This window comes from Myripristis murdjan, chromosome 5, assembly GCF_902150065.1.
Source record: "Myripristis murdjan chromosome 5, fMyrMur1.1, whole genome shotgun sequence".
Taxonomy (NCBI): domain Eukaryota; kingdom Metazoa; phylum Chordata; class Actinopteri; order Holocentriformes; family Holocentridae; genus Myripristis; species Myripristis murdjan.
In genome coordinates, this window is record NC_043984.1 from 25378000 (window position 1) to 25520880 (window position 142881).

Sequence of the window (142881 nt, forward strand, 5' to 3'; positions counted from 1 at the left end):
GTTGTTTATTGCTTTATGTATAGATTCACCTTTTGGGTTCAGATTCTAGTTATGCTTGAGGACATTTCATCAAGACATAGCGCAAACAAAGGCATATAAGAATAAAGTGGCAAACATGGAATTATATCATGTGTGTATCTTTAAAAAAAGGTTATGCAATTTAAAAAATTTCATCCAGTAACACACTGTGGAGTAATTTCCTCATGAAACGGAATACGGAGCCATCATGTCAGGTGGATGCGATCGATCCCCTCACAACCTGCAGTCATCGCTCGTGTCCTCCCTGTCACTCACCAGCCAAGATCTCTCCTCCCTGCCAGGCTCAACAAGGATATGCGGTTGCCATGCCAACCCCCTCCTCTTGTCGTATTTAATGTCAGTATGGCCATCAGAAGGCAACTATAGCAAATCCTCACTGTCAAGCCATTATAAATTATTAATGTGTGTCAACACCTAATGAAAAAGAGAAGAAAAGGTGACAAGGGTTGCTGTAAAATAAGCATGAAACACAGAGACAATGGTAATATGGAGTAGAGAGTCTCATTAATTTTAGTTAATGATGCTAAATTGCTAAATTGAAATGAAAGTTCATGCTGGTGAGGGAAACCAAGGAGCACACTGACTCTGTGCGACTATTAATTCAAACGTGCCTTTTCCATTATCCAAATGACACAATAAAAACATGTTTAAATGATGATTCATGGGGTGAAAATGATTGTCACTGCCATGATCTGCTCACTTTGGAGTAAATGTCAGTAAGTGAGTAGATGTAACTTTTATTCTTTCAATAACCATGGAGGAAAAATGCAACTGATCTGCAAATAATGAGTTGGCAATGACAACAATGTTATCTGCCAATTGTACTGATAGTGTTTCTTCCATAAGCAGCACATGATGGAGATGAATGTTTTTTTTCTTCCTGCTACCAGCCAATATATGCCAAATCAGTCTTGATGATGGGTGCAGATTAACTTGACTAAACTTAAAAAGAGCATTCTGACTGTTATTCTGTTTGAGTTACAGGAAACTAAAACAATCAGCAGACATCAAAAATCTGTCTCAGGGTCACCAAAGCATGATGCTGGAAAAATGTCATCCATTATTGCAAATGTCATCTGCTATCACAAAATGCTATAAAAAATGTCAACCGGTGTCATGCAGATTGGCATTGCTTTGGAAGAGGATACACTGGGGAAGCTGTTGGTGGGTATTATGGAGCGAGATGTGATGTGATGAGGTTTGTGCCGTTATCAGTCAGTGTGAAGGTCGGCTGGACTCTCTGATGGACGCTGTCACCGCTCAGATGTGGAAGTCATGCCGTATCACTGACATCACAGCGCCATGTCCTGAAAACAGACACAGATGATGATGATGATGAGGAGGGGGAGGATAATGAGGATGAATCACATTTAAAAAGGCATATCATACAGGGAATACATCACATTACCAGTCCATGTTTTAGTGGCACCAGATATTTATATTATTTATTATAAGGATTATAATCTTTTACGGAGCAGAAGACACTCATTAGAGGCTCTTAAAATAAGTCACTGGCAATATTTAAAAATTTAAAATAATATCTGAGTCACAGTTTTAGTTTTTGTTTTGCTCTATATTTTTCTTTTTTTTTTTCTTTCAGTCTATCATGTAGAAAGTGGAAACATCATGTAAAAGCAGTTATCGTTGTAATCCAACATTACAATTCTGCAATATGTGGATCATTTGTGTTAAGACACAGAAATACATTTTATAATAAATAAAAATTTAATAGATTCTATCCTTCTTTCTAACAGTTTAAGCAGTTTTTTTATTTTTATTTTTTAAATAAGCTAATATGAGGCATTTGTCTCTATGACACACAATTCAGAATGGTTAAATTGGTTAAACTGATCATATTTTACCCTTTTTTGTAACTGAAGAACATTTAAAAATGCACTCAAAGCATTTAATGATTTACCTCTATTTCCTCAAGATGAGTTGAAAATTAAAAGTTATGTACAGTCCAACATTAATGCAAATGATACAGCTTTATAATAACAGTCATTGGATTTAGTTTATGGAAATTATGTGTTGTAGTGCAGCAAAACTTTTAGAGGAAAGACTAAAATGAGCTTATGGTAACCCAGGTAATACAGGAGGAATTTAAACACAAGGCACAATAAGGACACCATAAATGATAGAGCAGTATTTGTAGTAACTATATTTTCTGAGCAGTATGGTGGAAAACATACAGCTGCTTAAAAAAATTATGGTACTTCTACTATATCTACTAGCTTTTATGTATCATTTGTATATCACAATAAGTTTTGTTTCCATGGTTTATAGAAGCCTGGATAAGTGTGCCAGTTGAACAAATACTGGAATTACCTTTTTTGTAGTCTGAAAAAGATGTTTTCAGGAGATTTTCACATTTTGAGTCATAGAAAAATTTGAAATATGGCCCACTTTAAGTTGATCTGGGTCACAGGGCTCACAAAAGTGGCACCAAAGTCACAGTGTAACAACACAGGTGTGAATGTCAGTGACAGCTTTCCTAGCTCCAGAATAACACTTTGGTTGGAAGGAAAGGTTTTTCTGCCACTCATCCAAATGAAGCTGTGGTGTGTCTCATCAGAATTACATATGATATGTTGTGGCACCTGCCATCCCATCACCAGTATCAATCTATACCAATACCAATCCTTCACATCATTTTGAAGATTCTATCACTATAATAGGAAACGAAAATTAGCCAAAAATACTAGATGAATATTTTAATAAAGGGGAAAAAAAAGACAGATTCCATCTTCCATTCCATTCCATCCATTTTTTTCCACAGCAGCCCTTTTTGACATGAATAGCAGTGTCACCACATGTGTTACTAATGCTGTTAAATGTTTGAAAGTTTGAAGGCAACTGATATAGATGCAAGGACTCTGCAGTTTGCGAGGGTTTAGTGAAGTGCCTCCTCTGCTGACTCTGCTGTCCCGGACTATTAATTCCCTGTCCTGTTCCAGTCGCTCTGATGCGCAGGCTTTGTCATGCCACTGGGCCGGGGTGTAGAGCCCCGTGGCCTGCCACTAGGGGGCAACATGGTGCTGCATAGTGCATATTGATGCCAGCTCACTGTGAGGAAAATCCTAACAACAATGCTGGTGAGTCAACTCTTCCCTGAACCGTGGGGCGTGTCCCGTCCTGAGCAAAACTCCAAACTGTACATGTTAAGCACAGTAGTGAAAAAACTATAGCCCTAAAAGTGGGTTGAATTGTGTATGTAGACCATCAAGACTTTTTCATGATCAAAATTGTATATTAGGGACTTTCAGTGAGATGCTGAGCCTGTTTATTACCTTGCATGGTAAGTTTAGGATATGTAGAAAGGAAGGGCTACATCTGATAAAGCTCTAAAACAATGTCTAAATATCCCACTACACCACTCCACACACACACACACACACACACACACACACACACACACACACACACACACACACACACACACACACTGAGCTATATTTTTGGCAATGGCAACCACTTTGATCAATCAAGGAGGAAAGTTTTCTTAGCGGGAGGGGCATTTTAGTCTGTGAGGGGCAGAGCGGCAAGGCGCAGACTGATTCCCAACTCGAGGCTGCAAAGGCGACTTGGGGATTGAAAGACTGAAACAAGTTGATCGGTTTTACAAGATGCCACACAAAAGGAAAAGCCAGGGCCATCCTAAAAATACAAAGGAGGTAAGTTTTCCCGCATGGTCGTTCGCATCCAGAGAATCAGGCTGCTTTTATGTCAGAAGGTGTGTCGAGTCGTGTGTGCGTATGCGAAAAAATAGTGCGCACATAAATCAGATGAAAATATTTACCAAATTAATGTGGTGTGCTGAAATGTATTCTGCATGGGCTGTTACTTGCATCCGGATTTTTTTTTGTCCACAGATCCGAGGTGTGATATGAGTATCACCCACATGACATGTCCAAACACATTCCCCAACGCATGCTGGGCTCGATGTGAAAAGTTATTTTTGCAGTTATGGGTTAAACGGGACGCTGTGGCTCAAAAAGTGCTGCAGCCTTATGACCGTCCTGCACCATTCAGTTACCGTAGCGTGGGGATTGCAAATGTTTTCAGTCGCTCTGGCTGCACAGGTATCCACACCCTTTCTCACAGGGTCATTTTAGGTCAAAGAGTTTGTGCATTTATGCTTTTTATTTATTTATTTATTTATTTTTTAAAAAATTTTGACATTTTCACAACAATCAAAAAAGCGGGTTTGCGGAAAAATGTGAAGTCACTCATTCAGTGGGAACAATGCTGACGGTGGTCGAGGTTCTTTGGAAAGTGTGTGTGTGTGTGTGTGTGTGTGTGTGTGTGTGTGTGCTGGGGGGGGGGGTAGTGATAGTTGTGTAATAGTTGTAGGCATCAGTGCTGGGTTTTGGAGAGTCTTTATTGTTCTCTAGTTTTACATGCGGAAGAGCCACAGATCCTGTTGGAGAGGGATTAGACTACTTAAGAGCGAATGCACGCCTCTCCCTTTATCACACCGCTGCAGACCGTTCCTTTGGTTGAATAAGCTGGACGGCATTTTTGTTGTAATTATCTGTCTGCTTTATTTGAATTTTGCTGGGGGTGGCGCACTGCTTGGGAGAGCTTGATATTAACCCTCTGGCACAGGAGAGATGGACAGTGCGTGATAAGATTTGATTTCAGACGTTTTTGCAGAAGCGCCATGGCGTATGCAGCATATTGGCTGTCCATTGTGAGTATACATGCTCTATTTTTCCATCCTTTCTTCTGTATTTTAGCCTCTGGCAATACATGTCATTAAGTCCCAGGTAAACCTTGGCAGCTGTATTGAAGTCTGTTGAAGCCTGTAGTTTCACTGTAGCATAAAAGCAGCCTAACTTGTCTAGAAGAAGCAGAGCTGTGATGATGAATGCTCTTGGAAAAAAAACTTGGCGTACACAAGATAACTTTTTATTTGAAAAGAATAACTTAAATTTGGCATAAATTATAGACCTTGCACACACCCCAATAGGTGCAGTGTTGATTTATCAGGGTGTGTGACTATTTAACTTTTAATGTCAGATGAAGAGTCAGCAGACTTTCAGCATTGCCTTATCTGCCTGCTTCCATTCATTCCTCAAGGTTACTCTGTTAGAGTGAGGGACAGGATTACTGTACTACTCTCTATATAGTACTGTAGATACTATTTAACTCATTCCAGAAAAAAAAAAAAAAAAAAAAAAAACTAGCACATTTGGTCAGTGCATGTTTTCCCCCCCTTGAATTTGATTTTTTTTCCTTTTACTGTAAGGCAACAATAGCAATTATGGATTTCTTTCCCCCAGCTGCTAAAATGATAAACAAACAGACAATAGATTGAGATCACTGCATCCGGAGGACATTTTTCATTGAAGTTTATGCTTCAGGCTTCAACGTATGATTTATAGTAATGAGTTGGTGTATATTTGTGTTTGTGTGTGTAGAATGGCAGATCAGTTTGTTCCCAAGTTGGAGACAATCGTGGTAGCGGGTCTACAGCCTACAGTTCTGCCTATGGCCATATTAAGGTACTGATGTCATTCCAAAGAACTAACAATTGTCTCTGCACTGTGAAATGTTTTTTTTCCCCCATTATCTGCAGTATTTAGTTACCTACCAGAGGTTTCACTCAAATGTTTGATTTAATGAAGCAGTAGGTGTAGGAGTGAAAAAAATACAATTTTGTATTTCTGCACGAGACGTTACTGAAGGAGAGACATCTCTGCTATTTTTGTTTGGAATGAAAAGATAACATGATGAGTGACAGGATGTAATTCCTGTCTGGTAGGACACTTGAGATTTGTGTTTGTCTCCCTCTAGTGAGTGCAGACAAACTTTCCCAAGTGAGGGTTGGTGAACTAACAGGTGCTGGATCCTCAGATAAAACCATTTATCTGCAGAGCCCCCTCAGTGGTCTGCGTTCACATGGCTGCCAGGGATGCACACCGGCTGCCATGGCTGTTCAGCTCTTGTAATCAGACCATCGGGTTGTATGTGCACTCTGGAGAATGTTGTGCAACGCCCAAATCTGGAAACCCAGAAAACACCTACAAACAATTACAGAGCTTGAGAAAAAGATTAGGCTGGAAAATGTCCAAGGTGAAAACAATTTACCTTGTCATTTAAAAGATGATTCTGTCTGGCTAATAAAGGCATTCCACCTGATGACTTTATTATTTATTCATTATTTCCCGTTTGTTTGCTTTCTCACCCTGATGTAAGCCATGTTTTTAACTTCTCATTATGGATAGCATAAAACAGTTTTCTTGAATTCCTGAACATTGTTTGCAAACTGCTGTTGTTTGCTTAAGCGTCGTAAATTCTACAGCATGTCAAATAAATTATGATAAGGCAATGACTATCTGACTATGGTGGTCAGGTGGACGTACTAAACACTGTATCTCTGTCAGCCATTAGAAACATGCCCCACAGTGAGTGGTGATGTGCAGTGACCGGAGGTGTCAGAACTACTATGACAGAATTAGTGGAGATCTAAATATAGAGACCCGCACCAGTTCAGCAGTGGAGTCCAGTTACACATGCACGCTTACACTCACTTACTGGCACACACACGTATACACACATCAATGAAAACATCTGGTAACTCATCCTGTTGATGCACTTAACTAATTTTCATTTGCAAACATCAGATAATAGGTTAACTGCATTCTCTTGTAATTACAATATGCTATGCTCATGAAAAAAAAAAAAAAAAAACAAAAAAAAACAAAACAGTGGGCTGTCCTTATTGCCATTATGATTGAATCTTTATTTGCGAACATGTTGAATACAAATAAATGATAAGACACCAGATCTGCCTTTACAGCACTGTATCCTGTCGTACAGATTTAAGGCCCTGGTGCATCCTGGGAAGGTGCCAAAATGTAGCTTGTGTGGCTTCCCATGATGCAACAGCTAGTTCTACAGGCTAGATCAGCTGGCGTCACTCAAAGGTGTGTCTGTAACAGGGAGTGGAGGCTGCTGTGGGTGGATCATGAAAAGCCTGGAATGTATGTGCATGCATAAGTTTGCATGTGTGTGTGTATGTGTGTGTGTTTGCATGCCAGCATATTTGTGTGTGTGTGTGTGTGTGTGTGTGTATGTGTGTCCACTACAGTGTGTATACACGAGAAGAGTATAAGCTTTGTCTGTGTTCAAGGTGGAAGGTGGAAGAAAGGACAAAAAAGCAAACCTGCACGACTTCATTCCTTCACAGTGGGAACACCTTGGCTATTAGAAGTGGAATGCATAAAAAGTCCTTAAAAACAGATCAGTTCTTTTTCCCCTACAATGACACTGCACTGTATACATTCTCAAGGTTGCAGCTACAGAAAGCATCATACATCAATAATTTTCAAATGAGACCTTCAGTATCATGCTTTTTTGTGAGTGATGTTGTAGCCTTTGATCTAGCATGGACTGGTGTTGAGGTCAAGTTCATCGTTTTGGAGTTCATTGGTTTCCATGTGTTTACTGCGCGTCTTTATTTAGAAAAGGAGTCTAACAGGAAATGTGGTTCACTGCAAGTCAGTTTCTATATCGTATAACACCCACTGAGTAATTTCTTTCACAAGCGCTGTCATGTGCTCCTGAATGTTTTCCTCACACCGTGTATGATGTAGCACAGGTCCCAAACTAGTGGTGCTTCATCTGGCCGACAGGTGTGTTACCATGTCAGGCTAAATTATGAAATCTAAACATAAAGATTTCTAGTTTTGGTTAGGGGTGCTGCTGAAACAATGGCTGCTATTAAGTGAACGGCTCAGCTCTCGGGCTACAGACTGATTTTATCACAGTGACTCACTCAAAGGCTGTATTGTCTGCACACCCCACCCAAAAATTACCCAAAGGGACGCATAATGGAGTCATGGGTTAGGTATAGGCTCACAGATACGTCCAGAACTGTACTTTGCACTTCCATTGCTCTGCAGTAACTTCTGGTTTATTGGACCAGCAGGAGGGATGTGACAACAATAGATGCCTCATGACGGCCTCGTAGGCTTTTCATTTCTAATTTCAGTTAAGACTATTTTGTTTTCAAAGGTGCACAAAAGGACTTGTGAATATATTTTTATCTGTGCACTCTTGCAGTTTTTGACATATATTGTTTAAATCTTTTTAAAATTTAAAATAAAATTTGCTCTTCTAAACAATAGGGCAGGTAAAACTTCAAAAAGGCAACACCCATGCTTTAAGCTATAGCCAAACTATTTGTCATGACCACTGCAGAGCCAAGAACCCTGCCTAGATTCTTGTGGTTGTAATTCACTTTTTTGTGCTGTTGTGATTGCACAACACTTAACTTTTTTTTTTTTTTTTTTTTTTTTTTTTATGTATGCACTGGCATACATAAATAAGAGTATCTACATTTTAATTTTCAGGGTCATTCATGCTGACACTGCCTCCATTTTCCAGTGGAATTGGTTTTTCAGTGGCTCAGTTGTTACCTATCGATTGGTACAGTTAATATTTGAACTGAGTGAACGCAAGTTGATGACATAAGTCTATGCATTACTTTATGCAATCTTTTCATTTGCCTCAGCAGCAGCTTCCTATGCTTATGAAAATACATAAACATACATACAATAAAACTTAACAGGTCAACTTGTCGGCTTGGCAGAAAGTTGACCTAACTTTAATAAAAAACTTAAGTCTGGACCCTCCCTGTATTCTCAAAGGCAATTAGGCAGCCAGGGTGGTTACACAACTTATCTTTTGTTATATGAGTGCATGTGTAAATATGCATGTGTCTCTCTGTGTGTGCATATGTACAATATGGCCGTGTGTGTGTGTGTGTGTGTGTGTGTTTGAGAGCGATATATCATTACCAATGTGGGTGTGTGCTTGTTCATAAGCAGGTGGGACATTTTAGCAGATAAGATTCAGCTTGTGTTGGATAGATTGTTAAAATAGCTCCATGCATCTGTCCAGTTATGCATATTCTGGGTATGTGTGTAGCTGGATAGGTGTGTATTTAAATGTGTGTGTGTGTGTGTGTGTGTGTGTGTGTGTGTGTGTGTGTGTGTGTGTGTGTGTGTGTGTGTGTGTGTGGTCAGTGGGTGATATCCGTTTCCCTGAGAATGAGAGTCATCAGGTGGGTGTCAATCCACAGTCATCGCTGTTCCCTTTTTGGCCCAGGGAGCTACAGCCCCAGCCTCTTGTAACTTCCAGGGCTTCATCTCAGCCTTGCTCCTGCCCCTGTTGCTGCCTGGCCACGCCCACTTTTCCCTCTGCCCGCCCCCGTGCTGTTCCTCTCCCTGTGTGTTGGGAACATGCTGCAGCCGACAGACTAGGCAGAGGTTGACACGCACTCGGAGGCACATTAAGCCAACATGGGCCAGTTACTGAGCTGGATCCGAGGCCCACGGGACACCCCGGCCCTACAGGATGTGGCCGTGGAGCAGCAGGTGTGTCCGTATCTCTGTACGAGTCTGTCCGTCTGTGTGTGTGTGTTTATGGCACTGTATGTGTTGAGCAACTTATAGGAGGTATTCACGTGTATTTGTTTTTTGTTGTTATAAGTTAGTTTGCAAACAAAAGCGCATGTGTGTTTGTGATGTCCATTGTGCAGCTGGGAGTGCCTAGCAGTAATGTTAATGTGCATGTGTTTTTGTGTGGTCAGCGAGGGACTTATACGGGAAGGCACGTCAGGAGGAAAGTTGTCTTGGCACTAATCCAAGTCAGACCCCCCCCCCCCCCCCCCCCCCCCCCCCCCCCGCACCCTGCCCCCCTCCCTCCCCTGCTTTTCGGCTGGGTGGGTGAGCAGGTCTGGAATGTGAGAGGCTCCCGGTCAAACTTTGGGAGTTTAGAGCCGGAGTGTGTTTTGTAGTAGTGAGATATTAAACCGACCCTGGGACAAGGCCTGTGTTGTTCAAGACTGTAGACACACTTGCTACCAGTTGTGTCTCTCTGCAGGAAATGTGGATGAATGCCTGTTTTGATGGTTTCCAAGGGGATAGGCATGTGTTTACTTTTGTGTGTGTGTGTGTGTGTGTGTGTGTGTGTGTGTGTGTGTGTGTGTTCATAATAAGAGCTTATATGTTGACTTGGCATGTGTGAGCTTTGTTTTTATATTTCCTATCACAGGGTTAAGAGTTTCTGTGTCATGCAGAAATTGCATTCTTCCATGATAACAGCATGTGATGAAGCAATCCTGAATGGGTGTGCATGCTCGAATAAGTCTAGTTGGGGATTTTTCAACAATACTTAAAATTACATGTTTCTGTACTGTATCTATACTGTAGGATCAATGTGCTCATGTTATGTAATAGTTTCACATATGTCTAACAGAGAAATTGACCTAAAATAGGGACAGATGGCAGCCCTGCATTATCTCTCATACTGTCAGTGCTTCTGTTATCAGGCAGTCACTGTGAGTCATGTAATGTGTTAAAGGTTAAATAGCTTGGGTGGGTTGTGAAGAGGACTGGAGCGAGATAGCCTATCTTCACATTTTTGGTGGGAGGCTGTGTGTTGGGTTTGGGCCACATTCCCAGGACTGGATTTCATTCTGTTTCCCACCCCATCCCACCACCTCACTGTTTTCTGCTACTGATCATTAGAGTGAAAGGAAGTGGCCACTGGGTAAAGAACTGGACAATACATAACCATCACGACCACAGTACAATGGTGTTAAAACGTATCCACAAGCTGATTGCATTTCCTCTGTAGACCATACACACACTCTCTGTCAAACATACACACCCATTATTAGCCAAGTGGATGTGGTATACATCACACTCGACATTTGACGCTCACAGTATGTTTGCACACGGTGACGCAACAGCCAGCATTTGCAGCACTACAGTGTGTTTTCTATTATGCACTAAGTCACATCCTGTATTACAGCATCCGTCTTAATTAATCAAGAACTCCTGATAACATAGTTAACACTTCAGGTCTGTTGGTTCTTTGTAATGCAAGATTTGTTTTTGGTTATGTAGAAAGTTGTGCACAGCTTTTACACAACAAAACAAGTGATTCCAATTTGATAACTTGCTGAGGCTGAATTATATATTTTTTTTTTATGTAAAATTGTACTTGTAAGTAAATAAAGTTTATTTATAGAGCACATTTAAACACAGCTCAAGCTGGCCAAAGTGCTTTACAAGAGCACAGGGCAAAATGCTACACAAAGGACATTGAACACAAAGTTGACAGTGAAAATAAGTGAAAAACAACAATAAACAACAACGGACAAATAAAGAATCATAGATAAGACAACTAAGGTTAGTGGGCCAAGAATACCAGCGAATGAAAATGGCTGCTTACACCGTCGTGGTGCAGTTGGTCTTGAGACCCTTACATTTGCCTGTATTTGTGCAAATGAAATTCCTGTATCGGCTGCGTTTCCTACTCCACGCTCAGCGATGAGTCAAAACTTCAAAATGAAAATCAAATCCCTGGACTCACCAACATTGGACTTTTTTGTCTCTCTCTCTCTTTCATTTCCTGTGGTATGAAGCATAACCGACTGGCCAGCTTGGTAATGCTTTACAGTTTGCTGTTGTCACCTGGCATGATTTCCTGCTACTGAAGTTCAAAATAATAACAATAACAAAACTAATAAAGTTATTTCTTGCTGCTAACATGGAGCTGACAAAGAGAGAACTTTTCAAGTGCAGCTTTAAAGATAAAAAATACAAAAATTAAAATATATGAAATAAACTAAAAATAAAACAAAACCAAACTTATTCCAATAGATTTTGCCGTGTGTCTGACTGAAAAGTGTCTATGAGCTATGATCGTTGTGATAATGTGATGTGATGGATTGTGAGCGATCTTGTTATCGGGAATCAGCTGTACTGATGACATGCGCTGGAAAAGGGGAGGGAGCAACACTATTCGTGTGAGAGCGACACGCCCTCAGGCAGCTGTGTGAAAGAGTGAGAGTTAGTGTGAGAGTGAGAGAGCATATTGTTTGGAAACTGTCATTTATGGCTCTTAACATACATTCTGCGCGGCGCCTTGCTATCTTTGCATTTCCTGGGCTGTTTGTGTTTTTAAATGTCTGTGTTTTTCCCACAGGCAGGCCAGTGTGTGTGCTTGGTGAGCATCAGTGATCAAGACTCGTGCTGTCAGATTTCTCGCTCCACTGTCAGCTTGGCTTGGGCTTGACTGCTGATCTAATCCGAACACGCTTGCAGGCTTTTGTCATGCTGGTTATATAAAAGCACCTCTGGGAGAGCTTCCAGGCCTCTGGGCTTACCTGAGAATGTGCTTTAGCAGGGCGTTGTTGCTCTGACAAACTCTTTTAAAAGACATTTGTTCTCTTGTCTGTTTACATCTGTTGCGCTTGAGGAAAAGTTAGTGCTATTGCCACACAGTGTTTTTGCCGAACAAGTAAAGATGGGAAACGAAGGCTACCGAGAAGCCAGGCAGTCACTGGAAACTGTAACGTGATATAATCATTGAGATGCTTGGTGTTAGTCTTCACATAAACAGATGAAAGTAGCGATGACACATGTGCTTAGCAAGCTAGTGAGTATTATGAGGTAACTGCTTAATTGCTGACAGTTACCAACAATATCTCAAAGTTTTTAGTCATAAATGGCTATAACCCTTTGAATGTTGTCCTTTTCTCTTACTTAATATCTGAAAAAAACCCCGTTTGAGACAAGTTTATTCATGCATGCGGAGGTAAGACGAAGGTTTTATAGCAAGCATACCAACAGTGGGAAGGAAAATTTACTTGTGTGCGTTTCAGTTGTGGGATGGAGAATGTGGGTAAACAAACTACGAAGGTTGTACATTGCTATAAATAGACTCATAGATGGTACATGGACATCCAGCAGAGCAAATAATATCTGTACTTCTAGTTCTCTAGTTCCAATAGAGTGGGCATGGATGCACAGGGATAAAAAAAAAAAATCAGAGCAGTGTAATTGTAGAGAATACAGAGATGAGAGGCGGAAAAAAATATCTTGATACTGGGGGAAGGGATTATATAAATGTAGAGGAATATATCCTAGATACAAGTCCAGAAAATCAGTAGCTATGATGATGATTTGCTCAGTAACTTCATTATTTTAGGAAATGTTTTGTCTGTTTTTATAATTGTAGAAATTGAAGTCCATAGGTGTGACAAAGTGTTAAAAAATCACTTTTTAAAGGCCACATTCAACTGGAAGCAGCACATGCAGCTAAGACTAAAGAGTTTAAGAGTGAGAGTCAAAGTCACAACACCCATCTGATATATACAGCAACTATTTAAAGTTTTGTCACAGTTTAGTCGATAGAATTGTGCCCCAAAGCTTGAATTAATCTTGAAACCCGACCTGTGCCGTGGCTTACACATCTGTACACAGTCTGCATAGTCTGGGTCATCAGGACTCATTTTCCCCCTTCGGAAAAAACCAAGTAAAGGTTATTTGTGTAGCCCTTAATCACCGAGGAAGGCATTTAGTGCTACTTACTTTTGCGCAGTATGAAACACACACTTTCCCAGGCTTGAAAACTGCCTGAGCTAGTTAATCCATCACAGTAATCATGAAGTTTTAGTTTTGTTTTATCAGAATTTCTACTTTCTATTTTCAGTCTATTATCTGTGTGCACATTACGTTGTGCTCTGGTTGCTGTCAATCTGCTGTCAAGCTGTGAATCTTTTAACATGATGTATATAGGGTAATTTGATTGGGCGAAATGTAACATTGATGTCAGACATTAGTAAACAGGCTGTATATATGACTCTAAATGACACCAATACCCCTAACCCCAAACACACACCTCACTCAACACACTGAAGTATAAAAGACTATTGTTCGTAAAATACGTGTTTGTCTCACGGTTCGAGTTGAATGTATGTAAGGAAGGGTGGTGGTGGTTGTGCAGATATGTGTGTACGTGCATGCATGTGTGTGTGTTGGTTGTTTGGCTGGGAGGGGTGTGTGTGTGGGACAGAGTGACATTAGAGTCTGCAGGTACAATATTTAGCTCGGTTCGAGCTCTGACAGCCAGTTTGTCATGTTTATGAGACAAACGGTAGCTGCTCGTAGGACCTCGTGTACTCTGGAGGAACAGAGTGTGGTAAAGAGCAGCACGTAGAATCACACAGCACCCACACAACTTCCCCTTTTATAACCTGCAAAATTTCATAATGACCTCCATTTGAACCTGACTACATGTTTCCAATTACAAAAAAAAAAAAAAAAAAAAAAAAATCACATCACTTTCTTATTCCCAGGAAACATACTGAGTCAATCTTGTGCCTTATTAAGTAATAATAGTGTATGGCCTACAAACTGCTTTAAACAGAACTGTAGTTAGAGACTAGAGGCTTCCCACTGGTCCCAGCTTCAGATTTAGATTTTCTGATTGGTCGGTCTCTGGGATGGGTGGATCCTTGGCCTCATTCAGCTCATTAGTTCTCAACAGAGATAAGTGTTACCAAGGGTTACTGAGTAAGGCATTTGTACCCAAGCATGCATGTTTTTTTTTTTTTTTTTCATAAGCATGCATGCGTACACAAACACACACACATCCACGCATGCACACACACATACACACACACACAAAAGCAGAGGGTAGGCTGTTATTGTGTTATTGGAGTCAGTTGGGGACAGAAATGCCACAAACGATTTGTTCTGCAGGCTCCCTCAATACAAAAAATATTTCTATCAAGGAGATGCCAGGGAAAGGCTTGTCGAGGTTTGTGTTTTCACTACATGTCCTTTTAAAGACGTTTTTAGATAAATATGATATGATCAGAGGAATGCACACACAAAGCAGGCTATTTCTCTTAGAGAAACCACTCAGCTCCTGTTGTAATACATCCATAATGCACTGCACCTGACCCCTAGTGTGTCCTTATTTAAGGTGATAATGCAGTTCTTCTTAACTATAAAAGCTTGATTCAAGTCATTTATGCTCACATGTTAATGGCACACTCATGGCCCAGAATAACGTTAAAAAGGGAAAACTCTGCCTATCCACACATCCTCAGCTGTATAATATGTGTAACATGCTGATGTTCTCTTGTCAAAGATGGATCCGTGTCAATCACAGCACGCAGCACACAGAGTCTGGTCTGTTTTGTGTTCAATACATAAACTCTTCTGGGATTTGTCAGCATTACTGTCTTAGATTTATACCCATTGTGATACCCTTAACCTCCAAACGTTTGTAGTTAGCAGCCATATAATATGCATGTATATAAAGGGCATAGTTTAGAGGAATTATGTCCCCAAGACATTATTTTTTTAATCTGCACTCATGACTGATTGTTACATGTTGTTCAGTACAGCATTAGAGGAAATTATGGTCATTACACAAAATAATTATTGTTTTTTTTTTTTTCATGTGCAGGGATAGATGTAGTAAACCAGTTATCTGCCATTTTACTGAATAAGGTCAGCTGTAGAGAGGCGAAAATAGAGTCAAAACAAAAATGTATGCCAGTCTCCATGCGCAGACAACAAAAAACAACAGACTGCTGGATGAGCTGACAGACATACAATAAGCCCACTCAGCAGTGCAGTAACAGTTATAGGCATAAACACACACAGACATACTGTACACCCAGCACACAGTCCTCCATTCATTTTGGCCCAAGTGCTATATATGCTCTTAGACACAAGGGGGAGCCACTCTGTTAAGCTCTCCCCTTTAACTTTTTTTTTTCTAACTCTGCAGACATAATTCCTTTAAGATTTTAGTGCCGAGTGCGTTAAGCTTCTCCTTTTACGATTAATTTTAGCATGAATTCAGCCGCTGAACTGACGGTCGGTGGAATCAAGGTGCTGCATGTACAGTGTAAGTGAAAAGTCACAGATCCAAAGTGCTTACATAAGCTTTGGCTGGAGTCCAGAGGCAGCACTTCCCGTGTGTTCCTCTGTTTTGAGGCTAGTTACACGGCCCTTTAAGGACATATGGTGGGCAGGGAAGTCATGCCTGAGCTTGTATCCGTGAACACCGTGTTTCAGTGTCTCACTCACTCTCCCTTTACCTCTGTTTCTCTGTGGAATTCACCCACCAATTTTGTTTCTATCCCCCCCTGCTCTGTCATTGCCTCTCTCTGGTTGTCTGTATAAAGGGTGTGGTTTGGGGTAGATGTGATGTGACTCTCTCCCCCATCGTCCTCCCCTCCCTTCCTGCCTCCCTCTGCTTCTTTCCACTGTTCTCTCCCTCTCTTTCTCTCTCTCTCTCTCTCCCTCTCTCTCTCTGTCTCTGTTGTTCGAGTGGCTCTGCAGCCTTAGATTCCTAAGCAGTGAGTGTACCAGACACACCCAAGCTCTGCCAAAGAAGCCTGCTGCAGCAAATCCACATCTGCCGAGTAATCACCCCGACTTCACTCTTTAACTCTGCCTCCACCACACTATTACTACAGTAGCCCTCTTCCAGATATCTTTATGTTCTCCATTGTGTCTCTTATCAAACTACTACATCCCCAAACACAGCCCAAACTTTCCGTCTCATATGGAAACGGACTGGGCTTATTTAGTTTTCCTGGCCAGCAGCATAAAGTGGGCGGGCTTTGCATGCCCTGGCTGTCCAATCAGATTGATCGCTGCCCACTGCCTTGTGGGAGAAGAGGAGGAGCTAGGGCAGTTCAGACTTGTTGGGCTGCTTCCAATAGGAGGAGCAGCAAGTTTTTCACTTCAGGGCGTGTGTCAATACGTGTGTTTATGTGTACATGTAAAAGTGTGTGTGTTTGTATGTGTGTGTATGTGGCATACAGAACAGACTTCAGCAGATGCACTAGAGGGAATCTAAGGTAAACCAGCCTCAAGAGAGCATCTTGGCAATATACACATCAACATACATAGAGGACACACTCAAGCTCAAACCTATGGTACGTACCTGGCCAGTGTTTGCTCCTTTGTAAATGTGTTTGTGTTCCTGTGCTCCTGTGAGTGCCCTGAAGGGCTTCCTGTTCGACGCAGTTTGGTCCAATCACTTTGGTGGCACCTGCACAGCCAGAGTCAGTTCATATCAGCTGTTACGATCAGTGACTGGACAGTTTTGGTGTATCGTGCAGACATGTTAGCAGGTCAGCTTGTTGCATGTTGCGTGAGATCTACAAGCTCTGCGGTGTTTGTTGTCATTTGCGTGTCAAGCCCAAAAAAGCTTGGGAAACTAAACATTGTTCCTGTGAACATAAAACTAGGGCATTGGCACTTGGTTTTTTTTCTCAGCAGTTTTATCAATAATATGTCATATGGGACATATTATTGATAAAACTGCTGAGAAAAGGGGTGGGGGTTCTGACAATTAGTCCTCTGTGTTTGTTGAGGCAGAGAATCCTGTGGTTTCCAGAAATATTCACGAGAATGCTTCTACAAGCCAGGGTCTGTTGCTTTTTGTTGATAAAAACATGCTTCAGTGTGCATTTAACTGACAAATGCAATACAAATGCAACAAAGTAAAAGACTGAGGCTTCTGCCACTGGATGAGTGCATCCATACAAACTACCAGGTAAATTGCAAAGTTTGTAAGAATGGAGCATTAGAGCAAAACAGAGTAATGCGAGTAATGATATATTACACATCATGCAGAGCGGAGGAAACTATAACAGGAAACAGAGTGCCAATGGTGTGCCACAACACTCTTATAACCCAAAAAGCTGCTTTAGCTGTAGCCGTACTTACTATGGTGCACAGATGGCATAGTCACAAGGACAATCCACACATATTAAATTACACTTAACAAATTAAATGAACTCCCTCTTTGAGTTTATTCAGTTGTTTTTTTTTTTTTTTACTTTTGAAGAAACTAGCAATAATACCCGTCCTCACAAAGCCCTGCATAACAGCTCCAGTCAATAAGAGTTCGCTTTGTTTCTGTTTACTTTGTTTCTGTCAATCGTCCTTCTGCGGGTTTTTGACTTGAGACACTGACAGCTGCTCCCATCGTTGCTGCCACTGAGGTGAGGTGATCCACATTTTTCACAATTGACCATCTAGTCAAGTTGCCAGTGCTATTTTGAAGTCAGGGCAGCAGCCAGCTAAGGGGCTGTACCCGGCCTGTTTCACGTGTCTGTTTGTGGTCTACGGGGTGCGGCTCAGCATTAGTCATCAGTTTTCATAGCCAGCTCTGAAAAGCCAAGCTACTGCTTTTATCACTTTAGGGGGATAAGGCCTCATTGTTTTTTTTTTTTTTTTTCCATGGCCAGCAGACAAATTAATGTGAATTTATTTGGATCACACCATCTGCCCCCTCAGTGTGCGGCCGTGTATGATCTCCCATTTCTGTGCAACCATTTATATCTATCCATAACAGGGCAAGGGCTCCAAGGCCAACCCTCTCAGCTCTCAGAGAATTTATGTCTAATAATTTGTCAAAGTGAAAGAAAGGGATTTTTAAATAGGAAGTGGTTTCAGATGTCACTGTCCTTGCATTGTCCACGTTACCTTATTGCAATGCACTGGTTTTCCAAGAAATGTGATAGAGCCGTGCGGTATATTTGGCTCTAAAATCCACTATGACTGTCTATTTTGGCCTCACTCATTTTGGCCATGCTGACTTTGGTGTCCAGTTATCAGCTACATAAGTCAGTGTTGTGTTTACTGGTTACTGCTACAGTAGCTATAGCCGTCAGCTTTGTGCTATGTGGTAGGCTACTGGTGCATGTGTGTTTTTGCATGTGCTATGTGAGTGTCATGTGTCTTACCTCATGTAACAGGCATGGTTATGGACACCTTCGGCCTGACTGTGAAGGGTGTTTTTGGTCCTGTGTTTTTTTTTAATTTTTTTATTTTTTCCATTTGAGCATACAACTTGTTAACTTTCAGTGGCAGAGGTCACTGACACTTTGAGAAAATTCCCACTGTAAGCTGGTTTTCGCACAAACAGTTTGTTCCTTTATCTGTGTCAAATGTTTCATCAGAATGATAGAATCCTCAAAAATCCCCAGTGCTCTAAGCAGCCATAGGAGGATGCTTTAGCTGAGTATTTTTGTTCATTGGTGTCTATGAGACATCCTGAAGCTTCTGCTGAACTGTGAGCATGCTGTGCCATAGGTCTCAATATCCCCTGACTGAAACTGGAACCTGTGAAAAGTAATGGTATTGTGTTATGGAAAACATTAATTGACCTCTATGTATATGTGTATTTGTGTGCAATTAAAATTTATTTGGTGTCTATTAGTGTTAATGCTGTGCTTCAGTGGGATTTAACGGCTGTAATAGGCTTACTGTATGTCTGTCTACTCAATTTGAACCTCTGAACTCCTATGAAACAGCTGTAATATTTTCCATATCCTACAAAACAGATACATGGCACCTATCGTCCCCTTCCCCTGCCTACAGCTAATTTCAACCAGGTATCGCTCTATGTCTCTGCCGTGTATGCACTCTGATCACATCTCTGTTGGCTGCATGAGAAAAGTGTGTTCCTCCACAGCTCAGTGGGCCGAGCATGGCACTGGTGTTATCAGGGTTGCTGGTGTAGTTCCCTGTTGGGCCAGCCATGCTAAACACTGTGCATTCAGCTGTAAGTAAATTGTATGTCTACTTCAGAATGACACAATATTCATGGAATGCACTAAAAGCATCTTGTGTATGTGGTGTATGTGTTTCTATAAGCACAGACCAGTCTGCTATGGGAGAAACACACTGAGTGTTGGAATGCTGCAGGTAGGACAGAAGGCTCATAAAGAGTCTGGGTGTTTCTCTGGGTGGGTCTCAGGTGAACAGACACACACAGTTCAGTCAGTATAAAATCAGTATAATAAATCTCTGAATAAGCGATAGAAAGCGTTTGCAACCTGAACATTAGGGGTGACTCATATGATAAAGTATCCTACTAATGTTTTTATTGATGTCTTTACCATTAATTGACATGGAAGAAAGTTTTAGTACTCCTTTGTGCTTCCGGTTAACTGGGAACGTCGCTCTCCAGTACACTCCAAATGAGCCAAAGCAGTCTCTGACAACTGAACCCAAAAAGTGTTTAAAACGCTATGAATATCTGCAGTGAGGAAGTAATGAAGTTATTTTGTCGCTCCGCACTGCCCATTAACTTGCTTGCGTTGATAGGTTCAGAGGTGATTGGGTTGGTTTAGGGGTTTTCATACATGTAGCAGAAATACCGAAAAGTTTGCAAAGTCCAAAGTACAAGATGATACCACAGCTTAGTTTGTTTAGTTTGATGCATCACGAGGAAGATCAGAGATGGGGCGTTTTTACTTCACTCTTTGGATGTTTATATTTCACTGGTAGTTCTCCTCTGATATTGACATTTAGGCTTGTAAATCTGCTTCAGTGTTGCACGCTGCCTGTCCTATTGTTTCCCTTTATGGGATGCAAACAAACCAAGCAAAGTCTGCGTTTTGCTTGTGAAAAAGTACCTGGGTGGTTCACTTAATCTGCTAGCCTAACCTGTCTGTGCTGCCTTCCATTGTCACTTAAAGGCAGGGATGGTACAGAACATCTGCAGTGGTTTTGATGTGTGTCGGTGCCTTGAGGGGAAATTCTTTTGTTTTTGTGCTGTTGTGTTAAATGGGGCCAAAATGTGCCTCCTCACTGAAGTTAATGAAAATGCATGTGGTGCTCATTTGGTCACTACAAAGAATATTTTGTTCATCTCTATTTTTGTGTGTGCACGGCATTTTGGGTAAAACTGGATCACAGAGTTTCGGTCAATTACCAGTTTGCAATGAATCCTTTTCTCATGATATTTTATTTTGAAGTTTTGCCTTTATTGAGGCCCTACAAAGGAGGAAAAAATGCTGTTGTGTGTAGTGAATCAAAATGAGCTTTATAAACCTGTACTGAAACCCAGCCTAGCTGTATGGTAATAAAACAAACTTGAACTTGAAGACAGGAATGACGGTGTCCACCTTCATCAACTCAGCATGACTCCTTCTCTCTTTTGCCGTGTTAGTTGATGGCATCCAGACAGAAGCGTGACACACCCCTTTCCATATACCTGTGGTAAAGGTAATCTATGCATTTGTGAAGACCTCCTGTGAGATATCAGAGCTCATGGGTTGTGTGTGAAGGGCCAAAGAGCAAACAGCTATTTCACACTACTCTGAGATCAGTAAGGTAGAATAATTTAGGTCTTTATCTTTTGGTTGTTTTGGCCGGTTTGGCCTGTTCTCATGTGATTATTTTAGCAGCAGCTAAAACTGTGTTAGCCAACTTCCCTTTTATTTCAGCTAAAAAACACAAGTGCAGAGCCATTACATGAGAGTCAGTGTGCTTGCCATAAAGTGCTTGTCTTGAGGGACTTTCATAATAAAAGTATGGTATGGTGAGGAGCATGTGGTACACAACACATTATGGTCATTTGTTGAGTCATTAAGGGAAGAGATATGTGGTTTGTTTACTTCCTATGAGAGATCTGAGATCTTTTTTTGGACAAAGAGGTGAAAGACAATACCAGATTGACCAATGGTAGCCATAATCAAATCAAAACCATGTTACTACATGCTGTTTAAATGTGGCACTGCTGATTACTGGTGCGTAACTTTAATTATGGCCTTTCACATTTCCTAGCATCAGCTTCATGTTTTTGTATTGAGAATGACTTGCAACACAGCGGATACTTTTCTCACTTACAAATCAAAGAAAACACATCTGATTTAATTTGCGTTATCATCCAGCCTGAATTACCACACTGCTTCCTTCATTGGTGTTACTCATTTTGTTGCCTAGCAACCATCAATATTTACCGCAGCGAGAGGAGCAACATGACCCAACCTCTCCTTGTGGCACGGGCTGCCACGACTGCTTGTGACCTCACTTCCTCCTTTGCACCACCTCTCAAACAGTCAAGCAAACAGTGGGTGAAAATGCTTATTGCTGCCCTCAGCCCTTGTTTCCTTCTTTATGAGGTTTTTGTGTGTTGGCCTAAACTTAGAAATAAGAAAGGAAGATGGCTGCATAGCTCTCATAGCCACTTCCAGATCAATGATAAATTATTTGTAAAGAAAAAAAATATGTCAAAGGAAATAAAAAGGGAAGCAAGAAAAGTACAGATGGATAAATCTTTGTTCCTCCAGTCCTTTTGCCCCATTTTCCAATAAAATATACAGGAGATGTCCTGCATGAAAAATCTTGCATCTTTAACACTAGTGAAAGTTTAGAAGAAAATAAAGAATTTATGGGGCAAGGTATGAGAAACAGTGGGAAGGCTTTCAAGATTCATAAATGACCTCAGGTTGCAGTCAAGGCTAGACGATAGCAGTGATTCACATGTTCCAGCCCTGAACGGGGCCGTGACCTTATCTGTGTCAAATGTATCACCAGTCTGTCTTCACTGCACATCAGCTGTGAGGAAATCATTGATGGCTCTGAGCCACCATCATTTCTAAATAAAAGATCTCAGATTACAGATGGTTTAGGGTGGAGCAATTCATAACATGCTCTAACGCTCTCAGTGTTTCTCTCCCTCCCCCGTCCACTCGTCTGTCCTGCTCCCATTCATTTCACCGCCACTCTTACAGACACGCAAACTAATTTCACCCTCCATCCTATCATTGCAATTTAAATGTCATACAGCTGGCTTAACAGGTTAGGTCACTCAGAGGTACAAACGTGCTTGGATATGAAATAATAATGATGGAACACAGCAATGCACGGAGGACTCTGAAACATCTGTAAAGAATGAATTTAAATGCATTACAGATAAAGAACACGATTGGAGAACTGCCAACAATGAGCTTAAGTGGGCATGTAATTTATGGCATGAGCTGCAATTAAGCAATTCACAGCCTCTGCAGTCTTGAACTCATGAGTTTGGACAGTGTGGCGCTGTAAAAAAGAGCAACACCAGTTATACTCTCACCCTGCTCATGCTTAAAATATGTGGAGAAAGTTTCATTTCCATGTCATGACAAAATCACTGGGATGCAGCACTATAATAGACAGCAATAGTGTACTGTTCACTAACCAGCAGGGTGAGGTCCGTCTGTACAGTGATACAACACCCAATAATGGATATGAGACTAACCACAGTGCTCCTGACCTGGTGTCAGTTTGGGTGGAGGCTCCCTCTCCCCTCTGGTTCACACCTTCTGAAGGAACTGGGCTTGGTTCTGCTCTCTGTTGTTGACATGGGACTCCACCTGGAGACGGCTGCATACCTCAAATCCTGAACGGCAAACATGGCTGAACAAATGTACATGAACACACACATGGACACATACATACACACCGTTTACATCCTACATAATATGCTTTTGGATGTAAAAGAGCTACTCGTAAATAAATGTGTGTCTCGTTACTCGTGATTGCTCATTGATATTACACAATAGTGATTCAACCGTTATGCACAGTTTGTCTGCAAAAACAGATGTCTCCAATGGTGTTAGTTTCCATAAACCATGAATTAGCCTGCTAGTGTGAAAAAAAAAAATAAAAATCAGACTAGCAGGATAATACATGGTGAAATTTGCTTTTGCACTTTTTCAAACTTTATTTATTATTATTATTATTATTATTATTTACAACAAACATTAATTTTGCATCCTTAAATTATGCTGTATGAAGCATCACATACAACCGTCAGTTCTTTTTATTTCAGGACATTTTTCTGTTTTTGTAAAACAGAATTTTCTGCTCCTGAGAGTCAAAGGAAGTGATGTGTTTTCCATTTCCCACAGGAGCAGCAACAGTTGGGAATAAATCGAAGGCCCTTGGCTATTTGCATGAACAGTGGTGGCTGACCAGACATGACAAGAAAGATGAGTGATGTGTAGTGCAATAAACACCCCACTACACCAGTGCAGTGATCATTTGGCATCAAAGATGAAAACAACCAGGAGTTTGCATGAAAATGGCATCTTTGAAGCTCTCAGTCAAATATCAAGCTCACATTACCTCTTTGAAGACGTATGTTGATTATCCCTGACCGCAGTGGGTCATCTGAAAAATAACCTGTGAATTGTCCACTCTATCTCGCCGAGGATTCCAGTTCAGCAGTTTGAACAGGGCCACATTGCGCTGCTTGCTCTGTACAGTCACAGACCCGACAGTCTGGGATTCACAAACACACTAATTTATGAATCAACCAGCTTTGACTCTGGTATTATGGGACAGCTCACAACTGGGAGATAGAGATTGGATTTCTGGGTATAAGACATACTATGTCACACAATAGCTAAACACTGACTGATGTTTCTATCTCTGTTGTCATATAAACAGCAGAAGTCGAAGCTGTGGTGACAACAGTCCCCACCATACTTTCTTCTTCATCCAGAAACGGGCCGCATGGAATGTTTTCTTTTCCATAATTGCCGTCCCATGTCAAGTCAAAATGTTGCAGTGTGTGGCGTCAGTGATTCTTGAAGTGATTATGACCAGACGAGTTTGTTGTCGCTGTTTTTGTTGCATGCATTAGGTGCATTGTAATAATTGTTTTTTTTTTTCTCTCTCTCTCTCTAGTCACAGCCCAGCCAGGCTACGCCCAAGCCGGCGGCTCAGGTCTCCACTGGGAAGCCTGCACAGTTTGAGGTAATGCACATTCCCTAGTCATATCCTTTAACCTCTTCTATCCACCCTCTCTCTCTCTCTCTCTCTTTCTAAAATACGCATTTACCCATTTCCTGTACTCAGCCAATTACTTGCTGTGTGCATCTGGTTTTTGTGTCATGTCCCACTCTTCAGTCTGGTTTCCAGTCGGTGTGACCCCTGACCCCACCTCTTATCTCGGTTATGCTTGTTATTGGCACTTCCTTCCTTGTTTTCCCACAGTGCAGGTTCTTGTGGTAATAGCTGCAACATTTTTAAGGAAATTGAGGGAGCTGTGTCCTCTAAACTGTAGTTCAGAGAAAAGAAAACTTTGTTTTTCCTTCCATTCAAGCACAAAGGGCTAACACCCAGTTTCTCAGGAGGTGGTACTCAGTTTAACCCCTTAATGCTGGTCTGAAACAATGGCCTGAGATCAGATGTTTTTGGATGCTTACGTAACCAGTCTTGAGATATAAAGAGGTATCCGAAGTGCTTGTGCTGCGTTTGTATGGAAAGGAATTAAATCAAAACAGAAACAACAGATTGGTGGGAACAACAGATTGTGTCTCAAATGTTCCTCTCTGTCAACGTAATAACCCCAAATATAGTTCAAAGTTGTGTTTCTGTTTACTTTGGCGCCCTTTATAGGGTAGTTCAGCCTTGAATTTCAGGAAATGAACTTATTAAGATAATTACCACGTTGTTAATCAGGTCATTTCATCTGAACTGAATGTAGGCTATGCTTAAAGTAATCCGATATCTTTAAGATATAAACTTAATAGTGGATATCTCAAATTGACATCAAAGGAATTTTGATTATACAATAACTATATCACTTTTACATGTCTTCCCTGCACTAGTATAAGCTCAGTACCAGTTTATTGACTGTTGCCAGAAAACAATGACTTCACAAAATGCTCAGTTGTAGATGGTATTTCATTTAAAGGCAGAATGAGTAAACATAATACTGAAAAACAGTTAGTTGAGATTGGACAAGAGGTGCTCCATGAGTGCTGATATACAGTTTAACAGCACTCTGTCATTTCTTCTACTGTGAATCACTCCGCTTTAATGTTCAGTAATAACCCTTAATTACATTAACACCGCTGGTTGGTACAGAGGGACAAGTTTCTAAAAGTAACTGGAGTTAAATTGTGAGTGGTGCTCAGAGGATGCCGTGTGGGAGGACAGAAGTGTGGATAAGCCTAACCCTAACCAGTGGCCACTGTCTTGATTTTTACCCCCACTGCTGACTGGCAGTACTGCCTTGCCGGCTGTGGTTTTAGTTTTGTTATGGCTCAGAAAGCGCTGCTTCAGAGGCACTTGTCAGGCAAGAAAGCAGCATGAGCGGATACCACGATGGAAACCTCCAGGCAGGCTAGCTTGTGGTGCGTAAACGGTTTATTTTCAGTTCAGCTGCTTGATTTCTGATGGAACTGCTTGTGATGGTGGAACCAAAAAAACTGATGAAACAAGAAAACCAGTAAATCTGTTGTGTTACCATCATTTGAAGAATGACGTTTGTAGAACTGCTATTCTAACATTGTTAGAACTGGGATTATCTTCACAGCTGTGCTGATATTCAGTATAACAGCACTCCCTCTTGTCTAATTTTGCTTAATTCAAAGCTGACCCCTGCTCTCCAGCTAAGCAGCAAGTTTTCGTTTCATTGAACATCCAAAATGTTTTACATTCTGTCAGCGTCCTAGGAAGATACAGTTGGCCTGTCGGCACCAACCTCTTCATCCTCATCCTCAACTTCAGTACTCCCCAGCCGGTGAAAGCCAACCCCAAGTCACTCTCGTTGTGAAACAAACTTTGTTGGCTTGGCATTTCGCCTCGCTATATTTCCTTTTTTCTTGACGCTGTTTCACCATTTTCATGGCTTCCTGTACATTGGTTGGTTAGGATCTGGCTCTGCACACTGGGGGCTACACACCCACTGCCCAGAAAAGTCACAAACACGACAAAACAAGAAAGTCTAGGCTGAGGGCAGGTTCTCTGCAGATACACACACAGCCACACTTCCAGTGGGCCGTAGGTGATGATTGAGAGGGATTGTTTTTTTTATGACCCTAGACATTGTTTTTTTCCTACTCACTCTGCCTTTAAATTCTGTTTGGACTAGCTAAAAGAAAACAAAAACAAAAAACAAAAGAAAACATTGCACTAAATGTTCTGTTTGTCCAAAACTGAATGTCCATTTCAGTCATTTAAGTTCCAGCAGTGAAAGTAGTGAAAGTCCTCTTGAGCAGCAAAAACAACCTTGTTTTGGCTCCAGGACAAAAGGATTCTCGCTTTGGTTTCCTCAGAGACGCCTAGTCCGTGCCCTGATTTTCTTTCAGTCGTCATTAGTGAAAGCCACATTGTGTGCAGCCCAGATAATGTTGTGAACTGCGTGTGTCTGAACTGAACTGTGTCCTGTTGTAGGCTCCCTCAACAGCTAAAGCTGAATGTCAGATATTTTTGTGCCACCTTGCCTGTAGGGAAATAGGCTTTTGGTTGAATATGTAGCCTACATCTATTTTGAAACTGGCTCTGAGAACACAGATAGCAGTAATAATAATAATAATAATAATAATAATAATAATAATAATAATGATAATAGTTTCTGCTATATTTATCAATTTTTCTGTTAGTCATCTTTTTATAAATATGGGTTGTTACTCAGCCAGCACTCTTAGGATATAATTGACTCTTGTTAGCAGCTGATCTTGGTGCCCCCTTCATACCACTGAACTCTGTTTGCCACTGAGGATTAAAGCTGCTCAAGTTTCACTAATATGGTGTACAGTGCAATGTGTGTGTGTGTGTGTGTGTGTGTGTGCATTATATTGAAAAACATGAGCACATGGCTATGTATAGTACATAAAATACAGGCGTTAAAAATTTAGTCTTTTTTCACGTAGTATTACAGGTATTTGTTGTTGTCAGAAACAAAGATAAAATGCAAGTACCCCCATGAGTTGGTATACAAAGGACAATGATCAACTTCTCCATGCTTAATGCATTACAGAAGGCATCATCAGCCTCCAGCATGGCTACAAAGCCTGGGGTGGTAACCACAGCAACAGGCGGAGCTGCAGGAAGTGGTGTCACAGCAGCAGGAAGTGTCTCAGTTGGGACAACAGGAAAAATGACAACTAAAGTCACATCAGAGGTAGAATGACTAAAATGAATGAAATGAGAGACGCCAGAGGGGCTTTTGGCTGTTTGGTCTGTCGTGACACAAATAACTGCTGCCTTCTTTTTGGACACATTTCTGCGGGTGTGCACTGGTTATGAGGCGTCTCTGTCTTGACTTCACACCTCTTATTCACTGATTCCTTGTTTGCCACACCTTCTTTTCATCTCAGCCCTTGTTTAGCATTCTCTCCATTCTCTGTATGTGTTGCTCTTGGGCTCGGCTCTCCGCACACCTTGACCTTTCACACGCTCAGGCGCGAAGAATGAGCCGTCCTTGTGCTTGGGATGAATGCTGTAACAAAGTGTGGCGATCTGCTATCTGCTGACTTTTCGAATAACATTCTCCTAACATCCCTCAAAGACATGCTCCTTGGTTTGTAGACTGCACATGTTGCTCCTAACACCACGGCCTCAGGTGCTACTGTTATTGACATGTCTTCAGCTGGGGCTGCTGTTGTTGACATGACATCAGCTGGGGCGCAGGGAAGGCCTAAAGAGAGCTCACAGTTAAAGGTAACCTCCCCCCTTCTTTCCTTCTCCTTCTGCAAAATATAGAATTACTTACTGATAAAACTTCTCAGGGCTGTTGGTTTAGGATCCCTGGTCATATCCTCTAACTCATAATGAATGACATGAAAGGCCTGTGTGATTGTAGATCATCAGTTCTGCTCTATGAGGTTTAATCAGTTAATGGTTTTATCAGTGCTGAAGAGCTGGTCAGTCCTAAAGGAACAGTCCACCCAAAAGAAAAGACATTTTTCTGGCTTACTTGCAGCAGAGTGAATCCATCTAGTTAGTTTCTGTGTGATTTGGCAAGGTTTCCAGTCTGTGGTGATCTTCCCTGTCTTCCCTGCACCCAAGTGTAAAGGGGCTGGATGGGCATTGCTTTGTAATGCTCATCAAAATGTACATTAAAAAAACAAAACAAAAAAAACATGGATGCTTGGCTTAATCCACAGCCCTTACTGGCAAACAGCACCAGCAAACTGTAGATCCCAATGAAACTCCCAATGGCTGTGGATTGTATCAGGTAACTGTGTCAGTGTATCTGTGTCATTTTTTGTATTTTGGCTGAACTGTTCCTTCACATTCACCATAAAAGATTAGTTCTAACCTGAGTAGAAAATATTTCAACACATTTGAATACCCTAAAATAGAATACATATTTTTGCCTAGGTGGGACTACAGTGGAAGATCTGACCAAAGATCACCTCTTTATCCAGTTCTGTTTTCACTAACCCTTTTACAGTATATTATATCAACCACACACACACACACACACACACACACACACACACACACACACACACAAACACACACACACTCCTGTCAGCTTTTGTAAAGGCCAGAGAGTTGCTGTGAATCTTGTCTCCTTGGGTTGTTGAGTAATTATTTGGCCACATGTTTGTAGACTGCATCCGTCCCCCAAGTCAAAGCGACAACAGTTTCCTCTTCTGCCACTGGAGCGCCTGGAGCCGCTGGCGGAGCAGCGACTGGCGCAGCAGGCAGTGCTGCCGTTACCAAACCTAAAGAGTCTCCCAAAGGCACAACCAAGGTAGACTCGACTGCTAGAGGTCTCTCAGACTTGAATCCATGACTCTCGCTGTATCTTTCGACACTTTCCTCGGTCATTGCCCCATTTCATCTTTCTTCATCATCCTCTTTGTATCTCAAACTGTTGCCACCATTCACATCTGCACATACTCCATACTTGTATTCACTGTGTGTTCTGCCTTGAGATTTCTTTTAAAATGAGTCACTGCATTGGATTTTTCCCCCTCTACTTTGGAGATGACTAGTTGGAGAATAGATGGGACTTTTATTTTCTTTGCTCTCCAGCTCTTTACCCAGCATGCCTACACTTGTTACTGCGTTTGTTATCACAGAGAAAACCACAGCTGTCAGTTCTGAGCTACAATATGGTTTGCCAGATAGAGGAAACAAATGGAGAGAGACGCACAATTTCACAGAATTTTCTCCTCTCAGTCATTTCTGTGCACAATGCATGGTTGCACTTTGGAAGTAGTTTATATTATCAAGTTGGTGTTGGCTTTTCATTGGTGAAGTTGGATTCTCACGGTCTGATTCTTCATCTGCTTCTTTCATTATAATTCTGTCTTTAAAAGTGTGCAATATACCTGTAATTGTACTTTTCTGAAAAAGAAAAAAAAACAACAAGCTTTGATCTCTTCTTGGTCTATAATGGATTGAAATTCATTGCATTTTAGAGTGCTACTGCCACGGCAACAGTCAAAGCTGATGATCCTAAAGTTGATCCTGCTAAAGTGTCAAAACCTGCTGCAGCAGCCACAGCTGTGGCTGGACATGTCTCTGTGAAGGGGAAGACAGATGAAGATAAATCTACACTTCCCAAGGTAGATGATCCTGGAGCCAACAGTGGTGGAGGTTGTCTGGTTGTTTGGTCATCTGTATTTCTTATGCTTAGCCTCTCTATTGAATAAAATGATGTGTTGAGTACTCTGATTTTTCCGTCTGTCCCTGCTCTTTGGCCTGAATGGACACTGTACTGAAGCAATGCCTTTAGGGGCAGAAGTGCTTTTCCATTTGCGTTCCGTTTTTTTCATTATGAAATGCTGTGGCTGGAATTATTAAATGTCACTTTTTATTTGCCATAATTGTGCAATATTATCATGGAAAATAGAGAGGTTTCGTCTTGCAAACAGTCATCAGATTCCATTCAATTAGCACGCTCTTCTGCAGCATGCAAGATTATATCCAGTATGATTTATAGCATTTTCATAGAGCCTCTTCTGGACTTTCAGGTTTCTCAGCTGGTTGCACAAACACCACCTTTCTAATGAGTTAATTGTGCTCCTTGTGATCAAACTAACGCTTGCAGTGGAAGCCAGTATACTGACTCTGCCGGTCTGGGTTGCAGGTGCAGGTGGAGGTTATCCCCCCTGAGGCCAGGGCCCCAAAACCAGCCAAAGAGGTAAAGTAGCATCATCATGCCCCTCACTCTGAGGCTGTATGGGTTTGGTTTGAAAAGCATGGTAGCGTGTTGCTCCAGCGTGCTGAGATGTGTTGCATGTGCAGGCGCCTGAAGTGGATCCGTTTGATGCCCTGGCTGATATTTTGCCACCATCTGAACCCCTCCGCCCCCTACAACCTGTATACACCGGGCCAGAGGTCAAAGAGGTACAGCACAGACTTGTATAGTCCAGTCTTAGCCAAGATATAAGACTGTACTGACCCCTAGCATGGACCAGGTGTGTAACGGTGTGTGTTGCATGTATCACAGCGTGACGTCACCTCCACAAAGGGTGTAAGATGTGGAGAAAGAGAGGACACACTGCCGCCAGGCTACAGATTTGAAGATATGGTCAGTTAACAGTTTGTCCACAATCTCCTCCTCTTCATCACTTCCTCTGCCTCACTTCTTAGCTTTGTTGCATTGCAAGCAGAGTATTCTAGCTGCTATTATGTCTTCTTCAAGTTTTTCTTGCCCTGTGTGCCGCCACAAGTGTTTAGCTGGGGAAGAATCTGAATTTAGCTGTTGTGAGCTTTTGTTTTGTGGGTATATTTGTGTTTATATTTTGCTGGGTGAGACCAAGGACAATTTCCTTGCCTTAGCAGGACAGTAAATTATATTGAAATGCCAGAATTATGCAAATGTTTTTTGTTGGAAAACCAACAACAGGTAAAGCATTCAATACCTTGCTGAAAGCTATGGTCATTTAGAACAAATAGGAATTATAGATCTACTTAGTGCAATGAATGTATGAGGTGATAATCAAGATAACTATGTGGCATTTAAATAGGGATTTGTTTTGTCCCTGTGATAATGCAACATTTCAATATATGTTTTTTCCTAATATATCTAAAATAAATGTATCTATTTTTTAGGCTCCTGGTCTCGCAGATGTCAAACCCAAAGATGTTCCTGTAAGTGAAACATAGCGGAAGGCAAAAAAAAAAACAGTCACAAAGACATTTACTGCAGTCACAGCCTCTTTTAAGATGCTACAAATGCTACAGATAAAGTTAACACATAGGTGCTCTTGTGCTTAAATTATGTGCCTACACACACATACACACACACACACACACACACACACACACACACACACACACACACACACACACACACACACACACACACACACAGAGCATGAGAAAATATGCTGTACTATTGCTATGATCTTCTGGTTCCTCTAGAGTGGGGAATGTTGCATTGCACTGTGGGGTGTTGTCTCAGCAAACAAGACCCACCTTCCCTGTTCGGACCCGTTGGCTCTTGTCCTACCAAACCCAATCTCATGCACACGTAAATGTGTGTGCACAACCACACACACACAAATGTGATACAGCTCTACACAACCACATATCCACCCTTACCGACTCAACACACCCACAGTTGTGCAGCTGGCTCCCACTTCACCTCCTTGCCTTCCAGAAGGCTACTTTAGTTTTGTGTATCACTATCAGTTTCCACTCATTTAATTATGGCAACTTTTGTATATTCAGTTCCAATGTTAAGCATACTTTTTCTAAATCAGAGCATTATGATGTGACTACTTTGTCTTTTTTGAAGTTTATTTGTGATTTTGGTGTTAAGGAATGTAAAGGGTGTGTCAGTACTTTTCCTTCACTGTTGCTACATGCTATCTGGTTTGCATTATTATGTCCTGTCTTATTCCTTTGGCTTGGTCTAACGTGCCCTCTAGTGGAAGAATATATGGTAGTCACCTCTTTGATCTCTTTGGATCATAATTTGGACTAATAATTTTCAAAATCTTTTAGGAAAGATTATTTAAGTGCAAGAATATTTTGCGTGGAAACCAGATGTTGTCATTTCTTTGTCTGTGTTTCATTCGTGGTGATGATGCACACTCTGTATGTTTGTTTCTCCATCTCAGAAACCGATAAGCACAGATGAAGCCCTCGATTCTCTGTCAGCTGGCTTCCTGACCTCCACCGATTCAGCTGCCCCCAAGAAACAAGAGGTTAGTCTTCAAGACAGTTAGCACTCGACTACAAAACCTTATGGAATGTGACACAGAGCTACCAGTCCATCCCCCACCATCTTTGGCTTTATATGTCTGTCTAACGTGTGGATAAATCATAACAACTCCCAGTTTGACATGAACACAAAACAAAAACTGGCAACCATCATATCTAACCCTTGTAAAGTAGTGATCCTTCAGGCATTTACTCTTGTATGGCATTGGTTAGTTTTGGTTTGTTTTTGTCTTATATTAGAAAATGGATAAGGTTGACAGTGTCAGTGCCTCGTCTGCTGGCTTCTCTAACTATGCACCGCCTCCCTCCACTCAGAAGGTGTAGTAAGCTTTCAAGTCTTTGAAATTATACTAACATGACATGTTTTTTACACTAAAACCATGTATAAGTTTAGAACTGAAGCCGACATAGTTGCGAAGTTTGACAGCAAGTAGAAAATTTATTTATCTAACATTGTCTCTGTTGCCTGTTGTAGAAACCTGAAACCGGTGCAGCTCCCTCTGTGGCTGTGAATCCTGCTGCTTCTCCTGTTGATAAGAAAGCCAAGATGGAGAAAGCTGCTGATGATTTCTCTCTGACGGCTGGACTGTCTTCTGCTCCTCCCAAGGTACAGCTGCCCTTCCTGCATGGGTGCTATTGCTGTTCAGATCTCCAGCTTGAAATTTAAACAATCTGCAGGAATCGTTATTAGCCTTGTCCTGCTGTAGATGCACTCATATCCTAGATTACTGAACTATTATAGGAAGACTATTGCCATTTCATTCCAAAAGGAGATAACCATGATTTGTAAAAAAAGTGACAGCATTCTTACAAAACGACTGTGGGATAAAAACAAGAACATTTATAGAACAGAATCATCTAAATAGCATATGATAAAGAATATTGCTCTCTGTGGAGTGCAGCGCTTCAATTAATTAGATTATCACTATGCATGGATATATCTCTCATGTTAAGTAATGTAATGTTTCTGTTGGCCCCTATAGAAACCTGAAGTTTCTGCTACTGTGGCTGCCCCTGTGGCCGTGAGTCCTCCTGCTCCCACAGATAAGAAAGCAAAGGGGGAGAAATCTGCAGCAGATTTATCTCTGAAGGCTGGACTGGGTGCCAAAGTGGACACTAAGCCCAAGACTGATGAAGTGAGTTGCAGCAACCAGAGATTGGACTGCACGTATTCACACTGTACAGATTTGGTCCCGTGCGTCTTTATTTCTTTCCCTTTTCCTTTTCCTCCTCTTTTGCCAGGCTGCCACCTCTCCTTTTGCTGCCCTTAAAATTGGGAGAGAAAATGTTAGATTGAAGTGGTGAATTGATATATTGTCTGCCTCATGAATGGATTGCAAATGTATTCTCCCTCTGGCCTCTCCTCAGGGTGCCTCTATGTCTTTGGATGCTCTCAGTGCTCTCGGGGACACCCTGGCTGGCCCCGAACCAACACCTGAACCCCCCAAACTCAGACCTGAGGACATCATCACGGTGAGGGAGCAAGCAAACACCCACACTTCATCACAGCCTTTGCATCTTCTAGTTCATCTCAGGACTCTCGCACTGCAGACTACAAGATCTGAACATCAGATTTTACAGCCAAATTTTAAAGATCAAGGTGCATTGGTGTTAATTAACTCAGAAAATTGCGCATTAGCTGCATTCATCCTTCAGCTTGGTAAAAAACAAACAAACAAAACAAAACAAACAAAAATGTTTCTTAGATGCTTTGCTTCCTTGGCTATGTCTCAATGGCTAATTTTTCCTTTTTTTAGGAGCCAAAATTCAAGGGCGAGAAAGGTGTGCGTGTGGGAGAAAGGGAGGACACTCTTCCTCCAGAGTACAGATTCACAGAAGACAAACTCAAAGACCTGCCGGCTCCTAAACCTGAGGTGAGAGTGCTACAATTCAGACCTAGCGATCTAGACTTGGGTGTTTGTAGCTTTAAATTACAGTGTTTTGTATGTATTTGCTGTATATGTTTGCTATGGTCATTCAAATGACGTGTATTTATGCAATACAAATACTAACTATCAGCTTCTATAAAAGTCTAATAGATGTGTTATTCTGTGTCATCCTCTCAGCCCACCATAGGGACTGGTGATGCTCTGGACATCTTGTCTGGAGACTTCCTGACCTCCTCTACAGCTCCTGCTGTCCAGGCTCCTGTCATCACACCTTCAGCTCCTCCTGCACAGGTACTGCATCAAACTATTACTGGTTACTGCCCCTAAAATAAAGCAGCATGGTGCACAGATTGCTTTACAGAAGTGACAGCACTAGTAATCTTCTCTGTTATCATCTGCTCCTTGTGAATATCAGAATGCACAGTGTGTAATAATCTCTATATCTCTTTGGATACAGATAAAATTTGCCACACATTGTTTCACAGTGCATATCTTTATGCCCAGACACTTTCTGTATGCTCGGGGCTTTTTGTAAGTGCACTTTCTGAGAGTGCACGTCATGCTGCTGTGTATTTTATGTACCTTTTTGTCTCCCTTCTACTGCCACTATTGCACACCCTCTTAGTGTTATTTTAAGAAGTTGGGGTGCATACCTGAGCCCAGCCCTACTGTAGTAACCATTAGTGAACCACTTTGAGTAACTAGAGTTCAGCACCATGGACAGCATCTGACGTAGCTAACAACAACAGCCACTTCGATGTAGAAACCTGGCGGTTTGTTTGAATCGCTCAGGCTTATCAAATCATCACATTTGATCATTCCTGTGGTCATAAGTTAGTGCATTCAGGCCTCTAGAGGCTGCACTCTCTGCACAGGCAATCTTTTATTTTGAAATGTTTTATTTAAGCCTCTGATCAAAGTTCCCTTTTATTTATTTAAAAAGCACTTTTAAAATTGCTACTTTGGTATATGACGATGCAGGCTCAAATTAAATGTTTATGTGTTTTTTGTCCAATAAAAAAAACTAAATTATTTATTTTGTTAACTAACTTTTTCTTTTTCCCAGATAAAAATATGCTTTTATTTTATTTTATTTTATTTATAATGGATGAAGCACCATTCAACTCAAATGAATCAACACTCAAACACTGCAATTCTGCCCCCCACCCCCAATACCCCCCTAATTGATACGTAGCAGCAGCTACAATTAGACTGTACTAAATGCTACCAGTAGATGACAGTCTAATGCCATAATTACAGTGTTAGACTGTCATCTACTGGTAGCTGGTAGCCAAACAAACAAATAGTGGCTATTTGTTTGTTTGGGGCTAAGTAGTCCTAATTGCACCTTCTCTCAGTTATGTAGCCTTGCTTAGTGTCCCTGCTCAAACTGACAGACTTGGTACATGCTTAAATTACTTCTCCAAAATCCACTGGACAAGCACTTATAAATAAAGAATTAGGGCCCTTCTTTTAATAGCCTACTGAAGTAAGCTTAAAGCTACAGAAGTGCTATGATTTTTATTAGCAAATTAATTTTTAATTTTGAATAAATTTTGAATACTTAATCACATATTAGTCTGACAAGCTACCTTACTATATCAAGAAAGATCAAGTGTTATACTTAATTTTATCAGCTACAGACAGTCCTCAGACCTGTTTATAAGACGCATCAACTTAACCTGGATTGGCTGGAAATGACCTGATGCTGTCTCTTGCGTTTGGCACATGTCTGGTTTAAAGAAAAAAACAAATGCTCTGTTACAACTCAGTCATAAGTAGGAAGGTGTGGTTTGACATTTAATGCCAGTGTTATGGCAGTGGCAAGAAATCCTCATTACTGAAGGTGTTGTCTCTCTGTCCCAGGCCAAAGTAGAGGATCTGTCAGCTCTGGAAGCACTTGCAGGAGATTTTGTGGCTCCAACGAAGGCTTCTGCTGTCCAGGCCCCCATCCCTCCTCCTGCCAAGAAGACACCAGAGGTAAACCTGTTGTGGTGTGTGTGTGTGCAGGTCCGTTATCAGTTCTGTCATTGTCAGTGAAGCTATGCTATCTTGTCTTCTCAGTGTCCTATTTGTCTGCCCTTGCATCTTATTTGTACTTTGTGTGTCTCACCTCATGTCCCTGTGTGTCTGTAGGCAGTTGTCTGTCCTGCAGGCAAACCCAGCCCAGCAAAACCCACTACTGATGAGGTAACTGTGAGCAGAGGTGGAAGTAACTAATTTACTCACATTACTGTAACTGAATAGTTTTTTTTATGTGTACTTGTACTTTTTTGAACATTTTTAAAGTCAGTAATTTTACTTGTACTTAAGCACATTTTGCCAGAGTTTTGTACTTCACTACATTTTAAATCATATCCAATTCGGAGTACAAATGATCAGTGACAGATTGTGGAACCTTTCACAATAAAAGCTCACTAAGCAAAGATGACAAGAGGACACTGCCTCTACTTTATTTGTTCTACTTTTTGTTGTTTCCCACTTCCAATTAAAAAATGCATTATAAACAACTGCAGATGGTTAATGGAAGTGAGGACTGTTCAGACTCAAATAAGTGGTGTAAGTGTGGAAGAAAGTGAGCTGGCCTGATGATGAAAACCATGTAGACTCGATCATATTATGTGCTTATTCCACATTTGTCAGTTGAGTACACAGGGTCCTCACTTCAATCAATCTTCAGCAATTTTGCAGAATGCCCTTTTAAAAGAATCTAGTTTGTACCGTGGTACTATCATCCTTTTATAACGGTATGTAAAAGATCAGTTACTGTTCTGAAAAAGTAACTCAGTAACATTTACTCTGAGCTCATTTTAAATGAGCATTTTTTTTTACTTTTACTTAAGTAGATTTTTACAGCAGCAGTTCTACCTCTACTTAAGTAAAATATCTTTCAACTGAGTAGCAATTTGTAGTACTTTTTCCACCACCGATGCAATGCTTCTGCTTTTGCTGAAATATTGTTTGACCTTGTTTTGACCTTTTATGTGCTTTAACTTTCAATGCATAATTGAGCAACAGTAGAGTTTTTCTGAACTTGTTAACAACCTCTTGCCCTCTCTCTTACCTTCCTTCTTGACTCATTTTCACTTCTCCGAAAACTAGTTTTAGTTGAGTATCAACTAAATGTCACTGTCCTCTGACCTCTCTTCAGGGTGACTCAATGTCTCTGGATGCTCTCAGTGCTCTTGGTGAATCCTTGGCAGCCCCCGAACCGAAGCCTGAGCCCCCCAAACTCCGACCTGAGGACATCATCACGGTAGGGACACACACACACCCAGTCACACTGTTTACAGACCAAAAATCCACATTGTTGTTTGGCTGTATGGAAGGTATTAAGTTGCCTTATCATGTGATGTGCTGTATTTGTTGACAGTGTGTTAGGAGAATATAATAATCAGTAATACAAGATATGTATACTATAGAAATACAAATACATGACACTGCACACTGTATTAATGTAGATGCTTTCTGTAAAAAAAAAAAAAAATCCATATAAATGAATAGCATGGATTTGATTTTAATTTCTCCAATTTCAGGTCTCCAGCAGGATTCATTGAAGAGTATAGAGGTGGCTCTATGTCTTACTGACTAATTTGTTCCTGTTCTTAGGAGCCAAAATTCAAGGGCGAGAAAGGTGTGCGTGTGGGAGAAAGGGAGGACACTCTCCCTCCAGAGTACAGGTTTACAGACGACAAGCTCAAAGACCTGCCTCCTCCTAAACCTGAGGTGAGAGTGGCTCCAAGCATCAGTGTCAGGCTCCATTTATATTGATTCAAACTGTAGAGCTGAAGTCATATAAACTGTGTCTGCTGGTAAAGGTGTGAGGAGTTGAAGTATTTCTTTGCTTGTCTTATAGTAGCACAATGTAAAATCCCCTTTCAGCAGCACTGGTAAAGAAAAATTAAATGTGTTTAAGATGGTATTTTGCAGTGACTTTCAAAAAAATTACTTGCCATGAATACTTCAATCATAATTCCTTATCATTATGTCTCTTCCAGCCCACCATAGGAACTGGAGAGGCTCTGGACATCTTGTCTGGAGACTTCCTGACCTCCTCTACAGCTCCTGCTGTCCAGGCTCCTGTCGTCACACCTTCAGCTCCTCCCGCACAGGTACTGCATGAAATTGCTGTTACTGCTACAGCATGATAGATGATATTTCATCACTGTATAAACTATGCATAAACTATATCTCCTGTATCTCAGGCTCCTCCTGCACAGGTGCTCCATGCAGCTGTTGCTGGCTATGGCAGCTATAATATTACAGTGTGGTGGATAGATATCTCTTTACACTTGATATACAAGTTGCTACTTGTATTAATAGTAATAGGAATGTCATGATTATTCTGATGTTTAAGTCAGGTTCCCTCAGGTGATGACATTTCCAAAACCTCTATTCCAAATTCAAAAAGTCAAAGAATTTTATATGTTTGTGGAATGAAACATGGAATATCAACATCAGTAAAATAAATAAATAAATAAATAAAATAAAAATAAAACACCAAGTAGTTATTCAGTAAACAGAATATTTTGTTTTTCACTGTGTTTTTCGCTATGTTCACCTCACCCACAGAATGAACTGTAACAATATTGTTTTTATAATACCTCTGAATGTGAAAAGTTTAACATTTTGCTCAAGGAAATTTTACTTTTGGCATACACTGAAAGTGCTATTTGGCGTTTAGAAAACCTGCACATTTGTCATTTTGATACCTGCTCACTGTTTTCTCTCTGCCACTCTCCCTCAGCCTTCTGCAGACTTTGCCCTAGATGCCTTGGCAGGAGATTTTGTTGCGCCTACTGTCGCTCCTGCAGTGAAGTCTGGTGTTTCTCTTCCCACAGCAACCTCTCCCGAGGTACACACACATACAAATTAAGTCTTTTAAACTATGTGCATGATCTACAATCAAACAGCAGTGTAAGAACTTGCGTGTGTGTGTGTGCACTCAGCTGTCAACAGGAGCAACAGATGCTCTGGAGGCTCTCTCAGACACCCTGATGGACATCGCTCCCACCCCTGCTGAACCTGCCCCGGTCCCTGATAAAAATATTATCAAGGTAGCCAACTGCTATGAGAAGATCTTGTAGGGTAAAGAAAGACAAAGGAGAGAACATGTTGATGTCAAAATGAAACGGCATTTTGAGTGCCTGTTGCTTTCGTTATTTGGTGTATTTCCTGTTGACACTGCTTGTTGGGGCGGGGCTTAACATGAGGAGGCATCATTCGAAAGCGTAAACCAATGGGAGATGAGTTTGGGAGAGAAATAGGTGAATATTCTGGCATGGAAAATTAGCCACCTAGTTGAAAAAGTCATTCTGAATTTCATTGCGATGTAAAGTTTCATAAAGTTAACACATGTAATGACACTGTTTAATAGTGCTGATGTCTGTGGTTGCTGTAGGAGAAGGAGCTCACTGAAGAGAGGCTGATTAAGATGGGGGAGAGAGACGACACACTGCCACCGGAGTTTCGACTCACTGAGGAAGAGCGCAAGGTAGACTGACCCGCAGCCTGCTTTCATGTTGCTTTCTGCTCTCCTGTTCCTGAATAACACATCCATGTTTCACATAGCAGATTGCTGCTGGTTCAAACCTATCATATCGCTCCACAGTGAAAAAGTCCAGTCCATTTTGTTAATCAGTGTAGATGGTGCTTTGCCAAAAATACATTATTCTGTGTTACTGCTTGTAAATTATTTTAGTTAATCTTAAAATAAATAATTGAATCTTTACTCGGGCATGCTTGTTTATACAGTACAGAGTTGTTTTACTGTATATCTAATGTGTGTCATATTTATTTTAAAGGCAATGGAAGAAGCCAAGGCCAAGGAGGCTGGCAAACCCAAGAAGGTGAGACAGCAGACCAAAGCCATCCCACACCTGTCTTTAATATGCAGTTGATCTACATTATTGCTGTTCTCTCATCTCATCTCTGCCCTGTAGAAGTCTATGGATGATAAAACAGCCTTGGACTTGCTGTCCAGTGATTTCTCTGCTGCTCCTGCGCCTGAGGCTCCAGCAGCATCATGTGCAGCAGCCTCAACAAAGCTCGTGCCTCCTGTGGTGGACTCACAGCCCCTCAAGGTAGGAGAGGAAGGACTCTTCAGTAGCAACATGAACTTACATGCACTTATGCTTAAAGCTGCACTGAGCGATTTCTGACCGCTAGAGGGTGTTGAGAGCTCAAACACCATATATAATCAAACAGTCCTGCCTCTGGGATTGCCAGGTTGTGTGATATAGAAAGTTAAGGAGAAAAAAAAGGAAATGAGCGATGGCTCTTGTTGATTATTTTGTCTCTGACCTCCAATTTGAAAATGTGGTGAAGCTGCAGACTTTCAGCTACAAAGTCAGCTGCTTTGAATGAACCTTTTCTATAACTGCAGTGGTGATCACAAGAGGCAGAAGAGGAGCTTACTCATTAGTTAACTTTGCTGTTTCTCTCTCAGCCCATGCCGGGACCTGTCCTGGACTCCCTGTCCAGCACCCTGCTGCCAGACGCCCCAGAGTTCAAACCCAAGGGAGACAAACCAAAGGTAAAAAGGAAAATCCGTTGAAGATTAGAATAGAAGAGGAGCCTCCCAAATGAAATACTGTACTTCGTAAAGTAAAGGTTAAAGAGATTGCCTTTCCTCACTGTAGTTTTCATAGTTAGTTGCATAGACCCGTCCATAGTTCTTTGGGCTCCTTATGAGGATCTGTCTCTGGACAAATCCCGTCTGACTGTGATCAGACTGGAGTTGTTCACCCTAACCAAGGTGTCAACTTTGTTACAGGGCAAGAGCAAGTCAAAGTCAAAGTCCAAAGTAAGCAAATTACTTGCTGCATGAAGACTTAAATCAAACTGAGTACTTGCTTTTATGGACAATTTGATGCGTTCGCTTATAAGTACGCCTAAGTTGGGAACAATACGCTCCACATCACCGCAGCCTGTGTGCAGCCTGCACACAGCTTCATGTTGACTGCCGTCGCTGCTTCGCTTACTGTTTGTTTTCACGAATCCATTGAGAGCTGTCTGTAAATCTCTATTACTTATGCAAAAATGCTCCTTGTTCCATTATTTTTGTAACTATGACCTTATGTTTCAGAAACATCATGCAGAAGATCCATCTGCCCCTGAGCAGCTGTCTGGTCAGCTGAGTTCAGACGTTGTGCCAACATCCACAAAAAAGGGAGGCAAGAGCTAGACGGCTCGGTGAGATTTTATTCTTTTCTTTTTTTGACACAAGTGACAAAAGTACCTTTTAACTGATAAATTGACACATGAAATGATGAGCCTTTCCACTGACTGCAGAACATGTGTTATGTTGCAGGGTCTCGGTGCAAACTGTCCTCCCAGCCACAGGGAAGCGTTACTGAGGGAGCTGCTCTCTGGATGATGAATCTATTTTTTCTAAATGGTCGAGAATGTATACTGGAGGAAAGACAGATCTAGTGATACCCATAAAACATGCTGACACGCAGCCACACACACACACACACACACACACACACACACACTCACATACAGAGCTCTGTGCACAGAGCCCCCTTTGCTTGGTTTCACATACAGTCAAGGACTGACAGCTTGTGATTTCTGTCCTTTGAGAAACTGAAAGGACAGGCATTAAAACAAGAGACAAAGATGATAGAACGAGGGACGAATAGACAAAGAAGAGAGGGAAATTGTAAAATGTGGATATTAAAGAAGGAGTGAGAAGTTTGTTTTATTTTATTTTATTTTTTTTTTTACATGTTCAGAGTTGCTGGTTAGTGTGTCAAAGCTGTTGAGGGACGTAAGGCGATGCCTGCCGAGAGTCCTGCCCGTGCATCTCAGCCGACAGTTTCTGCTTTTCCAGCAACACACTAAATGAACCCAACGCAGCCGTTATTTCACCACGCTGTTGCTGCGATGTTGCCACTTTGTTGGAGCACTAGAAACTGTCAGCTCGTCAGAAGGCAGTGCGGGGCGGGTGTATAGGATCGGGATGTTCGTGCAATCTTTGTGTACACAGAGAAGCCAAGTTTTCTATTGTCATGTGGTCAGATTACGACACTAGTGTACAGCTTAGTTTGCTTATACTGATGCCAACATTTAGTTTACAACATTAAAAATGTGTCAGTGGATTTACAGGATGTGGTCTGCTTGATTCTGTATCTGAGAACGTCTGGCAAATGGTATTTAGTTTCTGTGGCACAATGTCTGTCAAGAGAAGGGTCTTACATGTGTATTTGGCCTTGTCGAAAAAGCTTCCATTGGTTTCCAAAAGTGCACTTAACACATTAACCTATGTGGTTGCAGACTTTGTAAACTGCCTTTGTATACTGTAAAAAAAAAAAAAGAAGAAAAAGAAAGAAAAAAAGAATTATGCTTTATGTAAGACAACACTGTATAATTCACACAGTCCCAAAGGGCTCTCACTTTCAGCTGTAAAGTCAAAATCAATATAGCTTACTTTCCCAAGATTTTTTTTCCCTGTCTTTTTGTTTTTTTTTCAGGTGTGAGTCAAAAGTTAAGAGTGCTATTTTCGATGTGGGAGTACTAATAAAAAAAATAAATAAATCTGAAACTTAGATATGTGTAGTTGCCGTATGTAGAGTCTGGCTTATTTGTATGTAAAAAAGAAGGGATCGAGGACAAATTTATTCTGAGCAATAATGCGATAATAATTTGACAAAAAAAAAAAAAAAAAAGAAATGCCACAGTACTGTCTGGAGAAATGCTGCACATACTGAGCATAAATGTATTGCAGAAAAAAAAAAATAAGCAAAGCGTAAGGTTTCTTGAAGGTGCAGGGGAATTGCAGCATATGGTGCATGTATTAAATGAAAGGGAAAAACATCTCCTATGAAAGTATTTTTCTCTATACTCTTGACTTGGTGGTTTTTCACCCCACATAGCTCTACAAGCCCACTTCCTTTTGACTGTGGGGGGCTCAACAGCTGAATGTCAATTATCTTTGCTCAAACTCCGTCTAAAAAATATATATATTTTTGTTCCAAGCCTCTGAATGACTGATGGGAATGCAAATGAATGGGTCTGATGTGTGTAAAAAAAATAAATATAAATAAATATAAATAAAGGTCAAATACAAATCATCGCAGTCTTACAAGAGAGTGCTTGTCTGAGCTGTATTATCTTTTATTTACAACACACACAACTTCAATATAAAATGCTGTATCATTTTTTTAAACAGAGCCAAAAAAAAAAAAAAAAAAAATACTGCTTTATAATTATTACTACAGCAGAGCTTACATCGTCAAAAATATTAAAAAATATGTCTCATGTCAGCTAAAATTTTCAATAGTTCACAGTAACTTTCACTTTCATGCCAGCGATCATTTTCTCAGGGTAAATGTCTCCTTTTTAAAATGGTGGATATAAAAATCTTTAGATACAAAGAAAGTTCTTGTGTTAATTACAGGAACAACACTGAGGGAAGTTTAGAAAAGATGTAGAGAGTCAGAAACAGTCCTTTAAACAGTAAAGATGATATTAGAGATAGATAGATAGATAGATAGATAGATAGATAGATAGATACTTTATTCATCCCGCAGGAAATTCGCAGTTTTTCAGCAGTATCCACAGATTACAGATTAGACAAATCAATAAAAAAAAAGATAAAAAAAAATAAGAATAAGAGCTAAGTACAACAGAATAAGATCTGAGTACAACAGAATAACAGAATAAGATCTAATATTAATAAATGAAAAAGTTAACATGCATACAAAAATGCCATCCACAATTTTTGCATCTACTTTTCTTTACATTCTGCAAATGAACAGACATCAGAGTGCTCTATCTTAATTTTTAATATGCGCACACAGTGTCCAGATGCAAACACATTTGCTAGTATTTATTATTAACATTTACAGGGATTAGGTAAATATAAATTCTGTGTTACATGTCGCAATCTGAACAGCCGGTTAATCTGAAAGCGCCGTGCTCCGGTGGTAAAGGGCGCCATTTGCTTTCAAACTAAAATGTTTCAGCTCTGAAGACTTTTGAAAGTATTTGATTCTTTCTTTCTTTCTTTCTAAATTGTAAGAACTTTGTAATTGTTGTGCTAAACGGCAAAGGGCCTGCTGCAAGTAAACTGTAAACTGCATCGTTCAACGTCTTTGCCTGATGACATATAACCTATTTAAAGCAATATTTTGCATCCCCTAAAGTAATAAATCAACACCAGAAACCCAACTGAAGCGAGAACATTACAAGATATAGTACAAACGAAGATCATCAGACATGTCTGTTAGGCATCACTTGTTTTCCTGGAGGCATCCGCGGCCTGTATGAGATAATAAACAACTTATTTAATAAAACATTTAATAAAACAGCAAATTTTCAGATGAGAACACAAAGGCAATATGGACAGAGAATATTAAACTTCAGTCATGGCTTCTTACTGCCTTTTTAACACTGAAACTAAGTGGCAAATGCTAATAATGTATGAGCTCATGCGCATTGTCACTATTAAAACAAAACAAAACAAACAAAAAACTTACTTTCTTTTGTAATGGTGAGGACATCTCCGTGTCCTTATCCCTAAAACAAATGAACAGTGATATCAAAAACTTTACTCTTAAACTCCAAGTTTAAAATGTGAAAAGCAGGAAATAGATACTCTTAATTTTAGGGGGTAAAAAAAATAAAATATAATTCAAAATATGAAGAATTTTCAATTGGCCACATAGTTTGACGTTCAGGATTGAAATTCACAGAGCTACAGAAGTGTGAATGAATGAATTAATCATCATCCGAGTTAAAATGGGACACAACAGCCGTCATGAAGCTGTACTTAGGGCCGGCACTGAGGATAGAAAATGTGAAAAATGAGGCTCACGGTTGCAATAGCAGATGGTGATGATGAGGAGCAGCAGAAGAAGGCCACAGCCACCAGCCAGTGGGCCCAGTATGATGGGATTACACGACATAGAGGGATTCTTCTCCTCTGAAAGACATGGATTAGAGTTCATTTCAAATTTGTGGTAACGAGTTTCAAATTTTTTTTTTTTTTTTTTTGGACTTGATGCAACAGTAAATATTCAACCAGGACTCACTAAGCCTGTGTCGGCCTGAGATGCAGAGCCACACAGGAGCAAGCCCTGTGTTTTATTTATGTAAGTAAGAACATCTACCTGGCTTCTTGTGGCAAACACAGGCCGTGGTAGTTGTGGAAGTCGTTTGGGTGGTGACGATTGGTGCACGTGTTGTTGCTTTAACCGTTTCTGAAGGGAGGAAAACATCTGATTATTACTGAAAAGTATTTTATTGGACTCATGAATGCTGTACAAAGAATTTATGATATAAAAAGTCAGTTTATATGGGAATTCTCGGGAGCTCACCTCCAACAAGTCGTGTCACTGGACCAAAACTTAACTTGTTGCTGTTGAGTGATGCACAGCTATACATGCCACTATCGCGCGATGCCTCGAATGACTTCAATTCCAAGATATTTTCCGTTATTTTGTGTTCACTGAAGATGGAGATGGAATCAGAGCGCCCCTTTACCTCGCCCTTGCTATTGACAGTTAAGATGAACTCCAAACCCTTGTTGTCCACCGCTCGAAACCACATGAGCAAACTGCCTGGCGCAGATGGTTTACAAGTGATAGTAACAGATGAGCCCTTTGTGATGATCTGTCCATCCTTACTAGCTCCTGAAGTGATGTCTAAAAGGTGTGAAAAGTAAGAGAAAGTGAATATCATTTGTAAAATCATAATTTAAATACATCTTTTGTTTTAGTTCACCTGACATAGGCGTCCAAAAGCATCAGACTATGGAGCACACTATACTTTGAGGCTGCTACAACACATAGTAGTTTATATAAGTTTTAAACTGAACTTACTTTGGTACAAAAGCAGAATGACAAGTGCCTGAATTGTCTTTTGGTCCATTTTTATTCTCGGAGACGGCGATAGCTTCTAAACCAGTCTTTGTGGTGTTTATAGGAGCCTGCTATGAGATAATTCGGCAAGATATCTAACCACGCCCCAGCTGTAACCTTCTTCTCTGCAATGTCAAATGGGATCATTGCAGCTGAGTTTTGCAGAGAGCTTGTGCATCAAGTTGATCTGCAAGATGTTTGAAGTGGAGCCCACCTATGCTATGCACATTGTATCGCCTTTTTTTGCAGCACTGCCTTATATCAGAGAAGTGATGGTGACCTTTGTCTCTGATCTGGGGCAGTGAATAACATCAAGCTGCTGGTGCAGTGATAGGTCTAAAAGGCCGAAATAAGCCGCGTCAATCAAAATAAACACCCATGGAGGACAGATGTGTTATGACACCTACCCTAACCCTTAACTGTTGAAATAATGAGGTCGTCTTTAAAGAATCAACGAGGAATTAATGAGTTCATAATTCTCTTGTTATGGTTGTTGCCGTCCTCGTCATCACTGCCACCGACATCAGGCCTGTAGACGTCAGAGACAGCAGGCCGACATGTGAGGAAGAAGACAGGACGAGTGTTGATTAAAGCAGCGGTTCCCTGGGCCCCTGGGCCCTCAGGGCTCCTTGAGGGGGTTATTATTTCATTAACATGATGTTAGCCCTATGAGAGAATGTGTAAATGACTCTGTTCACATAGTTTCATACTTTTCACTGTTAATCTGCCAGGCTACAGTATAGACAGTTGTGGTATAACTAAATGTTATCAGATGGGAATCCCTGAGATTACATTTTATCAAATACGGGTCTGGATTACAGCCTCCATGTTGATAAAACAGCTGTCCTTTTCCATGTATCACACTCATTATAATTTCTGTAATATAATATATATTATAATAATAATATACAATATATGTCTACACACGCTGAGTAGCTGAGTTATCATAGAGAATAAGGTAATTACATTAAGAATATAGGATTAGCAATTAGCGAAATATTCATAAAAGCAATCCAAAAACAATGTTTCAGAACTCACCCAGAAAACAAGTTTTGTTTTATAATATTGTTGCAAATATAATATTGATAATGGCACCTGTAATGTTTCCTTAAGTCATGGGTTATGCTGAAAACATCAGACTGGATAGTATTTGAGATGAGATTAGATGGCATTTCGTTGATCCCTATGGAAATGTTAATTCATTGCAGAAAAAAAGTAACAGAAATCAATAGAGGAAAAAGAACAAGTAGAGTACAGAATTTAACAAATAAGCAGTATGAGACCAGCAAAAGACTTTAAAACAATAAAGCTGAGTGTAAACAAGGTACATAATGTGCAAATGTGCACTTAAAGTTATGACTTGTAGACTAGTAGATTAAACAAATTACGCCCTCATCAAACTCATTAAACAATGTCTCCTTAGTGAAGAGTCACCACAGTGTTTTTCAGATGAATTCCAATTATGTTGATTATATCGCCCCCCAAAGGTGATGCTGATATTAACATCTGCAGCTGTACAAAACAGTGAGAAATATGATCCTCAGACTCTTGTGAACAGTTTTGTAGCATCATGGCTGGCAAATTAAGACAGTCTAGTGTAAAGTTAAGATAATCTAAAACATGGATAGGTTTATTGTGTTCAGCCATGTTAACCTTTTATGGGATGGACTAGATTGACCGACCATCCCATATACCGGTATGCATTTATGTTAGCATCACTCCAGCAAAATTGCAACTGCTGTTGCTTAATGTGTTGAGCCCTACTTTCTCTTGATTTTTTTTTTTTTTTTTTTTTTTTTTTAATATTTTAATATCTTTGTCAAAAAGTAACAGGTGACAGCGTTGGCACTGGTTCTTCTGAGCCCAAACACAGCCACAAGCACATGTTTGCTTGTAACTGTCCTTTTAATTTTCTACACATGTGCTTTAAAACATAAATATGCATCTTGGTTTGACTTCACCTCCACTCATGTCTGGTTACTCCAGATGGTACACATTCAGTTTGTCATCTTCCCCCAGCTCCAGTGTGTGTGTGTGTGTTTGTGTGTGTGTGTCTCCTCAGGCATATTTAGAGAACAGGTAAAAGTGTGCCAGTTGAGCTCCCACAATCCCACCTAACTCTCCCCCACGGCCGAGCCCAGACCACACACCACCACCACCACACTCCATCATCACAGTCTCTTAACAACAGAGACACAAAAGGCTACGGCCAGGAAGAAAGCGTCAAGCATCATCTGCTATCCCGGCACATGAGGCAAACTGACTGACGCAAGCGGCCCACACACTGACTGAAGTTAAATTAAAAATAATTCACATGTGAAAGCTGCTCTTGCCGGTGTGAAAGAAATGAAACTGTCTTGAGATGAACTGAGAAAGCTGCACCACCTGTGGCGCAACTGCTAGGCCCGTCCTATTTCCTGCACAGTGATGGAAAGTAAATGCACAGATTTGGTAATAGGCGTGCTTACACTCAACGCGGCTGTGGGCGTTTAATCTGTTCCATGGGTGGGCGGGGATAGAGAGAGAGAGAGAGAGAGAGAGAGAGAGAGAGAGACACTAATGTCAAGAGAATTAGACAGAGAGAGAGGCAAAGGTATCCCACTCACCTGAGTTGCATAAGCCTTCCTGTATCCTGCCATGTTATCACTTTCTGTGTGTGTGTGTGTGTGTGGTGGTGGTGGGGGTGGGCAATGACGTGCATGTCCATGCCAGTGAAATCACGATGGAAACAGCGTCGGTTTCAGGTTTCATGTAGTTTTCAGTCAGCAGGGGATTCTGTTGATGCTTTTTTAGAGGGAAGACCCCGGCAAGACGCTGTCAGTTAGCCCACCTCACCTTTCCAAACCTCTGCTTCAGTGTTGAGTCACACACACACACACAAATAAATTGATGTCTCCTAACACCTGCATGGGGTTCCCTGTCTTAGTCACACAGGGGGTCACCAGCCTGAAACTCACATCTGTCTCTGTGTGTGTGCGTGTGCATGTGTGTGTATGTGTGTGTGTGTGTGCGTGTGTGTGTGTCTATTTGTGGGTGACCAGGGGAAGCCAATGAGAAGGAGAGTCCCACTAACATTTACTGTAGCATTGCAGAGTAACTTGAGATTCAAACGTAGTCTGCCGTTCTTCTCTCAAGAGAATGGCAGCGCTGTCAATACTAATCAATCAAATATCAATAGCTTGTTCACCAGATATTGATCACATTGGCTCACCGGAGATTGGCAGCCCCAGGCATTGTGGGATATGAAGTTGTGAAAAGGAAACCAAGAGCAACAAGAGGAGTGAGCAGAAATGGAGGGTAGGTCGTGAAGGACTTGCAAACATACACTGCAGACACTACACACACACACACACACACACATACACATGCACACACACAGAGTACAGCTATAATAGATGGGTCTAAAATCCCAGTTATCACTGCTCGTGTAAATTAGTTGGCTGTTATTTATCTGATCTGGATGTTCCTATCGTTCTTTTTAGAAAATGTAGAAAATTGTTTCCTGCTGCTTCTTCACACAACAACTTGCTTTTTGAATGGTGAATAGCTGGCAGAGGATAATCCAGCAGCAAAACCTCATTCAAATGCATCATGGCAACACAATTTTGACACTCAGCCTTCTTGAAACTTCTTCACAGAGTAAATGAATCCTTATGAAATCACAAATAGTCCACAACATGGTTGAGCGTCTGTCAATTATCCAAGACAAACAATTAATAACTTCCTTTATAAACAAAACATCTGCACTTGTTCAAGAAGGGAGTAATTATAAATCCGTCTCCATAATACAGTATAGAGTGTAAAAGGGAGCTGAATGCTCTAAGAATGATATGCTAAATATGCAAATTCTTATGTCTAAAGGTTTGCAGACCTCTTGACATTTCACAGGTGGAAATGCACTTGGACTTTTATCTGATATTTATCCAAAACAGTACACAGTTCATTTTAGGCTAATTATGTTGCTTGTAAAAATTTGTTCATCACGTTGTATTTTACTGACACTTCCTGTTTGAATTTGAAAAACAAGAGCACGACACGGAGTATATGCAGAAGGGCAAATTACAGCTCCCGGAAATTAGAAGAACAAACAAACAATCACCACTCACTCACTATGTTACTATTGTGAGGAGTTTTCGCTGACTTGCATTGTGAAATAACATCACGTGTGACAAATACGTGAGATCATTTTTTTGACAAATCTGACTTTCAAAAATAAAACAGATTTTCTCTTGTAGCATGTGCAGGTAAATGTAGAATAAGCCGGTTACAGCCATTAAGGCATGACCTTGGATATAATGTCATGTATCGTCTGCAGGGTTTCAAACAGCTGCCAGATGTTACGGTTTTCTTCACATCACTTCTTTGAATCATCATCATCATCAACACCATCATTCATAACTATAATCTAATAGCTATAAATCAAGTAAAAAACATCATGGCTCTAGTGTGAGGCTTTTGTATTTTACACAGGTACTAAAGCTACAATTTTTCATCATATTAAGATCTACTTGTTTTTTTTTTTTTTCTATACGTTTGTGCTTCTATACTTCTCTGTTTGGGATGACTAGAATGAACCAAAATAGAAAATGGCAGCTCTACAGCTGCAGTTAGAAGACACATTTCCCCTCACGATATGGTGCAACTGGCATGCCTTCATGTTCAGATTATGTTATATTAATTACATTTTAAAACAAACAAGGAATTTAATCTGTGTCGGTTATTCAAGTATATATTGGATTTTAAAAACTTTGCAATCTACTGCCTGCATGAAGTATTTCTTTATAGAAGCAGAACTTTTAAACTTTAACCATAATTTATTTTAACTAGTTATAAATTTGTTTATTTATTTTATTTTAATGTTTATTTGACAGGGGTGATACATACAACATTGCCACAGAAAAAGGGAAAATGTGATGCATATAAGACGTCTAGCTTCAGCTAATTTGCAGTCTTTGTCCCTGGTCAGGCTTTTGGAATACAATGAGATATACTCATATCTCATTGTAATTGGTAACAATAAAAAAAAAAAAAAAAAAAAAGTCATAGATAAGTTATTGTGTTACAGATATTTGTCATGTGATTTGATGTTATCTAGAACTTTCTTTTTCCACAATTGACGATGGACTATTTTGAGAGACTGATATAGTAATACGGTATGTGGTGTAACACAGACACACACACACACACACACACACACACACACTGTTCAACAAAAAAAGTGATGTTTGACTTTCTTCTTTCATTTGATGTGATTTGTTCTGTGGCTTCTCAAGCCTCTAATGTTACCACTTCCACTAAGATTTTTTTCCCCTTATCTATCCATACTGATCATTAAAAAAATAACAAACTGTCTCCTGAAAAGCAGGATGCTGGACGCAGGAGTGCACACATATCATTTTGGCTTGCTTTGTCTTATTTGCTGTGGGTACGGGGTACAATTTAATTCTCAAAATGGAAAAATGTGCATGGCGGCAAGAGCTTACTGGAATAATGGAGAAACAGTTCATTATCTCATAAATAGTGAAAAGAAAATTTGAGAATTACACACAAAATATATTTTTCCTGTGACAGAAAGTGTATTTTATAACCGCTTAACATGTTAAATAATCTCACTCTATCTTCATTCATTTCATAGTTACAACCTCATTAATCAAACTTGTGACTTTTATTTATTGTCCTTGTAATTGCAAACATTAATAAAATCTATAACCTGTACTGTGTACTGCGTGTCGACTTTCTCTTGTGAAAAACAAAACAGTTAATGCCCACACACACACACACACTCGTAGTTTAATTAATCATAATTCCCAGCATTTTCTGCTGTGTACAAATTATGTACACAGTTAAAGGAAGAGTACAGCTGCGATAAAACACAGCAAGGCGAGTTCAAGGTTTGTCTTCAGGGTTTTTTCAGTGTACTGTCATTTCAAAACTGCAGTGCGCTGTTTCTCTCTGGGTGTGTATGTGTGTGTGTGTGTGTCTGTCAGTGTTTGTGGTATGGTCTGTGGTATTTCTGTGGTCTTTTTGTTTCAGAGTGAAGATGAGAAGCTCAAAGTTGAAAGAGCAACGAGAAAGAAGCGATAGCATCTCTGTGAATGCCTCTCTGTCTCTCCTCGCTCCCTCTCTCTCTCTCTCTTTCTCTCCATCACACAGGAAAGGGTAGCACGCACACACACACACACACACACACACACAGACCTGAAGAACCATCAAACACAGTTGTTTCTTTACCCTCTTCAATCGCACAGGTGTGTGAAAGAACAAGAGTGAGAGGATGAAAAACAGGGGGAGACAGATACACACCTTTTTGTGACCACTTTGTGCTGTTACATGAGTTCACAACTATAAACCAATTAATTATAACCACGATTATTCAACTGCTGCACATATGAAGGCAAATCAACAGAAACTGAATGTGATGCAAGGTTACACATCAAACGTAAAGGAAGAAACCATACCCCATCACTCACCTACACAACTTCCGCCAAACTCAATATTGACAATGGAGGTACAACACCCACCTCCAGCTCTGTCAATCTGCTCGCACATCCTCATGCACATGCACGCAAAACTTGAAATTACAACACAATAAGGCGAAGGAAGTCAACACACACAGGTCTTAGCATCACTAATCAGTGGGTAACTGCATTTTGACGTTTCTCTAAAGGCTGTGTAAAAGAACAGTGTGTCTTTGAGAAAACAGACATAGAAAATGACCCATTTTCCTTTTCAGGGAGCTCTGTGCATTGCTTCATGGACACACACCCCTGAAACTGGGTGGGACATGCCATTACTAGCATTACACTTCACACCAAAGTCAGCTGACACTGTAACTGTTTGGTGATACACGTTTTTTTATTGATAAATTTACACAGTAAAACGTAGTTGAGAAAGAATATCTCAAGATCGCCATGTTAACAGAATGTTTGAAAAATGCTGTAAAAATGAACAGAATGCTCTGGAATACAAAAACACTTTTACAGTATAGAAAATAAATAGGCGAGAAAATGAGAAAACGCCAAATGAGCAAATGATTTTTTTGATTTCCCTGACACGACTGCTCATTGTATCTACATTTAGAAAACTGATTGTGTAATTCAAAAAAGAAAAAAAAAAAGAAAAAAAAAAGAAATAGATATGCAGTTTGATCATTGAGTCTGCATGGCTCTCATCATCAGTCCACTCAAAGATAGTTTATGCGTATAAATGGAGTATAAAAGGTTCTCACTTAAATAAACTCTCAGTGCACCTTTAATATGAAGTAATACGGATTTTGATATGAATTCTCGAACAAGTTTCAACAAAAATTTAAACATCATTTACATAGAGATGTAAATATTCTATATAAAGCAATCAAAATTATTAATACAAACAGGATTTTACAGTACACGGTCAAAATGTAACCCTGCTCAACCTTTCTTGTAATACTTTTATTGAAAAACCAGCCAAAATATATTACATGGTTCTACTGGTGCTGTAGAAACATAAAACTCGTCTTCAGCTATGCACACATTTTACTGTAAGGCAGACGTGAACTGCTGCCAGGAGAGCACATCTGTTTAGTGACGAAATCCTCCATGTGGCCCGCCTTGCAGCGATCTCCATCGTACATCTGCTAATGAATAACAAACAAACAAACAAACAACATAATCTTACAGCAAATGTCTGGTGATCTTGGCTGATATAACAGCGTTTTAAAACATTTGATGTGTCACCTGTTTTATACAAGTGCTACTATAATCATGAAAGCAGAGTACGTACGCTGAGTCAGGTGTAAGCCGCAGATGTGTTGCTGTTGGTCAAATGTCTTTTCCTTAGCAGAAGACAAGCAAAGAGATTAGACTGTTGTAGGAGCAGTTTAATTTAGTGTTGGCATATTATTGTTTTTTCATTATTTTTTATCTTTAAACTTAGCGTTCACTATTATTTCTAACACATGGTGGCAGTGATTAGAGACAGGATATATGTTGGGCATAGGTGACAGGAAGAGGTGGGCACAGGGGGGAGGAGGGCACACAAGTTTTCACCAGACCTGAGGCAGGGAGGATGGACAGAGCTGGTATGTCATATAGTTTTGTCTCTTCAATAAAGATACGAGGATTGACTGGACCTTCTGTCTTTTGGCTCTGCGTAAAGATCACTAATGCCCCTCCTATGTAGCCTATGTAATGGCAAGAGTGAAAATGTTTGAAGGAAAAAGAGAAATTGCCATTACAACTGTAATGCAGCAGAAACAAACATAAAATACGCTATTTATGTAAGATCCATTGGGAAAAAAAACATCAAGATGTCTTCATACCCTGTAGCGGCGTACTTACTTCACAAAGTTGTGTCGACACTTTTTGGGCAGCCCTGCAAGCAAACAACAGAACAGCTCAACAACTCAAACGTTTCAGCTTTTATTGCTTCCCTAACTGCTTTTTCTGTATCACACATGTCGAATGTCAAGCAGGATGTAGGTTTTATTTTGGTGGTCCGACTGATGACAGTGAAGTGAAGACATGGACTGGTCAGTGACAATAAGTTAGTGAGCGCTAGCTGCTGAGTTTGTATTAAAGTGGTCGACTACTTACGGCTGAAGTAGTACAGAGTGCCGATGAGAACTACAGCCAGGACAGCAATGAGGCCAACCAACGGCCACAAAACCATGGAGCCACATGAATCTGGAGCAGAAACACAATAAATACATGGTTTCACTGTATTACACTGCAGCCTTTTGCAGGGTAGGTACCAATCAGTACGTTTACATGCACACTAATAATTCAATTATAATCCAATTGACACACCTAGATTTCCATTCCATTCCATAGTTTTTTTTTACAAGCTGTTACCCATTATTAGTGTACCACAGCATTGTCCTCTGTATCAATCCCAAACAACGGCCAAAAATTTTACAAAACTTAAAAAATTATATTCATAGAGAAGCAAAATAGTCTGTTACAGATGCAATATTTTGTTCTCAAAATACATGTAACAAACCAGAGATTAAAATTACTCAATCATATGTCATAAAACACAAGTGTATTTGTGATACTGACATGATAACGACTAAGATATTAAAAGTGTACAAGAAAATTTAAGCTTTTTCAGAAACTCAGTGTGCGGCACTTTAACTCCATGAAAACCTTTAATAACTTACTGGCTTGGGGTTTCTTGGTCTTGCTGCAGCGACAGACAGGGACGACTGGGGGTTTGCGCTTTGTTGTTGGCTTAACTGTTGTTGGAGCTTTCTCTGTCAGATATCAAACACCCACAAAAAAAGGCTTCATTAACCAACAATGGAGCAAGAATGGAAAGCAATTTTGTTAAAGACACATTGATAATAGTGGATACCTAACATAAAATCTGAACTGCACTGCACATAAGTCTGCAGTGTAACCCTAACCCTAACCCTAGCCACACTGCATTAATGTGAGAGACGATCCGCCATGGACTGACCTCAACCCTTTCATTTTACTGTGAGTATTTTTTTTTACCGAAGTAAAAAGAATCCCAGAAAACCAGAATTCCAGAATGCTGGAAAGGACGCTCTTGGTGGGGACTTTTTCCAGGTTTTTCCAGGTCATTTCTGATTAGTTAGATAGATACAGTGAAGAGCAGTAACAGGAGAGACAGGGGATGACATGCAGCAAAGGGCCTGAGCCAAAGTCAAACCCGGGCTGCTGCGATGAGGAGCCAACCTTAAAGTAAGCGGGTACGTGCTTTACCAAGTGAACCGCTGCGGTGGCCCATCCGTTTCCACCATACTGACCCGTCCTGACCAAAATCTCACCAGTTACTGCACTTACGTTTCGCTTGCCCAGGTGTGGCTCTCCAATACATTCCTAACAGCCCAATGGATGCTCCAAAAATAATTCACAAAAACGGCCAAATCCAAAGTTATGTTTTTGCAACGTATTAGCACTCCGTTTGTGAGGAGACATGTACCCATTTGATTCTCAGTAGGTCCTTCACCTGTCAAACAATTATTTTGCACTATTTACACAGCGGTGCTTAAAGGCAGGCAGCTGCTGATAGCTGGAAAGGAAAAGAAAAAAAAACAACAACAAGCACTAAAGTATTAAAAGTGTATGTGAGTGGTATAATTAAAATAATTCACATTTATATTTTTCTACCAACATCACTGCAGAGCAAGTATTCACTGTCAGTGCTTTTGGACTGAGTTTATTGACCCTATAGCGCTGTAATGAGAGCCACACTCTCAGGCAAGTAAGATGCAAGATGCACTACAGTGCAGCACAAGATTTCGTCCGAATCAACTGGTGTGATGGGAAGAAAGACTAGAAGATACAGTAGGATACAAGTCAAAAGTGGTGATGTTAACCTTTCAATATTCTTTTTCATTTCTACGAATGGTAGAATGACATCTGCATTTTGATCCCACAGTCATAGTACCATCACTTTCCTATTAAACTATAGTAAATTGTATAATGTATTGGATATCGATATAAAGGCTACATGCACGTCCTCAAGTTTGCATCTTCGATCACTTCCTCATCCACCTGCCACCTGAATTCAGTCAGATGTAGAGAACCTCTCGTAGCTCCTGGACTTTTTCATAGCTCAGGTCCAGAAGAAGCTGGAGAGGTTTCAGCACATTGTTATGACAAACCTCCAGGTCGGACAACAGCCGCAGGCCTCCACACCTCCTCTTGTCCCCTGACCTTCACAACGCAGGAGTAGATCCCAGCATCTTGCTTTGTCACATCCGCGATGCGTAGCGAAAAAGACCCTTTAGAACTGCTGACCTTGAAGCGGCTTTGTACAATGTCAGAGCCGTGGGTACAGCGGTCAGCCAAATTGCAAGAAACCAGGAACTGTACGCTGTCGTCATTGAAAAGAGTGCGGAACCAGTAGACAAAGTCACAATTTTCGCTGTGGCAAGGACAAGAAACAGTCTCTGCTTTTAGGAGTTCAGGGTAGAGAATGGGGGGCGACTCTTGTTGCAAGATCCGGCTGGAACCTGGCAGGGGAAAACAAGAAGACTTTGTAATTTGGATGAATAGACAACACACACTATGTTGCACAAATTCCACAGCGCTCTGTCTTGCCTCAGTGTTTGTGATTCTGTAACACTGTAAACTCAATTTAAGTATGCGAGCATGGGACCTCCTAATCAATCACAAACAATACGTAGAATTTATGTTATTTTGTTTTGCTTTTTTCATTCATAACACACAGCACAGGAATAGGAGACAAGTTTTAATTTCAAGTCAAGGACTTCTATTGAAAAAATCCGCCGAGAATTGTGCTCTCCGACCAATTGCGTTGAGGCCCAAAACGAATAAACGGCAACAGTATCAGTTTCCCCAACAAAAATCATTAACCTAAGATTTACTGCACGTAAAGTGTAACAGTAAGATAAATATCAAAGATGATGCATCAAAAGAGAGAGAAAATCTGAAAAATCCAAACTGCTAATGTCGCTTAGAGAACGTTATCATCAAAACAAGAATTTTGCAAGAGTGGAAATGGAGCAGACTATGAGGAAACATTACAAACTCCTCTATGAAGGTGGGATTGTGAAACCGCTCCACTATGAGACTAATTTAACATTTATGCAATGTTTTAAGGAACTTTAAGTTGCCTAAAATTGTGTTATTTCATCTAATTTTAGAGTCATGCACCTACGCCTGAATTGACTCTCCTTTGAAGATACGCATGTAAACATATACCTATTGCAGTCACAAATGTTGGGAAATATGTAAAGGCGAATATAAGTGAAATGATCCCACTGACTGCTTTTAAATTGTGTAAAAAAAAAAAAAAAAAAAAAACTTGAAAAAAGGCTGAATAATTTCAACCTTGTCACAGTTGCCAACAGTCAACATAAAGATGTACGAAACATATAACTTCATTATTAGTGGCATTAAAGAACCGTATACCACACTGAGGGAAAACTCGCTCCAATGAGTAGCGCTGCACAGTAAAAATACGATTCATTTCAACTCCTTGATATAGCGATATAATGAAAAACACAAGGCAAAACTAAACACAACGCTGAGACTGATTTGGGCTTACTGTGGTGCACCATCATCACGCCATTATTTATCATCTCTGTGACAATGTGTAAAATTAATAAAATTGTGTTAAAGTATTAATAATAGCAATAGCAATAACATACACTACAATTATTCTTCTCTTAAAATAGTGTTTCATTGCATTGGTATTGGGTGGTTTGAGCATTATTGTTGAACAAAGTCGACACCAAAGGCCACTGTATTGTACTTGCTGGTTGATCTACAGCACTGCCGCGTCTGCTTTCAGCACAAACACATAACAGCTCGGGCCACTGATTGATGCACACTTAATTCAGGGTTAACCCCAGATACAGGTTTTGTAGATTTAAGGCAGCAAAGCACATCATTCGCTAAAGGCCTCTGCCAGGAGTGCAGTGGTGATATCGTTGGAGGCTTCTGAAACCATAACCAGAGAAAATTAGAGGTCTTACCTGACGTCCAAAGAAACACGGTCAGTACTGTCCATGCCAGTGGTGGGGGGGTCATTTTGCCCTTGTTGTCAGCGTGTGCGTGTTGAGTGTTAGCTGAGGGTCGTTGGTGATTCTTTCTTTTCCTGCTATCTATCTGTCAAAGATGATGGGAGGAACTGAGCTGGCAGGGCCTGAGTCGTCAAGGAAACACCCCAATGTGACACACACACGGCCTATCAGAGAGGGCCGTATAACAGCCAGGATGCACATCCAGATATACATGTACATGTACACACACACACACACACACTTTGCAGCGTAAATTAATCAAATTTGATAATGAACGCAGAAATGCGTCAAACAAAATACTTTAAAAGGCAACAGCCACCTAATGTACGTCCTAAAAAGAAGATTTACTACCTCACTGTTTATCGTCCAAAAATGTTTTTATCATACCCAGGAATCTGCAACTCAGGTGGTGGGTGTTACAGAGGAAAAAGTTGCAGTTTGACATATAAGACTTGTCATATAGTGCATCACACCAATCCATAACAGGTGAAAACTGCTACAGGGGATACATTTCTTCCAAGTTGACATGATAGCACATTACAACCATTATAAAAAAACGCCTGTATGTTCAGAGAGCAGCAGTTTGCAGTGTTGTGGTCTCTGCCCAGGTGTGTGACCCAGAGCTCAGCTGAGTCCCACATTCATGGCGCAGAGCACAGCGCGGCAATGTGAAAACTCAGCCAGGTGTTTTTTTTTGTTTTGTTTTTTTACAGGTTTGAGTGTGAAAGATAATTAAAAATTTGAAACTGATGTGAAAGAACCTAAGACATGATGCCTGGATTATAATGCATCAACTGCTGTATGTCATACATGACAGACGCATCAGCTCTGTCTCATTCCTGATTACAACTCTGAACTACGTTCAGACGAGCAAATGAAGTGCAGTGGAAAGTGCAAAGTGAAATATATTGCTATACAACGAAACATGGATTGAGGTCTGAGCATGAGAAATTGACTAATTAAGAAACATCATATATTTATGATATACGGCAGAAAAGATTTTCAACTTTTTACAGCATCTGTGAGACACAGGAATATGGGCAGTTTACTCTGAACTCAAATTTACTTAATAGAAAATCAACATTAACTTGATACTTGATATTGTCTTTAATAGCTTGATTATGTCAACCTTCATTGTATTTCTTCAATTCAAATTTAAAGAAAACCTGCCCCCTGAATTTCTTTGCTTCACAATGAATTGTCCTCAAATCTAGTAAAGGCCTATATTTTCACTCATTTAATCTGCATTGGATTCAATCATAAACATATTTTCACAAAACATTAAGCACTGTCTAAGAAGTTGTCACTAAAGGCTGTCATCATGTTTGTCTTTTCGATGATGGTCTTTTCGGCACATATCAGCTGAATCACACTGCATTAAAAAGGTGCACGGCTTTTATAATAGTATACCATCTTACTTGAAAACGAGGGCACGAGGGAGTGAATGGAGTGTAAACTCCATTTCATCCTGCTGTCATGGGTATGTTGGGTGAAAAGACGAATGTAAATGTTCAGTCTTTCAAATGCTTCTGTGAAATTAATATTTTCTTCAAGGAAAGCATTAAGATTGTTGCATGCAGTTATCACTTAAATGATAACTGGTGAGAGGCTCATAAGGTACATTACAGCCTATTAGTGAGCCCTAAATCATGTCAGCGGTTCAGGCTTGATCACCAGTATTCTCTCAAATAAATGAACAGTCTCAGATAAAGAGGCACAGTGCAATGCTGAGACTCTGTGAAGCACTTGAGATCTCTCAGTGTTTATATTGTAATTGGTTCATTCTTTTTACAGTGTATTTTTGAAGGACATTTCTCTCATAGTAATTACATCTCACTGATAGGCAGCCATCCTGACCAACTTATTACAGAGTCAAACTCAATTGTTTGCCCATTTTTGATGAGACAGAACACATACAGTGTGAGTTGAGCTCCTGGATGACACCTGAGACCCCCTCAATCAGCCGTATGATGTGTCTACATGTTGTTGTATGTGTATGTAAGGTTTATGGTGTACAGCAGCCTAGGTGGGGGTCTTAAAGGGAGGATGTGGGCACCGAACACTTCTACGGGGGCCGAGGATTCGAGCGCGACAGGGAACAAGACCACAGGATTCTTTGAAAACAGGAGATCTTTGGGGGCTTCAGAGCTGCTCTCCGCCCGTCGCTCTCGCAGTCAAACCTTTGTTGGGCTCTCTGCTTTGAGGCTTCAAGGCACAAAAAGCTGCCAAGCTGAGATGTCGCTCATCTCTTATATCTTCTTAACCTTTATCACTCCATTTTTTTTAAGTATTTCAGACAAAACATTTATTTGATGGCCAAATTTGAGCATAGCAGAGTGTATTTGACAAATATTAAATTTCATGTGGATCTACTCTAACATGTTTTGATAAGCAAACTCCAAAACTATAACTGAAACCAGTTTTTCATACTGGTAGTTGTAGCACCACAGACTTTATAACAGTGGTTTTCAATGTGGGGGCGAGGGACCCTTAGGGGCCCCTCAGACGCCTCCAGGACGTCCTCAGCAAAATGAGGAATGGTGTAATTTCACTAGAATTTAATTCACTAAAAATTACTGATTCAAATGAATGTGTTTTTACATCATGTTTTTATCTTGCCACTTTTAATCTATGCCAGAATCCAACTACGACAGGAAAAAAATTGGATACTTAACTCATAAATTTTCATACCAGGGGCCATAGCAAAAAAAAAGTTTGAAAACCCCAGTTTAGTAAGATTCCAGTAACACACAATTAACAACCCTGAACATCAGTTTCTTTTCTCCATATGACTGAGAACTGTAAATAAACAATTAGAATCACTTAAGTTTGACTCATTTTCATTCATCATTACTAATTATGCAACACTGATTTGATCCTTTACTTTTTTCTATTGTCTCTATCATGTCTGCTGAAAAAAAAAATTGTGACACTCTGTTCTCCTGTTTCCACAGCCCATTGTACTTTTCTGGACTATACAAAATTCTGCAGCCAAGATCCTTAAAACTTTATTAACCCTATTTGATTATGTCTGCCTTTCAGCCACATGCAATTTATCTGAGCACGTTTGTGAGCTGAAATCCTGCAGAAAAGCCCCTGTGGATGAGATCCAAGTCAAAACACAAAATGAGGGCAGATCTTGGTTCTGCAAGCCTCTGGGGCGCTGTGTAACACCCCCCCACCCCCACCCCTTCATACACAGCTGTGCTCTTGTGTAACTCGGCTTTTACATTAGGCGATGGGTAGTTTTATTATCTTATTGGCTGTCTTGCTCGTAAAGCACATCACAAAATGTTTAAGGGCGCGCAACAAAGAATATACTGTGCACCGTGAGCCTGGATGTGTTATGAAATACTGCCATGGTCTATTTTTATAGATTGTTAAAAAATAAAGTGTTCTATAGGAAGTATGGATCACCAAAACAGCTGAAACTGATAGTCAAACCATTACAAAGCCCTGTATGCCCTAAAAAGTGAAATATCACTCTGTAAATCATAAGTCATCAACAAAAAATGCCAATATAATAAAGAAGGGTGAAATAAAACAGCTCCTTTTATCTCCTTTATATTGCAGTGGTGAGCACTGTGAAAACAATTATCTTAATTGATCAAGGAATGGTCCTTTTCAGGTACATGCGGGTCCAATCAACTATTGTCAATTGTCACTAAATGCACCTTAACATGGATTTCTTAGTTTGTCAAGAGCTGTCCTCATTTTCAACTTATGCACCTGTCTGACCCCAAACACAAATGCAAACACATCCAAAGCCTGCGCGTACAAGCGGTGCACTGCAGACGTAGGCAATTTTTTTTTCATGTACTGCAGTATGTGACAGCCATAGACTTGTTTCATTGCAAAGTCATATTTTTGTTATTCCATTAAATCAAACATATGCAGATACATACATACTTACATACTGAGTGGAAGCACAAAAAAAGTTTCAACAGAAAAGACATGATTTATGTTTCTAACATCATAGAACACAGGCATTTATTTGGCTCACTGACGCTCTGAATGAAGTTCAACAGCACCAACCACAGGCTGTTAATGGGACCTCAGTCTATCAAATCACAGTCAGGAGCACAGATATAAAATTAAATATAGTTTAAATTAGAGAAAAGAAAACTACTTAATAATTTCACACAATAGGTTAGAAAATGTGGAGAGAGATCTTCAATATTACAACCAACCTTTTATAATTGTGCACACAAATGCAATCAAAGACATTGAGTGTCCAAATTAAAAATAAAGTATGTGTTAGGTTTGCATGGAAAAAAGTGACTGCTGCTAAGCAGGTAGGTAAACATGGCTAGCCAGCTAGCATGCCTATGAAAAATCACACATATTAGTTACCAGAGCAGATAGTTCGAGCAGCTTTAACTGTAAACTGCCATGAATTTATTTTGATTTACATTGTTTATGAGAGGTGTAATGCCATGCTTATGACAAGTTTATCTTTAGGCCTAAATAACATTAGCCTAAAAGAAAGAGTTCACCTGGGCCTCTTGGGTTCACAAGCCCAGGATGGACTCATCCCACAGCTTCTCCTCCTCCGTTCTAGTGTCTACTTTCTCCTTCGTTTTTTTCTTCTCTTTCCTGTGCTTCGGTCTGGACGGCTTAGCCTGCTCTCTCTCCTCCTGCTCAACATTAGTCTCATCCTGCATGTGCATCTCTGTCCCTTCTTTTTCCTCCAGCAGTCCTTCTGGCTTTAAATCCTTTGCCACCCTCTCCCCTTGATCTTCCTCGTAGTCCTCGCCTCGGGATTTTTTTTCCTGCCTTCGCCCCTTTCCATGATTTTTCTGCCTTTTACTTCTCCTTCCATCTTTTTCTGACTCTGCATCTTCCTCTCTTCTTCTCCTCTCCTCTGAGTCACTGTCTCTTTCTCTCCTGCGTCTCTTCCTCCTCCTCTTCTCTTTGTCTGAACCCTCCTCTCGTGTCCTCCTCCCTCTCTCACTCCTGTTCCTCCTAATCCTCCTCTTCCTCTCTCTGTGCCTGTATTCACTATCTTCACTGTCACTTGTGCTGCTACTGTAGGAGGAGGAGGAGGAGGAGGAGGAAGAAGAGGACGAAGTAGTATATGAAGAGGAGCTTGACTGGTTTCTCCGCCTCCTCTTTCCGATGGGCCGACTGTGGAACTGTGGAGAGCCTGGACCTAGGTGTGGTGGAGGAGGGAAGTTATAATCCCAACCGTAGGGCATTCCTTTGAAGCCATAGTTAGCTGGAGGACCCTGGTATGGAGGACGCCACCTTGCAGCTGGGTAAAACGAACCAGGATAGGCCTGATGAGGTTGATTAGAATGTGGAGGAAAGTTGAGCCTAGGTATGTTGAATGGTACACTATCTACTTTGTTTTTTATTTCCTCTTTCTCTTCATCTTCCTCGCCCTCCACTGCTTCATCACCCTGAGGAAGAACGTGGCTGCTCTTCGGCGCAATTCCACGGGCCTTTTGGACCTCTATGTAATCGGCCAGCTCATCTGCAAACGAGCTGTAGACTTTCTGTGTCTTGCACAGGTCGATGACCTTCTTCTCCCTGATCAGAAACACGTTAACAGGAAATCAATCTCTATTCATCTGGGCAATTAAAGTGACTACCACCAAAATTAGGGTTAGGGAACCTTGAGGACTTTGGCCCTTTTCGACTGTAATAATTTCAGCATGCCATGTCATTAAGGCTATTTCACGTGTTTTGGGATCATTTGCAGTTCTGGAAAAATTTCCTGGAACCTGATTCTGGTCCTGATCAGGATGTGACACTAAAGCCTGAGCAAAAGCAATCTTTAGGAAGAGCAAGCAGTGCTGTTAATCTTAATTCCTTAAACATGTCTTATTATCAGATGTCTGCAGCACAAAACAGCCAGCACCTAACAACAGCCTGCAAAAACAAATGGCGAAAGAAAAAAAAGAAGCAAACAGCAATTTGGATTAGGAAGAGGTGAATGTCCTCAGTATTTTTGGAGAACAACATAGTTTGAATGCCTTTTGTGCATTATTTAACAAACAACATACTGGTATCTTAGCTGGAGCACTGCCGCTGTCCTGGGAAAGTGAGCAGGATGTGATGGGAATACAGCCTCTTCACAGCAGCTACTGCAGCAGCAGTGGCTGGAGGAGGCTGCTATTCACTGGTATTCACTGGTAGCCAGGAGGAGGTGCTGCTTGCCAAGTGAAAAATGCTTGTGTTAAAAGCATCAGGGGCAAGCAGGCGGTTGAAATAAGTTAAGCAGCCTGATGCATCACAATAGTTTAATTGACCATTTGATTCAGCTTTTGATTGAAGCTTAGTAGTCGAAAAGGACCATAAGGCAGCCCCTCGAGTCCCACAGCGAAAACAAATTCTGTCAGCTGTGGCAAAGAGACTCGTAACTTGTCACAATAACTCCTGCAGACTAGGGCTGTGTGATATGACAATATATTTTCTGTGACAAGAAAAATGTCTAGAGATTCTCTTCTATGATTTCTATTGTCACTGTCACAACAGCCACATTGCAGCAGTATTTTATGTTATTGTGTCAGAGCTCTGAGTTGTCTGGAATGCATTTTTACTACCCATAGGCTTGAGTAACAAGCATGGAGGCGCGTGACAAAGTCCAGAACAGTACAGGGGGAGCCAAAAGATGCTGGCTACATGAAAGGCAAGTGCTGATAGCAGAAGCAAACATCAGTTCTGATCAATGTTATGTCAAAATAAAAGGAGATAAACTAAAGTGATTTTGGTTTGTATTTAGTTCACAAAAAATGTTCATGATTCTTGTTATTTTCTGTAGATAATTTTTAAAATCAAATTTACATAAAACATACTATATTGTGATATACATCGTTATCAAGATATGAAATTGTCCATATCATGATTGAATGTTTGGTCCATATCCCACAGCCCTACAGCAGACTGCAGAGAGAGACAATTTAATTAGGCTAACTGGAATACACTTGTATAAGGTGGTTAATTAATTTTTCCCACAGCACAAGACGTGTTTGTCGAAAGATCAACAGTCAGTCAGTGGATCAATCAGTCAAATGGCACTCTCACACCTCACATTGAGTGTTACACACATTCAAAGATATGGAGTATAATTACATAGGACTTTAAGGACTTCAAATATTGCCTATTAGAATATGGCAACCTTTGGTAATTTTGGCTACCAAAATCTGAGGCCTAGTTGCCAGCCTGGTAACCACTTCTAAAAGTTAGTGTTGTGTTTAAGAATGATATATTGAGGTAAATAACCTGCAACAAGGGGCTATAATCTTAAAGAACAATTCTGTGAAATTTCAAGAAGGGAAAGGTGAAGTGCAGTGCAGCGCAGCAGAGAGTGAATTGTGAGAATGCGACATAAATAACGGAGCAGTAACAGCGGACTTGGTGTGTTTGTGGTAAATTCTCTTGAGCTTACTTAGTCTGGTGCTTGTTTCCCTGCATGTGGGCCTGGTACATCTCCACCGAATTAAATTCCACACCACACATTTGACAGGTCAGGGAGTTCGCTGAAGGTAAAAAGGAATAGGTGGGATAGGAGCAGAGAGAAAGATCAAATGAAAAATGGTTTAAAGCACTCAGAGATTTGCCTCCTTTACATTTCTTTGTATCAACAGATGTCTTCAAACAAAAAATGTTTTTATCATCAAGCTTTATCATCATAGTTGTACCTTGTTGCGTGTCGTCCCCCAGCTCTTTGAGCAGCTCCTGTCTGGCTTGATTCCTTTGGTGTTTCCGGCCATTGTAGTGCTGCAGGGCCATCTGTGGATTGTTGAAGGAGGCCACACAAAGCGAGCAGTACTTGTTGGGATCCTTCAGGTCCACCTCGGTGCTGGGGGCAGCGGCGGCTAGTGGACCCAGGGACTCCATGCCGCCGTCTCCCGCTGATTTGTGATCAACATCAGTTGAGGCCTGAGTCAGGCTAGGTAAAGTAGGCATGTCAGTGCCCTTGAGAGATGAGATTTCTATAAATGAAGAGAAAGATGATCAATTATGACATGCCAATTTGTGTATGATTTGTTTAAGCTTTACTGGATGAGTAGATGGCAACTGAACCAAACTGTGCCATAATATGCGCTGCAATAACAGGGTGCGTGGGCATAGAACTGTTGTGTTGTTACAAAACTGAATCACAATCATAATTTGATTCAACTTCCACTATAAATCAGTTCAAATGAAATCTGTATTCAACCACACTTTTACTTGCCTGTGGGCTGAAAGCCATGTTTGCGCAGATTTTTGGTGTGGACTTTGCCCTCGTAATGTGAGCGGGCCACTACCGCTGAGCTGAACACCATGTTACACAGCTTACAGAAATGGTCCTTGTCAGCTGTCATGGCTCTCTGCTTAGAACACAAACACAACACTGGTTTGTCAACAGACAAATATTTGCTTCCCGGCATGAAATGTAAACTGACAACAATTAATGAGGTGGGGAAGAGAAAATTAGACTGACCAACGCGCCACACGTCGTCCTCAACCTCCCCATATTCTCCTACATCACTTCCCTTTTACACACTCTCCTTTGCTGCCTCTGGCTGCTTGCATTAAGTTTGAAATCCTTGTGCTGGTGCACAGGGCTGCCAAGAGCCCTGCACCAGCCTGCAATTTGCATTTAGCTGCTCCTAACTCTATCAAAGTACTTATGTGGTTTCTATTCCTGGCATTTCTCTCTTAGTTGATCTTTCTTTGATAAGGGGGACAGTGTAATAACACTAAGGACCTGACCTTACTTTCCTGCTTGTGATTTTGGCCGTCTAAATTAAACTGATACTACAGTTGCTCTGTAAATTATTCAAGATGGTTCCCAAATTCCCAAACAAAATCTAACCTGGGGGCCACTTGATTCTGTGTTCATCTTCTCAGCTCTCTTGGCCTGCAGGTACAGCTTGAGTTTCTGGGCATGCTTCTTTCCCTGCAGTCACAAGACATAGGAGACGCTATCACAAAGGCTCCGTCCTCACATGATCAAGACAACCACAACATACAGAAACTCAAAGCACAGTTCTGAGGAAGCACAAAACACCTCATAGTGGGAGAGCCTCTGAGATTCAAACAGCAGCACAGCCTCACACACGTGGCAGTAGTCGTCAGTGAGTAAACCCTTCAGCAGTTCCTCTTCACCCTGGCCTCCTGTGATGTCAAAACATATGTCAGTGTCACTTCTGTCACACTGAATAAAATGCATCATGACTCAGTTTCATGTCACATACAATGTATCACACACCAATTACCAATTTTACACAACAAAACATCAAACAACATATTTTAGTGTCCCTTTCACACACTTTTGTATAATGTTTAGTTATTTTAGATAACATAACTTAAGTGTAGCTCCCAAGCTCTGGGTTAAAGCTGCACAATAATACAAAAAAAGTCCCTGTGTGTGCTTTTTTTTTTTTTTTTATTCATTAATAAATGAGTAGCAACACATTTCTACACAAATCAGTTTTTAGTGCTTGAAAAAATGAAGGGTATCAAAATTTGTAGCCTTTGCACAGTGTGAAAATAATGTAACATTTTCTTCAACATGTAAATTAATTTGTAGGCCGAGGAATCACATGAATCCAGCTAACACTGGGAGAAACACTTACCACTCAAATAAAAATCTGCAAATGCCTGTATTTTCGAAAATTTAGTAGTCCATATAGTGATTTCAACTGACATTTGCCCTGTTGTTCGATTTAATTTGGGCTCTTGCACTATAATGAGTTGGAAATGATACACCCCATAAAATTAAATATTTGACTCTCCTGCCACTGAGGACCAAATTTAAAGGAATTATCCAATGTGAATAATTTAATAAATCTCTAAACCTGAGGTGTTTCCGTGGACAGCAGTGAACTAAGTCTCTTTATATTCGATGTTATAGAGCCATTTGAAGATCTTTTTGCTTAATTCCCACATAATACCAACCTGTTTTAATGCTTTGCAGCAGTACAATTTAAACATCTGCTGCATGATTTGCTACAATGTAAGACAGATTTACTGCAGTCCACCTTATCTGGAGCATGGTCTGGCTCACTAAGACCAGCAAGTCTATCATGAAATGTCAACATTTTACAAAAATGTTAATATTTTGACTACTGATAATACAATAATAATCATCAGACAAGATAAAAGGCTGATCTTATTCAGATGACTGAAAGCGGTGAAATTTAAAGAACTTATTCAGTTTTACTCAAGCAATAAAAACATATATACGGCCATAATTATCAAGAGCGTGCAGAATCATTTTAATGAGTTATGATAAGATCATCTCTGCAACTGAGAGCACAATCATTTTAAATCTTAGAATAAAAGAAATTCATTTGTAGCCTAATACTTTTTAAATTGCTCGATTATATGAATTCATCCATTTACATAAACTGACCTGAAAAAAACAGTAACGATCTTTAAAACACATGCTGATTTTGAGTGCATTTTTTTTTTTTTTTTAATTAAGTCCACAGCATTTTACTATGAATACATTTGTACAGTGCACTGTGGCAGCAAAGCGAATTATCTGAACCAAAGTGTTAGCACCTGAGCAACTGAGAAAAAACAGCACTAAATATTATAATAGCTTTGCAACACAGTGGTTAAGTGTAGCCCAGTGTTATTCTTCCCTCAAGAATTTGTAACGTCCTGCTACATGGCAGTCATATGATTCGTGTTAGCTTGACTTGAGATTAATGAACAAGCCCATCATTTGGATTGAGCAGAGATTTGGTTATTGTGTGTAGGCACTTTCACGGCTACACCAGGCAAGAACAATTAAAAAAAAAAAATTAAAGCGTTTACTTTTAGACACCTCAGTAATCAAATGATCTTAACAAAAAAGAAACCAAGATATGTCTGAGAGAAAAAACAGACAAAAAAGTTTTCTTTCTTTTGCCAATAATCAGTGTCCACATCATTTAGAGGAAATCATGGTTTGACTGATGAAAATTTGTGGGTATGGTGTACATAGTTAATGGCAGGATGTGATTCATGAACATGCTTTAATGAGCTGATAGTGACTAACAATTTGTGACATGCTTAAATGCCAAATTTGGGGGGAAGGCAATCAAAATTATGAAATTAATAGACTATGAAATTCCTCATCATGATGACAAATATCAATCTCTGCAAAATATTTGGAAACTATTACTGTAGAAAGTCTGCAGTGTTGGCAAGCATCTCATCGCATCAATTTTCCCATAATAATACATCCTTTAGAAAATAAAAATATGCACACCCATCCATAATTGCAGTAAAGGTTTGCCATTAATCAAAGTATTTTGACACAAATGACATGTGACCACGTCTCACTATGCAATGCTCTTCTTTCAAATACTGTAAAGTACTTACCAACTGAATATCACAGTAGTGGTTAACAAGAGAACAGAAATTGAAGATATCTTGAAGGATATGTCAATTAACCACTGTTTTGGGGTAAGCTTCAGAGGGGATTTAACTCCTTCTTAGAGCTCTTGTAAATTTTCAGACTATCACGTCTTGGTATCAATAAATGTAGATTACCTGACCCTACCTTGCTATGAAATATTAAAAAAAATAATAATAAATTATAAACTGAGCAATCACCATTGATATACCATGTTAAAACTTACAATGCTATTATTCTGTTATCAAACTGCTTACAAAGGTTTTTAGTGCGGGGGACCTGAGATCTGTCACTTTCACACTGATTGAGACTGTATAGGGATTACACTTATCACTGAAAAGCACAACCACCCTCAGCATAATGATGGCCCCACCTCTATCTAATGCTGATGACTCTAAATTTGCATACCTTATTATACCTAAAAATGTATTTGTTAGTTAACTGCTCTGTTTGACTTATACTTCCACAATTCATTTCCAGGTGTGACAGCTACAAAGTCATCCAACACGTTGTATCATGGGTCAAACTGGCGTGCTCCACTTTCTAACACCTGATTTAGGCAACTGAGTACTTAATTTGCCTGTTTTGTGACTAAGGTGCCAGTGAGAGCTCAACTTTGTAGTTTGGGTGGGGGCCGAGTTTGCAGACACACTATCTTGCAAGCTAATTAGCAACCTGGCTAGCTACTTCCGGGCCTGGGAATACGAGTATTTGTTTTTTTTTTTTTAAACCTTTGTTTTTGACGAGGCCCCCTCTCTAACTGGGCTAAAAGTAACTACATGGATGGGATATAGTGGGAGGTATACAACATTTCCCGAGTCAGGCACCACAGAATGGCAAGTAAATGCAACATTTCCCGCAGCTAACTGACATTAGCGTATGTAGCTAAGGAGCTAGCTAACTCGCTTTTGAGGTGGCTAGCCAGTTAGCTAGAAAGCTAACGTTAGCTTTGCTAGTTTTGACGCCATACAGCTGAATTTGTTTCCACGTTCTAGGCAAACTCACCTTCAACCTGGGCACTATCTATTTTAGTGTTTATTACTATGTCAGCATCTGTTACAGAAGCCGCGTTAGGGGTACTGGTAGTGTTTTTTTCAGCGTCTGACTCCGCAAGCTGTGGAGTGCAGACACTTTGGGCGTCCATCTTTTTTTCCTAGCTGTGTGTGGCGCATGCGCGGTGAAGTCGGTAGGTTGCCCTCAGTACTTCTTCCTCCTTTTCCCCACAGGTTCACGCCTCGTTAATGTGCTGTAATATTATTTAGTCAATTTTATTATCAGTTTCCCATTCATGCCAAGGTAATCCGACCGAGCCCAAGTCCTCAAACGTAAAGAGAATTAAGTTCACAAATAAATATACATTCGAATAATTCGTAAAAAAAAAAAAAACACTCACCCTGGTTACCTTCACATTCACTAACATCTTGCATCATTCAGGGTCAATTTGACCCCAGTAAATTAAATCACCAGAAAATGATTATAATAATGATTGTTTATGTGTCTGGTGCTTAATATGTCTAGATGACTGCCTAAATAGCCCATTAATTAAAATATAATCTCCCCCACTCACTCCCCTTATACATTAAAGTTCTTGTAGGAATCATGTTTTTACCTCCTAGAGGTCATATGAACTGTCAGTGGTAGGATAGGATTAAGTTGTGTTAGGGCCTTAAAACAGGACTGTAAATGTCACAGTGCCATCCAAAACAACTAGAGCAATTGTGTGTAAAATGATATTTCTTGTTTTCTGCAGCTAAAACAGCCAACCCAGGGACATTGAAAACATCATTTTAATTTGGGAGCTACTTGTCCCTGTTAAATTAGGAAAAGTCATTAGTTATGAAGCAACATAAAAAAAAAATGTTGATCATGTATTTAGAGACATCAAACGTTGAAAGCGGTCAAAATATTGACAAAGATAATATGAAGGTTAATGCAAAAACTATGTTTTTTTTTTTGTTGTTGTTTTTTGTTTTTGCATGTTCTTGACTTTTTATAAGCCCATTTAAAACAAGAGAGCAAAAATGCAGCATTAATAACAAAATAGATATTTTATTACAGGATGAGACATTTGCAACATTTGTTTACCACAGTGAGTATCCATGGAATGTAGGAAAACAAATTTTATTGAGACAAATTAATCAGAATAAACCAAGACCAAGAAGAATTTGTGATGAGGAGACTGGCGAGGAGGATCCATCACGGTGTTTTCACACGGTAGAAAATCAATGTAGGGCGGACGGCTGTCACTTTCTCTTCTGGAGCTCTCTGGCTAAAGCATCCAGCTGTGGACAGAAGTGTTCAGTAAAACATCTGAGTTGGATACAGAGTGTACTTGTCACTTTTAGAAGTTTTTGTTATTTCTAACAGGATTTACACATCCTGCTTCTAAACTCAGTAGTAGCCACGGGATGAGGTTATGACGCCCTCTGCTCGGTCTCCAGTTTACTTACAAGAATGTTTCTCAAAATGCTCCTCCGCTGGGGCCTCAAGTAGCTGCATTCCCCTGCCTCGCACAACTTAATTTCCTCTGAAATCTGAGAATGCGAGGGAATGTGAGAGAACAGAAAGTTATTCCACTGTAAAGATATATTTTTTTCTTCAACCTATAAATGCTTATTGAGTGCTGTGATTGTGCACACTGTCACATACAAACACCAGTTTTCACCTCTGAGGCGGCAAATGAATCCAGCTCCCTCTTGCCTCCAGGGTACCAACCATGGGACCAGTGCTGGGCGTTGGACAGCTGCGCCCCTACACACAGAAGCAGCCCCAGCAGCAACACCAGCCGAGACGCACACATGATACTGACACCTGGGCAGAGGGAGACTTCCAGTGTGAGATTTCTGCTCATTCAGCATCCACAGAAAGAAGATGGAGCTGACGGGACAACTCGTTATGATATGGTCAGTTATTATTTGGCATCTGATTCATGGGGTATAAGCAACTAATTATATTAATAGTTATATGAATTTGTGTAAAATATAAGTATATTACATACATATTTATTATAGACATGTAGCGTGTAAAGACAAATGCTGAAAAGGATTTCTCACATCTTGCTTTTACACAGAATGAAAAAGACAAATCTCAGCAGACTATAGAGCTCTTGATACATTATTATCATATTGCTTAAGCTAAGATACAAACATGCTATGATTTGTTTGTTTGTTTGTTTGTAAACAATATTAAGAATTGTGATAGATTTTCACAGTGTAATGCATTTTTGCAAAATGTATTTACGTTTTCCCTGTTTGAATGCACTTCAAATCTAAAATAATTTGTTTTTTCAGTGGATAAAATGTAAAAGTTACACCTATGAGAGAGAGTGGCCGTGGATCAATCAGTCACATCACATTCAAAGGCTTTTTTGCATTTTCGAGAAACAATATATGGTCTTTCATTCATAGCCTTGCAGATAGAAAGTTATTTCCCCCCACATTTCTTACTAGGATCATTAAAGAATATTAAATTACTGATCAGTGCTGAACCCCAAAAATCAAATCTCAGGTCTTGGAAAACAAGTTTCTGATTGTAAAGCAATAAAGCCTTTGATTTCAATGCCAACACCAGTCACTGTAATATCTAATGTTTACCAAATACAAAAGTTTTATAGGTTAGTAGGATATAGTACAACTAAGTAAAATGGAAGTCCTTACCTTAGCCCCAACTTCTGCTTGTTTCTGATAATTTTATGGCTAGATTTGTCCCCTAAGCTTCGTCTCACTTCACTTAACACTTTCAGCTGGTCTGTAGCCAAAGGTATCTCGCTGTTGTAGAGGTGTTGTAATTCTCTTGAGCTTCATCCTCCTCCTCAATATATGTCCCAGTCTTAAGTGTCCCCCTCTCAACCCACGTCACTCCATCCCTGCTCCACCCATCACTGACCCCTTTGCTCCTCTCATTCCCTCAGGTGAGATGAGTGGTCTTGGGGGACACGGGGTGCATGAGCCCTGGCCAATTCCAATTATCATCTGTAAACAGCACTAAGACATCTGGGAGACTCATCTTCTCACCTGCATCGTGCCCTCTACTCCCAAACACAGGCCAGGTAGTCAACAGCTTAAAGCTTAAAGAAGCTTAAACAGCTTAAAGCCACATTAACTTTATGCATGTGGTGATTGACACCCTATAATATTCATACCTACTCTTTCAAAGCAAACACAGGCGTACTAAAACGTCTTAGTGGAAAAATACTCCATCCATCCTGCCACATCTAAACATCTAAATGTCTCTAGTCCCATCTGGGTGGCAGAGTGGTGCAGCTGGGCCCATAACCCAGAGGTTGATGGATCGAAACCATCCTCATCCTCCATCCGCTTGCAGTGTTTTTTGAAATTTCCCCACTGTGGGACTAATAAAGGAATATCTTATCTTAGAGAGGTGTATTATGTGGGACATCACCACTTACTTGCCTCATAGTAGGATGTTCAAAAGTGGTAACTTGCCAGTATTTTTACAGAAAACTATTCAGCACACATTTTGAGGTTCACAATACATCACAAACTAGGCACATTTCTTTATGTAAGACAAAGAAGCTCCCATTTCCTTTTTTTTTTTTTTTTTTTTTTTGCATGCATCACTGTGACCTGTCACACATCCTCCTGCAGAACAGGTTAACCCCTCACACAAGGAAACCACAGCGGGCAAAGGGTGACAAGAGGAGCAAACACACCAACTTCCTGGCCAGGCCACTGATGACATCCTTCTCAATTACAGGGTGACAAGCATTTTCTGATGAAATCACGTGAAGTGGGAGATGGTGCGGTTCTTGTACATGTTCACAGGTGCTAGACAGGGTGTCCTGTTGTTGTTGACTAAGTTGTGGGCTGAGATATGAAGGGGTCGGTCAGGGTGACACCATGACAAGATGACATCCATCGTTGTCAATGAGACTTCCCATGATCCATCCTGCCAGGCACACCTGTCAACATGATGTGAGGACAAACACTCTCAGAAGTCTTTGTGTGAGCATTTCCAAATTTGCTGCCTTTTCACATGGATGCTGACATGTGGCTGGGCAGATTTTCTTTTCCTCTCATACTGTTATCCTCAGCACAATTTTAGGAAATGTCAGTTGCAATTCTTGTTTTGGTTTGGTTCAGGTGAAAGGTGTGTCAAAAACCCTTTGCTTTACAGAGTTTTGCAAATATTTTTTAGTCAGTGCTGCCGTGGTGGCCAAAATAAACTCATCAGTTGCATGGAAATTTGTGCAGTTTTTCAGAGGAAGTGGGAACTGGAATAGCACAAATGACCCATAGTCAAAATCAAACTATAACCAACCATGATTTCTTTTTTTATCCATTCATTCACTAGCTGACTATCTTAGATAGACAGCTTTTTGGCTAATTTGAACCTGAAAGCCTTTAACAGCTGACTGCTTGGTTTCATATTAGCCTGTTACCTACCTGTGCGCCTACCTGGACTTCAGTCTGACTCTGTTACAGAAAAGGGTGTCTCTTTAACGCTAAGGTTCAATTCAAGCAGTACAATATTAATTTTGAGATGGAGCAGCTCTGCCACCAATAAATGTTTGTATAGTCTATCTGGAACTCCAATCTGTCTTCGGCTCGCTGCTGCGTCAGAGCTGTGCACACATCACTGTAATATCCTGTCACCTTTTACTCAGGGCTGAGGCGGCCATTCAACACCACATTAACATCAACACCACGGCAATGCTGCAGGAGATCCACCTGTGCAGATGATGTTACATAACAGGGCTCATCTCTAAACATTAACCTACAACATAAAGCAGCAGATGAAAAATGTTCTTGATTTTCTTCCTTTCTAACTTTATTTTTCATATCTTTTTAACCATCACATTGAATGACAAGATTATGAATTCCATCTGAGTGAAGTAACTACAGAAACCAAATAAAGTATTGTCTTCTCTGTGAACTCTGGACTTTGAAAATACAGAGAATAACATGCTAATTAAATATCACTGCTACCATTGCTGAAAATGTAATTCCAAACATCTTACTGCCCGGCTTTCCATTCACGCAAACACAACAACGAATGATTTGATAAATAATAATTGAGCGGTGACGTATAAAAGGCACATAAATATTTGATGGGGGGGTGAGGGTTAAACACTGATTGAATCGAAGGCCTTTCAAGGGGAATGCCTGATCTATAGGGGACATGACGGATGGGCAATTATTTTGAACCACTGTACCATCAGTCTTCATTCAGAGGAAAGCTGTAATGAGCATCAGATGGTCATGAATTGAAACGAGCAGGGACAACTCATGGAGGCATCTGAGACCATGTGACAGTCCTGTGTCTCTGCCATTTTAGCAGCCTGCTGCATGTATCAACAACCAATCACACAGACAACACCCAAAAACAGAGACACACAGACAGAAATGATAAAATCTCAAGCACTTTATTAAGTTTGAACAGTATCTTGCTTAGAAAGGCCATTTGGCATTATATAATTATATATAATTTTATCATATATATAATTATATATACATATATTCAAATGTTGAATAACAAAACACTAGAAACAAACAAATGCAAATTAAAAAATAGGATTTTGCTTAAGACAATGATACCAAATTAAAAATGGCCAGAACATCTCTAATGCATTTCAAAATGGTCCCGATACAGTTCAATATACATCTTAAAAAAAAAAAAAAAAAAAAAAAGCAAGGCAGCAGACAGGAATATAAATAACCTTACAGTATGTACAAAAGGGAGTGGGCGCTGACCGTTGGAAAACTGGTCCGAGGGCAAAGTGAAAAAAGCAGAAAGGAAGTGATAAGGGGAAAGCGGTGAGAGTGGAGATGGAAGGGAGACATGAGGACACAGAGCAGGAGACTGGCTAAACTCCCCCCGACTCCCCACCCTTCCTCCAGTCTCCTCCTCCTCCGCCTCCTCTCTTGCACTAATGCTCAGAGGTATTCAAAATGCTTTACTGGGGCAATGCTCACCAAATGTTAAAAAGAAAGCCAGCCAGGAAGAAATGGGTTTGAAACAGAGACACCTTGCTTCCCTTCATAATAATAGGTAAATGATGCAACTATCATATGTTGTGGAGCAAAATTTATCAGACAATGTACATTTAGGGACCCACAATGGGAGTATTTGTCATGGGTCCAGTATTCAAATGGATTCAAATGGAATGAAATGAAGCCGTGAAGTCAAGCTGGAATGTAATTAGAAAGGGAAGTGAACTCGTTATTTATCATTTTGGAATAAAACTGCATGGATGAGGGGCCTGCATGGGACCAGTGGGAATGTGAATGGAAGGATGACCGACTAAGCCTTGGCTTTGGCCCTTGTAATTGGTAATGTCATTCACAGAAGCTGTTTCATGGGTCTGCAAGAGATGGTTGGGACATGCATGTTGGTGGGGCAAAATGCATGGGACAGCCTTTCAGGTGATCAAGAAAACAAAGTCAGTTTCTTGTGAAAACCTAACCGTGAGGCACTTTTTTTTTAACCATAGTAAATTAATGGGTCGCGTAGGTTGGCACAGTGTACTTTTTTTTTTTTTTTTTTTGTCAAATTACAGTGAAGATAGGTGATCACATTCACCAAACACAACCAAGTAAGTTAAATACGAGATAGAAATAGCCCAACAAAAAAGCATATCCTTCCCTACTGTCTGTACACCCATCTCCTCCACTCGGTACTGAAGACCTAATTGGTGACCAAATAAATAATTACTGAACAAAATGGCACCTAGCTAACAGTATGGGCACTTGTGATGCTTTGGAATGAAAGTTGACCTGAAATGATAACAACGTTGCTATGACAGCCGACAATTTCAGTGACCGGTGCGGTGAAATGTCCACATTTCTTACTGTCCCTAGAGCTTCAAAATAAGGTGCCCAAGCAAAAAGCCTAACCTGAGGCCATAAGAAGAGATTTCAAAGAGCTTCCAAAGTGTTGTGGTTCAACTTATTTCCCATATCAATTACTTATTCCCATATCAACATCATACTATCTGCTTGACCTTTTCTCTCATTTGGTTTGATAATTTCAAGGGCTTTTATTATGGTGCAAATGGCGCATGAATGTTCAAACAATCAACAATGACGTTACTAACTTTTCTAAAAAAAAAAAAATTTCTTGCCTCTGTTTACTATGAATAAATTGATTGTGCTCCATCTTGTAAAAAAGTGTTCCTAATAATGGGACCCTTAGTTGATTAGTGTGATGTAGGTGTTTTGTAAAAAATAGTGTTTCAGTTGAGACAGTGCAGACAAGGTTGAAATTGCTTGTGAACTCCTAATCATTTCATGCTGATGTCAGCGAGGGACATTCTGTTGAATTCCTTGTCAACACATCACAGAACTACATGTGTAAGTTTATGATGAATCAAACCAGTTTCATTTCCCCCCTAATTTAAACCTGTTTCACAGAAACCACATGGGCGACAGGCAGCTGATATCTGAATACTCCTCTGCTGAAAGTGGAAAACCATTTGAACTCGAGTCAACTGTGGAAATGAACTCAGATTGAATTTGTAAATTGAGGCAGTCCTGGCATCAGTCATTTCCTGCGTTGACAGAGTTGAAATAGGACTGACCTTAAACCCTGTGCTTAACTGACATCATTTATCTTTCATTACAATCATAAAGGGGGCGGCCTCAGTGGTGGCCTCATCTAAAACACAAGGTATTTCAAGCCTGAGCGTCCTCGTCATAGGACAGCCATTAAAGAGAAATAATCACAGCAAACATCGCATGGCACACTTTCACAAATAAAGTAACAATGTATCCATTTTTGAGGAATATCAGAGCAACAGCATTGTAATATTAAAAAAAGACACATTCTTCGGCATCAGTGATCATGGAGGAAAAAAGCAGAATACTTGTTAAAAAAAAAAAAAAGGTTACAGTGTTGTGATGTGTGGCCAGTATAAAAAATAGGAAATTCATGATAACTCCAAGGTAACCCATACAGAAAAGAAATGCATTACAATAAAGTTATCACTACAATCTACAATCAAGAAATACTGACACGTGTAATGTCCGTAAACAATAAATGGAATATAAAGAATTAGTTGATTTCTTTAATGCAACAAATTGCTGGAATTAATTATGATTGTGTTATTTCTGGTTTGGCATGTTGATATAATCAACACTGCTGATGATAGTGTTTGAAATAAAGAACATTTTAGAGGAAAAGGTGGTCTGATTCTCCAACACCTTTTATTTCTTTTCTGTATGGGGGTGTGGGTATTGACAAAAAATTTCCTTCTTTCCCATTTTCTTGTCAGAGTGCTGTACGCATGGATGTAAGAGAGACATCTTACCAACCAGTGGACAGTAACACAGTCCACGGATCGGGTTAGCTTCCAGAGCTGAGCTTACTAAGTGAGTGAAGGGCTTTGGCACTCGGCGAAGATAAAACAGTGATTAGAAAACGCAGTGAGTTTAAGCTCCAATTCAAACACACACACATGTTGGTGCCCTGAGAACAAATGGCTCCAGGTATTTTTAAGTGTGTAAGTGTGTGTGTATAAGTGTGTGTTTGTACGTGTGTGTGTGATGCTGGGATCAGGAGCTACGTCACAGTGATCCTGATCTCCAATCATGGTTGACCTCTGAACTCCTGACCCTTCAGACTCAATGGTGGGGGGGGGGCTTTAACACATAAATTCAAGCACTCCTGCGTGAAGGAAAAAAAAGCTCTGCAGTGTGCATTTGTGTGTGTGTGCATTTGTGTATGAATGTCCAAGACTGAAAAGCAACCCAGGTTGTACTGTATGTACACAACTCCTGGGTTCTGCTACCAGCCACAAGTTGCTACAGCGTGAATTTAAGTCTGTCCTAAAATGGTAAAAAAAATAAAAAAAATAAAATAAAATAAAAATAAAAACAACAAAAAAGCCCTAAATACCATTCCCTCGACTCTGGATTTTTGAAATTAGCCTCTAAAGCATTAGATTTATATTCATATATATATTCATATATATTTATATATATATATATTTATACCAATAAAATACATTACAGATGCCACCCTAAAATGCAGCCAAACTCAAATCTGTGTCTGAACCCAAAGTCAAAAGATGCAACATGGTAAGTATATATACATTTAAGGGGAGAGATAGGAAGCAAATAGGGGCAAAGGGTTGTATTAACAAGACCAATATTACAAAATATTCAAGAAGGCATCTCCGTTATTTTCTCTGTCCGACTGCACTGCGATTTCTCTGTGCCGAGATCTCTGTTCCCTTTTCCTCCGGGCAGTTCATCCCATCCACACATCAAGCTGTGATGAGTTTTATATCCATCGGATGGGAATATGCAGCCGTGTGCATGTTAATGTATGTATGTACGTGTGTGCGTTTTTTATGAAGTGTATGTAGACATCCATCCATGGCTGGTCCCTACTTGAAGTTGGCGTAGTCGGAAAAGGCATCGATATACTCCTGGACCACTTTGTAGCAGAACTCATACTGCTCCTGTGGAGGGAGGGGAGAGGAGAGACGGAGGCTTCAGCTGGGAGGTGCAACAGCGAAACCCATCACTAGCTTTGCCTGTGTACAGGTTTACTGGATTGAAATTTACTTTTCACTCAGACATTCACTCTCTGACCTTCTCTAACGTGCACCGACAGTATGTGACAAACTGAGTAAAATCCAGCTGATTAAGTTCCTGGAAAGTTGTTTTTCAGCTACAAGTCAAACTCTTCAGAATATACAGACCATGCAGAAAATACAGAGCTACTGTGAATAAATGGCTGATTGTATTTCTTAGATCCAGTGCTGAACTTTCCAACTTGCTGTTACACCAAAAGACATCATTACTGTCACTGAAATTTTAGGTAAAACTGATTTCTTATCCCTGTAAAATATCAACTGGATTTAGTATCAAATGTTGGCCTTGACTGATTTTCATACTTATGGTTAAAAAAAACAAAAAAACAAAACAATAATTGTCTACTGGTTGTAATGATTACACTTCATTTGTGGCAGCCAGTGGTAATATTCAACTATTTCTCATCTTTGCATCAGTTGAGTTTCACAGCTGAATCAATGCAGATACTTAACCTCACATCAACCCGTCCAAATACTAGTATCAAAAGATTGTCAATTAATAGGCTTTTAACTTAATATCAGCTGTGTATCAGTTATAGTTAGGTTGATGCAAAGTTGGTAATAAACAACATATTGACATTAGACAGTCCAAAGTGTTACTGGTTGATAATGAGGTGACTGGGTTATCTTGGGAGTCCCTGCTCACCACCAATATCACTAAAGAAAAAAAAAAAAAGTTCTTTGTTTCTAAGTCTGTATTTCTACTAAATTTCATGGAAATGTGTTACCACATTTTTGAGACACCTTCTGACAGACAGACTGACAAACAGGTGATATCAGAACCTCCTCAGTAAAGGTAATAGATCAAACTGTTGATCTCTAAATCCAATCTGACCATCTTAACCGGGAACTGTCTTAACCAAGCGCACTAGCAAGCGGAGATGTGAACATCCCCAGTGTTACAAATCATTAAACAGTTCTTGTTAGCTGTACATTTTAGAGCGCATGTGAAGAAAACAAATAGCTCACGTTCCCGAGACCCCCTTGTTGAAGGTTAACAACCTGCTAACTGGGTATGATGACAAACACAGGAATGATCAAAATAAATGCCAAGTCAGGTATGAGGAGTCCTCACCAGTGTCTGCACCATGTGGGGTCTCTGCAATCTGAGGCTCTTGACTGTCTGGAAGACATCCAGGATGCCCTCTGCCTTCACTCTCTCCAGGACTGTACTTAACGCACAGAAAGTCCCCGTCCGGCCAGCTCCCGCACTGTAGAAACACACACACACACACACACACACACGGGTCAAAAAAACAGATCTCATATTATCTGTTTTCATACAGACATGCATGAGTGCATGAGTGCCATGCATGCATGAGCAACAAGCATACAAAAAGCTGGTGGCGGATGCAGATGTTTGCAAAGAGTTAAAGGTATAGTAGCAGTTAAAATGTCACGAGGAAGAAGAAAAAAACAATTCTGAGCAGCTTCTTCTTGCAACTTAAACGGCTGAAATACCATCTCATACATGCTCAAGCATACTAGTTGGTCCTCGAATATTTGCATGTGCAACAAAAATACAAGAATCGGTGGGTGAAGTTTGTAAGAATGCCTTTTGTTGCCGTGTTTGATTTGGCAACACATTTCTGATACCTAACACCATAAAAGTTAAATATGTATCTTCTTTCACTTTTTCACATCGGGTGCACATAGCAATATACTGACTGAAGAGGACTGCATCCTAGTTGAGTCAATTTTACATTATTAGCTGTCAAAATACAACTAAATGTTTGTAAATGTGTATGCTAGACATAAAGTGTAAGTCTAGCACATGGTAACATTTTATGCCCTACATGGTATATAAACAAAACAAAGCATTATTTTCCACATATGGACTTCTCTAATACATATTTACAATTATGGTTTGTTTAAATGTGGAATAACATCTACACAAAAAAAGATTTGGGGCATTGTAAGAGCTGAACACAGACACCATGTTGAAAAGTCGACTAGTACTCAGTGGGATGTGAGGCTTACCTGCAGTGCACAGTGATAGGATGATTGCCTGACTGCTGCTGCTGCTTCTGCACTGCGGCGATTATGTTGATCATGCCTTTGCCGTCCGTGGGGATGCCCACCTCAGGCCAGCCGTGGAAATGGAACTGACGCACCGCTCGAGCCTTGTTCTCCTGGACAGACGCAGAGGGACAAGGGGAATCAGATCAGTACAGACTGAATATTATTAGACTGCTGGTACTGGCCAAATTGGACTTTGTAAAGCGGAAACTGGTATCAGTCTTAATATATTTTTACAGATGCCTGTTGGAATGGATTGCATATTCCAAGAGGGGCCTGTGTTTTATCTGGCTGAGTGAAGAGAGCACTGGGTTTTTGCAAAAGCCTAGAAAATGTCTGCAATGTTGGATTTCTACAAACTGAGAAATCGAGTCAACAAAGTTTTATTTCTCCTTAAAATAATTTCAAAAGCTCCCACTAACACTCATGATATTACTCCAAATGACTGAGGATACACGTGTGAAAAGCTTAACCAGTTTTGTATGAATAATTTGTATTAAATGCTTACAACAATCAGTATCACTGCTGCCCTCAAAAAAAAAAAAAAAAAAAAAATGCATTCCTAATCATCAGTGCTGGCATTATGTTTTAAGATTACAATTCATTTAGGATAATGATGTGGAATGGGACTCAGCAAAATATAAATAAATGTAACATGATGCTATGTTAAGACAGGATGGCTTCCACGTGACAAGATAGTAGAAAAAAAAACTCGTTCTCAGTGGGTTAAAATACATGAAACAGAACATGTGGGAAACTGTATAATACACAAAAACAAGCAAACAAACAAACAAACAAAAAAAAGTATTATCACTGGTACTGTAAGTGACCAAATGGACATAATAATCGGCTTGGTGAGACAGCTACTAAGTTCCAGCCTGGATGCTGCCAGAGGAAGAGCACCAAGCTTGAAACACAACACAACTGAGTACAGGGTTCCAACACATTTTTGTTTTCAAAATTCCCTACTTTTATCATAAATTTTCACAATTCTTGATATATTTTTCAGGCTAAAACAGACTGCTGATGACTAAATGTTTGTTAGCCTGTAAAGTATTTAGGCCTAAAATGTCTTCTGTTACATCTTTAGACACTGATTTTGTATAACCTTTTACTATAGCTCCCACGGTACAGAACAGACAGCAATGAATTTGCAAACAACTGGGTAAAACCCCACATAACATTGTTGGTGACACTGCCAGGAGTTACAATAGAACCTGAGAAAACTGAGAAATTCAGCGCTGCTTGCTTATAGCTTTGGCCTAATGCTGCAAAATATCAGAGTAGCTGTCTTACTAAGCTGATTCTTGTGTCCATTTCTTGTTTTGAAATGCTTGTTCTTATTCATTCATTCATTCTCCAAGCTGCTTATCCCGATTAGGGTCAGTGGAAGGCAGGGAAGCAGCCTGGCCAAGTTGCCAGTCCATCACAGAGCAGACACATTCACACCTATGGGCAATTTAGTATCGCCAGTTCACCTGCATGTTTTTGCACAGTGGGAGGAAACCGGAGCTCCCAGTGGAAACCCATGCAGACACAGGAGAACATGCAAACTCCACACCGAAAGGACCCTGGCTTGTTCCTTATACTACCAGCAATCCTTTGTGCATTACACAGTTTCCCACCTGTTCCACTTCAAAATAGGATGGCTTATCGCTGTAAAAATCAAGTCACATGATGCTACTGGAGCAGAGCTTTCTTGACAGAAGAAAACAGGTGATAAAAGTACAGAGGCCTGTCCTTCCTTACCCTGTTGTTGGTAACCAGGAGGTCTCGCACAGTGTAGCTCTCACTCTCTTCCTCTCTTTTGAGCTCGATGGAAATGTCCCCGTAGACCATCACTCCGTCACTGGGCCAGTACTGGGCACACTTTTCCTGCAAGACCCGAAAAAAAGGACACATGGTAAAACAGAGAATGATGAGATGTTAAAGAGATACAAAACAGGATTTGTTGGGTAAATGCAAGAACAGACTTAAAAAAAAATCCATATTTTCAAGAAAATCTGAAGATAGTGGTATTTACTGTATATATGCCAAGATAAGAACAAATCCAAAAACAGGGGGAAAAAAAGGTGCTCACAGGTATGAGGCTCTACGTCTAGGTAAATGTGAGCTTTCCTTGAAGTCACATAAATTCACATCAGGATAGAAAAGATGGCATTTTTTTCTTCCCGAAATTTTATCTTGATATTCTCATGTAATCAATAAATAAAATAAAATTTTAATAAACCCCATGCTCTGTGCAAATGTGCATGAAGTACACCGTGGGGCTAATTTTTCTGTCGATAAGATCAAATCCATTTTCAATTCTCCAAACAAAAGAGATGACGATCACACAGATGAATATCCTAAATACCAGCTCAGGAAATGAATCATTAATTACAGGAACAAAGAGGGAACCTGACACCGAGACCACCATATCCACTTGCAATAATAATTTCATGATCTTCCCATTCTAACAATTAAAACCGAGTTATTGCTGTGAATGTGGAGTGGTAATAATGACACACAGACTCCATGTCCCTATCCATCCCTTGCCGCTGGGCTCTTTCTTTCCTTCTCTGCTCTTATTCTTGCCCCTCCTTCATGGTATCACTGGAATTCACTTCCTCTCTAACTAACTTAATCGAGTCAGTGGTGATGCATCAGCAGGCAGTAATGATTTTCAGGAAAACATTCAGTATTTGCTGATACCAACCACGAAACCCAAGCATTTATTTGACTCATTGATGCATACTTTGGAACCATAAATAAATAAATAAATAAAATTTAATTTATTTATCTATTTATTTATTTATTTATTTATTTATTAGGGCTGTAGTCTGTTAGTCAACTGGTCGATTTATTGGACAATACGTTTTTGGTTGACCAAAATCTGATTGGTCGATTATTTGCCGTGTTAATTTTATCAGGAGTAAAGCACTAAGTGCTAATGGGGGTGTTTTCAGAATAAACGGTTTCACAGGTAACAGTCTGTCTTCAGAACAACCCCTTGTTTTCACAATTTTGGATTAGCCCAACCCACTGGCGGAGACAGATAGGTAGGCCCGTATGTTCTGAATTGAAGAAAAAAATTAGGTCTGGTTTTCTGCTGCTGCTTAATTAAGAACGTTTAACGAAGATTTAGTCCTCTACCATGTCAAAGACGTCATCAGTGTGGCAATATTTTTCCAAAATAGATGGAAAAAAAGTTGAATGCAAACTTTGCAAACAACAGTTTGCGTATCACCGCTCAATGGCCAACATGGCATATCACCTAAAAACGGTAAGCTAACATGTCTGTGTTAGGTTGCTCTGTCTGTTTTGAGTATAAACATATCAGAATTGGCATATTTCAAAGTTTTAGTCTAATAATCGTTTTATAACTGCAGGCGCACACACCCGCGATGACAGCAGCTTGACATAGTACTATTTTCAGAAATCATAGGCTATGATATTGTGTAGGTGCACGTGATGCAGCGCTGTCAGAGCCGACCGACTCGAGTGTGTCATTCAGTCCAAAATAATTAGGTCAAAAACGATTTAATATACTGCAAATACTAGTTATTTATGTTTATTTATAATTCATTTAGGCGGACAAGGCTACCAGGTAGGCTACTGCCCAGTTAATTAATCTAAAAATAGTAACTTTTTTTTTTTGTATTCCCGCTGCCCCCTGATTAGTCAAATTTTGGTCGAAATTTCAAGACTTCAGTCGACCAAGATTTTCTTTGGTTGACTAGAGCCCTAATATATATATCCAAAACAGTTTTCTCCATTAGAGAGAGTGAACATCATTACATTATTTGAGTACAAGGGCAGATAAAAGATCGAGTGTCTTAGCTTTGATTTTTGACATGTTACACAGGACTGTTCGTATCAAATAATACTATTGTGCCATTCTCCAATATCAGTTTTCTATTTTTAGCTTTTTATGTGCCTGATACCCAATACCAGTGTTGGCATCTATGTATCCCTACCGCTGACACACACACACACACACACACACACACACACACACACACACACACACCTGCCCTCTCTCCTCCAGCTCAGTGAGCATGACTATGGAGCAGCTCCTCCACTCCCAGATCATCCTCCAGAAGTCTTCGATGGTGTGCTGCAGGGGACCCTGGCTGGCCATGTACGAGTCCTTCTGACGGTAACCCTGTGGCCAGCAGGAGAGAGATGGAGGGACAGGATGTGATGTGGGAGAGACCCGAGGAAAGAGTAGGAGAAAGTGGGAGTGGGAAACAAAGTCTTTTAATATGCAAAGGATTAAATATGTGACTGAAATGACATGATATAAAGAGATCAATATGAAGACGCCTTTTTCACTCACATCGATGAATGAGGCGTTAACATAATCGGTGTTCTCCTCTCCTCGTTTGACAGGAATGATCACTCTGTTGAACTCGTCTGTATTGGCAATGAGAGAAAATATATTTGTTTAGTAAAGGGTGGTGAGTTGGGAATTTTACTCTCCGAGTACACTGTACACAACATGGGTTTGATCAGGATGTGTACACACAATGGTTGTGTGTAAAGTCACACCTCACACCTATATCTGCGCCACTCACATGGAATGATCTGTAGGACTCTGTTCTTCTTCATGTTGGCGGGCAGGTTGCCTGTTCTCATTTTGTCATTCTGGATCTTGATGGACGTCAGTTTCTAAAAGAAAAAGTTATAAATATACATCTCTCTAATGAGAATGGTCAAGTTTTTAACAGACTTATAATATATTTTAGAATGATAGAGCCATTTGTAATTATCAATAGTAAAAGATTTTTTTTTCTCATAACAGATACACAGTGTATTGGAATGAAATCTTCAGCTACAGAGCTAAACTGATTAATATTTACAGTGGATAATCTCTAGAAGATAGCAAAGGGTAAAATTCAAGCCATATAGTGCTATCCAAGTAATCATATACACACACAAACACACACACACACATACACACACCTTGAATTCGGCCTCCAGGCCCCCACAGCCAGCTCCAGGCAGTGGGGCGTAGAGTTTGGCCAGGTGGGACTCCAGAGAGGTCACCTCCAGCTCTGTGTCTCCATACAAGTAGTGCTCTAACAACGCCTGGAAGATGAACACATACTGCATCTGTGGGAGAGAGAGAAACGAGGAGAGCGGGGCAGGATTATAAAAAAACATCATGAATGTAGGGCAATGCTAAATTTCATGACTGAATCATTGCTTGGAGTGTGTCAACATGGGACATACATCAGTCTGCACCATCTGACAGCGCTGGGCTCTGATCCTGGTGACGAAACCAAAGACGTCCACCTTCCTCTCAGAGTTCATCATATCCAACATGGCATCGATCACGATGAAGGTCCCTGTCCGCCCTACGCCCGCACTGACGGCGGGCAGACGCAGATGATAAGATATAAATGGGGCCACATGTACGCATACAGACATGTAACAAAAAATACAGATCGTTGATGTTAACATGCACACACTCACCTGCAGTGGACAACGATGGGCCCAGCATACTGGGGGTTGCATGTCTTGACCTTCTTGAGGAATTTGAGCATACCAATGGGGGTGAAGGGCACCCCGAAGTCTGGCCAGCTGGTGAAGTGGAACTGGGTGACAAGCCTCTGGGGCTTCTTCCCAGACACATCGCCCACCTAAAGAGACACAATCAAACCAGATCACAAACCCAAGCTGTTCAGTGAATGAGAGGCACAAAACTTGACTAACACAATATTCACAATCCAAATCCAAGCAGTGTTGCATCACCACAGTAACACTAACACTACTGCTGCTGCTAGACAAAATGAGAAACTAAAATGGCAGTACAGTTGATACTTCATAGCGTGAAAGACAGTATAGTTTTACCTCTGAGACAGAAAAAGGTGTGATCTTAATAAGTTTATGTAATTCTCAGATGGCAAAGAAAAACGTTTTAGTGCCAGAACAATAACTGAGAACAGAAGAAGGGTCAGATTTAAAGTCAAAACTAAAATTAGCCAAGCAAAAAATCTGAGGAACTACTGAAGAGCTCCCTCGTCTTTTGTGTGGTTTACATTTTTCTTCTGAATTCAAAGCTACAATTGGAGGACACTGAGCCACACTGATGAGGTGTTTATGGTACCTGTTGAATGCAGAACTTGCGGATAGTGTAGTCCACCAGAACCATCATGTCTTCTACAGACACGCGGATGTTCCCGTATGTCCAACAGCCCTGGTCCGGCCAGTACTGCGCACACTTACACTGAAACAAAGAGAAGGATTTACTAGTTTTTTTTTCTTCTCCTGGACTTTTATCTGATTTTATGTAAATATATATATTTATTTTTATGCACATATCCACTGAAGACTATGTGCTACTAAATATGTGTGGATCTGAGGAAATAATAATAATAGTTTCATTTTGTTGCAGCTTTGGCACAACAGGAAGACGACAAATTAAGCTATTCAAATTTAACTACTGAGGTCCCTTAATTAACATAACTCTACTGTGCTCTTGTTAGATTCAGCATAGCACAGAAGTCAAGGCAGAAATATCAACCTTAGTTGCACCGGCCCACATAGCAACATTCCCACATGGATTTAAAAAGTGGACTGCTCCACAAACTGCACAGATGAAAAAAAAAAAAAAAAAAAAACTTTGTAAATAAGAAATGAGGGCACGTCAGTCATAAAACCATCATGCTGAAAGGTTGATGCAGATTTGATGTCTTCACAACTGTCTTCAAAACCGACTCGGTTTTATCTTTGATTCAGAGTCAGTTAAACCATATGTACAAAATGGACAAAGCATCATCCAACACAGCATGTAAACGCAAACATCACAGCTCTGTTTCGGCTCTCCTACCTCCTTTCTCTCCTTCAGATTGGTCACCATGACTATGGTGGCTGTGTTCTGCTCCCAGATCATCCGCCAGAAATCATTTACTGTTTCCTCCTTTGGACCTGACAAAAGAGACAGACCAAGACAGAAGGAAGTGAGAAAACAAGTGCTGATCTTAAAACTACCTTGTAGCAAAGTCGCTGTGTTCAAGGGTTTTGAAGTAAAACTATTATTCTGTGCTGACACTAATGAAACATTGTTTACCTTGAGCTGCAATAAACTTATTCTTCTCTTGGTAACCCTGAAAAAAAGGACAAGGAGATAAAATAATGCTTGAATTGTCAAACATTAGGTCAGTTTAAAATGTAAGTGTGGTTTGTCTGGCAGCGAATATGCTGTACTCGTACTCACATTTATAAAGGAGGCGTTGATGAAGTCGGAGTCGGGGACTCCCTCTAGAGATGAGAGATGCACCCTGGAGTGATCATCTGAAAGAGAGAGCGTGAGAAATGAGGGGATAAACAAAAGGGAAGAGGAGGGGATGGACAGTGAGACGGGGAATTTTAATTACACAGTGTAGACTTTTCAATGCCAGTTATTCACCACATTCAGCCACTGAAATAAGACTAAGTAAACCTTTTTGTAAACTAGATTTTGCTGCCAACCTTCTGCGGTTTACTATGAGGTCTACTGATAAGTGGCTGTAAAAGCTTTAATTGGCTGATAAGTGCCGCAGCCTTTCAGTTATGGCAAGCACCGTCTTGCGTTAGCCAGAGACAGAGTATGTAGTCGCTCACATGGCAGGATGTTGACATATCTGTTCTTTTCCTTATTCTCTTCCTTGGAGGCAGCGTCACATGATGCCTGGATGGGGCAGACCGGCAGTGCCTGGACACACAGACAAAATGATTTAGATAACAGGAGGGGAGAGCAGAGAGATGATCATCAGTCTCAAGTCTGTCCATTCGATCCTAGACATCATTTCCTGATGCCTCCCTTCTTTCCTCCCAGGTGTCTGATGAAAGTGCAATTTTACTTGAATATGTTGCAGAAACTGCCTGACTGTTGGTGGATGCTGAAATAGTTGGCTGTTTTGAGTAAATTATATTACTAATAAAGTAAAAATAGTAACTGTTTTCTTGAATGTGGATATTTTTGTTTGCAGCTACTTATTGAGGCTGATTTTGTTCTCAGTTAATTTCATTGGTTTTGACCCCCTGCCCCCGATAGGCAGAATGGATTTCAACAACAGCTCTCTGAAAGCAAATTATTTACCGACCAATTGGCCACACAGCATTAGCTAGGATCCAAAAACGATTCAGATTATAGAGATGTAGGTCTAAGGTGAACTCCGGGTTGACTGTGATATCAGAGGGTGTGCGTATGCGTGCGCCGTACATTAAACTCCTCCCTGAAGAGCTTGTTGTCGTCAGCCATGCGACGGTTCATCTCCTCCTCGAGCTTGTCGACAGGAAGGGGCGGGTACTTCCTGTTTGTGCTGGGTGAACGGGCCAATAGTGGCACGCTCTGGAGCTCTGAGCCAGCGACCAGGAAGGGAGGGAGAGGGGAGAGGAAAGGAGAGGAGGGAAGGAACAGGAGGGGAGAGATAGGTGGATAGGCAGACATGAGAAAGTGAGGTGAGGAAGTAACAGAGTGCATGTTACAGAGGGACCTGTCAGATCAAATACTAAAAACACACTGATTGTGCCATTCACTGTCACTGTCTTTTTTAACAATTTCCACCAGAGGGCGATATGGTCCAACACTGCCACATACTGAGGCGGCTAACTTCAGCTCCTCCGGTTAGGTAATCACATTGAACAAAAGCCTTATGCCAACAGTGAACCGGTGACATGTTATCAGTTAGGAGCGCAAGATCAATCCCATTTTATCAGGAACAGCCCAGTGTGACAAGACGGATCACGCCGGTTGCGATATGCAATTGTATACACACACATGCTGATATGACACAAAATAAACAAATGAGCAATATCTAATTTGTAACTGTACAGTCACATCTACGCCAGCACACACACACAAACAGACACACACACAGACACAGATTTTTTTTTTTTTTTTTTTTTTTTTTTTTTTACCTGTATCGTCTGATCTACCATTGGTCAGTCTGAAGGAGTTGGAATGGCTTCCTGCCTGCTTGTACTTTTTAAACCTGTCAAATCAACAGGCAAAGACGTTAAGTGCATGTTCACACTCAGATACACACACACACACACACACACACACACGTGTGCACAAATACATCTTGCCTGAGTCTCACAGCAGAATGCCAATCAGTCGTTGCCACGGTAACAGCAGCACCTTAGGCCGTCACCACATGGTTCTAAGCTAAGGTGGATGAAGAACATTGACTGCACTTTCCCCTCACGGCTTTAACAATTTATGTGATTGCGTGTGATGAGGAACTGAACACGGGCAAGGTGAACATTACTAGACATACATTCTGCCACTACCATATTTGCTTATAATTTCTAAATGTGGACAGCTGAAGATCCACTTTGGCTTTAGCACATCCTGCACACGTGTGAATTAACACTTACAGTAACTGAAACTATCATTGTTCTTAAACTGTAATGCTATCAACACTGTGGTCTCTAAATCTATCTAAATCATGGTTAGTTTGAATTTTTGACTTTGATTTTATCTTCTACACTTCCCAACCTGAGCATGTAGAGGATGATGATGATGAAGACAATGACCAGCAGGGAGGACAGAGCCACCATCACCGCTATGATAGGCATCTCATCGGACTGGTTGTCGTCTTGGTCAGAGACAGAAAGAGAAGGGTAGGGAAGGTGATTAAATTGTGCATACAATATGGGAGCAAAATGCATTTGCCCCATTAAAAAAAAAAAATAGGTAGATTGTTAGTAGCCTATGAGTCAGCATACTGGTTTGACTAAATACTGTGGTTAAAAAGAAAAAAAAAAAAAAAGTGTGTCATAGCTGGCTATTTCTATTATCAGGTTGGCACATGAGTACTGATTTATTCCCTAATTTCATGACTTCAAATAAGTGTTTAGTGTTAAAATGTGAACATTTAAAACCCAGAGCTATGTGTTCATTTTAGTGTTCATTCTACAAAATAACATGTTTTACAAAAAAGTTTTATGCAATGTTGTTGTGATGCACAATGTGGCGAGGTGATTCTACCATGTTTCTAGCATTAACTGTTTATCACCTAAACTTGGTGATTAATCTTACATTGCCTGGATATTTTTGGTCAAAGTGGAAACACGATGAAGTTATGAACCTACGTCAGCTCAACAGTTTTCAATTTACACCAAATCAGACATATTACACAGCTGCATTGGGATGCAGATATACTCTAAAACAGCAAGGCCTGAAGGTCATCCGGTGACCTCCGTGCCACCAGCCTGCATCTTTCTTCTTGAGTGTTCCAGTAAAAGCAAAAGCATAATGGTTGTCCATGTTAATATTTCATTGACTTTCTAAAGAAAAAGGCCTGTACAAATGGAAAAAGAGAGAGGGTGACAGGCTGTCCCTCAGAGTGCGCAGATACATCACTGTTTAACCGGCAGGGTCAACTCTCTGCCTCTATTGCTGGTTATACCCAAAGGACAACAACAACAGAAAGAGCGTGACAGTCAACACCGCAATGTACATTTGGGCTGTTACTTGTGAAGTCAATGTGAATTATTCAGAACGTAAACATTAAATACACTCTACTTGGCATGACCCAGAAAGCATGTAGGCCTACTGTCAGGCATTTTTCCTAAGCAATGAGTAATCCTGCACATTTGTGACAAAGGCTTGAGGATTGCGCTCACACTCGTGAGGAGAAAGAAAATACCTCTGACTCAAAGTTTACACCAAGTTTTTACTTGTCATAGCTTTAGCATTATAAATTACGCATGACATGGAGCAAATGATCAGTTTTTTTGTGATCTATCCAGAAGATTACAATGGCTGACCAATTTGTATGCATTTCCACCGTGTTCATGGGTTACTGATTTGAGAAAATCCTATGATCTTCCTGGTAACATTTCACTAGATCACCACACCACATGAGATTTACCCAAACAGTAGCATGGTTTGGTGTAAAAGAAGACACTGGCTGATGTCAAGCTGGAGGGCCCACTAGAGTACAACCAGAAATGTGATCCCTCCAGGAAAGTGGATGGTGTGAGGTTGGTGGCACTGATGCAATAAGAAAATTACGGTCATGCCATGGATCTCCTCAAAAAAAAAATTCAAGCAAGCTGTAGGATTACGAGCAAAATGTGCTGTCGTTTCCAAAGAATGCATCATTTGACTGCATGCTCCACATGAGCTTTCTGAGCAAAGTAGTTTGGAATGCTGCCGAGTTATGTTGCATTTTCACGCACAATTCCCATGGCTTTTTCAGCGGTCTTACTTGGACAATGCGCATATTGAATAGTGCATCGGCACAACAGGCTGTGAGTATCATGTGGAATTGACACAGCCTTGACTGCTCTAATGCAATGTAGAGCAGCTCATAGCTCACCACAGACAACCGATAGAAAACGCCAAGGGGAAACAATGGAGCAATTACATAACACCTATGAAATGACAGCGATTATGTCATATAATGGTGATACTATATAGCAATGAATCACCATCTGTTGCATTTTTTTAACCAGCAATGTGAAGGGAGTGTTTGAATCTCCCGTAAATCCTCTCTAAATTGGGCTCCTAGAGAAACCTGCACTTTCTCTTCCATTGACTCTTCAACCCTGGTTTTGTCTGTGCTATGTGGTTGAGCTTTCTTCAAACCCAAAGAACTTCATTTTAAATTGTAGTGGGGCTCCCAGGGCACCCAAAGATACCAAACATGTCCTGCTAAATCACAAGGACATGTGTATGAGACAGAAATTATGCACGAGACACCTTAGTATTTTGCATTTGATGTATTGGTGCAGCCATAAAACAATGGTGTCTTGGGTTTGAGTATATGTCACTGAATACAAGCATGACACAGCTTCAGTGAAGGTACATCACACTGAATGAAGCGTTGCAACCAGAATATGTACCATCATTGGCAATATGAAAAAGGTTATTCCTATGTTCATCTGATGCTGTTGCAAATATCAGCAAACTGGAGTTTTGATTAACTCGACCAAGAGAATGATACAGCTCCTGTGCTCATCAATATGCCACAGACTTAAGCTTTACAGAGTCACTCCTCGCTGGAACAGTTGTAGCTATGAAATACAGTGATGATGATTATACTGTCAACATTAGAGCAATAATGTGCCGATAAAGTAAACTTGGCTTGGTTTGACTTGTTGTTCATTTGGAAATGCAGCCGTGAGCGAGGACAACTGTCCTAATATAGGCTATGACATTTGCTTAAAAAAATGTGACCACCCCAGCCCATCAGTGTGTGCGTAATGCTCAATAATGCTTCACCCCGTTCCTCCTCTCTCCACTGAGCAAACTCCAAATCTGCCTCTTCTCCCTGACTCCTCACACACATTGTCTTGCATTTTTAAAAATCTTGCAGTAGGCGAAGAGAAGCTGAAACATAATTATATGTTCAAAAATCTGGCATGCATGCACACAAGAGTCCACAAAAACACAGTTTTGGTGTCTTACCTGGATCGTCATCATCGTCTGTGAAAGAGAACAAAAACGGTGTTACAATCATGTTCATATACATCACGCCTCCACTATACACTGACATCTGCTACAATGTTTTAAATATCAGATATCGTCGCATAGTAGTGTGAATTGCTTGGTTTATCAGTATGCACTAACACACACACACATTTCTCTCACTATACTTGATTGATGATTTTGATTGACAACATCCATTTACCTTAAATGTATGCATTTCAGTCTATTTTGTTGTAAGAAGTATTTTTTTTATTCCAACAGTTACAATGATGTTTAATTGCCAAACAATCTTCAGCTATCTAAGAAATTAATGATAAACACCAGGTTTTGATGTCAGTCCCTTATAATCAGAGAACAAGAGCTTATTCAGATTTTTCACCAACATTTACAGGGAGAAATCCAATGCAGAGGAGGCAGAGATACTAATTTCTCCATTGACACCATAACCCAGCATCACAAGAAATCTTGCATTGAGCACGGGGCGATTTTGCTCTCTTCACTTACTCATAACCCTCAGCCGAAAGAAACAAGTTCACACCTGTTCTCTGGTGTGGCCAATAACCATTTTGGGAAACAGGAAATCACTAACTGGTGTAGAGGGAAAGAAGGTACACTACAACAGTGTATCCCAATGCTTTTTCACAAAATAACTCCTTCAGTGGAAATCAAAAATTGGTGATACACAACAGTGTAAGCATCCAACAGTGTATTTTTCCTCTAAACCTAAACAAAAACCCTACAGTAACCTGAGTTTAAATTTGTATTTCATTTACTGATTTCCTTCATTTCCCAAAATGCCTTTCAACAACACTCTAACAACATGCCTGAAAAGGTGGAGTGACAGCAAAACTGATGGTACATAATAGTAAGGGCAAGAGAGCAAGTTCTTCCAGTGGGGGGAAAAAAGAGCCACACCCCTTGATCACAAAGCAACATGTCATGTGGCTGCATTGCATTCTGGTCTGATGTCTTGATGTCTCTTCTGCAATGGATATCTACTTGTATGTGCATTACAGCTCTTTGTGGCTGCACTAGAGTTATTTAAAAGTAATGTCTAGTTATCTACATTTGGCCAGTTATCACCAGGAATAAGAAAAATACACCAACACCCAACAAAACAAACCCATCGATGTCACACATCACCAATAGTGGTTTTCTAAAAGTGCTGTGGTTTTAGGATGGATTTCACTTTAGGGAATTTTCCTTATATTGCTATCTTTGGAGGACTTGATCTTTTAAGGCACAGAAAATCAAGACCGTGTGTGTGTGCGCGCGAGCACACACGCACGCACACACATGCACGGACACACACACTCACCAGGTGGAACTGTGGCGTAATCCCCACCAGCTTCTGTGGTGGTTGCCATGCCCAAGTCTGTAGAGGTGTCTGGAGTTGAGGCTGTTGTCCCATTTTCTCCTCCTCCATCCGGAAGCAAGGTGGTGGCAGGAGGAGGAGGTGCAGTGCTCATTGCCTCAGGGGTATCAGGTAGTTCTGGAGTTGGGGGAGGAGGAAGGGGTGCGGCAGTCGGAGCTGCTGGTGACTCCGCTTCATCGTTTGTTGGACTTGTTGGGGTGATGGTGGTGGTGGTTGTTGTTTCTGGGGCGACTGTGGGGGCGAGGGCCGTGGGCGGGCCTGTGGGTGCAGGTGTGGGTGCAACTGTGATGTTGAGAGAGGATGCAACAGGAGGGTCTGTGGGTTTGGCAGTGATGATAGGAGGAACTGGAGGGTCTGGATGGAGAAGAAACAAAAAAAGTCAGTCCTTAGGAGGGCAAGGACAGCATTTCACAGTTTTATGTACAGAGGTGAGCAAAGGCATTTTATCTGAGAGGACAGGGTTCACTCTAGCCTGGCATCGCCAAACCAATTTAAAAGTATGAATTAGTCTGGAACCTCTCAGGTTATTTCTCATTTCCAAGGGGCGTTATCAATGGTCACAGACCAAAATGCCTCTCAAGGTAACTGGATAGACCTACAACCAGTCAGAGAAGTGAAATGTGTGATGTAGTGCTGAGCCTTTCCATTGAGCCTCAACAACGCTTGTCTGTCAGTCTAATATCAAACTCGCCCCATAGTAGATAAATGACTGGTTTGGTTTGGTTTAATTGGCTGGACTGCTCGGCTGGAAATCTGTTTCTGTTGACTGGTTCATATTTATACAAGGTTTTTAAATAAAGGAGTATGTCCTGGATGTTTTTGCTGTGGTATCAAATCAGGCATTGAGAATCATGGAATTTTACTAGTACCAGTACCAACTACTAAAATTTTGGTGTTGAGCCCTGGTTTGTGCATACCTGTGGTGGGGAGAGGATCCTGGACCGAGGCCCCTAGGGCTAGACCAAGCAGCAGGAGCAGGGGACACACACCCATTCTGCCCTGAAAGGAGGATAAACACCAAAAAAATGGAGCGTATAAGTTAAGGACAATACCCAATTTCAATCAATGAGATTAACAAGAAGACTACACCTGACCTAACCTGGCACAGCCACACTCTGATTTGATTACCGCTTGGGAATTGGGGAGCAGCAATAGGAATTTACAAAAAAATACAAAGCAGGTGTCAATCATTAGCTAACAGTCCAATCAAACAAACACCATATGGTACAAAAACTGAGCAAAACATAGAAATCATAGAAACCATTTTGACATGAAAAAAGGGTAAACTAATTTCTAATGATATTAATTAAGGTTCCATTATATTTAAGTTTAACAAAGTTTTATAACAAAACTTTATAATAAACGAGAATGCTCAATACCAGGATAGAACTAAATCTTACTGTTATAAGCGACACTTGTCTTTACCATACTTTTTCATGTGAAAATGGCTGCTGTGAAAAGGGTCTACCATTGTGGTGAAAGTGAGCAAGGATACTGATAAGCATATTGTATATCTTGGCAGCATGCTGGTAAAAGGAAAATTTATGTCAATGTTCTTTTCTTTCTGTTTCCCAATTCAGTACACTGTAGTTTCTTGTGTCGACATCACCTGAGCCACAGCTGTAGTCCCTCCAAGATGATTCGGTTGGAGAGTGGCCAGATGGTTTAGTGAGTCAAAATTACTTTGGGCCCTGGCTGTGGCAGGTTACTACTGACTCATTTACTGCCTCTCCAAAGGAAAAAAAAAAAAAAAAAAAACACTTTTCACACAGGAAGAGATCCTAGGTCTCATCTATATTACAATGATTATAACAATTGTTTTAAATATCCTGTGTTAATCCTTCATGCTCAGTTTTGGAAGGTAATACTTCTAAGTCTTGTTTCAAAGCCAAAATGGAGCCTCTGCATGATGTGGTGTGCATATGCAGGATGCCTCTTACCTTAGGGAGCGAGGCTGGCATCAATCACTCATTCGCACAGTGTGATCCTAGACAGCAAAGGGAATAAAAGACATTTAGCATCAGGGAAAGGTTCTCTTTTTTCCCCCCTTCTGCTTCAACTGTTCGAAAGGTTAATCCTCTTCATTGAAATTTCATTACACAACTTCCTCTGCCAAGATATTTCTAATCACACCGTCTTACCACCAAACAAAATCAGGATGCTCACTCTTTCTTTGTACAGCATGAATTAGTATTACGGTCAGATACAGTGAGGGAACAAACGATGTAACTAACAAAGAACATCTGTAATCAGAGGCATAGGAAGCAGGCAGAGATTGAGAAAAAAAAAACTGTGTGAATTCATAGCATTTTCCTGAAGATGATGACATTGACACATGTTTTTCTGGATTACTTCAAGGGGATTACAACTGGATTTCATTAAAAAAAAAATGTTATGCGTTATGCTCTAGCATCATTTTAATGTGTAACTGAACATTCATCACTGTGCACCACCAAGGACTAACAGAATTAGTGTCACATTTAAATTCCTAAAGTGACTGACTTATTTCATGAATCAGCGCTTAGCCTGCTATTCACCCACTGACATGGGAATGAGTGAGAGCACACCAGAGGATAGACAGACTTAAGGAACGAGTGAGGAAGGCCGGGTGGTCTGTCTGGCTCACTGACCGTCAGTCTTTGGTGTAATCCCAGAAGCCAACAAGGCTGTTGTCTCACTGACTGAGCAGAGATAATCCTCGGGCCTAATTCCATGGTCCTGACCCGGAATAATCCAGCCCGTCTGGCTCCGCTTAGATAGACTCCAGCACTGCACAGAGCCACTGGAGCGCTTGCACACACAAACTCATGCTCAGCATCAGGAATTATTACATCAGGGGGCAGTGGGCAAATTGGGTGCTGAAAGCAGTAACAGTGCCAGTTCCCCATCTACAGGAATATGATTCTATGGTCTTTTGAACAGTGCTTGTTCGTTCAAGCACTGATCTTAGCATGGCTGTGTGGCTTTGATTGCAGCCACAAACAGTGAACAATCAGCAAGTTATTTGGTCAGTGAGGATGCAATTAACCTCCTAAACCAATTGTTGCTCTCCCTCTTTCTGTATCCATCCATTTATTTACCCATGAAACATCTGTTTCCAGAAAATAATTCCTGCTTTCAGAATGAACAAATAAAAATCTCATGACAAACATGTATATCTGACAGTTATATATATGCAATGGTTTTAGTATGGTAATGAATAAAAATGTTTTTCATTCTAATATGCACAACAGGCGTTCTGGAAGATTTCTTTTAGCTCTTGTGTTTTTTAAAGAGCAAATAAGGGCAGAATGTGTCTCTGGCCTATTTATAGAGATGTTAAATTAGACAGCAAGGTCTTGCATGCCAAGTATCTCTTTTACTTATAGCAGACTACTTAAAACAGGATTATGTCCGCACTGAGCCAAATGCAGAAAGATATGGTAATAGCTAATATACACTCAGTGGTGTATAATCTAATACAATCCAATAAAACTGTTGTGCCATAAAGTTTACCTTTATGATGCCCATAATGCTCAGGTTTTCTTTTTGTCACAGTAATAGAGGTGTTCATTCAATTCTGTTGGCTATGTTTGGCATTGAGCTCATAGTTAGTGCTGCTGTTGTACTGGACTGCATTTTATTGAGAGCTGTTTCGAATATTCTGCCCCACTTATGTATATAAATTGGGAGGACAAAAAAATCAGAAACACCTCTGCAAACTACAACCTCAATAATAAACACAGAATTAAATTTACACAGTCTCGACAATGTCAACAAAAACTGAACATTATAAACTTTCTTAAAAGGTAGAATTAATGGCAGAGCTGTTGCATTGAAGTGCATTAGATTGTACAGGTGGACCTGGTAAAGTGGCTATTGAGTTTAAGTATCCTTGGCCCTTTTAATAATTTTCTAATGTGAATGAACGGAACAAATTCAGTGTCCCTGGCTAAACTGTGCTTTATACTAATTTAAAAATCAGATACCCGAGTGGTGTACAAGACTGACAACTGTGGAGACACAGGCTTTGACCAAAGCCCCTTTCACACATGCCATCTTTCGCTGAGATGGTCAGGAACTCTTCCTGCATGGGATCGTGTGCGAATGGGAACAGGGAACGACATTCAGAGCATCTGTACCGTCAATTTCCCACCTCAAGATCTAGTTACATTTCAGGGAAAATGGGACTCTGCTGATGACATATTTCAATTGGTGATATTTTTTGTGGTTGCCTTGCCTCACTGTTGATTGGATAACTGCGATACAAGCTCCTCTTTTTTCAAAGAATAGCTAGACACTGGACAGTTGACAACAACATTGGATGCAAACAACTCCTCGCCCTCCGTGATGCTGAGAATAATAACATACGTCTTGTGCCGTGTTGGTTACACGTATATCCAGACATGTCAAATCTTATTCTGTCGACTTTCATGCCATTTGGCATCCATAAGTGTTGCATTAGCGCCACCTGCTGGACTGTCCTTTGCCCAATCTATTTCAGAACATTGCAATCGCATGTGGAAAAAGGTGCAAGGCGGAATGTAACCGCATGTGTGAACTGTGAAAAATCACTACCTGAAAGCTTATCCCAGTAATTTACTGGTAACTACTTGTGAAAGAGGCTTTACGAAAGCCAACCTGTCTCCCTGTATCTATTGGAGTTTGTTCGGACTCCAGATACGTAAGGACACTGCCTCCTTCCCCTCCCACCAGGCTTATAGACACTACACAAAACAGACAATAGACACGCAATCTGCTAATCCAAAAATTATCCCAAAACCCCCGATCCTTATCTGTGTGGAACCTCTAACTCATCATCCTCTTCGGTACTCATTAAAAGCGGTGACTCAGCTATAACATAGGATCTCAATGATTGGCACTGTTTGCTTGAATAGGTGTTATTTGACACCTGTCTTGCTACACATGAATTAGGTTAAATTTGGCATGACAGTGTACGTTTACTTGTCTGCGGGTTCACATCATCAGGTTTTTTTTTTATTAATGAGCTTTCCTACTGACCCATGACTCATTATTGTGAGCGTGCTATTGAGGGGATCTGTGTGACATTCACATGGTGTTTGCTGCAAATGACACTGTCGCTAACCTTCGCCTCACAGATGCTGCATGAACGGAAGAGCTTTATCTGGAGGCAAGACCTGAGTGCACAAGTCACCAGAGACCCAGCTTGATGTGTTTGGGCCTCCTAAAAAGCAGCAGTCTTCCAGCGTGCGTGTGTGCATGAATGTGTGTCTTTTTTCAACAGACTTAGCTCTATGTTGGTAGAGGATATTATTAATTTAACAGACACTGCGCAAGGGATTCTACTTTTGCCACTCTTACAGACTGTGCTCCCTCGGTGCTCATTATTAAAAAGTTACTGCAGGGGACAGGCTGGTGTAATATAAACCCAAATGGCGCATGCTTGAATTGCCACAACAAAATGGCCTCAAACAACTGCTGTCTAATTAGTCGACACTATTTTACAATAAAACTGTGAGCTGACTGTACTGGTTTAAACTTAGCATTTAACAGGACATTACTGCTTGGCTGAACCACTTTTGATCAGAGTCAAGAATTTCAATAAGAATCAGATACAGTTCTTATAACAGCCAAGAACTATCTCCCGATTGCTCAAAATAGTTTCCTATTGCAACACCTTTCTTCACAGCAGAGCAAGACATCCTGCTGCAAAATAGAACAAAGAAAGAAACTCACAACCTCCTTTTATTGATTTGAGCTCACGTGCCGTACACTGATTCAGAGAATACTGCGCTATCCACCTTTCATCCTTTTCCTTTCAATCTGGTGTGCCACTATGTGTTGTGATGGAGGCAAATGTTTTAAGTTGAGTAAGTATCTTTGCAGAATTTTCATCATGTTATTCCCTCTGGAGAAAACATGTACAGGCTTATCTATTAGCGTCCTAATATGCTCAAAAGGTTGTCACGCTCTCCCAACTTGGTTCGGTTTTGCAACCATGTGAACCATCTTCAGGAAATGCACTTAAGATAGGCCGTGACAGCGGACCTTATCGGGGTGGCTGCCCCATGGCAAAGTGCAAAACCACCACAGATGTCTTGGGACTTTAACTAACTACGCACAGCAGGCAACATAGGGCTGATGTTTAAAAAAAATAAATAAATAAATTCAATATTTTGGCCAGAGGTGACATAGACAGCAACATAGTAATGCAATATGACAACAGCTAGATAATTTCTACTCTTCTAATAGGAAACAAAAACACCACTTAGACTTGTTTCATTCATTCATTCATTCATTCATTTTTCTTCTCTGTATCCTCATTACAGGCTTTCCTATCTGAGCTCACTGCCTTGGCCTGGCATGACAATGGAGTAACAATGGCAACCTGAAAGGACCATATCAGCTGATGTACAGACAAGCTACTAAATCCTGTTAGTGCATGTCGGCAGAGAATAACCGCTTAATTCACGGCCATGTTCTGGGTTAAAAAGGAAAACTTAACTGCCCTAATATTTGTTTATGACGCCTCCACAGCAGCTTTTTCTGGTCTTTAATTCAAACCTATTGCATCCAAACATTTGATCAAAGATTGGAACCAGCAAAAACCTGGAAAATTTACAAAAAAAGATTTTTATGACACCTCACTGAGAGCAAATGATAAATGATAATTCTCTTATCTTTGGCAGAGTGTATAGCAGCTTTCACCAGAGAGCTGTCCTGAGATACATCTTAATTATAGATACTAACAATGTTTTGTTTTGATTTTTAAGCCTGAAGGCAATTTGTTCATGGACACCACTGGGAAAATTACCAACAGCATCAAATAATTTATTTTGGTAGCCATTCTGTTGTGGTAGAAAGGCAAACATCTCAAATCAAATTAGATGAGACAACAAACTGAACTTGATAATCTTGCTTGTTATGTATTTTAACATTGTTGTGCAGACCTTGATGCTTAATGTGAATGCAAGTGGTGAGCGCAGCCTGACTAATGAAGACAGTGTTGCCTCTCTGTCTGTGGCCAAATGTTAGACCTCATAAGAGTGTAATCAAACAGTGCTCAATGGACTGGCCTGTTCCCATGCCATTTCATTCACATACAGAGTGAAAGAAAACACTTACGTAGAGTATGAAGGAGTCCAATTACTGTACATCTCCATGCCAACCAGAGACTAAGATGTGAGATCAATGAAAAAGACAAACTGTCTAACTGTTAAGAATGAATTCAATTTCATGTAGTCAGGAAAGGCAAAGATGTATTTTCAATGGAAATCTCTATTGGGAGGAAAATATGTTAGGATTAATATAGTGAACAAACACCACAGGTACTTCTTAAGATTGTGCTGGGCAAGATCCAGACCTACATCAAATCATCAAAAAACACCTTTGCTGTGTCTTTTATTTCGTGTCAACATTTAGGTACAAAACCTTTATTAAAGACATATCTCATAGTAAGACTGGTCGACAAGGAATGAAAGACACAGTAGAAAACACATTTTGCATGTGGGAATTCCTCATTTATTTTCTGTGGAGGAAAATATTTAAGTCTGAGACTTGACTCTATTCATGTGCACGCAACCAACTCTGATTTAGATCTTAAAGAAAACTGTTACCAAATGTGGTTGAATAATACAAGTGCCACCAACACTGCAGACATCCCCCATGTTACAAATTATACTGAAAGCAGTTGTCTAATTTTGTAGCTCATTTTCAAAGCGAGTATCTCAAAACACACAGCAGATGAGCTGGAAACCCAAAGGCTTAGCTGACACGCTGCCGCAGTAGTGGGCAAAGAGATTTCACCCTTCATACAGTAAAAAACTCTCCCCCTGGCTTTCTCTAGAGCACCCTACCCCACCAGTCACTGCAGTGCTAGATAATGGTTGTCTGTCTGTCTCCATTCATGGCATATTAATACAGTTTCTATGTCTTGAGAGGGAGGGGGGTCCGGGGAGACAGGAATACTGTGAATGCTTCTCTTCATGGGAGACTGAAGTAGGCCTAAGCCAGGGCCGCCAGGACTCTTGCTCTAAAACAGACCACAGATTATATGTCCCCAATGCCACATACAACAGCCACAATCCTCTGGACTTCCCTTTCTGAGGGCTACTACTCCCTGCTGGTGTGGTTTATGTTCCCGTTGGCTTCATTCATGGGCTGGTGAGTTGATGAAAAGACGAAGAGAAGCGTGGGATTACGATTGTGGCTAATCATACAGGCAAGAGTGACCGCTGTGTCTGTTATTAAGCCTGTATCGATGATTTTGGTTCTATCCAGCTTGAAGGACTGAGAAAACTCACTTGTGGAAGTGGTGATTCAGTGAAGCTGTGCTCTGTGTCTGCTTTGTTGTGGGGTTTCTCACAGAGCATGCCAGGGGCCTCTCAAGTATATCCACATTAGACACAAAGAGGATGTGGAGGCGCTAGTCGTGGCCTCCCCACAGAAGCCACTGTGACCTTGGAGCGTGGTGTGGGGCCAAACAGCCGGGTAAAGGGCTACGAACTCTGACTCACCAACACTTCGTCAACGGATATCTCCCGTGGAAGCTTGGTTAGGAGAATTTTTTGCCTACTTGTGAAGCCTTGTTTCATTACATATAATATCCCAACACCTTAACCTAACCTTATCTCTGTCTCCACTCAAACAGCATGGCATGCAGCAAAAATTGCACAAGTTGCCCTGCTTAAATCCCCAAATCACCAGACTTCTAATTTCTGCCTTGGTCATTTGGGTCCTCTAACAATAGGGACCAAAACAGAGGGTTCCCATATCTGAAGTGACCATCCTACTGCACTCGTCCCCTCCTCTTCCTCTAAAAGATAAGAAGTCCAACCATGATCAAGAGGCAAGCATCTGAGATTCAACTACACGGCGGTGCGATGACAGTGCTTCCCCCAGGCTCCCTTTCTTCTTTGTCCATTCTTAAGTGGTGCATGGAAAGACTATTCAGGCTTGCTTACATGCTTGCTCACTGGCCACTTTTCCACAGCAGGGCCAAATGGGGCTTGTCAGCTTGAGAATCAGTGCCAAGGGCAAATATAAATATTTATAACAGTGGCTCTCTACTGGTTTTGACTCTGGGACCCAAGTTTGACCTTGCCTATGAAGCCAGGATCCATTGTATCAAGTGACAAAACATCAAAGTTGTTCTCCAAGGTGAAAATTACTGAAAATACAAAAAAAAAAAAAAAAAAAAAAAAAAAAAAAAACCACATACAAATAAAATTCTGTTAAATCATTCTGATAATTTATACTTCTTTCTTAATAAAACTAAAAACAAATTGTATTCAAGGATTTCAAGGCCACAAAAACATTTGTATTCTAAAACATGGGCAAAATGCAAAAGAATCAAATAATTTATGTTTCTGGAAACTTAAGACATAAACGATCAATCAACCAACCGCTGCTCTGCTCATGTAGGAGACACCAGTGTGTGCAGTATATAGAGACAAATCAATAGTTCTGGCTATTGAGGAGCGCCCTACTGGAGGCCTGGGTATGGAAGTGTGATGCAGTGGTAATGTGCTGCTTGAGTCAAACCCACATGTCCTTTGGCAAACACTTGACATTCCCAACTCCAACAGTTTGAGCTGTCATCCCAGCTTGTGATGCCACCTAAATGAACTCTTACCACAGGATAAAGGCTTCTGAAGAATGGTGGCAGCAACCATCTTCACAAGACTTAGTGATCTGGATCACTGGTTGGCTTGCAAGACCACAATAAAGTTCTCATATAAGCTCACACATTCTAAGATGCTTTTTTAATATGAAGCCAAGACCACGACTACACGAACCCTCTTAAGTCTTGAAGCCCTCATAATAAAATATCCACTAAAGGAAAAGACAAATATGTTAGCGTGCAAAAGGAATACAAACTATTGAAGAGAAAATGTAAGTATTGTTTTTATTCATCACATTTACAGTATTGCAAGGATGTAAAACAAGGGTTTACTCAATGATTTGAAGGAATTACATAACTTTACATAACAGAACCATTTGATCAAAGTTGCCCAAATAACCCTGGCATCTGAGCTGTGAATAATGAGTCATCAGACTTTATTTCCTGTATTGCGGAATAAATAAGATTTAAGCTAAAAGCCTATCAAATATGGCTGGGATCAAGCTCCATAATTCTACACAATCCCCTAAATACTGCTATGTTCAACCTGACAGACCCAGAATTACAGTGCTCTTCCACACTAAAATATTTAGGTCTACAGGTGGAAACAAAAATATAGCTCCTGCCCCACCCAGAGAGCAAACCCATAATATTGTGTCAGTGCCCTGAAACTGTGAAATTTCCAAACGTGATGGCAATTTCAAACATCCACCTCTCAAAACATCAGACATGTCACCCACAAAGCAATTTCAAGCAATGCTTTTCGTCTAGTTGAGAAACTAGGCCAATCATGAAAACCGTGATGTGAGAATCACTCCTGCTACGCTGCCAAATCCCTTTCAAGATCCCAAGACAGAAATAACTCCTTTTTTTCCTTAAAATAGGTTTGAGAAAATATGGTCAGAGTGAGCGAGATGATAACAGCTCTGCCTTTCCCTGTGATACTGTCAAAGCATATTCTTAACACAATCCAGCCCTTTTACAAGATGAAACTGCTTGAGTGGGCCAACCCATTACAAGCAGAGGTGGTTTGAGAGCTTTTAGGGAAGGGAACTGACGTGTCCAGGCCTGACAAGTGGAGGTCAAGGTAGGCCTGCTTCCTGCTGGCACGCTGGGATGAGGAGTCAAATAATTCACAAAGAAACAGCTTGAGCTTTGCACTTGGATGCTCCTGACATGACATGAGACCCCGGTGGGGAGTAAAGCGGATTCTGGAAAGGCATGAGGAGTGAGGCATGGTGGATGTATGCAGCTGAGCAGCTCAGTGAAGCCGTCCAGACGTGATGAGTCAAGCTCCACGCAGACATAGCAAAGACTTTCTTCAAATATGACATGCCATACACTATGCTATGCCCCCTCAACGTGGACGCCACTTCTTTTGGCGCTGACATTTAACTGTTCCAACTCTTGTTCTCATCATGATTTTGTTCTCCTTGCTCATCTTTGGTTTGAAAGAGCCAGTTCATCTGTTAGAATCTCCTACTCTTTCAGTCATGACTAACAAGCAGCTGGCCCATATCAGAAATAGTATACCTCCAAATCAATGATTTAAAGATCTGCAGGATCAGTAACTTACAGTAGTGCATGGCAGTGTGACTGAAAGCAAAAATCAAAAGACAGAAAGCCCCCACATCCACAAGATGTGGATGCAATGCTTGGTTACACCCATGATTGAGTAAAGGCAGAATAATATTAATCATTGGAAGAAAAAAAAAAACTTTGGGAGAGGTTGTGAATACGGGAATGCACACCAAGAGACTAAGTTGTTTTGTGTCATAGCTTAAGCCGAGAAACAAAGCATCTGCTGTGATTTGACGGGATATGGCTGTTAATGTTAAGGCGACCTAATTCCTGGTCTGGGTCGCATGAAACCCCCCTGTTCCTCCACCCACCCAACCAGGCAGGGTCGCTCCCCACCCTCTCTAAACATGTAATAACAAAGCGTTGATCAATAAAGTGTACTTTCCAGTGAGGCAGGACGAGCCTAGACCTCTCTTTGTTCCATTCGCAGTGCAACATCATCTGTTTTGGGCACGACATTATTGACTTTTGATCTCTCTGACTTCTACTACGTTGTCGCACTCATCCTTAGCCCCGTTCTTGCGAGCCCCCTTCGCCAAAATTTCCCTCCCTGCCTCCGAGCTACTTCTGAAATGTTCAAATACAACAGGGCCGGGATACATGGAGGTTTACAACTATTTCACACAGTTTCCCACTCGGTTTAACCTCTGTGTTTATCACCAGCACGGTCGGTCGTAACCTGCGAGACTTAATGTGCGGGACGAAGTGCTTGTTTGTGGGTGACACAATGTTACACCAAAAGGAAACATGCTACAGCGACATTGTAACAAGTGTGACTAGGCTTGCGCAACAATAACAAAAAAACTCACCGCAACTCCAGTATCTCTCGGGAGAATCCTATAGGAAAATCACAGCAGCGGCCACTTGGGAATTTGTGTTATCGTTCTTTTCCACGTTTTTCAACCCGGCCCCTGTCTCCACACCCCAGGAGCCGAGAGTGTGAGCGGGGTGGGGGGACCTGGGTGATAGGGGAGGAATGATCTGGGACACACAGCCAATACTTCGTAGTCTGTGTGTCTCCAGAAAAAAGAAAACAAGACAAGGGCCGTGCGGCGAAGAATCCTTATTTTCCCTTGCTATATCGTTCCTACTGAGTGGAGTTTCTTCGTCCTCCTGAATGGTAAATCCCACGGTTTATCCACTGTATCCGGGCGCGTCGGCCGACTATTCTAGTCCGCCATGTTGTGTGTCTGCATAGGAAGAATGGGAAGCAAGCAGCAAATTCCCAGGCCAGGCCCTTTCTCTGCTCCGCTCTGTCTCCCCATAGCCCGCAGCGCCATCTGCTGGCCGGATACACGTTGGCACGGAAAGTCGAGCAACAGAGCTCTCCCCTCACTCTGCCACTCACTCACTGCAGTGGTTTAGTTCAGTTGTTGCCCAAAAGGATCTGCGGCCCTCCAGGGGCCCTCCAGCAAGTATGGAGTAGTTTAATTTCCCTGTTTATTTAATTTTATTCACAAGAAGTCAGCACTATGACAAACTTCACTTCATTCATTGATTTCATTATTGATATCCACCTCCAGTGAATAATTATCTTCTCGTATGGGGTGTCAGTATGGGACAGTCTGTCTGTGGTCTAATGTGCATCCAATTAGTGGACCTTGGTAACTTAATGTCCCATTCATAATAAACTAGATGAGCTCATTGAAAAGTATCAAAACATAGAAACACTCATGATAGGACACAAGCTTTTGTTTTAATCCAACACCCTTACACCCAACAGACACAAGCTAAACTGAATCCCACTGTCCCTTAAAAAAATTCAGAGAATTTTAATCTCATTATCTTAAGGTAGCTGATAACTGAAGTTATTAGTTTCACTATCATGTCAGGAGCTATGTTCAGAGTTGTTTTTTTTTTTTTTTTTTTCACCAAAATGAAATACAATGTTGTAATGAAACGTTTGTCTCGGAACAGAGGTTGAGTGGCCAGGATGGGCACATAGATAGTACTGAGATTATGTTATGCTTGCTCAGCAAAGTGATCATGCAGAACACAGGAGGTAATGAATGGGAAACTATGGTGCTGCAGCATGATGTCATCCAGTTTTTCATTTTCTTTACCTGCTTATTCTTCTTTAGAGAGCCTATTCCAGCATGTGTTGGGCTAACACAGACTGACAGTAATTCACACCCACATTTCTACCTACGATTTGCAAGCAAAATACAGTCTCCTGTTCACCTGATGTGCACGTTTTTGGACTGTGGGACACTATTAATAAGTCTGAGCACTATGTGAAGTTCACACACAGCACATAGAAAAGGGCTGGGAATCACAACTGGGTTGTTCTTGTTGTGAAACAACAATGCTATCTATTGAGCCACCACTACCCTTTATGACTTTTCATCACTCAAAATAAAGCAGCTACACTCATGCAAAGATTTCCAACACAAAATATGACATACAGTATCTCATTTATTGCTCCTGATAAATGAACAAGCATTAACGGCTAAAACTTTAAATTAATAAATAACAATAAACATGACAGTGTACAACTGTCCATACATATGAACTGATTGTTGATTACGTTCCAGGAGTAAAACATTTAGAACAATATCCTGTCACAGAACGGAATGCAAGTGAAAGCTTACCACTGTCTCTGCATGGGAAAACAGTCATATATATATATATATATATATATATATATATATATATATATATTTAAACTTGGAATAGAAGGTCCTTCGTTTGATATGGTGAGCTCAACTGTAAAGTAGGGTTTATGTTTTTATTCTTTGTTTATATAGTTGTGCATTTCATCTGCACTCTTTGTATGATCCTAGGGTATATTCGTATGGTCACTTTAGAGAAATAAGCTTAATACAAGGTCAAATAAAAAAGCAAATGCGCATGTGTTAGTTGCTGACAGTTTTGCAGATGCAATACTTAGACTGCCAGGTTTGCAATGACAGCCCGGGTGAACTCGTCACTTGTGGCGTAGCCCCCCAGGTCTCCTGTGCGCACCTGTTGCAAACATAAGAACAGCGTGTTACACATGTGCACAGCTGCAAGCAACAGATGTCCGTCCACACACAAGTAACAACATTACATGTCCCATGTGTTAGAGAGCCTTTAAAAACTGCACCCACATGTAATGTACAGATAAGACTAAGAAAGAATAAGCGGCTCTTTTATAAAGAACCTGTGTTATTCCTTCACTTTTATGCATTACTGGATTATAACAGAGATCAACACATTTTATTTCAAGAGGCATTATTGATCTGAGGTTAAGGATTAATGGTAGTAGAATAAGTATACCACTCAATATATAAGGTACACCATTAATTGAACCAGCTGAACTGTCAAACATGTGAACTTAAAGGAAAACACACTGCCATTGTCCAGCACATGAAGCCATTCTTATTTATTCACTAGTACATGATAACATCATTCATTGTTTCATTCATTGTAAAAAGGTCAGACACCGCCTGTAACATTCAGAGAATAGGGAAGGCGTGTCATTTACATCCCTGTACCACATGCCATTTGCAACCATGTACTGCAAATATGCAAACATGACATCTTCATAAAAGAAAAACATGTCTTTTCAATCATCACTTGTAATGAAAAAGGAAACTACATTTGACACATACATAATCAAAGAATAAACAAGACAGAGAAGCGGTGCTGACAGTTTTTGTTGGTAGTGGTGAACAATCGACATGGACAGCTTTCAAAATTTGAATGTGGCAAAAGACAAAACAATTACTTGGTTACTAATATATTAGTTTTGTTTCTGTTATCAGTGGTAACCAACTGACCACATTAGATCAGTTACAAGCATAAGGATACAATAAATACAACCACTGAATTAGCAGAATGAACCTGAGTAACAGTTTTCTAGGGTTGATGCAGCTGATACAGTTTGTCAGAAAGGCCTATATGTTTAACAAATGAGGTGTTACCACATTCATGATTCTACCCAGCTCATTTGATGACAAAGGACTGAGGACTTAAGTGAGAATCCACACTAAATCAGAATGCATGTTAGTCTTACATTCGTACATAGTTAAGACTAATGTACATTAACAAATTTGCAACTCTAAAGGAAGAAAAAATAACTAAGACTTTTGTTAAAGGTGTCACTGGGCAACACCAAACGACCTCCTCTAATGACAATGAACAGGAAGCTGCCTTATATGGACATTGGCATCATTACCTGTGGTGACTTTCTGTGGTTCTCTAGAGAACCATTATCAAATATAACTCATTTTGGTACAAAAACATTAAAAAGTCAGGCAGTCACTCACTGTAAATGGAAAGTTTCTTAGTGAGATCAGACAGTTTGAGTTTCCTTGACTCTAGTTTTGGCAGAGCTGTTCATATTGTATAAAAAATACAAAATACACACAATTTCTGCATTAGAGTGGATTTCCTTGTACAGTAACATCCTCAGCACATACAGGTAGGGACTAGATTCTCCGTTCACAATTCTGAAATGGTTTTTGAAATGGAAATGGGTATTTGGAGGTCAGAAATATTTTGGTATTTGCAAGTTATCATGGTGAAGCAGTAGAATCAGAGCAGGTCGAAATCTCCAGATGGTTCAATTCTGGGCTACATGACAGATGACGGCACAAAAAAAAATGTTAAGACAGAATGAGGCTAGTGGTTGAACTCAATGCAAAAAAGCAGCAGAACAGCCAGTAATAACTGTTGTTAGAGGCAGACAGACAAATACACTGCTTTTAACTCATATTCCAAAAAAAAAAAAAAAAATCAATAATGGCAAAAAATACAGAGGTAGTCTGTATGGCCAACATGGCTGGAACAGTTAGAAACTGCAGCAACAAGCAAAAAGTCAAGTTAATGGGCAGAATGAATCGGTCTCTCTGGAACTGCTGAAAACGCTGAAGTGTAAGCAGATTTCATGAATCATCTGACAAGTACAAAAGTTGGAAAAACATTCACCCTTCACCCAACATTCTGGCTTGGGAGATATGTGGAAAGAGGAATATGATCAGAAATCCAAATGGACAGAGGGACAGTGAGATTAGGGAAGGAGGGTTTGTAAAAGGAGAGGGGTAACAAAATGTCATGTGAGGAGTGTAAATTTATATTTCTAAAGTCTGGATGAGAGAGCCTCATGATTAGCCCTTTTATGGGTCAAGAACAACAAAAGGCATTGCTGATGGTTTTAGCAAACTGTAACCGCTGGGATGTAACGTATGGGGTTAAAACAGTGTGGTACATGTTTTGTTTTGTCATGTATGGCTTAACATGTATACAGTGCATGTTAAGATGGTTATACAGATTTAAGGAAATATCAGGGAGGGGTGTGTCTGGGGCTGACATCTTAGTAAACAGGCCGATGACGCAGGTTATCCACAACTGCACGCACAAAGTCCCCAGTGGTGCAGTACCCGCCAAGGTCTCGAGTCCGCACCTGGGACACACACAGACACACACACACACACACACACACACACACACACACACACACACACACACACACACACACACACACACACACACACACACACAGGATAATGGGGGTATAAGGGGGGGGTTAAAGGACAGGGAAGAGGGAGAGGGAGGGCGTTTCAGGCAACGAGCAGGCAAATTCTGCTTTCACTTGATAAGCATTCCTTCAATACGTTCACATCTCGCACTCACACGACTGCTTGGCCACCTTCCCCGGGGGTTTCTAAAGACACTGCTGCCCATTTGAAATTATGTCTTACACCAGTTCTGTGACGAACAGCGAAGAAATCATATCCTAAAGCTGACACCGGGATGCATTTTGGTGCATGTCACTGAATCGACCATGCACTGCAACAGCCACGAGAGGGACCACGGTTGGCCGGCTTCATGTTAGTGTTTCTGTCAGGGTATGTTAGTGTCAAAAGAGGTCGCTCATGAAAGGAAGTTACTCCAGGCAGTTAAAAAAAAAGAAAAAGAAAAAAAGACAGTTGTCATGGTAACAAACAGTTGCTGTGCAGGTGTATAGCAAGGACAAAGCAGAGCAGGGAAGAGAAACATACCAGAGGAGCTAAGACACAAATACACATACACACACGGTCAAGTGAGTAATCAAAGGCTCTCTAACACACTCTCTCATGGGTTGTAGTTTGTTAGATGTGAATTTCATCCAAATGAATAAAATTTGTGGGTCAAGAACTGCTAACATAACACTTGCTGTGTTTTGCGGGTGCCATCACACCCAAGGTGATGAAACTAAAAAGCCTCAGACTCTGACAAGTCAGAATGACCCTGGTGCTTCAGGTCTTTACTGAACTGTAATTCTGGTCTTGCTTATTGAAAGCTTGATTGGGAAACAATGTTATCTTTCAGAATCTCACTAATTTAAGTGCCAGAGTTCTTTGTGGGTCATTCCATGGAAATTCATCAAGTACTTCCAACCTGATCCCCTCAGAATCAACTGATTTTTTCCCCCTACAATACTTTTGCATATTCAGTGAAGTGATGCTAAATCGCACATTATTACTATGAATATTTTCTGAGTTACAGGTCTTCAAAGTACATACAGGTAGGTCAAAATTTTGCACTTTTTGTTCAAATCATTTTTTATAGCATTTTTGAACCCTCATAACTTCTTTCCTAATAAAGATAGCCAAATGAAATTTTCAGGGCTGAAAAAACACATGCTCAGTTAAAAACTGCAACCAAGTCAATTTTATATCCATCCAAGTTGTCACAATCCTAAGCCAAAACCTAGTTTTTCTTAAACACACACTTTTTTCTGTAACCAATTTTGAGTTAAAATGGTTGACTTTATATGGAATGACTCGTGTAGCCGACTGATCAGGGTCACAGGTGCAAAAGTGAACCCTGATCATTTTTAAAATTTTTATTTTTCATTTAGTTTAAAGCAGTTATTGGCTCACAAAACAGAAAAGCAAACATGTTAGGTTAGAAACAGAGGCTGACAGTATTAGGGTAGGCATGTCCTCTTGGCTTTACATATCCATCCATAGATTTACTTTGATCTGTTGGCATCTACAGCTATACTAGGAGATAAAGCTATTCCCTCTTGGTTTTTATTATTTTATGAATATCTGTAGCTGGTGTCTGACTTAGTAATGATGACTTTCGCCACATTCCCTCTATGAAATTCTCAGATGACAGACTGTTAATCTCCAAATGGTCTCAAAAAATTACGAGACATCATAACTGCTATACAAATGATTATGTCACGGTGGATGACTCTATTATTAGCCTGGATGCACAAGAGGGAATATGCTGCATCTACAAATAAAGCACCCACTTACCTTGCCCTGTTTGATGACCCTCTTGACAGCATCTGACACCATGTTGGAGTGGTATTCCAGGCTGCAACACAACACAGTGACAATTAAGACAAAGCCAAAGCTGTCTTGCACACATGTCCATGTTCAGACAAGTGGGCACTTAAGGAGCCGAGCTTTGACGTTAAATTAGACCTGGGCCAAGGTTTAGGATGTCTGAGGTAAAATATTGTGTAAAATATGGTGTGCATCTCAAAAAGCTAAAGAACTTGACTCACTTGAGGTGCCTGAGCATGTTAGCAGCACTGAGCAGCATGGCTGTGGGGTTGGCGATGTTCCTGCCTACAGCCTGTGCGAAGGGGTGACGTGCACCCTGACAGAGACAAGAAAAAAAGACAAGGATTCACACTCAAGTCCTGTAAAAAGGCAAGGGTTCAGTAAATATTCAACATCAGGACAAATTTTTGCAGTACACCCAATTATAATTTTCTGCCATTCATTCACACCTACACAAGAATGAAAAAAAAAATCCAAGTACAGGAGTAACAGTGAATTGGGAAACAGACAAAGTTTGATGAAACAGAAACTCACAGTCTCAAAGACGGCATATTCAGCACTGTAGCTCTCCCCAGGAACAACTCCTGCGCCTCCAACAAGCCCTGCTGCCAGGTTGTCAATGATGTTGCCGTACAGGTTGGGCATCACCAACACATCAAACTGGTACGGGTTCTGGACCAGCTACAGCAGAGAGAGGTGGAGAGATTTTAGATACTGACAAAAACACATACAAAAAAAGAGGGGAAAAATGGAGCTAAAACCATTAAAAAGGACCATACCAGTGATTTTGAGTGTTTGGACCATTTACTACAGTGTGCCCACATTTCATATAGCAACAAACCATTCTGTAAATTATGCGGTTGTACTAAAGACAACATAAAATCAACATCTCTCGATTTTCAAATTTGAATTTTTGGTTTCCCTGGGGACTATTTTCTGGCAGAGAGACCGTTCCACTCCGTTCAATTTCAAGTCATCAAAACACAATAGTGCTGCTGCTTTTAGGAAAACTAATGTGGACGACTTTATTACAGTGACGGTGTGCTGTTGTGAAGAAAGTCTGAAGTCTCAGAAAGTTCATTTTCATACTGTAGTGGAATGAATGGACACCAATGGCTAGCTAAAAAGGTAGGAAAATGATACTGGAATTATAAAGCTGTAGTCAAGCACAAAAAATTAACAGAAATGTGAAGTCTATGTTTTGTAGATATTAGCCTAAACATGCAGAATTACGGGTGTGGTACTGTAAACTGTACATAGCCCATGGGAGATAAACATAATATTTATTAAATCATATTTATCCACTATGGCAATAAGATAATGTTTTGGTTCATACTGCTTCTTCAGGCACTGTGACAGAAATAATTGAAAACAGATGCTGCCTAGTTAATAAATATAAACTTAATATGCATTACATATCATCCAAAATCATTCATTAGCAAAGGTCTAGTAAAGGACTGTGTAAGTCATGAACTCTAAAAATGGGAATAAACAGTGGTGGAGCCGCACATACCTGCATGCAACAGTTATCAATGATAATGTTCTCATATTTGATTTTGGGATAAAGTTCTGCCACCTCGGCACAGCTCTGCAGAAATAGGCCATCACCTAATTTCCTGTAATGAGACAAAGAGATGAGGACATGTGTTACTATTATTGTACTGAAAATCATGACCCAAATTAATACAACATCAGGAATTTGTGGCAAGGATGTGTTTAAGCAACAATTAAGACAATAAGTAAAGAGGATTTTCTTCCATCTGCTCACATGATATTGGCCTTGTGAACAGCGGTAACCTTGTTTCGCCCCTTCTTGGTGGCATAATCGAAGGCGAACTTGGCGATGCGCCTTGACTTCTCTCTGGTGATGATCTTCAAACATTCAATTACACCTGACACACTCTGAGGAGCAATGACAGGCCATATAAACGTGAACAAATTCATTTTTAAAAAGCATGAGTCCACAGTATCAGAAGATTGCTACACACACAGTATTAGTGGTCAAGCTGCGGACAAACCATTTAAATGCAGTTGAGAGGGTAGCTAAAAATGATCCAGGGTGTCTACAGGTGCCAGGTATCACCTTGTTAAGATACATTTTTAACTGAATTTATGACTCATGTTTGGAAAAATCTTTTTCATATTCAAAGTAGAACTGTAAGCAAGTGTAAAGGTAAGTACAATATATTTGGTCTTGTGGTGTCAGTTTCAGGCAGGAATATGTTTGCTTACTCACTACATGATTTTAACATACTCTTAACTTAGAAAGCAAGCTGCTGTTACTGAAAAAACAAACAAACAAAAAAAATAAATAAATAGGATTTTTTAAAACAGAACTTGGAACAGGTAAGTCCAAGGACATTTGTAAACTTCTAATATTCACTAAATTGAATTTAAGACATTTCAAGATTTTTTTAAGGACCTGCAGACACCCCAAAGATCATATGAGTAGTAATTAACCTGGACTGAATAACAACTGAAATAAAAACTGAATAAAACGGTAATATCTCATTGTCAGATACGTTTTTATGTTGGTGCATTCTTTTTGATGACCAAACCCTAAGTGTTTGTAGAAAATCTCTCTTCAGAGCAAGAATCCGTTTTCTTTTAATGTGGGATTAAAACCACTCTACATCCTCAAACGGAAATAAAATGCAGCCGTGTATTAGTCAGGGGCATGTTTACCTCATGCTCCAAGGAGCTGTACTCTCCTTCAGTCTGTTCGCGGATGATGACCAGGTCCAGGTTGTTGTGGCGAGTGTTGTAGCCTGGCAGGCTGTTCACATGAACCACATTGGCAAACAGGTCCAGTTTACGCCTGAGGCACAGACACAGAGGGAGTGTCAGCAGAAAGAAAACTCAAAACACAAACAGTCCCAGACACACGCAAAAACACACAGCTGTGGTTCCAGTTTTACCTCAGTCTCATCTCATATGAAGCCAGCTCCCCTTTGAACTCCATAGGTGTGTGAATCTTTCCTGGGTAATGAAACATGAGCAAACATATTAAAACAATATATATATATATATATATATATATATATATATATATATATATATATATAGATATATATATATGAGTAGAAATTTAATATGTTTTTTTTTTAAACAAAAATATTAAACTAAGTGTATTGTTGGATTTGTCTTCTTTGACTGATGCACAAATCACTTAGCATTACAAGGGCAGCCTCAGAGTAAGATCAGCTTTGCCAGAGTAAAATTCAATATTTATTGTATTTATTTAGAGATAAGAGTGCACTCAGAGAGCACAGTCATGAGCAGCCTCCTGGGAGTCATGAGGAGGCCTGCCTGAGCTGTGGGAGAAGGAGAAATAAAGATGATAAACAGCTACCTTTGATGGCCACCCTGTTGTTCTTCATAGAGGTCAAAACTTGCTCCAGCTTTTCCTCACTGGCCATGTTCTGCACCTCGCTCAGGTGGAACTCCTCAAATTCCACTGGGACATCACCTGCCTGGAGACAGAGTGAAAGGGAAAAAAGAGAAATTAGGGGAAATACGAGAAATGAGAATAATTATCAAACAACTAAAGGATTCTCATGGGAAGCTCACACGTTAACACAAAAATACAAAAATTGTACATTTACCTGCAAATGCTAGGGTATATTTTCAAAAATTTCTAATTTTAAAAATCTCTCATCTATCTCGGAATTCAATAAAAGGCTAATTTACCAATATTTAAGATCTGTCATACTTATATTTACTATAATGTTGCAGGCATCTAAGCACTCTGAAATGTGAATAAGTGCAACAATTATGCTGACCATCCTAGACCTTGTTCACTATATTTGCATTGGCAGATGACACCTGAAAAGCAGCTGTCAGTTAATCTATATTTGTTGTGGTAGTTTTGTAGTTTGAGACTGCATTTCAAAGATTTTCAAACTGCTTTTCAAACACTGTTAAGATAAAATGTCTGTTTCTTACTTGGAATAAAGAAAATAAATGGACTAAAACCTATTAATTCATCTTTATTTAAACGGGATGGAAACATTGACAGTTTTTTTTATTTAAAGTGCCCATCAACTTGTATAATATCGTCCTCTCTGTCACCTGGCACCCTAGTACTGGTGCTAGATGGCTATTTGTTTGTGACAACATGTCTGACATGGATAACATGGATATCCAACGTAATCCACAGTACTTGAGGTGGATAGTTTTTTGGGCAACTGTTCCCTGCCAAAGATTATCAACAAACAATATCTCTCTGCCCAGAATTTGTACTCCTTGGGAGGTGGACAGCTTTCTGGTGGAAAGATTGCAAGAAGGAAGACTTAAGCAGACTGAAATCCTCGCCAAGGAGGTGAGATAGGGATAGAATGGAAAACAGGGATAATTTCACAAACATGCAAACACAGTGACCTGGTGAAACTCCATCCGGAATCGATGTTTTGCAACATTTGAAATTTCCGTGTGCCTCTGTATACTTCCCCCCAGCTCTTATACATCATGTGCTTTGTAAAGCAGAGAGATGGGGCTCCCGAGGAAGATGAGAGATACCTTGAACACATCCTTAACGGCGGTCATCAGCTCAGGTCCCACTCCGTCCCCCGGCACCATCGTGACCTTGAAGGTGGCATCTGCGCGAGCTGGGGGGGCTTCGGGGGCACAGAGACCAGCAGACACACTCAGAGGTCGGGAGGCCAGCTGCTGCCACCGGGGGCCACCCAGGCCCTGAGGACGACAGGGAGGCAGATACAGTCACAGTCAGATTGGTCATCAGCCATTAGGCACAGAGAGACTTCAACATAACACCAACATCAAGTCATGTCACCTGTCAACAAGGTCAGCAAGAGCATGATGCTGTTGGAAAGTCACATTAGAAACTATTTTCAAGTTGACAAATGAAAATGTTAGTTGGCTATCGGCTAAAGTACTGCTATCACAAGCACGTTAACTGAAGCAATAGCCCTTTTTTTTTTTTTTTTTTTTTTTTTTTTTTGTAAAAGGAGGTCAACTGTCTTGACTTCTTATCAGAGGTCTGCTCTTTCAAGACGGTTGGCTTGTGGTTAGCCCTGATACGTGCTGCTCTCACACAAGACAAACAGGTACCGGGGCTGGCTTGTGGTCGACTTTATCAGTGGACCAGCATTTGGCTCGGACTGTCGCATTCAGGTAAGTGACCAACGTGAGATGGTATTGTTAATTGAGATAGCTAAGTTGCTTAACCTAGCCAGCGCCTGAGAGAGAAGCTGCGTTAGCTAGTACTACTTGCTAGCTTGGCGAATTTCATACTAACGGCCAAGCCAAAGTAACGGTAACGTTGACATGACTTTACTAGTCTCTTCCTTCACATGTGACAAAAAACAATCCCAAACACAGAAACACATCACAGTCACGTCTTGTCTTATCTATCAGGTCAGCAGATAACTCATCAAATGCTGTGTGTGACAAGCAGGCTACTACAGGCATTAGTCGTGCGGCGTTAGCAACAAGCAGAAGCTGGCAGAAGTCAATCAGGCTCACATGTCAGACTCTCTTTCTTTGACAGTTTATAAAATCACGGTGTTTGGGTTTAATGGCAGAGTGACGAGCAGAATCACTCCGCTACTCTGAATCTACGTACAAAATAAGCGTGTAAGCATCCTCTGTACACTCACCTTGACCAATGTTACCAGGCTTCCCCTCAAGGCGGCCGCCATCGTAGCTGACATGCAGCAACTGAGAGGACTTCTTCTGTTGTGCAATAGTCAACACAGCGCTAGCGCCATCCCAAGGACAGAAGAGTTACTGCTGGTTGGGCATTCAGTGTGGATGATGAACACCCTATAGCAGTGGGTCTTAGACTTGTTTGGCTTCAGTATCCTGCAGCAGAAAGCCATAGCTATCACATGATAACCCATCCTTTTGAGAATATAATATTACAAATAGCAAATGGAGTGAGAATTGCAAGTAGTGCCTCCTGGCCAGATTTATTTTTAACACTGTGGCCATAACAGTTCAGTAAGTTATTGGTTCAGGTTTTTTTTTTTTTTTCTTTTGAACTGATTCTTCTGGGTCGTTTGCATGAGGCCCTCGTTTTAAGAGCTACCTCTCCATCATTTACCAGTGTCATAGCCTGCTAGCCTTCTTGTGTCTTTGGCGCTGCTTGCTGTAATATTTAAAAATGTGAAGTATTTTTAAAAGTATAATTCTGTTTCACGTTTTAAATCTTACTATTATTATCTAAAATGTATATTTTCAAGCTCGTGATATTTTCATGATTTATTCTTCTATTTCTCTATTTTCAGATTTCTCTCACGTACCCCTTGTAGTACCTCTGCGTACCACTAGAGGTATCCGTACCCCCATTTAAGAAATTTGGCCCTTTAGCGTTTGATTATTGTCCAGAAAAGTAATTAATCCAGTACAACATCAGTCACTGCAATAACTATTAAGCAAAAAGAAACAAAGATAACAAAAGTGAGTTTTTTTTTTTTTTTTTTTTTTTTTCTTAACTGTACATATATTTTATTTTTATTTATTTTATTCCTAGGATTTAGAATGTGGGGTGGCTGTGCTGGTTGCCAGAGGTAAAATCCCCAAAGACAAACATGAGTAGTCTATCAAAATCGATTTTACAGCATTAGATCTGTAGAAGGGATTCTATTATATGCTTAGTGTTATTAAACTAATACGAAAAAGTGCCTGTTGTTACTGTTTTGCTGGATATTGAGAGAGTATATGCTTTTATGTGGAAAGGCAATTTGTTAATCAAATTACACGGAGGAGCGGTACATTGCAGAATGTTTTCTGAATAAAGGGATTTGTGAGGCCAAAAGCTTAATTATGGATATAGCGAGTCTGTTCTGAAACTGATGACACTGAGAATTGACCCCTGCAATGGAGTGTTACTGGTCGTGTCCTATTCAATATAATGATAAATGGTAATGCTGGATATGGTGTTGGATTATGTGCAGATGGCACAGCACTCTGCAAAATTGGTAGAGCGGTTATTTAATGGCGCAAAATGGGCAGTGAATTAGGTTTTTAAAGGGTTTTAGAATATCAGTAACAAAACTTATGTATGAATTAATAAGGGCCATTAAACACATATTGGAATTTTATTCAGTACTCTTGGTCTGAGACAAGAAAGTGTGATTGCAGTAAATTACTATTATGCCATAGGGAATGGAATGGCAGAGAATGAATGGTGCATCATTTAGAGAAAAACATATATTTTTTTAGATTTTGGGGTTGTATTTCTTTCCCTTCTTACTGAGAATCTGAAGTTGGAAGGAGTCATTTTCATTCATTGTTTAACAACAACAATAATAGTAGTAATACTACTACTACTACTACTATAGATAAAGGTGCTACACATACATAGAATAGAGTAAAATAAAGGATGGCATAAGGAAAAAATACAATTACAGTGATGCCAATTAGCAGGACCAATTTACAGGCCCAATTTCGATGTGAGAGTTGCCTTTTAAACTACCTAAACTTGACTGATTTAACCATATATCTGAATATGTCTTATGCCCATATTTGAGGGTCTGCTTTGTGTTTTACACTGAATACACACTTAAGCTTGGATCATGCATTAATATACAATAACAAGCAAAACAGCAGGATGGCAGCTGAGAAGAAAACCCTACACTACCATTGAGGCCACTTTAAACTGCTAAAAGTAGTATTTATTTAGTAGTATTTATTATTTAAAATGTATAGAGAATATAATCATAATAATATGTAATATAATATATGAATATAGTGATTTGTTTTTCATAATTTCACAGGTGTCCTTATCTACCCACATTCACCAAATTTCATATGGCACTGAAAAACCTTTTTGAGATATTAATTTACAATTTGGCCTGTTGGTGGCACAAGAGGGAAGGCCATAAGGTCAGCAAAATTGACAAATTTCATCCTCTTGTCAAAATGAATGTTGACACTAAATGTCATGGCTGTCCACAAAATACATTTGGAGATAATCCCAGTGACAGATTAAAGAAAAGTCATGGGGTCACTAAAATTGACAGGTTTCATCCTCTGGGATCTAGGTGACATGAATATTGTCACCAAATTTTGTGGTCATCCACCAAGTGGATTCTGAAATATGCCACTAAGAATTTGGCGTACTAGTGGTTCTATAGTTGGAAGCTCATGGAGGTCACTAAAATTGACAGGTTTCATCCTCTAGGCCACATGAATGTTGTCAGCAAAAGTCACGGCGATCCACCAATAGATGTTTAGATGAATGTGCCCCTCTGGACCTGCTGACCAACAGACTGACCGCTACGGTGATGTTTACCAGCGGGGCAAAAACAGCAAAAAAGAGACACAAAATATGGTAACACAATGGCTGGCTCTTTATCCTCAGTGAAAACAGGCAAAAAGGCCAGTGTTCCTGACATCCCACATAATGAGGACCTTTGAGAGGCTGGTCATGCGCTTTTGACCTCCATCCCAGTTTGCATACCAGGACTACACTGGTGTGATCATACCTGCTCCACAGGGCTTACACTCCCTTCTGGACAGACCTGAAAACATTGTGACAAAATCATGTTTGTTGACTTCTTTAATCCCTTAAACATTATGTAGCCCCTCCTGCTGAGGGAACCTAGACTGACACAGATATCCAGTGCCCCACAGGGACGCTGCAGTTTGTTTTATCATAATGTGAACAGCTTATAATGCATGTTTCTGTCTACACACAGCTCTGTCCATATGGTTTTCCATCTGCATGCATGATGCATGATGATGCACATTTGCACCCCTGCCTCTAAGGCCTACATCAACAAAAATCCTTTAGCCTATTTCCTGTTATTTCTGTGTTATTATCATATTTCCTGTGATTACTTGTTATGCTGCCTTGAGATATCTGTATCATTATCCCTCTTGCAGGCCCTGTTTCCACCTGGCATTAACATGCCTCCTGGCTGATCCGATCACAAGTGGACCAGTGTAGGTTCAGTACTAGGTTCGTTCAAACCTGGCATTAAAATGCATCTAGCCTGCCCACTTGTGATCAGATCTCACTTTCCCACTCTATAAACATGTATCATTTCCTCTCCTCCAGAGAGAGAGAGAGAGAGAGAGAGAGAGAGAGAGAGAGAGAGAGAGAGAGAGAGAGAGAGAGAGATTGTTATATGCATCATAAAACAGACAAAAATAATTAAATAAAAAAGACATTTAACAGGCAACAAGCATTTAACAAAAGAAGACATCTGTGCTCACTCCAACCTCATTTTAACGTGCTCTCCATTACTAATGACATGTTTATTACAGGCTGGACCTGATCACGTTGGTTCAGGTTCATTTAATTATTGGGTTCTCCTGAACCTGACATTGAACTTGAATCACATTGGGTGTTTTTTTTACACCTGCACTCAGCGCTGTCCACCGGTGATCGGATCACCCAGGACGCATGTTAATGCAAGGTGGAAACAGGGCCCAATTGTGTGAAATGCATTCTTGTTGCATGCATACCTATGATCATATGGAGATCAGGGGGGTTTCCCAGGCTATTCTTAGGCACACAGGGTGATGCTGTCTGTTTTAACACATGATACACTGGATTTTGACATCATCGCCATCAAGATAGGTCAGGATGGGCCACCTTCCAGCACTCTTTGAATGGCCCTCATTTACCTTGTTGGGCATTTAATTTGGCTATTCATGCCGGCGTCATTTCCTCAATGGATAGGCAGCGCAGGGCTAGTGGCTGACAGCTGCCGCGTAGCAGCTGAGTTTACTATATATGGGCAAAGCCAGGCAAAGCGACTGCTCCGCTCGCTTCCGTGTTTGTATGATCAGGGAGTCCACGGCCGGGGGAGGTTCGCTGTTTCATTCATTTGGAGGAGTAAGCACGTAATAAGCAGGGAAAATGTCATATGAATTGAGTAAGTCTGTTCATTTGTGATGTTACTTGTTGGCAGAGCGTGCATCAAAGCTTTTATCTGGGATGTATTTGTGGAGCAGATCGTGCTAGCCAGTCAGCTAGCCGTGAGCCAGCTAGCTAACCTCGCCCTTACATGATTTTGACATCTCATCATGCAACGGAAAGCACAATGCCGGTACTGACAACAAGTTTGTTAGTTTATTGTGTACTCGTCTCCTTAAAGGCCGGTGTATGGTGAAAGGTGATACGGCTTGAAATGCAGCCTGGAACAAGTTGTACATTTTGGCAGTTAGCGTTAGCCTACTATGCTAGCGACTCTCGTCTTAGGAGGAAATACCTTCGCATTATTGTTATAACTTGCCCAGACTGTGTCTGCGGGGACGGGCCGGGGTGGGTGTTTAATTGCAGACGCGATCACAAGCATCAGATTTGAGTTAGGGATATTGTAATGGTTTCGGTGAAGCCCTGCACGTATTTGATTATCGTTCTCGGAAAGAAATCGTGATTTGACAGGCAAAGTGGATTCTTCCATCAGTAATCAGTGCACCAGCAGTGTCTTTTCATTGAGGCCCTGCTGTGATGGGTCTATTTAACTGGAGTTTAATTGAATCAGTCTTTGTATAACACCGTGACTGACTTGAGTTTAACTTGATAAGCGTAAGCAGTCAGGACACGTAGCTGGTAAGATTATTGAGGTGAGTCAGGTCCTCAGAAAGGCAAATGATTTAGCTTCTTGGTCTAAATTGACACAAAGTAAAGCATTTTCCCAGCTTTTCTGTGGTGGCAGGTGTTTGCATGTTGTTTTGTTTTGTTTTGTTTTGTTTTGCCTTAAAGACTTTTTGTTTTTCCATCAGGGGATAATTAAGTTGAATGTTGTCAGTGCAGCTTTAAATGATATTGTGCATTATTATGTTTCATGATTTTGTATGTGCCTGTCGTCCTTTTTGTCATGTTCTTCCTTTAGAGCATGTATTCGCCAGTCTCCCGCAGATGGAGAGGGGAGTTGCCAAAGTGCTTGGCGGAGATCCCAAAGGCAACAACTTTCTCTACACCAATGGGAAGAGTGTTATCATCAGGAACATTGATGTAATTTCTTCTTTGTTGAATGCAGCATTTGATATTTGTATTTGAGGAGAGTTATCTTTGTGCTGTAGACTCAGACACTCACCTACTGACGTGTTTTGTCTCTTCGACAGAACCCGGCTATCGCAGACATTTACACAGAGCATGCCCATCAAGTGACTGTTGCCAAGTACGCTCCCAGTGGATTCTACATTGCCTCTGGAGGTAAGCTAGTTACTGTTACACTATATGCTCACACATCTATAAATGTGCTCAGGTTTAAGAGTAATACTATACTAAACTAATTGTTTCTAAATCCCTTTAGATGTATCAGGGAAGATCCGTATCTGGGACACCACCCAGAAAGAGCACCTGCTCAAGTACGAGTACCAGCCTTTTGGAGGGAGGATCAAGGATATTGCTTGGACGGAGGACAGCAAGAGAATTGCTGTAGTGGGGGAAGGACGAGAGAAGTGAGTCTCAAGGGTTCTCATTTTGCTGAGGCTGAAACAATACAAGTTATTTCCCCCTTCTATTTAGAGGATGGACGTGGTCAGCTCGGTTTTTAGTCGTACACTGCAGAAAGTCTCAAGAGAGGCTCCCTGCACTGCAGTCAGTTGTCCTGGTTAATGCGCATCGCATCCAAACTCATTTGTTTGGTTTAGGCATTTTACATGCTCTCAGGTTTTGTTCTTGGTGCAGTAATATTTGTATATAATAGGAATACAATGCTGCATTGTTTGAAAGCTGCCAAAGTCAAGGTTGGGCTGTTGAGGCACCTTAACAATGTCAGCTCACCACCTGGTTCACCCAAAGTCTATATGCATTAAAGTGACCGTCCTAGGCTCCACTTGAAATTGGGGACGGCAACTGTCCATGGATGACATTGTTTTTAAATCTAGAGTCCCTTGTAGAGGTATTCTTAGTGTCTTGACTCTTGGCATTAATCTATATTTAGTGTAAAATGGCTTTCATTTCTTTCTGAGAGAAGACTGTAGATTCCTTTTTATGTATAACATGTATGTATATTTCATATCTCTAAAATTTGTAACGCTGACTGTATGTGTGTTCACCTCTCAGGTTTGGGGCGGTGTTCTTATGGGACACTGGTTCCTCAGTTGGAGAAATAGCTGGTCACTTCAAAGTCATCAACAGCGTAGACATCAAGCAGACACGTCCTTACCGCCTCATCACTGGCAGTGACGACAGCTGTGGTGCCTTCTTTGAAGGGCCTCCCTTCAAGTTCAAATTCACACTTCCTGTGAGTTCTGGACATTTTTTTCCCCCTCAAGGCTCTTGGAATAGCTATGTGAACATTGTGCCTATATCTTAAACACAATATCTGAAACTAGGATGATAGTCTGTTAACCTGTGTTGTGTCATTTTCAGTTTGTGGTTTAATCTAATAGGCTTCGTGTAAATTTGAAACTTGCATTAGCCTGAGGAAATTCTCTCAGGTTCAGGCTCTGCTGCTGTATTTATAGTGCCTCTCAGTCTTTGCTAAAGTTGATTACAGTCTGGTCTTTGACAGTGTAGCCTTGTTTGTCAGTTTCCATATTACATAAACCACATCCTACATAAATTCTTGGAGTGTGTGTGTGCGCTCCAGATTTGTCAAAGTAGCCCTTCCCTTTCCAAGTATGGACCAAGTTTTGAGCAGTAAAAATTTCCTTGACACAAAAATCTGCATTCCTCACTTTTAGCATACAGCATGTCTGGACTCAGTTTTGGAATGCATATTGTAGGTCACAGTGTGTGTGTTTTGATCCTTGTCCAAATACACTCAGTAGTATACAGCTATACATATTCAGTAGTATACAGCTATAGATAATATGCCATATAAGAATGTATGCCCAAAGTGTTTAGAAAAAGGCCACGTACAGTACATTCTTGTGTGGTCACATTTTGGGATAATTCAGTCACAGCTTGTATGTGACTAAATATGTGATAAGTATGTGATAAAAGACAAATTAGTCAGATGGCAGATTTAGCAGGTTTTAGAAAGCTGAGCAATACACAGCCTCCTCTCGAAACTAGTTCATGTCCCACTGTCATAAGTTCCTTATTTTACCTATGACCTCACTGGTCCAACCCCCCCAGGCATGGTTAGTGGTGTAACGCTGTATGTGCTGTTGTTAAGTCAGATTGTTCCTGTGGGGGACAGCACTCATCTAGTTTTCTTTGCTGGAACGTTAGAACAAGGCTGGTTTTTGAACAACACTTTCTCCTTTTACTTTGATTGCAGCTTTGTTAACAACCCTGATAAATTTTGCATGTGCACCCGAGTATCTCAGCTGGCAGTTGAAGCTGGTCTTTATCTATAGAGTTCTTGTGCTGTCCAGTGAAATGCTGCGAAAGGGTCCCTTTCACTTAAAGCTGACTTTTAGTTATTACACTTTAGACCTTAGATCATATGTAAAGGTCTCAGAACCTTGGACATGGAAGAATTTTCTGTTTGTCTGCTGTGAGGATAATTGAATACATTTATCTTTTTTTCCTGCAGCCAATTATTATTGCACAGACCTGATAAATGATTCCCTGTCCCTAAGGGGATGTGCTAGATAAAGTAGCGTTCCCCACTTTTCCCCACTTAAGGCTGAATTATACTTCAGCGTTAGAAGAGCGTACAGGGGTTGTGCGAAGCACGCATTTCCTACGCAGCGCGTGTGTGTTCAACATACCTCTGCGAAACACTGAGCAATTCTGCTCCCACCAATGTAGACCCTGTGACGTATGGTCGCTGCTCTTCTGTACGTCTTTGTAATGGCGAGAGGACGAGTCGTATAGGTGCGGGTACTGGCGCACCTCCTCGGCCAGGCGTTCTTCTGTGAGATCCAGCATTCTCCAAATTTTTCAAACACAACTGACGAGTCGAGACACAACAGTTTTAAATACGGCGTGATGCCGGTTGCAACGAAATGCCGGAAATGATGTACTTCGGCGGACCAATCACAGCTCTTGTGGGGCTGCGTAGGGTCCGCGTAGTTACAATCTTTGGGAGGCGCGCGGCAAGGCTCTGCGGCGGTCGCACAACCCCCGTAAGCTTTGCACAACCTCCGTACGCTCTTCCTACACGGAAGCATAATTCAGCCTTTAGATGAGTAACATAACCTGTGTAACTCCATGTAAACACTGGAAATAATCCTTTGTTGCTTTCCTCAAGAATCTGTCAAAGTAGATTTGTGTTTTGTACTGGTGGGCACAAATGTTTTCTTTAGTATAATTTTCCATCTTTTTTCCCCTGAAGGACCACTCAGGATTTGTCAACTGTGTGCGTTTCTCTCCAGATGGAACCCGGTTTGCCACAGCCAGTGCTGATTATCAGGTGAGTATCAAGTTCAAGGCCAGGAGCTTTTGTTAAAAAACAGTTTTTTAAACAAAAAGTTGTAATCAATTACTGTGAATTATTTGTATGTTATGAATGTAAATAACACATGTACACCCATAAATGGTCTGTCTCTCCTTACGCTTGTTGCTTTTATTGTATTATCTCAAAAAATAAGGCGTAGGCATTCCATTTACAAGCAAACAACTGTTGTTGTCTTCAAATATCAAAGGTGCCATGTTTTTCTAACTAGTATCTTTCCCCAGATTGTCATCTATGATGGAAAGACTGGTGAAAAAGTTAGCACACTGGGTGGAGAGAAGGCCCATGACGGAGGAGTCTACGCTGTAAGTGAGGCTCATTGAATTCATGTAGATTTTTGCTATCTGTGATGGAAAAAAAAAATCTGCCACCTCATATTTTTATGTGCTATATTATTTGAACTTGAGCAAAGACACAGACAGTCTATATATCCCCTGGCATGTGTCGTTCCTCACAAGTAATACATCTGGTTAGTTGGGTTGCATTTTACAGAAGAGGTACATGCCAGCTACAATCATTGTTGACATGCAGGCTGTCTAGACTGTCCAGACACAAAATTGCTGCTTGCCATATTCAAAACAGTAACTATGTGCCATGAAAGGGACCAGTCTGTCCCTCAGTTATATTTTCCATAGCCTTCATGTTTCTGTTGTTAAAGTGACAATCTGTTACCCTTTGGTACCATAATGCCATTTACACACCAAATCTGCAACTTTGTTTGTATACATTTAGCATCATTGCTACTTAATTTACACCCCCTCTCTCGCCAACATGTACTCGCATCCTCCAGATCAGCTGGAGTCCAGACAGTTCCCGCCTGATCTCTGCCTCAGGGGACAAGACGGTGAAGCTGTGGGATGTTGGTGCAGGTACAGCCGTCACAACCTTCAACATGGGCGCTGATGTTGCGGACCAGCAGCTGGGCTGCCTGTGGCAGAAAGACTACTTCCTCAGCGTCTCCCTGTCAGGATTCATTAACTACCTGGACAAGAACAACCCTGACCGGCCCATACGTGTCATTAAGGTCAGCCTGTTAGAGTTTTAGCAAACTATTCATGGATATAATGGTAGTAAATCCTTAAATAGAAGTTGACTTTAGTTTTAAACCAGTGTGATTTTAAGGAAACGTTTGTTGTAGAGTTGTAGAAATATTAAACAATGTTCACTATCATGTTGACTTTAAAAATGGGAAAATATGTTTACGAAACACCATACATCCATCTTGTATTAAATTGATCCAGCCTGCAGACTACAGATTGATCTGATGTAAAATTATTAAAGAATATTGTTTATCACAGGCAGAAGGCAGTTGGACAGGAAATTCCTGACATTGTACAAGTTATTTTACTACGTTCCAAAATACATATTGGCCCATGTGGCACTTTCACTGGAACTGTTACATTGCTACAGCTACTTGGCAAATATTTGCCCATCATGCTTTTAACATTATACAAAAATCAGAATAGGTCCATTATAAAGACAAGTCACATTTGAAAATATGTTACTTTTCATCCTACAGGGTCACAGCAAATCAATCCAGTCTCTGACGGTTCATAAAAATGAAGGCCGAACATACATCTACTCGGGGAGCCACGATGGACACATCAATATCCTTTCGCTGCTGAAATAGTGCCACTGAATACTGAAACTGTAAGGGTCACTAACAGGCAAACAAGACAAGAAAGGGCCCATGTTATTGGCAGATCTCTCTTTAATACCTTCATGGCAATGACAGTTGTGTCCAGAGGCATTATGTTTTTTGGGTTTTCTGTCTGTACATACGTCCAATTCTCATCTCAGGAATGCCTGGAGGGAAATTTAGTACATCTGGCACAAACGTCCACTTGGACTCAAGGATGAACTAATTAGAATTTGGTGGCAGCTAATGGGGAAACCTTGAATGGGTCGAATTATACTTGGGCGTCTGTTAATATCCGTGGGCAGGGTGCTCAAGTATAGCATATGTGTGGGAAACACTGATAATCAAACCAAGCCTATGTAAGCCAACTAACCTGTTCAGTCTGTTGTTGTTACTGGTGCTGCTTCTGGCTACTTGCTCACCCTCCACCACCGCAGCCTCCACCTCCTCAGATCTGCTAGGGGAATTTACTTCCTTCCTGTTTGGGAATGGAGGTGTAATGTACTCCCTCCTTGCTGGACTGCATGCTCTCTGCATGCAGCGAGTACATAAGTCTATCACAAAAAAAACAAAAAACAAAAAGTGATTCATCCTTCAAAAAAAGAGCTGAATACATGAGTTTCCTGGCTAAAATAATATAGATAATATTCCTTAAACTGCTGGAGCTCTCTAGGTTTTTGCTGGTGGAAGAGGAGTTTTGTTTTTTTTTTGTTTTTTTTTTAACTTGCTCACCATGTCTTTGCTGAAATTGTGTATCTGCTACTTTTGATCATAATGAAGGTATTCCTTAACCTTCCCTGTACATTACTGGGATGCAGAAACTGGGGATAATGATGACTTCTTGGGTAAGGGCCACAGCAACCAGGTGAGCAAGATGGTTGTGGATGATACAAACCAACTGGTGACCTGCAGCATGGATGATACTTTGCGCTACACCGACCTCAACAAGAAAGAGTACAGGTGGGTTGTTGCAGTTTTCTTCAGGGGAAATTAGGTACACTTGGTGGGAAGTGTTGTGATGTTGATATGAAATTGTGTTCATTGTGGACTAGGTGACAACTTAAAGAAAAACCAACATTGCGTATTTTAGTAAGATGTTTGGCCACCACAAGCTGCCATAGCTGCAGCACTGCCTGGCATAGATTATACAAGCCTGTTGAACTCTGCTGGAGGGATGGAGCACCATTCCTTCAAAAGATACTCCCTCATTTTGTGGTTTGATGATGGTGATGGAGAGTGCTGTCTGACTCATCTGACCACATCACTTTTTTCCATATCTCTGTAGAGCAGTGTCTGTTGTTTTTGACCTCTGAACTTTCAAATGTGCATTTGTCTTTGTAATGACGGCTTTACACACTTCGCCTGTACTGTAATATCCCTCTCTCTGTACAGTATCTTTTTCGAAGAATGGTGTGCTGTCCCTCCACTGAAGCCGTCCTGGTGGCTTGTGGTGGCCCAACACTTTACTAAGGCACTTCATGTTGGTTTTTACTTTAATTTGTCACCCATCTGTATGTGGTAGTGATTATGAAAGTGCGCCTATTTTTTTGATTAGCAGATTGAGCCTTAGAATTATAGCTTTGTTATAACTAGTATTGAGAACATTTGCTTACTAATTATGCCCTATCATGTGGAAAATAATGTTCCCTCTCGCCCCTATTATTTCTTTAATCCTCGTGAAGCCTTAAGGGGTCAAAACGACCCAAGCGTCCACGAGTCTTTTTTCCGGGGTCCTGCGCTCTCCCATGCCCCCGGACCCTCCGGCCTCGGCCCCGAATGCGCCGCAGGACACCGGAAAAAAGACTCGCAGACGCTCGGGTTGTTTTGACCCTTAAGGCTTTACGAGGGTTAAGTATTGATTGACTGAGCACTGTCATAGTCGGGACTCTGCATGAGAAGCTTTATCCAGGAAATGTTGAAAAAGCCATTGTGTAATCACTTCTTGAATCTTTTGCTTCTTATGTGCTAGTGACACATCAATTTCTGTGACCTAAAAGAACAAACAAACAAACAAAAATTGTAATTCTGTCATGGTTCTGGTAAGTCTGTGACAAATCTGATATATTATCCCTCACAGTTGGTGTTTTTTTGGGCATGTTTCCATTCATACATTGTGCATAATATTCCCTCTGTCTTTCCCCTCTGAGTCACTTCTGGAAACACAGCCTCTTTCACTACACAGAGAGACTGAAATATGCTTAGTTAATTTGCTGTGCTGTAGGTCTTTAAGTGGTGCCTTAAAGTTTATTAGCTGCAACCAACAGCCAGAATAAAAGTTGTCCCTGAGCTCACTTGGTTGGGTAGCAGACTGTTTTGGTCCCAGGTTTTAATTCTAAGATACTAAGAAAACAGCTGGACACCACACCAACATTAATCCATTTGTTAACATTGGCTGAACAAGTTCTGCAGGCTGCCGCTTGTCAAAATGGCCCAATTAAGGTAGCCTGAGATCATTTTTTGTCTTTTTTTTTAAGTGTTAATTGTCCTGGTAAGCAAGATCACTGACAGAGCAGTGTCCCCCAGTGAATTTTTGTTCTTCCTAAAAAAACAAACAAACAAAAACAGCAACATTGGCATTCAAAAATCCACAGGTGGATTTTTGTCAAAATGGGCCAAGGTGGATTTTTGAAGGAGAAGCAATGCTCATTTATCACAAAACTCATTAATCTGCTTGTTTTCCAGTGCCTCCGACCTGGTGAAGATGGATTTCCAGCCTAAATCTGTATCAGTCGCTCCGGGTGGTCTGACACTGGCTGTGTGCATTGGGCAGGTAATTTATTATCATCTTTCAATATCAATGAGCTTTGTGATTTGCCTTGCTCAGCCTGTCTTTTGACACATTTAGAATTTGCAGGATTTTACATTATGTATTTAATGTCAATGATTGCCCCTTCACATTTTGCGCAGAGAGATTTTATGCAGGTGCTGTAGTTTGACATCATATCTTGTCTCCTGCTTCACTCAGGTCGTCTTGCTGAAGGACAAGAAGAAGGTGTTCACATTGGAGGGCCTCGACTATGAGCCAGCGGCCGGAGCCATCCACCCTGGAGGCAGCACTGCTGCGGTGGGGGGAGCGGTAAGTTGATGTCAGATAATGCAGATTATTACCAAGCATTAGTCACAGCCAGCCTAGCTCTGTCTCAGGAAATGCTTTTGCAATCAGGGGAAAAGTATCACTACCACATCTTTCACTGTTGTTCACCCAGTTAAATAGCATCATAGGACACCACAGTGCACACCTCCTCCATGAGACCACAGGCACATTGTATAAGTGCAGGTTGTCCTTGTGTTTCATCTCTCGCCTTTCCTTTTCTTCCTCCTCAGGATGGAAAAGTCCATCTGTACTCAATTCAGGGTAACACCCTAAAGAAAGATTCTACAACCATGGAGGCTAAGGGACCGGTCACAGACATGGCCTACTCCAATGATGGAGCCTATCTTGCTGTCACAGATGAGAAGAAAGTTGTCACAGTTTTCTCTGTGGCAGATGGCTACTCGGTAAACACTCTACTTTCCCACACATTTCATTTATGCGATTAACTTGGTAGTGTAGAGGCAGTATGTCCTATCAATGTGGCTCAAAAGGGCCTAAATGTGACCTAGAGCTACAGAGAGCATTTCTTCACAACTTGTGGTGCCTCTGAGGACAGAATCCTTGTCATGCTGTGGGAATACAATTTTTTTTTTTTTTTTGTCGTAAAATTTAGTAAATGTGTCTTTCTTTGTAACTCAAACTCCATCTTCTCTTTCAGGTCAAAAATGACTTTTATGGCCACCATGCAAAAATCATGACAGTGGCCTGGTCACCTGACAATGAGCACTTTGCCAGTAGTGGGATGGACAATATGGTGTATGTCTGGACCGTCAGTGATGCAGACACAAGGATAAAGCTCCCAGGTAAACATACAACTGCTTGCTCTCAGCGCATGTATGCTAATGTACTTTTGGTTCTTTCAGTGTGAATTGCCCGTTTGGGATAAATAAAGTTTTCTGAATCTGAATCTGAATCTTTCCTGGCAATGGCAGTAGGAGGTTTTAAGGTGTAATTTGACTCATGACCTGACTTCTACAGTGCCAGCAGCATTTCAAATGGTAGAAGAAATTTCTACACAAAAAAATGAAAATGGATGTAGAACGAGAGAAATTGGCATCCATATGCGAACGCTGGGCTCCGTTGTTGAACAATCAGATGCTTTGCTACTTTTGTAAGACATCTCTAAATGACCATTTTATTTCCGTCTTTGCTGCCTGCAGATACCCACAGGTTGCACCACGTCAGCGGCCTGGCCTGGATAGATGAACACACCTTAGTCACCACCTCCCTTGATGCCACCGTCAAGCAATGGACTGTTAAATTCTGAGCTGCAAGCAGACACACATGCACATCTTTAGGGACAAGGACTACTGTAGAACTCACTCTTTTCTTTCTTATCCTATATTTTCAGCATCTAAATGATGGTCTCTGCTGTTGATAAACCCCTGAATTGTAAAAGGTCATTATTGCAGGGAAAAAGCTCCTACCAAGAAAGATATCCAAGATTTTTTTCTTTTGATGCTCATAGTCTCACGTTACGCAGGAACAACATAGTAAGTACTCTGTACAGGAAGTGCTTTTACATATCTTTGAGCTTTAATGGAACCAGAAAAATACTTGTAAGCTCAACATTCCATAAGTAATAGCCTTCTCTCAGTTCTAACTGAAATGCAATGAAATCTGTGTGGTTCGGCTCAATGTATCCTAACTTAATGGATGAACCAAAAGTGATTTTTATCAGCTAAATAATGTTTGAAAATAATGAAACTTTTTGGTTACATTCCTGAAATGTTAAGTAACTGGTCCTAGCTGCACTTGCCTGTCAGTTTTTGTTTTCAGCAAGGGTGGATGTAAGATTTTAAGGGGGTGGGTGCTCTAATCTGTATTTTTTTGCTTTGTCTTTGTCTCTATACTTTGTCTTTATCATCCTGAGCACTTCATGGTGGATTGGGGAGCAATAATGGGAATGGAAAAAAAAAAAATAGTATGTATACAATCAAAATGCTGTTTGTTCAGTTAAGCTCCAGTATTGTTGCTGTGTGTTTGTTTGGGCCCACTATTCTTGTGTCTCACTTTTTATTATTATTTTTTGATGCATTACCTACCCAGAGGTGGAAATGACCGATAAGATTAACAATAATAAAAACACTTTTTATGCATTTCCCATTCATGTACATTTGCACTCTTTGCCTCTCCCAACATGTTTTGGTGCAGATTGTCTGGCAGGTATTCACAATATGCTGTTCAGTTTTGTTTGTTTGTTTGTTTTATTTTATGACATTCAAAAAAGGTGCTGCCTCTATACTTGCACCCTAAGGGGAGCAGGTGTGGAAACCTCTCAAAGGGTACTTGTTAAGGGCATCCTTGTGGCTCAGTAGGAAAATTGCCTCTTATGTAACTGTGATATCTTGTGATTCAGTCTGGCTTGGGAAGTCACATCTTTTTTTCATCTCTTCATTGTCTAATAAAGCAGAAATGCTATGAAAATCTTTCTCAGAATTGCTAGAGGATTCTGGGGGCATGACAACTGCAATAAGAACATGAAAAACAGTGCAGTACAGTGGCATATATGGTACACTGCATCTCAGATGAAAATACAATATATGGGCATTTCTGTTGTCTCATTGAAATGAATAAGTAAATTCGGTCCCAAAATTGTCAGACCAAAATAAAATTCAATATGAAATCATATGCCCACTCTGCACCCATTGCACTCCTGGAAGAGATTCATTTCGCTCTCTGATCTTTCCCAAGATGACAAGTAGTAGCAGTATTTTTCCCCCCTTTGGCCACTGGCAAGGTTTTTCTTGCCCACCATGATAGATAAGGTCACGCGCTGTCTCTAAGAACAGTGCGTCTGTAAACACGGTATAAGGCCAACAAATAAACTTGAACCTTATCACAGAGGTCTTTTGTGCTGCAAAACAGAGTTGCTCTTATAATTTAGGTCATCCAGCAACTAAAAAAAATAATAGCACAACACAATAGCTAGATTTGGTATTTAGGAGGCGAAATCTCCTTTTCCACTTAGGTTGCACGGCTGCCTCAGTTTTCAGTGGACATCAGTACTGGGGTCTGCAGACACTTAAGTAGTTCCAATTGAAAGTGTTTTAGGTTGATCAGCCAGCCCTAATTTCTGCTTAGCCGAACAATGGCATCTCACAATTTTGACCTTTTGAAAGAAGTGAACATGTTTTTTTTGTTTGTTTGTTTGTTTCGTGAGGTCACAGGGTAGGAGAAGACAGCATCTTAGGATTTTATCAGGTGACCTTTTTGTGTATAGCTGAGAGGCAATGCTTAGGCCTGTGTCAGTGTTCTGTCTTTCTGCACGTCTTATATTTATTCATCACAGTACCAACTATTATCCCACAAATTTAAAACTGGATCATCAAACTGGTTGTATGCACCTTCATCTCATAGATCCACAGTGTTAAAAATGCTCCTTCACTTGAGGGCAGCTGGACTTGGTTGTAGATGCTTGAAGACTCATTCAAGAGGCTTCCTCAGCTCTGACTGTTTGGTGAGGAGTCCTGGGCATTTACCCTCTGTGAGGTCGTTATCACAGTCATTGATACCACTTGGCCTTAGGTGACTCCAACAACTGCAGCGTCTGTCGTTGGTTTGTTAGCAGCACTAACAAACCCAACACTTGGTTTGTTAGTGCTGCTAACAAACCAACGAAAATCCTTTTTTGCTTAAAATCTTCTAAATATTATTGCCACCTTATCTTCAGTATGTAACCGAAAAACCAGAAAAATTGAATATTTCCGCAGACAAGATTCTCTCAGAGGAAGAGGATGTTTTACTTTAGTTAACATTCCACACTGCCCCTCCAACCAATTTCAGTTTGTGTGTCCAGCCTCCATATATTGAGTTAGCCCACTAGTGCTCATGTGATAATGATGAAACAGTAACTGTGTGTCTGCAGTTATTTTCGTGGAGTCTTTTACAAGATCAGCCTGATTCTTGACAGCAGTCCCGACAGCAGTCCCGAAAGTCAGAGCAGCTGGTAAGTTTTCCTTCTCAATTTGATTTTTTTTTTTTTTTTTTTTTTTTTAAGAATTTATGATCCTGTTATGCAACAGATGTTTAGGAACTTTATTGCAGCAATATTCATTCATAATGACTTGTCTGTTCACAGTTAAGGCACAACAAATAGTTGCCTCTGGCAGCCATGTGAGATGAGGACACTGAACCATCACTGCAGTGTGGGAGTCAATATTTAACACACTCGGTGATATCAGGTCTAGAAGGACAAAGGTACAGGCAACAGAACTTACCACAGGCCTACTGTGAGACACTGAAATATGCATATTACTTGAGACCACAAAAACACTCCTCAAGCTGTGCGCATTCAAGCAGTGTGGCATATTATAATTTGAGCTGCAGACAGAGGTGTAGTGAGTGGCATTTATCTGGTTTGTTTCAGTCCCAAGGCCAAAATGTGCCATAGAATCTGAGGTATACAAGGTTGAGTGGATATTGTCAACAGTTAAGGTTTTTTTTTTTTTTTTGGAAAATGGTGTGAAAATAAATATAAATATCATTAAGATTATGACAAACTGCACAAACTGAACCCAAATACACAGTTGTGATAAAAAAAAAATATATATGAGGCATTCTTCAGCATTTTGTTGGAGTGTAAATGCAGAAAAGTATCTGATTTGTGTATAGCACATTTTGACAAATATACTATGTTTTATAATAAACTACCTTTTTTGCTGTTGCTGAAAAAAAATCCTTTTTATTAAGTTTAATACACTGAACAAAACATGATTTGCTCTGAGGCTACGAGATTACAGAAGCTTCTTTTAAACCTTGGCAGCACATAAACAAGGGCTCATTCTGTACCTTTCGGTTTGATTTATTCATTTATTTATTTTCAGGTGTGTCACTTGGGGCAATTACATTGCCATCATTTGAAACAGTTTTATAAGTCATAAACTTTAATCTCTGGATAAAGCTGTCATCAGCGTTAGCTCTTCCGAGGTATTACGTGATCATGAATTATTCGCTGTATGTGGCAATATTTTCGAAGATATCTTTATTTCTCTCCTCCCATCCTTTTCCACTGGTTTGTTACAATCTGCCTGTGGATTCTCTCCTGACTGTATTCTCTGTCCACATCCCGGGGAACCTAATACCACTGTTACCAAGAGGCCTGGACTAAAAAAAAAAAAAAAAAAAAAAAAAAAGGGGTGTCTCCAAGGGGTGTTCAGGTTACAAGCCTGGCTTTCATTACTGCGCCATATCTCTTTTCCCACGTCAGCCTCTCAGCCTCTGTTGCAAAGGTTTTCACCTCATGCAGTGTTGCTCGCCTCTTCTGCCACGTGCTCAGGCTATGACAGTGAAACTATGTCATTTTTTTCTTCAGAGGTGTGCCCTCCACTGTGGTTATGGTAAATAGTCTTAGTTAGTGTGGCTCACATGTCAGAAATGTGGCTCACATGTTTGTGGAGTAGAGCGCTGCCACACGGTGTTTCTGACAGTGTGATTAATCTCAAGCCAAGATACAATAAAGCACTGATCAGTACACAAGTTGATTGCAGAGGGGAAATGAGGTCCACAAAGCTCTTATACACTGCTGTTGCGCAACAGGCAGCGGTGCATCCAATTTGCAAGTTAGCCATGTAACTTTACAAAGTGTTACAAAAAGTCTCCTGTTTTATTATTAGCAGTAAACATGGATGATTGAATCGTATCCCCAAACCTTCAGCATTCAAGTGTTGTTTTACAGATTCAGTCTCACCAGGATAGAGCCTAAACTTTCCCACAGTGATCTGGGTAACTTTCTAATGTTGCTTTGTGGAACGCCTCCTTCCTCTTGAGTCACTCTCTGTTGTGGCATTAATGTGAGCATGTCTTAAAAGAGATTTTCTAGGCTTGTGCCCGTTCTAGTGATGAAGCGGTGTTACTCATGCATACCAGACATGAAGGAATGTGTCTGAACAATGCGACATGGATTCGCTGGAAAGGCGTGTTTCCATTATTATTCAGTAGTACAGTTGTTGATTTGTGTTTATTAGTGCCTTGTTTCAGCTCTTCAAATACGTTATGCATCTGATATGGTGCACTGTCAAAGGTAAGTGTTCTTTATTATGGATGGTGATCATCATTGATCCAAATATTGTTCTCATGTCTTATTGCAAGATTACAAAGCTGTTTTTGTGAATAGTTTGATGCCACTTGACTTTTACACTGGAGAAGTTCAAGGTATTTTATCACTGACACTTATTGTTTGAGCTACTGTGCATGGTGTTGTCGGATGAAATTGTAAACTGTTCATGGAATCATATTTGAGACAAAAGTATGATTTATTTATTCTTTCACACATGTTTGACTTTTTGGGTTTGATCATTTGATTTAAAAGCTTGAATTTCATCCCACAGTTTTCATGGCATTGTCTTTACCACAAATTTCCACATTTTAAGTCCAGGGAGATGCAGTTTACAGCCTATAAATATTTAGACAATCTTCCCTTTCTCTCTCTCTTTCTCTCGCACACAGGCCACATCTAGCCTGTGATTGACAGCTACGTGGTCTGCATGTACTCTGCCTAGAATGAGATATATCTGATGCTTTGCTTTCCACTGCCCACTTTGACATCCATGTACTAATTTTAATGATAGCCAAGCAAAGGTATACACTAAAAATGAGAAAATGGATACTTACTGTTAAAAAAAATCATCCCATTTAGTCTAGAAGTGAAAAGGTAAAACTCAGTTAATAGCGAGTAACTGTAGAAATCAGTCAATGCAAAATTATTTGAATTATTTGAATTTGATTTTTTTTTTTTTTTTTAGCTTGTGCTATACATTCATATTTATTTTAAAATAGATTAAAATGACATAATGTGCAGGTAGGTGCTTGCTTCATCGTAAGTTCTGCTGCTGCTCCAACCTGCTTCTCCGTTTAATTTGCAAAGATGAGTGATGGCAGCAAAAGTTGTAAAAACTACCTGCCCAAATAGAAAAAAAATATATGTGTCAGTATGTAACAAATACGGGATGCTCATAGATACACTCCTCAGACCTACATCATCAAATTTCTGTGGCTGCCTCAAGCTGCCCAAATCAGCAGGATTTTTTCTTTATATGTAAATATTACTTGATTTAAAAAAAAAAAAAAAAAAAAAAAAAGAAAAGAAAGAAAGGAAATTTAACTTTTCAGTCTTCAGGAGTATATAGTTTTAGTCTACTAAGAAGTCTATTGACTCTATGCACAGTGAAATAAGGTTAGCTTTGTTAACCTTATTTCACAGTGTTGAAAGCTGAACATTAATCAGGAGTGCAGCAATCCAAACACAGCACTGCACATTTTCTATTGAGGGGTTTTGTTGGGTCCATGGGCCATTAGTCTCTAAAGGAGGGCTACACTCTTACATTTTAGGAGGGGGAACAGCTTCCGGAGTATTATTATTATTATTATTATTATTATTATTATTGTTTATTTATTTATTTTTTTCATAAAAAAAAGGTGGTGCTAATGAGATGTAGCCAGGGTTCTTCATTTTTTTGGAGTGTAAGCTCTTTGGAATCCCTAAATCAGTAATCATTTACTCTTGGGACTAAGTAAAATATTGAAGAATAATGATGCTGTAATAGTTTATTATTGATGTTTGCTTTAGTTGTCTATAGCCTATAATACTGAATCAGAAAGATCCACTATTAGCAGTGAACTTGCACAGCCAGCCCATATAGTAGGGAGGGAGGTACAGTGAGTGTATGCTCAGCATATCTTCGTCAGTGCCTCCAAGTTAATAATTTGTCAAGACTAGTTATAGCAACAGTGTGTCTGAGCCATATGAGCCAGTGTTAGCTGTTGTAGATGTTGGATACACACCTGTGTGGGTGAGTACGCCCGTAGTGACAACTCTGACTCGTTTGGAACAATTTGGGAAACAGAATGGGTTTTTATATTTATTTTTAATAAATGCGAAAACATACAGTATGTCATGGCCTGTTGGATAACTACTGATTCAAATGATGTCTGTGGGCAAACGGACAATGTATGCCTTGTGGCACTGTGCTGGATCGCTGTGCAAAGTCTGGCTGCTGTCTGTTCTGTGAAACACAACAGGCTTACAACTGGGTGATGTTTCTTTATCATTTGTTTTTCTTAGAGAGGTTTACTGTTAATTGCTTCATTCCTTATGCATAAAACATGTGCAGTATTTACACTCTTATCTGTTGTACTGACTGTGTCATACATTAAGTTGCCAAAAGACTGGGCAAAAACTATCTTGCATTTTATGTATTATATAGTTTTATACTGTTATTTTTAGGCTGTCTAGCTTAGTTGGTAAACTGTTGATATCACTGTGAATAACAGTTGTTATGCTGATATATGTGGTGTATTCTTTTTTATTGGTATTTTTATGGGCAAATTTAAGAGTGTAAGTGGGATAATATGAAGAAAACAGAGAGAAAGTAGAGCGAAAACACAGAGATAGATAGATCACAGATTCCCTTGACTTGATTCTCACATTCCCTGTGTGACCCCATAAATTCCCAGCACTTATAACCACATGATGTCAAGTTAGTGAGAAAAGCCCCCGGTCTACAGCAGAGCAATATTGGAAAGTGCTTATGTAAGTCACAAACACTACTGAAAACATTATAGGGCTGCCAGCCCTCAAGGATTGGCTCTAAGACTCCCAGACTTGGCAGAGGCTTTCCTAGAATGATAAAAATTCAATCCAGTAGAATTTTAAAGGTTTACTTAAAAAGTAAAAAATGCCTGCAGGTCACAAATTATGAAAGCACCAGAACATGCTAGGTTAGGCTTGAGCATTGCAGGAAACTGCTGCAGCAAACTTAGCACTAAAAAAGCATGTTTTAAACCACAAGGCGACTGAGGGAGAGCTGTAAAGTAAGAAACAAGTGCTGGCCCTCTGCTGCTGGTTCTCCCTTCTCTTGTTCTCATGTAGGAGGGAAAAGTAGATGGAGAATGGGGTTTATAGAT

General features: G+C 40.5%; 8 protein-coding genes across 23 annotated transcripts; 2 read left to right on the top strand and 6 right to left on the bottom strand.

Moving 5' to 3' along the window:
- The first annotated feature begins 3513 nt into the window (after positions 1-3513).
- On the top strand, positions 3514-43210 carry cast (calpastatin). Of its 14 annotated transcripts, XM_030050991.1 has the most exons (32): positions 4452-4732; positions 5463-5546; positions 24345-24413; positions 27427-27570; positions 27978-28109; positions 29008-29151; positions 29825-29971; positions 30496-30549; positions 30654-30755; positions 30859-30939; positions 31464-31502; positions 32477-32563; positions 32820-32897; positions 33055-33186; positions 33563-33715; positions 33948-34052; positions 34337-34453; positions 34646-34759; positions 36335-36448; positions 36605-36658; positions 37620-37724; positions 38078-38194; positions 38467-38580; positions 39216-39323; positions 39418-39525; positions 39870-39962; positions 40273-40317; positions 40411-40551; positions 40917-41003; positions 41244-41273; positions 41556-41662; positions 41781-43210. In XM_030050991.1, exons 1-31 carry the CDS (start codon positions 4703-4705, stop codon positions 41652-41654), a joined length of 3027 nt encoding a protein of 1008 aa, XP_029906851.1. In that variant the 5' UTR covers positions 4452-4702; the 3' UTR covers positions 41655-41662; positions 41781-43210. The 14 variants fall into 14 exon arrangements, with proteins under 14 accessions (XP_029906855.1, XP_029906865.1, XP_029906862.1 ...); XM_030050995.1 differs by lacking the exons at positions 4452-4732; positions 5463-5546 and adding an exon at positions 3514-3713; XM_030050994.1 differs by lacking the exon at positions 36605-36658 and having other exon boundaries at positions 4451-4732.
- A 937-nt stretch (positions 43211-44147) lies between these two features.
- cd8a (CD8a molecule) lies at positions 44148-46451 on the bottom strand. Its single transcript, XM_030051007.1, has 6 exons — positions 46297-46451; positions 45793-46119; positions 45586-45675; positions 45291-45398; positions 44953-44992; positions 44148-44735 (listed from the first exon to the last, which is right to left on the bottom strand). Exons 1-6 carry the CDS (start codon positions 46343-46345, stop codon positions 44687-44689), a joined length of 663 nt encoding a protein of 220 aa, XP_029906867.1. The 5' UTR covers positions 46346-46451; the 3' UTR covers positions 44148-44686.
- Positions 46452-53367: 6916 nt separating this feature from the next.
- Positions 53368-58896, bottom strand: cd8b (cd8 beta). Its single transcript, XM_030052456.1, has 8 exons — positions 58787-58896; positions 56944-57298; positions 56660-56670; positions 55475-55567; positions 54909-54998; positions 54654-54687; positions 54097-54148; positions 53368-53950 (listed from the first exon to the last, which is right to left on the bottom strand). The coding sequence occupies exons 1-7, from the start codon at positions 58839-58841 to the stop codon at positions 54103-54105; spliced, it is 684 nt and encodes a 227-aa protein (XP_029908316.1). The 5' UTR covers positions 58842-58896; the 3' UTR covers positions 53368-53950; positions 54097-54102.
- A 3466-nt stretch (positions 58897-62362) lies between these two features.
- Positions 62363-71355, bottom strand: zmat1 (zinc finger matrin-type 1). 2 transcript variants are annotated; one of them, XM_030052586.1, is made up of 7 exons: positions 71181-71355; positions 67836-67942; positions 67641-67724; positions 67017-67152; positions 66481-66774; positions 66228-66318; positions 62363-64366 (listed from the first exon to the last, which is right to left on the bottom strand). In XM_030052586.1, exons 1-7 carry the CDS (start codon positions 71317-71319, stop codon positions 63346-63348), a joined length of 1872 nt encoding a protein of 623 aa, XP_029908446.1. In that variant the 5' UTR covers positions 71320-71355; the 3' UTR covers positions 62363-63345. The 2 variants fall into 2 exon arrangements, with proteins under 2 accessions (XP_029908446.1, XP_029908445.1); XM_030052585.1 differs by having other exon boundaries at positions 67017-67155.
- Positions 71356-72418: 1063 nt separating this feature from the next.
- gnrh2 (gonadotropin-releasing hormone 2) lies at positions 72419-72975 on the bottom strand. Its single transcript, XM_030051944.1, has 3 exons — positions 72841-72975; positions 72626-72709; positions 72419-72457 (listed from the first exon to the last, which is right to left on the bottom strand). Exons 1-3 carry the CDS (start codon positions 72973-72975, stop codon positions 72419-72421), a joined length of 258 nt encoding a protein of 85 aa, XP_029907804.1.
- Positions 72976-77621: 4646 nt separating this feature from the next.
- On the bottom strand, positions 77622-108890 carry ptpra (protein tyrosine phosphatase receptor type A). The gene is made up of 23 exons (XM_030051672.1): positions 108513-108890; positions 98480-98526; positions 97457-97538; positions 96483-96893; positions 95144-95161; positions 92225-92324; positions 91642-91715; positions 90944-91080; positions 90343-90433; positions 89957-90033; positions 89810-89846; positions 89570-89667; positions 88847-88966; positions 88213-88379; positions 87970-88105; positions 87700-87849; positions 87312-87405; positions 87074-87150; positions 86765-86899; positions 84502-84627; positions 82714-82865; positions 81809-81944; positions 77622-80598 (listed from the first exon to the last, which is right to left on the bottom strand). Exons 2-23 carry the CDS (start codon positions 98498-98500, stop codon positions 80524-80526), a joined length of 2514 nt encoding a protein of 837 aa, XP_029907532.1. The 5' UTR covers positions 98501-98526; positions 108513-108890; the 3' UTR covers positions 77622-80523.
- A 1210-nt stretch (positions 108891-110100) lies between these two features.
- On the bottom strand, positions 110101-120717 carry idh3b (isocitrate dehydrogenase (NAD(+)) 3 non-catalytic subunit beta). Of its 2 annotated transcripts, none has more exons than XM_030051729.1 (11): positions 120587-120717; positions 119487-119660; positions 118321-118441; positions 117887-117947; positions 117654-117786; positions 116737-116870; positions 116482-116584; positions 115503-115649; positions 115190-115284; positions 114936-114996; positions 110101-110667 (listed from the first exon to the last, which is right to left on the bottom strand). In XM_030051729.1, the coding sequence occupies exons 1-11, from the start codon at positions 120638-120640 to the stop codon at positions 110590-110592; spliced, it is 1161 nt and encodes a 386-aa protein (XP_029907589.1). In that variant the 5' UTR covers positions 120641-120717; the 3' UTR covers positions 110101-110589. The 2 variants fall into 2 exon arrangements, with proteins under 2 accessions (XP_029907589.1, XP_029907588.1); XM_030051728.1 differs by lacking the exon at positions 110101-110667 and adding an exon at positions 111051-113089.
- Positions 120718-124658: 3941 nt separating this feature from the next.
- wdr1 (WD repeat domain 1) lies at positions 124659-135970 on the top strand. Its single transcript, XM_030052158.1, has 15 exons — positions 124659-124816; positions 125780-125901; positions 126012-126102; positions 126203-126350; positions 126958-127138; positions 129125-129202; positions 129469-129549; positions 130035-130268; positions 130764-130851; positions 131687-131843; positions 133566-133653; positions 133849-133959; positions 134208-134381; positions 134636-134780; positions 135138-135970. The coding sequence occupies exons 1-15, from the start codon at positions 124801-124803 to the stop codon at positions 135242-135244; spliced, it is 1821 nt and encodes a 606-aa protein (XP_029908018.1). The 5' UTR covers positions 124659-124800; the 3' UTR covers positions 135245-135970.
- The last annotated feature ends 6911 nt before the right edge of the window (positions 135971-142881 follow it).

Excerpts from the sequence above, each read along its gene's own strand:
- idh3b (XM_030051728.1), bottom strand. The coding sequence starts at position 120,640 with ATGTCAGCTACGATGGCGGCCGCCTTGAGGGGAAGCCTGGTAACATTG. Across the intron at positions 116,585-116,736 it reads GTTCACAAGGCCAATATCAT|GAAATTAGGTGATGGCCTAT; the intron begins GTGAGCAGATGG and ends GTCTCATTACAG. Across the intron at positions 113,090-114,935 it reads GGGTCATCAAACAGGGCAAG|GTGCGGACTCGAGACCTTGG; the intron begins GTAAGTGGGTGC and ends TGTGTGTCCCAG.
- cd8b (XM_030052456.1), bottom strand. The coding sequence starts at position 58,841 with ATGACCCCCCCACCACTGGCATGGACAGTACTGACCGTGTTTCTTTGG. Across the intron at positions 54,999-55,474 it reads GACCAAGAAACCCCAAGCCA|ATTCATGTGGCTCCATGGTT; the intron begins GTAAGTTATTAA and ends TTTCTGCTCCAG. Across the intron at positions 54,688-54,908 it reads CACTCTGTACTACTTCAGCC|GGCTGCCCAAAAAGTGTCGA; the intron begins GTAAGTAGTCGA and ends GTTTGCTTGCAG.
- wdr1 (XM_030052158.1), top strand. Across the intron at positions 130,852-131,686 it reads GAGCCACGATGGACACATCA|ATTACTGGGATGCAGAAACT; the intron begins ATATCCTTTCGC and ends CCTTCCCTGTAC. Across the intron at positions 134,382-134,635 it reads CTGTGGCAGATGGCTACTCG|GTCAAAAATGACTTTTATGG; the intron begins GTAAACACTCTA and ends CTTCTCTTTCAG.
- gnrh2 (XM_030051944.1), bottom strand. The coding sequence starts at position 72,975 with ATGTGTGCGTCTCGGCTGGTGTTGCTGCTGGGGCTGCTTCTGTGTGTA. Across the intron at positions 72,710-72,840 it reads ATTCATTTGCCGCCTCAGAG|ATTTCAGAGGAAATTAAGTT; the intron begins GTGAAAACTGGT and ends TCGCATTCTCAG. Across the intron at positions 72,458-72,625 it reads GCATTTTGAGAAACATTCTT|CTGGATGCTTTAGCCAGAGA; the intron begins GTAAGTAAACTG and ends TTCTGTCCACAG.
- cast (XM_030050991.1), top strand. The coding sequence starts at position 4,703 with ATGGCGTATGCAGCATATTGGCTGTCCATT. Across the intron at positions 30,550-30,653 it reads CCCCAAAACCAGCCAAAGAG|GCGCCTGAAGTGGATCCGTT; the intron begins GTAAAGTAGCAT and ends TTGCATGTGCAG. Across the intron at positions 40,552-40,916 it reads TGGACTCACAGCCCCTCAAG|CCCATGCCGGGACCTGTCCT; the intron begins GTAGGAGAGGAA and ends TTTCTCTCTCAG.
- ptpra (XM_030051672.1), bottom strand. The coding sequence starts at position 98,500 with ATGCCAGCCTCGCTCCCTAAG. Across the intron at positions 88,380-88,846 it reads GCAAGTTCTGCATTCAACAG|GTGGGCGATGTGTCTGGGAA; the intron begins GTACCATAAACA and ends GTGTCTCTTTAG. Across the intron at positions 87,151-87,311 it reads AGTCCTACAGATCATTCCAT|ACGAGTTCAACAGAGTGATC; the intron begins GTGAGTGGCGCA and ends TTGCCAATACAG.
- zmat1 (XM_030052585.1), bottom strand. The coding sequence starts at position 71,319 with ATGGACGCCCAAAGTGTCTGCACTCCACAGCTTGCGGAGTCAGACGCT. Across the intron at positions 67,943-71,180 it reads AGATAGTGCCCAGGTTGAAG|GAGGCCAGGGTGAAGAGGAA; the intron begins GTGAGTTTGCCT and ends TTGACATCACAG. Across the intron at positions 66,319-66,480 it reads GGGGGACGACACGCAACAAG|CGAACTCCCTGACCTGTCAA; the intron begins GTACAACTATGA and ends TTTTACCTTCAG.
- cd8a (XM_030051007.1), bottom strand. The coding sequence starts at position 46,345 with ATGGACCAAAAGACAATTCAGGCACTTGTCATTCTGCTTTTGTACCAA. Across the intron at positions 45,676-45,792 it reads AGTGACACGACTTGTTGGAG|AAACGGTTAAAGCAACAACA; the intron begins GTGAGCTCCCGA and ends TCCTCCCTTCAG. Across the intron at positions 45,399-45,585 it reads TGTTTGCCACAAGAAGCCAG|AGGAGAAGAATCCCTCTATG; the intron begins GTAGATGTTCTT and ends CATGTCTTTCAG.